General features: G+C 44.9%; 2 protein-coding genes across 7 annotated transcripts in view; one reads left to right on the forward strand and one right to left on the reverse strand.

The window, feature by feature from the left end:
• The window catches only part of LOC124017589 (histamine H3 receptor-like), a 19,083-nt gene extending 12,366 nt beyond the window's left edge, over window positions 1-6,717 (forward strand). The window contains exon 3 of the mRNA XM_046332793.1: window positions 4,463-6,717. Within this exon, the coding sequence (XP_046188749.1) occupies window positions 4,463-5,251 (789 nt within the window). The 3' untranslated portion in view covers window positions 5,252-6,717. The remainder of the gene's footprint in view (window positions 1-4,462) is intronic.
• Window positions 6,718-23,212: 16,495 nt separating this feature from the next.
• Window positions 23,213-114,222, reverse strand: LOC124017588 (zinc finger protein 521-like). Of its 6 annotated transcripts, none has more exons than XM_046332791.1 (5): window positions 110,534-114,222; window positions 110,081-110,165; window positions 68,452-68,580; window positions 49,097-49,212; window positions 23,213-24,742 (listed from the first exon to the last, which is right to left on the reverse strand). In XM_046332791.1, exons 1-5 carry the CDS (start codon window positions 114,110-114,112, stop codon window positions 24,713-24,715), a joined length of 3,939 nt encoding a protein of 1,312 aa, XP_046188747.1. In that variant the 5' UTR covers window positions 114,113-114,222; the 3' UTR covers window positions 23,213-24,712. The 6 variants fall into 6 exon arrangements, with proteins under 6 accessions (XP_046188747.1, XP_046188743.1, XP_046188748.1 ...); XM_046332787.1 differs by having other exon boundaries at window positions 68,452-68,583; window positions 110,072-110,165; XM_046332792.1 differs by having other exon boundaries at window positions 110,081-110,162; window positions 110,534-114,221.
• Window positions 114,223-123,879: the final 9,657 nt, after the last annotated feature.

Genomic DNA, 123,879 nt, shown 5'->3' on the forward strand with positions numbered 1-123,879 from the left:
GCTTGCACACTATTACAGACTACAAAGGGAAGCACATCCACGAGCTGCCCAGTGACACGAGCCTACCAGATGAGCTAAATCACTTCTATGCTTGCTTTGAGGCTAGCAACACTGAGGCATGCATGAGAGCATCAGCTGTTCCAGACGACTGTGTGATCACGCTCTCCGTAGCCGACGCGAGTAAGACCTTTAAACAGGTCAACATACACAGGCCACAGGACCAGACGGTTTACCAGGCCGTGTGCTCCGGGCATGTGCTGACCAACTGGCAGGTGTCTTCACTGCTATGTTCAACATGTCCCTGATTGTGTCTGTAATTCCAGCATATTTCAAGCAGACCACCATAGTCCCTGTGCCCAAGAACACAAAGGCAACCTGCCTAAATGACTACAGACCCATAGCACTCACGTCCGTAGCCATGAAGTGCTTGGAAAGGCTGGTAATGGCTCACATCAACACCATTATCCCAGAAACCCTAGACCCACTCCAATTTGCATAACGCCCAAACAGATCCACAGATGATGCAATCTCTATTGCACTCCACACTGCCCTTTCCCACCTGGACAAAAGGAACACTTATGAGGGCCTCCCGGGTGGCGCAGTGGTCAAGGGCGCTGTACTGCAGCGCCAGCGGGCCGGGCGCAGTGCGCGCTAACCAAGGCTGCCAGGTGCACGGCGTTTCCTCCAACACATAGGTGCGGCTGGCTTCCGGGTTGGATGTGCGCTGTGTTAAGAAGCAGTGCGGCTTGGTTGGGTTGTGTATCGGAGAACGCATAAATTTCAACCTTCGTCTCTCCCGAGCCCGTACGGGAGTTGTAGCGATGAGAGAAGATAGTAGCTACTAAACAATTGGATACCACGAAATTGGGGAGAAAAAGGGTTAAAAAAATACATAAATTAAATGTGAGAATGCTATTCATTGACTACAGCTCAGCGTTCAACACCATAGTACCCTCAAAGCTCATCACTAAGCTAAGTCTCCTGGGACTGAACACCTCCCTCTGCAACTGGATCCTGGACTTTCTGATGGGCAGCCCCCAGGGTAGGTAAGCAACACATCTGCAATGTTGATGACTTGCAAAATCCAATTAGTTTTTCCACATTGTCAACACAGACTTTTTGGGTTGAAATGATGTGGAAACAATGTTGACTCAACCAGTTTTCCCCCAGTTGTCAGATCCTTTGAATGAGTTAAGGCAGATAAAGGAGAGAGGGATGTTGTGTATAATGTTCTGTTTTGTTTCACCAAAAGACAGGGTGAAGTAAACTCTTCACAGCACCCAATCTGAATTCAAATGACCAGATACCTATTCTGACCCACCTGGGAGAATAAACCCGAATAGTCGAAGTCATTCCCTCCTTTTTACTGGCTGACGCGAAACCTATGGTCATGTTTGTGCAGAGCCATATGACTGTGCAGAGCCATATGACTGTGCAGAGCCGTCATGTTTGTGCAGAGCCATATGACTGTGCAGAACCGTCATGTTTGTGCAGAGCCATATGACTGTGCAGAACCGTCATGTTTGTGCAGAGCCATATGACTGTGCAGAGCCATATGACTGTGCAGAGCCATATGACTGTGCAGAGCCATATGACTGTGCAGAGCCATATGACTGTGCAGAACCATACTTTTATAGAGTCCTTGGTATACAAGAGCGCAAAGAGGTCTATGGCTGTAGGCTAATTGAGGTGTACTAGGGGAAACATTTAGCGCTGATCAACCGTTCTGATTCTGCCAAGACCAGCGCTTACTTCATAGGCTATAGATGAGTGTTGGTGATCAAGAAGATTGAGTATATTGACATCTTCTTTAGTTCTGTGTGAGTGTGTCATATCGACCATTTTTGAGTAGGTTGCTTCTGTCGGCGACGTGTCCAGCAAAGGACATACTAAAGATACATACTGAATTAAAATAAACTATAGGGAACGAATGTATCAGATACCTTATTAGACCACTGACTGAACTGTCACAATCAGTTTAACCATAACAATTACTGCACAAAATGTATTGGTAGTAAGTGATCTGTGGTGTAAAAAAAACTCCTATTTTAGCAACACAATGTGGCAGAGAGCGTAGAAATATTTGTATATATTTATTTAAACCGACTCTCGTACCAAACAACATCATCACTGAATTCAGAAATGGGCACAGACAGTGTCACCCACTTTCCTTATGCCAAATGAAATCATTTGTGCCATCAGTGACTGGATGTGCATATGCCAGGTGACTGATCATTCCTTCTCTAGTGTCTTTGTATGAGGTAAAGCATACAAAGCACAGTAGACAAAGGAGAGTAATACTGTGTATAATGTTCTGTTTTGTTTCACCAGCACAACACTTAACATCAGAGGCATGAATACAAATGAAACTAGAGAGGCCGAGGCTCTCCTTTAAGCCACGCGACATTACGCTTTGATCATAGACATCCTCCAGTTTCTATGATCCTCCAGTTTCCCTCCAATCAATCAGTAGAGAGAAAGAGATGGTCGGCGGCCAAGGAGCGGCATTTTGCCTTAAAGCACTTTCCTCCCAACTTGAAATAGAAGTGGCAGGCCGTCACATATTGTAGAGCATCTGAAGTGAAAAGGAAAGATTGGGATCAAGATGGAGATGTAGGGTCAGTACAGGTGGTGCAAGTTGAGCTTTTTCCGATAGAAATTGGATCAAATCTAAGAGAGGATGTTGAAGAACTTCATTGAAGCTCATGAAGCAGACTAGGCTGGGGGGAATGTACCAAGACATCTCCTTAGAGAGCCCTACAAGACTAGGGCTTGTTACTGACCTGACCAGGAAAGACACCTAGAACTCCAAGCCCTATACACTACCTGGTAGGTGGTCACATGGTCCTGGTCACTCCCTAGTGCAAGTTCAAGGGTGGACCGCGTACTTATATTACACACTGTAAGTTTACATATATTGTGTACATATATTACACACTAACTTTCATCCTCACAACCAGGTTTCCATCCAACCTTTTTATGCAGGTAATATACATGTCGGATGAAAAATCTCATCTCTGATGGAAACGGCACATTTGTCTGTAAACTTTGCAAATGTCACCAAAACCAAAAATATGCTAGACAAGGTGGGGTCTTTTTTTTCAACCAGTGAGCACCGAGACGTTCATGGACGTTGAAAAGTAGTTGAAATTTGGTCCAACCTGGCTATGATTTCAACGTTCACAGATGTCCACAGTTGTTTTTTGGTCATGTCCAGACCAGCCTTGATTTTAACGTCCTGACATAGACATCCATGATTGGTTAAGATTTGGTCCAAATGTGAACCAATCATAGTTGCCACAAGTTTTGACAGCTCAGTACGTAACAGTACAGTAGAGCACAGTATAGTACACTAAAGAAAATGTAGAGTGTAGATCAATACATTACAGTAGAGTACAGTAAAGAAGTAGAGTAGAGTACAGTAAAGTAGAGTATAGTACATTACGGTACAGTAGCGCTACTGTGCTGAACTTTGATGTCCAAACCTGTGAAACATAGACGTCTAGGATTGGTTCAGATTCGGTCCTGTTCAGACCAACTAAATGCGGTCCTGTTTGGTGGTGGAGCTCATTAAAGTAATAGCCAGTGTGTAGAATAACACCCAAATATGTAAAGGAAGATGTTGCATATTTATACCTTTGTGTACACATTTAGGATACATAACCATGAAGAGAATGATATTCATATCAATAATTATACATTTCTGTGTAGTATAGATCAGGGACCCATGATGAAATTCTGTTATCGGATGTATATTATTAATATTATTATGCATTTCAATAACCAAAGTAGGTGTCATAGCTGACACCCCATGTTTTCTGCAGATATCTTGAATGTTAATTTGGAGCAGATATTTAAGGGTTTTTGAAAACGTGGACATTTTTAAACGTTACTAAACTTTGCATCTGCGCAATTCTACCAGTAGATGTGTTTTTGTCAAATGTACTGTGTAAATTGTTAAAAGTAGTCATTGTGCATAAAGTTGTTGTCACTTGTGCTCCCTCTTTGGCCTCTAGGTCACCAGGCTGCTCGTTATGGCGCACACCTGTCACCATCGTTACGCGCATTATGACACTCACCTGGACTCCATCACCTTCTTGATTACCTCCCCTATATATGTCACTCCCTTTGGTTCCTTCCCCAGGCATCATTGTTTCAGTTTCCTGTCTGCGTTGTTTGTGTCTCTTGTTTTGTATTGTGTTTCATTTATTTATTAAAACACACACTCCCTGAACTTGCTTCCCGACTCTCAGCGCACATCGTTACAGTTGTATGGTTTATTGAACATTGAAATCAATGGTTTTTGTTTGGCATACATTATAAGAAAACAACCTGAGTCTGTGCAATTCAGTTATCGTGGAATTGCCCTTTACAAACCAACATCCAGACAGAATGAGTCATAACACAACAAAGCCCAAAATCATTAATCATGTCCATCATCTTTGTCTCTTGTTTCCGCCAGGTGAGCTACCGTGCCAGACAGGGTATGACCCACCAAGCCATCATGAAGATGATAGCAGTCTGGGTCCTGGCCTTTGTCCTCTATGGCCCTGCCATCATCTTCTGGGAGCTGGTGGTGGGGAAGAGCCGTGTCCCGGAGGATGAGTGCTACGCTGAGTTCTACTACACCTGGTACTTCCTCCTCAGTGCCTCGATGTTGGAGTTCTTCTCCCCCTTAATCTCCGTAACCTTCTTCAACCTCAGCATCTACCTCAACATACGTGGGAGGAGGCTCCGGAACAGAGATGAGACGAGTGGAAAGGCCCACGCGCCTGATGGACAGCCCCCTCCCCTGGGGAGAGGGGAATGCCTCCGCCTCACTTCCCTCTTCTCCCGGAACTCGGTAGTGGTTAAGAAGCTGTCTAGCACTGTGTCGGTCCAGGAGAGGGGATCAGGTTCGGGGTCCTTCCACTCCCAGATCTTACATCCCCCCTTGGAGCGGCAGGACACCTCCACTAGGGGCACACAGCGCAGCTGCCTGTCAAGGGACAAGAAGATTGCCAAGTCGCTGGCTGTCATCGTGTGTGTGTTTGCTGTGTGCTGGGCGCCCTACACCCTCCTGATGATCATCAGAGCCGCCTGTAAGGGACGCTGCGTCCAGCACCACTGGTATGAGGTCACCTTCTGGCTGCTGTGGCTCAACTCGGCCATTAACCCTTTCCTCTACCCGCTCTGTCACAGCAGCTTCCGCAAGGCCTTCGGCAGGATCCTGTGTCCCAGACGAAGGGCAACTCAGCTGGCCACCAACTGACCTGCAGTATGGCCAATCACTTAAGGGCCTCTACTGTATCATGTGATGGATAGGCCAGTAGCCAGAGAGGTGGTGACACACACATGAAACACTTTACTGTACATAGACCCAAAGGAGATAATCAAGACTAAAACTGATACTTTAGCAATGAACATTTTTTAATGGAACAAAACAGATTGTCTTACATGTGATAGGCCAGTGGCCAGAGAAGTGGGGTGACTCTCGAAAGCCGAAATGACTCAAAGGTGATACTACCCACTGGCACAAACTGGTTGAATCAACGTTGTTTCAACGTAATTTGTCAACGTCTTGTGACGTGAAATTTAGGTGGGAAATACAAAAAGTCATCAACTGTTGTTTTGAGGGTGAAATTTCTACCACAGGATTATGTCGTCATGGTAACCAAATTTCAACAGACAAACCTTGTATAAAATATATACCTTTAAAACATCTTTAAAAGATCTTCAATGTCATATCCACTACCAAAATAAGAAAAAAAACAATAGGCTGGGCAGCACCTCCTACTGGAGAATGTATTTCTGTACAGATTCCCTTTAGTCTCCTACCCAAGGTTTTAACCAAGCCTAGCCCTGCTTAGCTAAGATATTTGTTACTGACTTACCAGTGCGATATCATGAGAATGACTTTTGCGAGTTCTCCACTTAATAACGATATAGATTCGCTGTTGCTTTCAAAGTCATCCCAAAAGGGTAGGTTTAACGTAGCAAATGAAAAGAGACCATACTTTATCATTCATGTACTGTATCATCAATGACGCTATTTAGGCCTATATACAGTAGAATCTGTAAAGTCATCAACCGGTATTGTTTCAGTTCAGCAGGCCTAGGCTTTCAAACTCTGGTTGATTTGAAATGTAATGATATGCAGTGATATTGAATCGTTTGGTTGTCAATGCAACCAGAGATCAACATTTGAAGGAGTTGTAAATCTTCTTTTTGACTATGTTCCGTCTGTGTCACTGACTTAATGAATCATTTCTATGTTTGATTCACGTCTCAAACTCAACCAAAAATCGAAGTTAAGGATTAGGATGGAGATGGAGACGTGAATCTGACATCATTTGTAGAATGACTGGAATTGAAGCCAGACTTAAATCAGTCGTACAGTTGGAACTTTGTATTTTGTATTTATTAAGGATCACCATTAGCTGCCTCCATCCAGGGCAGCAGCTACTCTTCCTGGGGTCCAGCAACATTAAGGCAATTATATACAATTAAAACTATTACATGACATTTCATTTCATACCACTTTTCACAACACATTAAGTGTGTTCCCTCAGGCCACTACTCTACTATAACATATTTACAACACAACATCCATGTGTGCGTGTGTGTCATCTCTTCACAGTCCCCTGTTCCATGAGGTATATTTTTAAAATCTGTTTTTTAAAATCTGATTGTCCTGCTTGCATCAGTTACCTGATGTGGAATAGAGTTCCATGTAGCCATGGCTCTATGTAGTACTGTGCGCCTCCCATAGTCTGTTCTTGACTTGGGATTGTGAAAAGATCTTTTGGTGGCATGTCTTGTGGGGTATGCATGTCTGAGCTGTGTGATAGTAGTTTAAACAGACAGCTCGATATATTCAGCATGTCAACACTTCTTACACAAACAAGTAGTGATGAAGTCAATCTCTACTCCACTTTAAGCCTTTACATGCATATTATTAATGTTATCTCTCCGAAAGCAGAAGATAAATCAGAAGATTTGTTGATATTTGGTTGTGTTGACTGCATTGATCACTTGCACCATGTACTTTTAATGTAATCTCAACTGCAATCCAGGTCATGTGTTTCTGTCATTAGATGCAGCACAGTGATAACACGTTAATCTGTTGAATACCTAAGCAAAATCTCAGACATTGTTTTCTCATTTGAACTTTGCTGTGTTTTTTTTTTAAAGCATTGATCGGTTATTAAACAAAACATCTGACATTGCTTTCCCATTGGAATTTGGTTGTTCTTTTAGATGACAACATGATGAAAATTCAACTAACTTTGGGCTGCCTTTTGGAGTGGGTGGATAGGACTATAGGTTGTAATCGCATTGATCAACGTCTTAACCAGATGTTACAGTACACAGGTATGCACGTTGAAATTACGTGGTGTTCCCAGGGTTAATGACCAAATCTGATATTTCACCAATGAAAATATTGGATGTAACAAAACCGATTGTCATATTGACTGCTGTTTACAAAAGTAGATTTGAAGAGTAGATTTGAATGTATTATGAGCTTGTGTATGGCAATGTTCGTTCTCTGTGAAGTCTGAATTTTGTGCAAATGTACAGTATTCATCTAATTATATGGCACCAAGGTACTATGTGGCCCATGTGAATTCATGCTTGTCATCAGTATCGTAAGACCAATATTTGGTGTATGAATACAAAACATTCATGTTTAACTTTGAGATCAAACCTCCAAAGTTTTTCATGTAGTACCTTTTGTATTATACTGTAACAAAGCAGGTTCATTCTGGCCCACCTCTCTCTACCTTTCACAGAAATAAAATAATAGAAAAAGCAACAGAAGTGTCATGTTTCTTTTTATTTTCAGAAACAGGCCACTACCTTCCTCTGCTGTCAGAAACAGGCCACTACCTTCCTCTGCTGTCAGAAACAGGCCACTACCTTCCTCTGCTGTCAGAAACAGGCCACTACCTTCCTCTGCTGTCAGAAACAGGCCACTACCTTCCTCTGCTGTCAGAAACAGGCCACTACCTTCCTCTGCTGTCAGAAACAGGCCACTACCTTCCTCTGCTGTCAGAAACAGGCCACTACCTTCCTCTGCTGTCAGAAACAGGCCACTACCTTCCTCTGCTGTCAGAAACAGGCCACTACCTTCCTCTGCTGTCAGAAACAGGCCACTACCTTCCTCTGCTGTCAGAAACAGGCCACTACCTTCCTCTGCTGTCAGAAACAGGCCACTTCCTTCCTCTGCTGTCAGAAACAGGCCACTACCTTCCTCTGCTGTCAGAAACAGGCCACTACCTTCCTCTGCTGTCAGAAACAGGCCACTACTGACCTCTATAGAAAATATTTCTTTGTCATCAAACATTGGCCAACATGAACTGATATGTTAACATTTATTAGGCTGAATTACCATATTGGCCAGATTAAATTGCTTTATACAAGAAGGCATTTTATTGTATGACAAACAGGTGGGAAATGAAAGTATTTGTTTCTTTTGTACCGTATTGGATAATGAACTTGGTGTACATGAGTAAATCAGCCACTAGATGTCATTGTGCATCTTCTAGCTTTTGTTTGTATCAACACCCTCTGTGTACCCATAGTTTATTTTATTTTTTACTTCATTTCACCTTCATTTAACCAGGTAGGCCAGTTGAGAACAAGTTCTCATTTACAACGGCGACCTGGCCAAGATAAAGCAAAGCAGGACGGCAAAACAACAACACAGAGTTACACATAAACAAACGTACAATCAATAACGCAATAGAAACATCTATGTACAGTGTGTGTAAATGTAGAAGAGTTGGGAGGTACGGCAATAAACAGGCCATGGAGGTGAAATAATTACAATTTAGCATTAACACTGGAATGACAGATGTGCAGATGATGTGCAAGTAGAGAATAGAGATACTGGGGTGAAAAAGAGCAAGAGGGTAAGTAACAATATGGGGGGGGGGTGACGTAGTTGGGTGTGCTATTTCCAGATGGGCTGTGTATACGTACAGTGATCGGTAAGCTGCTCTGACAGCTGATGCTTAATACTTAGTTACTGACTGCATCAATAGCCTCGATTGATTGAGACTAAAAATAAGCACAGATAAAATGATTAATTTGAGGCCTTTGTTTTCTTAGGCTACGCTCAGGCTAGGTTACGCTTTCTGCACTCAAGCAATCCATGTGTGAAATGTTTAACCCTGTCATTGTGATCATTTTATGCAGTGCTCTGTCATTGATTCAAAAAAAGCTGGCATCAACATTGGTCTGTTAGAAAGGATAAGGCACAGCCCTGTTTTGAGTACGTTGCTTTGGCTTCAATGAGACACAGTGCTTGACAAAGATTGACAAGTTATCTGTTGTTTTTAGTGAACTTTCCAGACCAAAACTTGCAGGTAAGTTCCACAAATTGGGCCACTGCTATGGAAAACGCTTCTGGGTCATCGACAGTAACTAAGTACTAAATCTTCCACAGACCACACTTGTTTAGAATGATGCTCCAAAATAAATTGTGGAGAGTCACTCCTGTGTTATGTTATAGATTAGTGTGGTTCTCTCAGGGTGATGGTGAGTTATTAGATGTATAATTGCAACGTGATGCTAGATAGTGAGAAGGGCCTTTGGTTTGCAGGTGCCTCGGGTCCCAGAGGGGACTGCATTGCTCAAAGTGTTGCCATTGTCTGTGTGCACATCTGGGCCAGCTGGCCTTGCATGGTCAGGTGTTGGCTGCCTGCCTGGGAATAAGGCCACAGCTGCAGGGTGCAAAGCTCCTCTCCCACCCCCCTGTATGGTGGTGAGGGATAACAGACAGACCTGGGTTAAAATAGTACTCAAAATCTTTCAAATGCTATAGCTGCACTTTACTGAGCTTGCCTGGCACCGAATAATGAATCAAATGCAAAACCCTACAAAACGTCACTCCAGGTAGGTTAAAACAAATGTTCAAAGTATTTGAAAGATTGCAGATACTATTTGAACCCAGGTCTGGGAGACAGAGACACACTTGTGCCTAGAGGCATGGGATGCAGCAGTAGCAGTAGGAAGAGCATTTCCCTATGGTAGGGATGGATTACTGCACTCATCATCAAGACACGAAACCTCACTTCTTCCTGCATGTTTCTAAATGCTAAAACAAACTCCACTAACGGGCATCTATTTTGCACTCGGTCAGTGAGGTTAGGAAAGATCGTGTGATTGATAGATTAAAATGTCATGGGGTTTGTGGAAATATGTTTTTAAATGTGGCCAATCAGTGTAGATGAAGCGGAGCATACAGGTTAAAGAAGGATTTTTAAGCCTTGAGACAATTGAGACATGGATTGTGTATGTGTGCCATTCAGAGGGGGGACAAAATATTGAAGTGCCTTTGAACAGCGTATCGTAGTAGGTGCCTGGTTTTTCACGCTTAACAGTTTCCCGCGTGTATCAAGAATGGTCCACCACACAAAGGACATCCAGCCAACTTGACACAACTGTGAGAAGCTTTTGAGTCAATGTGTGTGCGTGTGTGTGTGTGTGTGTGTGTGTGTGTGTGTGTGTGTGTGTGTGTGTGTGTGTGTGTGTGTGTGTGTGTGTGTGTGTGTGTGTGTGTGTGTGTGTGTGTGTGTGTGTGTGTGTGTGTGTGTGTGTGTGTGGGGGGGAAGACAAAACATCTGTGACTAAATTCTGCGACCTTAAATGGAGTGCACCTGTGCCCTTTAAGTTTATAGAGCCCATTGTCGGACAAACAAAGTGGTTTTCAGATGGAGAAGGGGGGCCTATATAACCCCATTCATGAGAGCCTTTCAGGAGTCCTTCATGTATAGGGCCGGATACAATGACTTCATGCTGAAAACCTCTGTTTAGGTTCTCTACGTCTAATGACTAACTCATCTTCAGTCTTGACCCTGCAAAAGACTTGGACCTGAAAATGGTGTATAGGTGCTGTGCTTTACCTTAACATGATGAAGGACAGTGAAACCCCTCACAGACATTTCAGTACACAGACCTTGTCACAAAGTCATTGTCACAGGGTATTTCAGTAAAAATAAAGGCTAAAGCACCTTGAGAATAGATCCATAGGTCCACAGGGGAAAGGGGAAATCAAACACAGGAGGGAGGTGAGGCCATCCTCCTTCACCCCACACAGGGCTTGAGTGTAACCTGACCTCCTTTGAGATGGTGATTGACCAGGGTCATTGCTGTTCAATGTGGCCCCAGGCTGTTCACTTATCACCCAACTGAAAGGTAAACCACACTCAATATTTCATAGAAAGAATATTTTAAAAAGCTATTTTTTTGTGTACAATTTTTCCCTCTTTCCGTTTTCCCTCCTTCCTTCCGCTTTTCCGGGACACAGCGTTTCCTGACTGGAGCTTAAATAATTCCATTGGAATCCTCTTAGGATGGGTTCCCAGCACTTGGCAATTAAACAATTACATTTAATCAGCATGGGGCGACGCTTCCAGTCACCCTCATTTCAGACGTTGATTAAAAGCAATTCTGCAGTGGTTATTGCAGACAACTTTAGAATTCTGCAGTTCACATAGGTTTACTGCATGGTGATGTGGCAGGGTGATGTGAGGGGTCCGATTGGATGGCATTATGGCAGGTTCACTGGTGTGGCGAGAGGGACGAGAAGAGGGTTTTCTGATCCTGATAACCAGAGGAGAAATTACAGCTTCACAGTCAGTAGACCTGCATGACCTGTCCTGTCCCTAATCAGACATTGTTAAATTACACAGAGACACTTTGACTCCATGGCACAGTAGATTCAAATGAACAATAGTTAGTGGCAATAATTGCGTGTGTGTTTCCATTATAATATAGGCATGTTTGTGTGTCTGTGTTTGGATTGATGCACCTTGACAAGCTGTTCCATCATACCATGCAATCACGTCTCTCTATATCTATGGAAAACAAGGAAAGAGCTTTGATTTGTGAATCATATTTGACATGACATCATGCCTGAGTGAATGTGTGTGGCATAGAGCAGTCTGCTCTGTATATCCTGTCTCTACTGTCTCCTTGGCTACATCTCAACAGTCTATTCCTTGATAGGGAAGTAGCAGATGGAAGCATTGGAGGAGAAGGAAACTCAGCTCTTCAAAAAAGAGGTGAAGACAGGAACAGGAACAGGGAGGAGATGAGAGGACAACATTCATTTAGGAAAGTCTCCCCTCTACTGTTTCCTATCTCCCCTCTTCTCTGTCTCCCCTCTCTCCTGTATCCCCTCTCTACTGTTTCCTATCTCCCCTCTCCTCCGACTCCGACTCCGCTCTCCCCTGTCTCCCCTCTCTACCGTCTCCCCTCTCTACTGTTTCCTATCTCCCCTCTCCTCCGACTCCGCTCTCCCCTGTCTCCCCTCTCTACCGTCTCCCCTCTCTACTGTTTCCTATCTCCCTTCTCCCCTGTCTCTCCTCTCTACCGTCTCCCCTCTCTACTGTGTCCTACCTCCCCTCTTCCCTGTCTTCCTTCACTACTGTCTCCTATCTCCCCTCTCCTCCGACTCCGACTCCGCTCTCCCCTGTCTCCCCTCTCTGCCGTCTCCCCTCTCTACTGTGTCCTACCTCCCCTCTTCCCTGTCTTCCTTCTCTACTGTCTCCTATCTCCCCTTCTGTCTCCCCTCTCCCCAGTCTCCCCTATCCCCTCTCTCCCCTGCCTCTCCTCTTTACTGTCTCCTATCTCCCCTCTCCTCCGACTCCTCTCTCCCGTCTCCCCTCACTTCCGTCTCCCCTCTCTACTGTGTCCACTCTCTACTGGCTCCCATCTCCGCTCCCTCTCCCCTGTCTCCCCTCTCTACTGTCTCCTCTCTCCCCTCTCCTCTCCCCTGCCTCCCCTCTCTATTGTCTCCTATCTCCCCTCTCCACTGTCTCCCCTCTTGCCCCTCTCCCCTGTTTCCCCTCCTCACTGTCTCCCCTCTTGCCTCTCTCCCCTCTAACCTGTCTCCCCTCTCCCCTCTCCCCTGTCTCCCCTCCTGCCACTCTCCCCCTCGCCTGTTTCCCCTCCCCCTGTCTCCCCAGTCTCCCCTCTCCCTTGCCACCTGTCCACAGCACCATTGTTGTGGGTTGTGATAGAGGTCCAGGCCCAGCCTCCTCTACTCTAGTTCAACCCCGGTGCCTGTAGTGTTTCATAAGACGCCCCTGCTGGCTCTCCAGCCCTCTTAATTAGCAGCTTCCGTCAGCTGGCAGTGGCTTCTCCAAGTTTTGTTGGAGAAGCGAGTTCACACTGCACTAGATCCCTATTTTTTTATAGATGGGAATATATGATGGGTGAGGTGAAGGGTCCACTGTTTTTATTTGATCAGTTGATCAGTCCTTTGTAGGACATTTATCCATTGCTTTCAGATGGAGAAATAATTGAGTGAATTGAATACAAGGTCTGTTGTTGTAAATGTACAGATGATTGAATTAAGCTGTAGTCCCGTACCAGACAGAGAGACAGAGATATGAGTCAGATTCAAAAGCATACAGTGCCTTGCGAAAGTATTCGGCCCCCTTGAACTTTGCGACCTTTTGCCACATTTCAGGCTTCAAACATAAAGATATAAAACTGTATTTTTTTGTGAAGAATCAACAACAAGTGGGACACAATCATGAAGTGGAACGACATTTATTGGATATTTCAAACTTTTTTAACAAATCAAAAACTGAAAAATTGGGCGTGCAAAATTATTCAGCCCCTTTACTTTCAGTGCAGCAAACTCTCTCCAGAAGTTCAGTGAGGATCTCTGAATGATCCAATGTTGACCTAAATGACTAATGATGATAAATACAATCCACCTGTGTGTAATCAAGTCTCCGTATAAATGCACCTGCACTGTGATAGTCTCAGAGGTCCGTTAAAAGCGCAGAGAGCATCATGAAGAACAAGGAACACACCAGGCAGGTCCGAGATACTGTTGTGAAGAAGTTTAAAGCCGGATTTGGATACAAAAAGATTTCCCAAGCTTTAAACATCCCAAGGAGCACTGTGCAAGCGATAATATTGAAATGGAAGGAGTATCAGACCACTGCAAATCTACCAAGACCTGGCCGTCCCTCTAAACTTTCAGCTCATACAAGGAGAAGACTGATCAGAGATGCAGCCAAGAGGCCCATGATCACTCTGGATGAACTGCAGAGATCTACAGCTGAGGTGGGAGACTCTGTCCATAGGACAACAATCAGTCGTATATTGCACAAATCTGGCCTTTATGGAAGAGTGGCAAGAAGAAAGCCATTTCTTAAAGATATCCATAAAAAGTGTTGTTTAAAGTTTGCCACAAGCCACCGGGGAGACACACCAAACATGTGGAGGAAGGTGCTCTGGTCAGATGAAACCAAAATGGAACTTTTTGGCAACAATGCAAAACGTTATGTGTGGCGTAAAAGCAACACAGCTCATCACCCTGAACACACCATCCCCACTGTCAAACATGGTGGTGGCAGCATAATGGTTTGGGCCTGCTTTTCTTCAGCAGGGACAGGGAAGATGGTTAAAATTGAAGGGAAGATGGATGGAGCCAAATACAGGACCATTCTGGAAAAAACCTGATGGAGTCTGCAAAAGACCTGAGACTGGGACGGAGATTTGTCTTCCAACAAGACAATGATCCAAAACATAAAGCAAAATCTACAATGGAATGGTTCAAAAATAAACATATCCAGGTGTTAGAATGGCCAAGTCAAAGTCCAGACCTGAATCCAATCGAGAATCTGTGGAAAGAACTGAAAACTGCTGTTCACAAATGCTCTCCATCCAACCTCACTGAGCTCGAGCTGTTTTGCGAGGAATGGGAAAGAATTTCAGTCTCTCGATGTGCAAAACTGATAGAGACATACCCCAAGCGACTTACAGCTGTAATCGCAGCAAAAGGTGGCGCTACAAAGTATTAACTTAAGGGGGCTGAATAATTTTGCACGCCCAATTTTTCAGTTTTTGATTTGTTCAAAAAGTTTGAAATATCCAATAAATGTTGTTCCACTTCATGATTGTGTCCCACTTGTTGATTCTTCACAAAAAAATACAGTTTTATATCTTTATGTTTGAAGCCTGAAATGTGGCAAAAGGTCGCAAAGTTCAAGGGGGCCGAATACTTTCGCAAGGCACTGTATATGAATACATACAATTATGATTTATGGATGATACATCTCAAATATAGATTTAAAAAAAAAACTTCCTCAGTGAGTCTGGGAATGTAGCATACAGCATACTCCACAGCAGTATCATACTGTCTCTGTAACAATAGTCTCTTCTAATGACATTCCCCCAGTAACTCCTTGCCTCTACACGTCTCGGGGGACAGGCGCTACAAAAAGTGATAATTACATGAAATATACATAGCGAATAAAGAGAGCATGTTTACATAACCAGGCCCATAAATATCTGACTGAGAAGACATTGTGCTCCGACTCCTTTTAAGCTGATCTCCCAGGGATGCCATTTTAATGACATGATGGTTTAAAGAGATGCTGCTCCGTCTCGTTCCATATTTAATTAACTTTTTCTTTTCTGACGCGGCGGAGAGAAAAGAGAGAGAGAGAGAGAGAGGAATAAAGAAAAGTGTGATAGAGACAAACACACGATAGCGGAGGAGACAATAACAAACAGCTGGGAGAAGGGAGAGTAAAGAGGGGAACACGAGGAGACCTTGTCACACTTTTGTGAGCTGTTTACAATACAAGATATGCTAGAGAGGAGGGGGATGGTGGGAGAGAGAGGGGAGGGAAAGGGGGAGAGAGAGGGGAGGGAAAAGGGGAGAGAGACAGAAGAGTTGAGGAGAGCAGGTAAAGAGGTAGCAGTAAATTAAACAAGGGTGAGAGAAAGTAGGTAATACAGGGATAGCGAGAGAAAAAGAAAGACAGTAGCAGGGGGAATGAGGCCTTTATCTCCCGTGAGGCACCATTATAGAGCATTTCCTAGTTCACCAATAAGCACATGTAGGAAAACAAAATGACAAACTAACTGGCATTATGAGGCAATACAATTAGTTCCCCTTCCTCCCAGCCTCCATAAGGCAAAACAAACAGACAAAAATAAGACTTCACAAAAACACACCTCCATTGCAATGTGTTAGGCCTCCTCTGCCAGTAAAGCATTCAATCAAATATATCATATAAAACCATGGAATGACTGACAAGTCTAATTAGCCCAAATACAACTACATCAACTAAATTCAGTATGGCTGTGTTTCTCTGTCTTTCATTCTCTATCTATCCCTGCCCATCTTCGAGAAGTAGCTATTTTCTTACTCTGCCCTCCTCTACACCCCCACACACTCAGACTTAGAGCAGAGGCCATGTGAGCTCGGCTCTTCCTCTGTCCTTCCCCCACTCCCTCCTCCCTCCTGCGGCCCTGATGGCTAATGATCCCCCCTGCGTCCTGAACTAGGAGAGGCTGAAGGTGAGTCTCTCCCTCTAGCCATCATCTTCCATCCCACCCCACTGCCCTAGCAGACCCAACAAGACAGCATAACACTTAAAACAGGGGGATTATTTTTGTATTCTCTAAAATGAATTAAACACCAAGTAATGAAATATAGACTATGTGTGGTCAAACCCACAGGAAGACTCTTGGCTCCTGCATGCCAGTGTGATGGGAAGGGAAGGTTGAAAATCTGAGAGAGAAAGAGAGAGAGAGAGAGAGAGATAGTACTGTGTATATAAATAATGCAGTGTACACACAGCTACTGCAGCTAACTGTGAAGTACACAGCTCAAGAGTAAGTTAAGATCTAGATCACATAGGCAAAGCTCCAATGGTATCTTCAATACATTCAGTTAATTTGACATTATGACACATCGTTGTATTACAGACAGTTGAGGTCATGTTTGTTCTACTGTAGTAGTAGTGTTGTAGTGACATATTGTAGTACCTGTGTTGTCAGGTGTATTAGAGGAAGAGAGGATTTGTGGTGTTGCATGGGGGCGGGTGATTCACTGTTGCCAAGCTTCTGTGACTCCTCCAAGATCCGAAGGTGATATTCACAGCGACACGCTTTTTTCTCCCATTATCACCTGAGGTGGTTTTTCTTGCCATCCACACCTCTATAAGCCCTTAATTCTCTGTATGTTAGTTTTGAAGTCACTGTGATAAGTATTTCTTTCTCTTCATTAAGAAGGTCTTCTATAAAGATGGATTTTTACAAAGAGCCTATGAGTTACAGTAGAGCTGATTACTACACATCACAAGGATCAAGTTTGACACTGAACATTCATCAGCGAAAGAAGAGGAGATGAGGGCTACAGGTAACCTAGTGGTTAAGAGTGTAACCGAAAGCTCGCTGGTTCACGTCACCGAGCCGACTAGTGAAAAAATCTGCCGATGTCTCCATGAGCAAGGCATTTAACCCTAAGTCACTCTGGATAAGAGCGTCTGTTAAAATGGAAAATACAGTGAATTGAAAAAAATACTAAAGGCGGCCCTTTTTCACACAGATTCGATTAGACATGGAGAGGCGACAATGTCCATTTTGCCGACACAGTTTTGAAAAGATGTCTCTCTGGACAAGAGAGAGGAGAGGGGGACGGTGTGGTCATAGAGATCCTATTCAATTATTAGAAGGGATATGTCATAAACCATCAAAATTCCAGAATGGGTTGAAAATGGCAGCCATATTGGTCAGGGAGAAATCCAAACCAGTCTAATTGGAATGAATGGCAGTAGAGGCATAACACTGATTTTTCTTATGCGGGGAAATAAAAGTAAGGCATGTGATATGTCAGAAATGATATTTTGGTCATGTACTGTAGTGTATGACAACATTTTAGGTTGACAATAATTCTATTAGTATGTGGACACCTGCTCGTCGAACATCTCATTCCAAAATCATGGGCATTATTATGTAGTTGGCCCCCTTTTGCTGCTATAACAGCCTCCACTCTTCTGGGATGGCTTTCCACCAGATGTTGGAACATTGCTGCGGGGACTTGCTTCCATTCAGCCACAAAAGCATTAGTGAGGTCGGGCACTGATGTTGGATGAATTAGGCCTGGCTCACAGTCGGCGTTCCAATTCATCCCAAAGGTGCAGGCCAGTCAAGTTCTTCCACACTGATTTCAAAAAAACGTTTCTGTATGGACCTCGCTTTGTGCACAGGGGCATTGTCATGCTGAAACAGGAAAGGGCCTTCCCCAAACTGTTGCCACAAGTTGGAAACACAGAATCATCTAGATTGTCATTGTATGCTGTAGCGTTAACATTTCCCTTCACTGGAACTAAGGGGCCGAGCCTGAACCATGAAAAACATCCCCAGACCATTATTTCTCCTCCACCAAACTTTACAGTTGGCACTACGCATTGGAGCAGGTAGTGTTCTCCTGGAATCAGTCAAACCCAGATTTGTCAGTTGGACTGCCAAATGGTGAAGCGTGATTCATCACACTGTCCAATGGAGGCGAGATTTACACCACTCCAGCCGACACTTGGCATTGCACATGGTGACCTTAGGCTTGTATGCGGCTGCTCGGCCATGGAAACCCATTTCATGAAGCTCCCGACGAACAATTATTGTGCTGACGTTGCTTCCAGAGGCAGTTTGGAATATGGTAGTGAGTGCAAACTACGCGCTTAAGCGCTCAGAGGTCCCATTCTGTGAGCTTGTTTGGGCTACCACTTCGCGGCTGAGACGATGTTGCTCCTAGACATTTCCACTTCACAATAACAGCATCTACAGTTGACCGGGCCGAACCAGGGTATAATTTTGACGTAGTGACTTGTTGGATAGGTGGCATCCAATCACGGTGCCACGTTGAAAGTCACTGAACTATTTTCTTGCCAATGTTTTTCAATGGGGATTTATACACCTGTCAGCAACGGGTGTGGCTGAAATGTCTGAATCCACTCATTTGAAGGCGTGTCCACATACGTTAGTATATTAGTATATATTGTATAATCATAAATACAGTTCACACCGGTTTTATACTAATTTTCTATATAAATAGCCTCTAAAATGTATGCAAACAGACCTTAAATGTCTAAATGTTTGTTTTCTTGAAAAGACGTGAGTGTTATTATATGATACATTAGCAGTACTTGTTGCATTTACAACTTGTCTAAGTTCTATCATCAGCTGATTTCAGTCAGTGTATGGCAGTGGATTGACTGCATCTTCTGAATTGCAATGTTGGCATATTCATTATTTTACACAATATCTTATCACAGCACTGGCAAACCAAGGTTGACCAACTCCCTGACCAAAATGGCTGACCTTTATACCACCATAAGAAGGTTCATATCCATTCTAGTATTCTAATTCCTAATTCTATGGGCGCGGTGGTGTGAGAGATTGGGTTACCCCAGACAGTCCCCATGGATCCCCCGGCTAAATGGATCTGGAGCTCATGCTTGGGCGCACATATTGAATGCCATAAGAGGTCTCCCAGGTCCCGTTCAGTGGGAGGAATGCTCAGTCTAAACCGTGGTCAGTAAGAAAAAGAAAAAGAAGCAGTAAGGAGAAGCTAAGGGAGCAAGAAGAAGCGAAGGAGCTGTTTGGCGTTTGTGTTTTTTTGCAGTGCAAAAACAATGTTTTTTAAGGAAGGTGAATACCCCAGTAGGTTTTCATTATTCTTTCATGAATCGTACCGTACAGTATGCCTCTGGTAGTAGAGGTCAACAGACTAGAGAGCTTCTCCTGCTGATTGCTTCTCCTGCTGATTGCTTCTCCTCCTGATTGCCGCCTCACTCTACGTGGTCCTTCACTATAACCCTAGCTTCATGTCCACCTCCTGGTTCAACTCTAATCCTATCGATTACCCCAACCCTAACTATAACCCTAGCTTCATGTTGTCGTGAATGAGCCTAGTCAGTATGAACTGATGAATCCTCCAGTCCCCAGACAGAAATCTGGTAACTGAAAATAGGAAAAGACAAAAAGAATGGAAGAAGGACCACAAGTAGCTAAAGAGCAGCAAGACCCAGCCAAAGGCAGAGAGGAAATTCTGGGTGCGGGTGGACTGTATGCAGATGATCCTCTGCCGGGCGTGGAGGTTCATCTTGTTTGACGACACCCCCGTCAAACCTCTGCCCTCGGATGGAGTTGTTAGAGTTGCCTGATGGGACGTGGCCATGAAGCAGATGACACCACGGGTTGTCGTCACCTACAAAGGAATAAATTTGTTACCTGACTCTGTGTAGACATCATGTGTAAAGTGTAAAGGAGACAATGTGGTATGTAATTGTCCTTAAATATCACGTGTAGGTGGGAGGGGGTGTGTTGTGTGGCTGTACTCAAAGGAGGCATGGGCTTCAGGAGCTGTTTGATGTATTTGAACAGGGCTGCTCAACCCTCATCCTGGAGATCTACCGTCTTGTGTGTTGTCAGTCCAAACCTAATTTAACACACCTGATTCTACATACTAGCTGCTCAACAAGACCTTAACTAGCTGAATCAGACATGCTAAATTAGGGTTGGACTGAAAACCTACAGGACAGTAGATCTCCAGGAAGAGGGTTGGACAGCCGTGTATTAGAAGTCAGAATCATTTGTGGGGTAAGGTAAGAACATTACTTAATTACTATTGTTAGAAGCTACTGCATTGTCATTTTGCTTTAGGAAAAAAGTGTGAAATCCCATCAGTTGTGAAGCTGTGCAACCAAAAGAGAAGTGATACTGGTTTTCATTAACTAGTTAAATGACACTATTTGTTAAATAAGTGCTGAAGAAAAAAAGTTTAATTATAACAAATTTAGGCTCAGGGGGTTCACCTTAGGTGTCCCGCGACCATCCCATATTGTGGGCTTGAGCAGGAAACCACAGGGGAGCTTGTGGGTAACTGTGTAACAATCACACAAAAGGACTACTGAGTGTCTCTAGTTTGTCCTTACTCAGACGAAGTGCCGAACCCCTGCTATAGGCTGAGAATTCATTTCAATACCTTTGTTTTAGCTGAAACCCTATAGCCGGGACTTGGCAAGTGTGACTCGCCCCTGAAGTTGGCTTATCAGATCAATAATAAAGGGAAGACCAGCCGCTAGCAGGAGTGTCTGAGATTATGCCATGCTTATTAAAAATACTTTAACCCCGTGGCTGAATGTATCCTGCGTGAACAGTGAGTTAACACGCAGTAAGAGGCGGGTCACACGAAAATAGAGCAGAGGACAATGTATTTTTATTGGATAGCCCCCTCTGTCACGTAGCGTGTCACAAACTACCCATGAAGTGTTAACAGTATGAAGGAGTGAGCTAACCTCTGTGGCAAGCAGGGATAGACCAAGAGAAGTGACCATGATAAAGTGTCAGGGCTCCATTGCTAACTCAGTTTAGGGTAGGATGATAGGGAGGCCCCCTCATCAGGAAAGAGGCTCATACCGCAGGATAATCCAGGCCTACAATGTGCGGTGGGAGTTGACCCACCCTGTGTGGTTAAAAGAAGATCAACAGGCAAAGAATACCAGCATGTGAAATATCCAAACCGCGGTTCAAACAACCTAGGAACATAATTCGCCTTGCACTGAAAGTACAGTATGTTTGTGCAGCCATATTATGGTGGATCAGCCCAGAGTAATGATATCTCTATAAATGCCGTGCAGGCCATGTGGTCCATTGCTCGCTGTCGGAGATGACTGGGGTCTGTGTATTTATATTCCTTTAATTGAGCCTCTGAGAGTCCCCTTGCCAAAGCGCCCACAGTCTCACTCTTGGGCAGGAGGAATTTGGAGGCATATGCATCTGTGTGTTTGTGTGTGAGAGTGTATACATTTGAGTGTGTGTGCCTGTGTGCGCATGTGTGTTTTTGTGTGTGTGCTTTTCATTGCTGAGGCTGGCGGGCGAAATGGAGGCCTCGGTGGTTCTCACAAGTTAATTTAATTAAATCATAAATATGAGCTGGAGGCCGACACCCAATTTAACGTAATGGATGATGTGGGCCAGTCCATCTCTGGCAACACAAAGTTCTGGACCCGTTCAGAATGCCCTTGAAGCTTATTAAAAGTGTCTGGCACGGAGAGATGCTAGCAGAGTTGTTTAATGGCTGCCCAGCTTGCATTCTGCTTGACAGTTAATGCTGGAACACTGGTGAGATGAGCCATCTATTCCATTTCAATTGAAAAAGATTGTCAGTCAGAAAAACATCATGAAGAGGAGTCAAAATAGCAGATAAAAACTCTACATCAGATACACACACATATATATATATATCTGATCGGCACATTATATGTGTTCATTAGGATACAGTGAAGGAGAATCCAGTGAAGTAATTGTTGTTGACACATAAAGTGACTTTATTTCCCCATGGTCGTGGTGCTGGCTCGTCATGGTCAATAATCTGTCTGGACACATAATTGGGTCTGTTACCAGCCAAATATCCTACAGGCAGACCAATGGGAGGTGCTGTGAGTTTATATATTTTCTTGTATTGATGTATTAAGACGGTAGGTTGGTGAATCATAATACTAATAAACAAATACATTCTAAAAGCTTTAACAAGAGCAAGGTATTGTGTTTCATTTGAAAACAGCATCACATTTTGTAAAAGCAGAATATTTCAGGTCCTCCTGATAGGGTTTGGGGATTGCAATTATTTCCCAGGAACCAGGAATTCCCATGAATATGGGAATGAATATTCCCTGCTGACTTAATTTATTTCTAATCTTAATTTTGTTTTAGAAAAAAAGTGGCATAATTTTATTAAAACATTAATAATTATTCTATAATCTTATTCAATTTGTTGTCTTTGTTAAATATATGCTTTTGCATGACATACTCATGTCCCTTGTCATAACAGTTATTTTGGACTTTGTGTTTTTCATCTCGTTGCTGTGAGGAATCATCTGTAAAGACAGACAGATGTTACTAGTTGGCCCTTTGTCCCATTCGGCACAGACATCCTTCCTTTCCATTGGTCCCCTGGAGTGCTGCAGGCTCCCTAATAGGCCTGGTGCGAGGGTGTGTGGAATGGGACCGCACAGGGTGATGGGTAATGGAGTCATTAATAACGCAGACCTCCCTTAAGATGCTCAGATGTTCGTTAGGCAGAGCCACAAGGGAACCAGCGAAAAGGATGGAATTTGATTTAAATCCAAAAATGCAAAGTAAGCTTTTGAAGATGATAATGTTTATGCTGCCAAGGGCCCATTTTGCCACTTAATCAAATTAATTGATCCACACACATACTGTATGCACACGCACACATGCATGCATAAACACACAAACACACACACACACACACACACACACACACACACACACACACACACACACACACACACACACACACACACACACACACACACACACACACACACACACACACACACACACACACACACACACACACACACACACACACACACACACACAGCATTTTTCATACAGTTTTAATATTTCCATCACATGTGCAACACCAAAAAAAAACGAGGTCTGCCAAATACAGAACTCCATATTTGTACAATAACATTTGAATAACAGACAAGATAACTGTCCTTTTGCTGAAGCAGGAGATGGTGGTTAATTTCCTGTAAACTGAGTACGAACAATTCTCAATCAAAAGATCAAAACATTAAAGTTTCATACAAAAGTGCATCTCAGGTTCAATGAATGCAAAAACATTTACATAACAGAATGATTTATATTGGTGTATTATAATGCCACAATGGCTTCCAGCTTGAGCAGAGAGCAGAGCAATGGGATACCGCAGGAAACAGGGAAGGAAGAGGAGGAGTTGGGAGCTCTCAAGGAGAGCCCAGGACATAAGTTTAAGCACATCCCCCAGAGAGACCTAATACATGTAGTCTCCCCCACGACCCCAAATCAAAATGGATTTATTCCCCATTGCAAAAAAAATGTAATACAAAGAGCTAAGAAAAATGACATAATTTTTCCAGTAATCTCCAGGCTTGAACGAGCAGTAAACATTAATAACAGAAACGTACAGGTTTGAGTCAGTGGGCTGGAGATTTCCCATGATGCTCTAGGAGACACAGGGGGGTTGACAATGTCTCTGTTACCGTGCCAACCAGAGTAGCTAGCTGGCCTTTTCAAATCTGTGTCACTGCTTTTGCATATATCAGAACCCTGTCCTGTTTTTCTCCATTGTTTTCTTTTTTTCCCTTTGTCTCATTTGAACTTGTCCATGTGCAGTTAGGCAGGCGGACCAGATTAAATGCACAACTTAGTCTTCAGCTGGTCAACTGGAATGGCAGCCATGTTGGAATGAGACCTGTGATGTCATGTCAGGCTCTGCTGGTGATCAAGCATCCTGCTATACCCTTCTGTCATAAGTGACCAGGTCAGGATAGTGTCACATACAGGAAATGTGTGCTGATGAAAAGGGACCTTACTGACCATACCACAACTTCATGTTCCCTATATAATAATACCCCACATTGGCACCCTGTTTCGCCAACATATTGTGGATGACTTCCACATCTTCTTGTTGACAGTAGCATTTTCTGTTTGAGCTTTTTTTCTCTCTTTAATTTTTTGGGGACAACCGGTTCTGAACTGTACATTAGCAAATACTGTACTGTATAAGACTACAATTTAGCTGGAGTTATTAAGCAACACATGAAGAAGTACTTCTATTTACAAAGATAGTTGTCCAGTTTTGGTGACATGACGACCAGGCAAAGACCAGAGATACGTTTTTCTGTCTTTTTTTCACACCTCTGTCTTTCATCTGTACTTTTCTTTTTGTGTGACATGGTCCTTCCTTATGTGAAGTGAATCCAAAGTTCAGTGCAAACGAGCCAGTGGGCTATTGCACTGACGGTGGTTGGAGGACTGACTGGGTCAGACATGATTCTCCTCCTTCGCCGTATGGTTCTCCTCTCCTCCTCAGGCCAAGTGATGATCTGCCTGGTTAGCTGCTGTGCTGAGTCAGCGTGTGGTTCTGGATAGGAGGAAGAACAGAGAGGGAGAGAGAGAGAAAGGAATGAAACGACTGAATCAAGATCAAATTGAACACAAGGACATTCCATTTCATTCAACATTTGCTCCGTTTAGAAAGTTTGAATTTGAACACTGAATATCTTCCCATTAATATTAAGGCATATTCCTAATACCAAATAATGAATTCACCATTGGTTTTTCAGAGGGTTAGTGATTGACATAATGTAGTGTTGTAAGTGGTGAATGTCAGGATGTGGGTGTATGTGGAGCCATATGTTCTGGTCCTCCAAGGGATTAAAGATGGTTACGTCCTCTCCTGACACACTGACACGCCACCACGGAGCTGACAACATCTCCCTCCATCCAACATCTCCCTCCCTACAACATCTCAATCCCCAACCATCAATACCAACATCAGATCAATGGCTGTGGCCATGGAAACAACAGTTACCATGTAATATCTGTTATGGAATATATTAACACACACACAGGGTTGGGGAGTATAAGGGATTACATGTAAGGGATTACATGTAAGGGATTACAAAATAATGTTAACTGTAATCCGTTAAATTACCAGCAAAAATATTGTAATCAGATTACAGATTGTTTTGAAAAACTAGATGATTACTTTGAGGATTACTTTTGTAAATAGCATTTTTCAGTAGTGCTCAATGCATGCCATTCCATGGGCGCTGCATTTATTTTTCAGCTCGAATCAATGAGCCCAATCAGTCCTCATGACAACAAAATCATAAACAACAGAGTAGGGCTGTACTTGGCTATACTTTCATATTTCTTTTACTTCCATAAGTCCTATTCCTGAAGATCAATGGGTATAACATTTATTGGAATGACTGTAATTCTGATAGACTTTGGTTTTTAATGTAAAGATATAAACTCAGCAAAAAAAAGAAAAGACCTCTCACTGTCAACTGTGTTTATTTTCAGCAAACTTAACATGTGCAAATATTTGTATGAACATAACAAGATTCAACAACTGAGACAAACTGAACAAGTTCCGCAGACATGTGACTAACATAAATGGAATAATGTGTCCCTGAACAAAGGGGGGGGTCATAATCAAAAATCAAAAGTAACAGTCAGTATCTGGTGTGGCCCCAGCTGCATTAAGCACTGCAGTGCATCTCCTCCTCGTGGACTGCACCAGATTTTCCAGTTATTGCTGTGAGATGTTACCCCACTCTTCCACCAAGGAACCTGCAAGTTCCCAGACATTTCTGGGGGGATTTCGCCCTAGCCCTCACCCTCCCATCCAACAGGTCCCAGACGTGCTCAATGGGATTGAGATCTGGGCTCTTCCCTGGTCATGACAGGACACTGACATTCCTGTCTTGCAGGAATACACACACAGAACGAGCAGTATGGCTGGTGGCATTGTCATGCTGGAGGGTCATGTCAGGATGAGCCTGCAGGAAGGGTACCACATGAGGGAGGAGGATGTCTTCCCTGAAACGCACAGCGCAAAGCTCAGTCCGATGATGCTGTGACACACCGCCCCAGACCATGATGGACCCTCCACCTCCAAATAGATCCCGCTCCAGAGCACAGGCCTCGGTGTAACGCTTATTCCTTCGACAATAAATGTGAATCCAGTCAGTAGAAAGGCCTCTTTAGTGTCCTAAGGTTTCATAACTGTGACCTTAATTGCCTCCCGTCTGTAAGCTGTTAGTGTCTTAACGACCGATCCACAGGGGCATGTTCATTAATTGTTTATAGTTCATTAAACATGGGAAACAGTGTTTAAACCTTTACAATGAAGATCTGTGAAGTTATTTGGATTTTTAACGAATTGTCTTTGAAAGACAGGGTCCTGAAAAAGGGACGTTTCTTTTTTTGCTGAGTTTAATTTAATCGTATTATTATATGTAGTAGAAAGCGACGGGTTAGAAGAAGTCTTCATAACCGACCCATAATGTAACATTTAACATCAATATATTGCCAGCTATTTAAACTTTAACATTGGTTTATCCTGCAATAGATGTCGATCAATTGGTAACATACATTTCTGTCTTCTTCTAATGTAGCCAGATTACGTTACTGAGTTTGGGGTCATCCCAAAATTACGTTACTGATTACAATTTTGGACAGGTAACTAGTAACTGTAACAGATTACATTTAGAAAGTAACCTACGCAACCCTGCACACACACAAACACTCACACACACACCAGTGGGGTGTGGTGCATTGAGGGAGAGTGGTTGTAGTGGGGGCAGCTGCGCCAGCTAGGTTCTTTAAAGGAGTGTGTGTGTGTGTGTGTGTGTGTGTGTGTGTGTGTGTGTGTGTGTGTGTGTGTGTGTGTGTGTGTGTGTGTGTGTGTGTGTGTGTGTGTGTGTGTGTGTGTGTGTGTGTGTGTGTGTGTGTGTGTACCAGGGGGTGTGTTACTGGTGTCCCTGGTGGGCCAAATCCAGGTCATCTTTTGAAGTGACTGCTAATCCCTTTAATGCAAACCACATGCCCCACTTGCTGCGCTCTGTTAAAAACATGGCCTTGGACTCACTGCACTTCCACGGACTAGGCACACCTGTCAAACACTCATCAGTACGCTGATTACACACACAAAGAAGAACAGTGACATATAGTTCAAACACACCCTCACACGTAAGCAAACTCCTACTCCGGATAGGTTTGAATTGTCTTTGAATAAAGGTTTGAATTCTCTTTGAATAAACAACATGGAAAGACCCTGAACCACAAAAGGTTGTGACTCCTTCAGCGAGCCTGAGCCATAAAGGTGAGTTTACTAATGCACTGACTGCAGTCACCTTCAGTCTTATCAACATAGCAGAATCCCTAAGGCAGGCTAGGCCACGTCCATTAGTCCCCTCCCCTCCATCCCCTCCCTCTTTACCGTTTCAAGTGCCTCCATATAAAGCATTTAAACACCTCGACAGCTTTCCTTTCAGCCGGGGCGATTACTTTCCGACAGGTGGGGTAATAAGCTGTTTGACGGGGGCAGGAGGGAGTTTGACCCCTAGAAGGGTTAGCCTCGGCTTGCCTGGGGCCCCATCTGGGCCCCCGCACTTCATTTTAAAGAGCCGGTCCCGGCTTCTCCTCTCTCCTCTGCTTCCCTCTCCTCTCTCTCTCTTTCCTCTCTTCTTTCGATGAAATAAAGCTCCTTTAAGTGAGTCTGGGAGGAGACTCCCCACGGGACGCCCCCCCCACCTCCCATCCCCCCGGTGAAGACATCCGTGGCATTGCCGGGGAGGGACAGGAGCACGGCAACCTTATTAATGAATGCGGCCCATTACCCGTCAGCCTGGCTCCTCGGTGACTCCCAGAAGCCCCTGCAGTACGTGACTTCAAATGGCAGGATATTGACACGGAGCGAGCAAAGCGGCCGGGAGAGAGTGTGTGTGCTTTTTCTATGTCTATGTGTGTTAGAGAGAGAGAGAGAGGGAGAGCGAGTGTGCCTGTGTGTGTGTTTGTGTACTGTATGTGTACTGTGTGTGTGTGTAGGTGCGTGTGTGTGTGTGTTTGTGTGTATGTGTGTGTGTCTGGACCCCAAAGGAATGTAGCTCCTTGGATATAATGTAGGGCTCGTAACAGCTATTAGAGGTGAAAATAACCCCCCTGGGGAGTACCCCCCCCTCCATCTCCGCCACCCTACCCCTTGCACATCCCAGCTTTGTCTGACACACACTGCATTCTACCTTTTCCTTAAACATGCCAGTAGTTTTCTCACTGAGGGCTTTTTCAAGGACGGTGCTAAACGACTTCAGTGGCCGTGGCAGCCATGCAGGCTGGAGGGAAATAGAAAGAAAAGAAAGAAAGAATGAAAGAGATAAAAAAAGAAAAAAAAGGGGGAAAAAAGGAAAATGATACCTTTACCTCTGTGGATATTGAACTCCACAGAGTGGAAGATAGATACTGTTCTGTATATCAGTGGAGAAAGGGGGGAGGGAGAGAGTGATAGAGGGAGAGAAAATAAGAACTCCATCATTCAATTTCGACTCTATCATTTTATGAAATTCTTGAAGGCCAATGTGTGCAACCATTCACACAGTGAAATACAGCAAATACACCTCAGCTCCTAGCCTCAGCCCACCAATGTCACCTAAATCAATCATGTCAATTCATAACAGATTGACTGACCCCAACCACTAAACCCCTTACCACCAATCTCCTTGCTACCCCATCTTCCTTCTTCCTAACCCCCAATCTCACACTCACTTACCCCGCATCTCCCCCTATCTTATCCTCAATCTCCCACTCTCTTACCCACAGTCTCCCTTACCCCCCATGGTTCTTCTTCCCGACCACCCGCTGGGCTACATACACCACGCTGCTATACTGCAGGTCCCAGTTACCAGCAGAGCCCAGGTAAAACCCTTAGCAGTCAATTCTCCACTAAATAAAGTTTTGCTCTGATCAATAATGAGCATCCGTCTCTCTCCCGAATAAAGCCTGTGACTGAGAAGGCTCTTCTTCCTCCTCTCTCTGCTCCATCGATTGGCTCTCTGCCACCGTTAACCCTCCAACCGCCTTCTTTCATCAGATTACATCATATTGCTGGAACACCCTCGGGGGGTGAGAGGGAACGGAGGGAGGGAGGGAGAATGCCCGGCAGGGGTCCTGTGTACCTATGAAAACCCATGCAAATGTCTTAAAGAATTTAACAGAGAAGGAGGAGAGGAAGAGAGATAGAGAGAGGGAGGAGAGAGACAGGGAAAGTGCATGCAGGCTGGGGAGTTGATTTATTAACTAATCATTCTTTATGTAGTTTCCAATTCCTATGGTTTCCATCAATAGCACCGGTCTGGGCTCCAGTGTAGCAAGGCAACAGAGGTGTACCTGTTACATCAGCCCTGCAGAGGAAAAAGCCAAACAGATCAGCTGCCATTTTAAACCTCTCGTTTACTCTAGGTCGTGTTCCCCTGCTCAGACATTGCATGCATCAACCAATGGTTGCATGCCACATTATCGACTGTGTCATCGACTGACAGATTGCTATAACTTATGATGAGGTTAGCTGATACTTAAAATACATATCTAGGAGTTGTAAGATCTGGCATGCGTCAGTCCCTGATCTACAAACTAGGCAAAACTATAGCAGGACTAAAAACTCATTCTTTCTGGTTCTGGAATGTCTACTACAAACCAGAGCTGTGACTTTATAGAGTGTTCAGAAAGCTGATGGAATGAACAATAATTACTCTCTAAGCTTGGGTCTCGGGGGACCCCTCAAACTGGGGGAGAGTCGAGGAGACATTATATTATACAAGCGTGATGCCAGGCAACAGAGAGCACAGTCCAGGCCAGGTGAAAAACATCAGATTCTCATTAGGCCTCAAAGAGACATAATTGAAATGGTAAACATTTGTTGACACGTTTTATGCGCACCAATTCACAACAATGATTGAATAATTTGCTATAGAACCATTTAGGGAGTTGTCAGGTAATTTTGATTTGTGACATTTCAACTGACATTGAAAGACAGAAAAATGCCAAAACAATCTATTTTATTTTGAATCCTAACTTGAGATGCATGTATGAAATGGAAACTTTCTTCAAACTCATATATTCATATCAACAAGAACTGAAAGCGATTCCAGCACTAACTCCCCTTACTTCTGCTACCTGATTCCATCCAAGACCCTGCACAATTGTTTTTATTGTCATACAGCCCACAGTCCTAGCAGCGGTTATCCTCCCATGACTAAGCAGTACTGGCTATCCCCCCATGTCTAAACAGTAGTGGCTTCCCCCCATGTCTAAACAGTAGTGGCTATCCCCCCAGGTCTAAACAGTAGTGGCTATGCCCACCATGTCTAAACAGTAGTGGCTATGACCACCATGTCTAAACAGTAGTGGCTATGCCCCCAGGTCTAAACAGTAGTGGCTATCCCCCCATGTCTAAACAGTAGTGGCTATCCCCCCCATGTCTAAACAGTAGTGGCTATGCCCCCCATATCTACTGAGTGTGTGCTGAAACTACCTCTCTGCTCGTAGCGGACATAAGTCTGCTGACATACAGTAGCTGGATCTGGAGCACAGGGAGCAAGCGGAGCGCCAAACCACAGAGATCCAGCCACAGCACACTGCTCGTCATCAGTCAGAAGTTTAATTAATGCATAAGAGCAGAGCACGCTGCTGCTCAGATACGCTGAGAAAAGAACTCACAGGCTCAGAACAGATCACAGGTTAAATTGGAACATTGGGCTGCTTTAAGAGACACATATGGGTCATGCTGTATCCGAACTACTAACACAAAGCACTGGACAAATGCTATTTCATTCCACAAAGCTCTAAATAGCCATTTTCTATGGTGTTTTCACCAGATACTCTAAAAAGACTGATCATACCTAACCTGTATATGTGAAGTTCACCCCTATGACCAGACAGAGAAGGCCCATGCAGTCCTAGTGCTACATTCCCTGAATAGTGATCGCGGGTTTAATTGAACCCAGGCCAGTATTGACTCAGTCCCCCTTTGCTTGCATTGATCTCCATTCCATACTGTTGGCACGACCACTAGGGGTGCAATCTCTTCCTGTTTGGCTTATGAAGAATACAATCAAATGAATAAATACAACTAATAAAACTAGCAGTTGTCACTTTCCATAGTCAACACTTATTGACTGTATTAGTATATACTGTATTCTATTCTACTGTATTTTAGTCAATGCCACTCTGACATTGCTCAATCTAACATTTATATTTTTCTTAATTCCATTTTTAGATTTGTGTGTATTATTGTGAATTTTTTTAGATGCTACTGCACTGTTGGAGCTCGGAGTGCAAGCATTTTGCTACACCCGCAACAACATCTGATAAATATGTGTATGCGACCAATAAAATTTGATTTGATTTATTTGGGCATAGGGAGGGCTGACCTTGTCGTTGTTTGGCCACCACCGCTATGGTCTCCTTGGTAACCAATCGCCTTGTTTGAAGTGTGGTGTCTGGGGACACGTAGACATTCAGTACAGCTCTGGGGCTAGGGTGGAGTGGGGAGACTTTGGTGTGTGTCTTATTGTGTCTAGCCTCTGGCATGTGGTTGTGTGGATAATAGCCATGTAATAAATGAGTAATAGCTGGGATAGTCTGGGTGGATAGAAAAAGAGCCATCTATTTATCACACCATGATCTGTTTCACCTGTCTTGTGCTTGTCTCCACCCCCCACCAGGTGTCTCACATTTTTGTCCATTATCCCCTGTGTATTTATACCTGCGTTTTCTTTTTGTCTGTTAGGCTGTTCGTCTTGTCTCGTCAAGTCATCCCAGCGTCTTTTACGTATGTTACCTTCTCTCTAGTTCTGTTTTCTAGTCTTCCAGGTTCTGACCTTTATGCCTACCCTGACCCTGAGCCTGCCTGCCGTTCTGTCCCTTGATGACTCTGCCTTGGATTACAAACCTCTGCATGCCCTCAATCCAGTAGACTCAGACCAGCTCTTCCTGCAAGGAGCCACCATTGGAAGACACTAGGAGCTACTTCAGAACCTTATGGAGGGACTCCATACCTTGGAAGAACTCCGTGACCATACAGTTGAAGTGACCCCAAGCATACTTCCAAAGTTGTGGCAAAATGGCTTAAGGACAACAAAGTCAAGGTATTGGAGTGGCCATCACAAAGACCTGACCTCAATCCCATAGAACATTTTTGGTCAGAACTGAAAAAACGTATGCGAGCAAGGAGCAAGGAGGCCAAGGAGGAATGGGCCAAAAATCACCCAAATTATTGTGGAAAGCTTGTGGAAGGCTACTTGAAACGTTTGACCCAAGTTAAACAATTTCAAGGCAATGCTACCAAATACTAATTGAGTGTATGTAAACTTCTGACCCACTGGGAATGTGATGAAAGAAAGAAAAGCTGAAATAAATCACTCTACTATTCTGACATTTCACATTCTTAAAATAAAGTGGTGATCCTAACTGACCTTAGACAAGGAAGTGTTACTAGGATTAAATGTCAGGAATTGTGAAAAACTGAGTTTAAATGTACTTGGCTAAGGTGTATGTAAACTTCCGACTTCAACTGTATGTTCAACTCATTACTAGAGCAAGCCACAATGGAAACCCCTGGATCCTGGAACCAGCCGTGAGTTTCTCTTCCAGTTCTCGCTCATCTTTGATCCACAGCCCTCTTCATTTCCTTTGGATTGGTCAGAAATATAATATTTTAGAACACTGATATCTGGAAGGGTGCTCGATTGGGCTACAGGGATGTGGGATCAACAATCCGCTGTTTGCCTTAGTCTGGAGATTTCATGGAGGTGGTAAGGAAGGTGTTTTATTCCCATGTGTCTGGGAGAGAGGCGGCTGAGAAGCTACTTCATCAAGACTCGCGGTTGACTTTCGTACGCTGGCCGCCGAGAGAGCCTTGAACCCGGAGTCCTTGTTCAATACCTAACCTTCATGGATTATTGGAGGAAATAAAAAAGGAATTCACAGCCCGGGAGTTACCCAGGGACCACAACTCCCTCATAGCCTTGACTATAAGGATCGATGGGCGCCTCCGGGAACGCAGGAGGGAGAGAAGGTCTGTTCTCAGCCACACTCGCTTGTCCACGGTTTCACCCTCGCCTCCAAAGAACCCCGGAAGTCCCCGACGCTTGCATTCCCAAGAAAGACCGAGACCCCTCGGGGATCATCTCGGACTAGCGGCTCATCTCCTCCTGAACCCATGCAACAGGGCAGGGCTCGATTGTCTCCCAATGAACATTTACGCAGGCTGAGCGCCAACAGTTGCCTGTAGTGTGGTACAACAGAACATTACTTATCCACCTGTCCAGTAAAAGATCAGGCTCATCAGTAGGTACGGGAACGCTGGTGGGCCATACAGGGAGTCTCCAAACTCCCATTACTCACACTCCACTCCACGCTATCCTGCTGTGGGCTGACTGGTCAGAATCTCTCCGGGTGCTCATTGACTCTGGGGCTGACGAGAGCTTCATGGACGCTAAACTGGTATCTGAGCTGGGTATCTCTACTCAACTCCTCTCTATTCCCGTGGACGCCAGTGCTTTGGACTGATGCTCCGTTGACAGGGTCACTCACAGTACGGTTCCCGTTAACCAGCGAGTGTCAGGTAATCACAATGATTCCATACAGTTTCTACTAATTCGATCTCCTCATACACCTGTGGCTTTGGGATTTTCATGGCTCCAGAGGAAAAAAACCCTGATTGACTGGGCTACTCCTTCTATCCTGGATTGGATCCCTTTCTGCAATGCACATTAGCTTAACTTCTTCGAGATAGGGGGCGCTCTTTTAATTTTGGGATAAAAAACGTTCCCGTTTTAAACAAGGTATTTTGTCACGAAAAGATGCTCGACTATGCATGTAATTGGCAAAGATATTATCTGTGAGTGCCCCAGAACTAATGCTACAGGCGAAACCAAGATGAAATTTCATACAGGAAATGGTCCAGATTTTGAATGCCCTGTGTTCCAATGTCTCCTTATATGGCTGTGAATGCGCCAGGAATGAGCCTGCACTTTCTGTCGTTTCCCCAAAGTGTCTGCAGCATTGTGATGTATTTGTAGGCATATCATTGGAAGATTGACCATAAGAGACTACATTTACCAGGTGTCCGCCCGGTGTCCTCCGTCGAAATTATTGCGTAATCTCCAGGTCCATGCGCGTTCCATTTTCTTCAGAGGTGAAACCAAACTGCCATGAATGATTTATCATCGATAGATATGTGAAAAACACCTTGAGGATTGATTCTAAACAACGTTTGCCATGTTTCTGTCGATATTATGGAGTTAATTTGGAAAAAAGTTTGCGTTGTAATGACTTAATTTTCGAGGTTTTTCTTAACCAAACGTGGTGAGCTATCTAACTGAGAGTCTCCTCATTGAAAACATCTGAAGTTCTTCAAAGGTAAATGATTTTATTTGAATGCTTTTCTTGTTTTTGTGAAAATGTTGTTTGCTGAATGCTAAGGTTAAATGCTATGCTAGGCTATCAATACTCTTACACAAATGCTTGTTTAGCTATGGTTCAAAAGCATATTTTGAAAATCTGAGATGACAGTGTTGTTAACAAAAGGCTAAGCTTGAGAGCTAATATATTTATTTAATTTCATTTGCGATTCTCATGAATAGGTAATGTTGCGTTATGCTAATGAGCTTGCGGCGATAATTACACTCCTGGATACAGGTTTTTTTTCGTAGCCAAACGTGATGAACAAAACGGAGCGATTTGTCCTACACAAATAATATTTTTGGAAAAACTGAACATTTGCTATCTAACTGAGATTCTCCTCATTGAAAACATCTGAAGTTCTTCAAAGGTAAATTATTTTATTTGAATGCTTTTCTTGTTTTTGTGAAAATGTTGCATGCTGAATGCTAGGCTTAATGCTATGCTAGGCTATCAAAACTCTTACACAAATGCTTGTTTAGCTATGGTTCAAAAGCATATTTTGAAAATCTGAGATGACATTGTTGTTAACAAAAGGCTAAGCTTGAGAGCAAATATATTTATTTAATTTCATTTGCGATTTTCATGAATAGTTAACGTTGCGTTATGGTAATGAGCTTGAGGCTATAAATAGGATCCCGGATACGGGATTGCTCATCGCAACAGGTTAAGGCAGCGCAGCTTGCCCTGGGACGTCGTTCTGCGGGCTTGGGAAAAGCCTTGGATCTCTCCGCGGTTCGCGCAGAGTACCAGGACCCAGGGAGGTTTTCAACAAGGCTCGTGCCACATCCCTTCCTCCGCATCAACCCTACGATTGTGCTACTGACCACCTGCCGGACACCACACCACCTCAGGGGGCGGCTTTATTCCCTGTCTGGCCCAGACACCAAGATCATGGTGGTATACATTGAGGACTCTCTAACTGCTGGGATCATGCATCCTTCATCTTCCCCTGCACCTCTGTATCGACTACTGGGGCCTCAATGACATCACTGTAAAAAATTGTTGCCCGATTCCACTCCTCTCCTCGGCTTTTGAGTGCCCCAGTAGTCGGCTTTTGAGCGACCATTTTTTGGAAGTTGGACTTTCGGAACGCCTACCACCTGGTTCGGATACGGGAAGGAGATGAGTGGAAGACAGCCTTCGACATGGCTAGAGGAGACTACGAGTACCTAGTTATGCCGTTTGGTCTGAACAACACTCCTGCAGTGTTCCAGGCTCTGGTCAACAATGTGCTCCGTGACATGATGAACCGGTTTGTGTTCGTCTACCTCGACAACATCCTTGTCTTTTCCCGGTCAGCTCAAGAGCATGTTCTCCAAGTCCGACAAGTCCTTCAGCGCCTCCTGGAGAACCAGTTGTTTGTAAAGCAGATAAATGGAAATTCCATTGTTCCACTGTCTCCTTCTGGGATACGTCATCGCTGCAGGGAACATTCAGATGGTTCCTGACAGATGAGAGCGGTGGTAAATTGGCCCCAACCCACATCCAGAGTGCAGCTGCAACATTTCCTGGGATTTGCTCATTTCCACTGCAGCTTTATTCAACTCCACAACACCCTGGCCTCCCCCCTCTTCACTCACCTCTCCCAAGGGTCCATTCATGTGGTCCCCTGCTGCTGACTGGGTGTTTCTGGATCTGAAGCACCGTTTCAGCACTTCCACCATCCTGATCCATCTGGACCCATCCCGTCAGTTCGTGATGGAGGTTGACGCCTCAGACATTGGAGTGGGGGCCGTCTTGTCCCAGCGTGCTGCCAAGACCAAAAGCTGCATCCCTACGCTTTCTTCTACCATCATCTCGATTCTGCTGAGAGGACCTATGATGTGGGAAATCGGGAACTTCTGGCGGTCAAGATTGTGCTGGATGAGTGTAGGCACTAGCTTGAAGGGGCGGAACATCCATTCTTAGTGTGGACCGACCATAAGAATTTGGAATATCTCTTCACTGCCAAGTGCCTCAACTCAACGCACGCTCATTGGGCTCTTTAAAAAAATTAAATGTATTTCAGCTTTATTGAACCAGGTAGGCCAGTTGAGAACAAGTTCTCATTTACAACTGCGACCTGGCAAGATAAAGCAAAGCAGTGCAACAGCAACACATGGAATAAACAAACGTATAGTCAATAACACAATAGAAAAAAATATATACAGTGTGTGCAAATGGCGTGAGGAGGGTAAGGCAATAAATAGGCCATAATAATTACAATTTAGCAAATTAACATTGGAGTGATAGATGTGCAGATGATGATGTGCAAGTAGAAATACTGGTGTTCGAATGAGCAAAAAACTAAATAAAAACAATTTGGGGATGAGGTAGGTAGATAGGATGGGCTATTTACAGACTGGCTGTGTAAAGCTGCAGCTATTAGCAGCTTAGCTTAGCTGCTCAGATAGCTGATGTTTAAAGTTAGTGATTTACACTAACAATTCGTTCCAGTCATTAGCAGCAGAGAACTGGAAGGAAAGGCAGCCAAACTTGGTGTTGGCTTTGGTTGATGACCAGTGAGATTTACCTGCTGGAGCGCGTGCTACGGGTGGGTGTTGTTATCATGACCAGTGAGCTGAGATAAGGCAGAGCTTTACCTAGAAAAGACTTATAGATGACCTGGAGCCAGTGGGTCTGGCGACAAATACTGTATGTAGCAAGGGCCAGCCGACGAGAGCATACAGGTCGCAGTGGTGGGTGGTATATGGGGCTTTGGTGACAAAACGGATGGCACTGTGATAGACTGCATCCAGTTTGCTGATTAGAGTGTTGGAGGCTATTTTGTAAACGACATCACCGAAGTCGAGGATCAGTAGGATAGTCAGTTTTACGAGGGTATGTTTGGCAGCGTGATTGAAGGAGGCTTTGTTGCGAAATACGAAGCTGATTCTAGATTTTATTTTCTAAGTCAGAACCGTCCAGAGTAATGATGCTAGTCGGGCGGGCGGGTGCGGGCAGCGATCCTCAGTCATAGTTGCTCTTATTTGCATATTATTATTAGTATTGGATAGAAAACACTCTGAAGTTTCTAAAACTGTTGATGTCCGTGAGTATAACATAACTCATATAGCAGGCAAAAACTTGGGAAATTCCACTTCCTGTTTTTTTTCTGGAGGTGGCAGATTTTCAACCATGGTCTCATTGAAATTACAGCGAAATATGGATGAGTTTTCACTTCCTACGCCTTCCACTAGATGTCAGCAGTCAATAGAACTTTGTCTGATGACTCTAATGTGAAGGGGGGGGTCGATTGACACAGGAAATAGTCACCACAGCCATGAGTGGACCATGCTTTCACCAGGCGCGTTCAAAGGGGAAGGACTTGCGCTCATCTGAAGTAATTCTAATTCTCCGGTTGGAACGTTATTCAAGATATATGTAAACAACATTCTAAAGATTGATTCAGTACATCGTTTGACATGTTTCTACTGACTGGAACTTTTGGACATGACTTTGGAATTGTTTACCAAACACGCTAACCAAAGTAGCTAATTGGACATAAATAACGGACATTTTCGAAAAAAATAAAGCATTTATTGTGCACCTGGGATTTCTAGGACTGCATTCTGATGAAGTTCATCAAAGGTAAGGAAACATGTATTTTCTGGTTTCTGTTGACTACAACATGGAGGCTAATTTGGCTACTGTTCTGAGTGCCGTCTCAGATTATTGCATGGGTTGCTTTTTCCGCAGACTTTTTTTGAAATCTGACACAGCGGTTGCATTAAGGAGAGATATATCTATAATTCCATGTGTATAACTTGTATTATCGTCTACATTTATGATGAGTATTTCTGTTGAAACGATGTGGCTATGCAAAATCACTTGATGTTTTTGGATCTAGTGACTGACTGCGTGTATTGGTTCCTGACTTCCCTTGCATATCGCGGGGACTATTCGATGCTAGTGCAGTCCGCCACAGGAAGTTTTTGTGCTGGTCGAGGGCAATCAGGTCCTGGAGTGAACCAAGTGCTAAATACGTTCTTAGTTCTACATTTTTTGAAAGCTGCATGCTTATTTAAGATTGTGAGGAAATTACTTTTAAAGAACGACCAGGCAACCTCTACGGACGGGATGAGGTCAATATCCTTCCAGGATACCCGGGCCAGGGCCATTGCCCCCTGTTATTCACTCGATTCAATTTAACCATCACCTACCACCTTGGGTCCAAGAATGTGAAGACTGACACCCTCTCCGCCTGTATAGTTCCGATGCTACACCATCTGACCCTGAGACCATCCTCCCTACCTCCGGTCTAGCAGCTACACTAGTCTGAGGTATTGAGAGCCGGAGCTGCAAGGCGCAGCATTCCCAGCCGGACACCGGATGTTCATACCAGATTCGGCCAGGTCCCCAGTCCTGGAATGGGCCCATTGCTCCAAACTCACCTGTCATCCCGGCTCCCATCGGACATTGGCTTTCATCAGCCAACGTTTTTGGTGGCCCATCATGGTTCCAGACATCTCCTCATTCGCCGCTGCCTGCACTGTGTGCGCACAGAACAAAACTCTGCGGCAAGCTCCAGCTGTCCTCCTTCAACCACTCGCTGTTCATCATTGCCCTTGGTCCCATATATCCCTGGATTTTGTCAACGGTCTCCCTCCGTCAGATGGCAACACCACCATCCTTACTGTGGTGGATAGGTTTTCCAAAACTGCACATTTCATTCCCCTTCCCAAGTTACCCTCAGCCAAGAAGACGGCCCAACTTGTGGTGCAGCAAGTCTTCCGGATCCATGGACTTCCGGTCAACATGGTCTCTGATCGGGGTCCTGAGTTCTCGTCCAGGTTCTGGAAAGCATTCTGCACCATCAATGGTTCATCGGCCAGCCTGTACTCCACAGCCAATCGGAGCGAGCCAATCAGGACCTGGAAACTACTTTTCGCTGCCTCGTCTCTGCCAACCCCACCACTTGGAGCCAGCAACTTGTGTGGGTGGAGTAGGCCCGCAACTCCCTTCCCTGCTCGGCCACTGGACTCTCAATCTTCGAGTGTTCCTTGGGTTACCAGCCCCCCTTTTTCCTGAGCAAGAGGAAGAGGTCAGCATACCCTCGGCCCAGATGTGCATTCGCCGCTGTCGGCTTACCTGGAAGAGAGCTTGGTCCGCTCTTCTCTAGACCTCCTCCATGTATCGGCGTGAAATATTCTGAGTACCGAACCATCCACCTCCTGTGTCTGCATCAGGGTCATATACTTTAAAAAAAAAATACTTTTTGAGGTGCAACGGGAGAAGACAGATCCCTTATTGGAGGGCTAGTGTGCTCTGTTCCACCAAATGATAATCATTACCCTGTCTATGTAGACAAGTGAATGGTGCTAGAAACCCACTATGCAGTGAGTGACTGAGGTAGCAAAACAACTGCACAACCACTGGGTTATTATAGAGCCTCATTAAGTGAAGCGACTACAGAGCAGCAAAGAGGGAAGGAGAGAGAGAACAGAGCGAGAGGGAGGGATGGAAAGAGGGAGGGGAGATAGAAATAGGAAGGGAAGGGAGATGGGGAGAAAGAGAAAGGGATATGGAGAGAAAGCAAGAGAGAGAAATGGTGAGAGAGATATATACACGAATTGAGAGAAGGCAGAGGGAGATGGGGAGAAAGTAAGAGAGAGAGAGAGAGATGGTGAGAGAGATACATACAGGAATTGAGAGAGAGCAGATGGAGAGGGAGGGAGATGGGGAGAATGAGACAGTGAAAAGAGAGAGAAAGAAAGCAGTTAGCGAGAGAAAGAGAAAAATCTGAGCTGATTTCTGAGGTGATAGCTTCAAACACAGATGCCTTTCCACACTTAAAACATAGACTATGACTAAATAACCCAATTAAGGATCTTTCATAGGGGAGCCATCTTGGGAGGGAGATGGTGGGGATGAGTCTTGGTGGGACGTGAGCCCTAGGCTACACACACTAATTAGACTGAGGCAGGGGGTGGAAGGGGGGTAGAGGATGTGAGATCCAAGCCTGTCACTGGGAGGGAGATGGGGTCCATGGAGCTCCACAGTCCCAGAAACAAAACAAAATTACTCATTTAACACATTTAACTGCTTCCCTGACGCACAAGAGTTTGCATGGTGTAGCGATGATGCTACAACACAGCACAGCAAACTCACTCATACAATACCCCTCTCTCTGTTCTCTGTCTCTCTCTCCTTTCCTCTCGCTGCTCTAGCTACTTCAGTGACAGAGTGGATTTTAGGAGTAAATTTGAGGCTACTGTTAGATTTGAGTTGAAACTGTGACGCCGACAAAGAACAAATACACTCTCACATTTACCCACTTGTTTGGAGAGAGTCAGTCAGAATATTCACTTTTAATAGCCACACAATTGGTGTCATGTAACATTTGTACAAAATTGAAATGTCTAATAATTATTGTACATGTTTGAAAGCGTATCTATGAAGAACTGTTTCATCTGACGCTGTGAGGACCAGCTAGCCTCAACAGGGTTTTGTAAAACACGTTTAGAATCAAACATTTGCAGAGTGAATCTCTTTAAACCTGGAATATATTTCTCATGCGGCGTTAATGACAAGCTTCATCAAAGTGTCAGAAAGTGAAATAGAAATACAAATGTGTGTGTGTTAGGGAACAGATCCGATGATGAATTCCAGCACTGAGCATCCCTCCCTCTGTTTGGTTTTAACTTTTCCCTGTAGTACAGCGAGCGGAGGAAGAAGAGAAAGAGAATGCCTCAAAGGCTTCTGGGAGTTTTTGTCATGTTTCCCTCCAGACACTGTGTTCGCATGTACACATCAGATCCATCCTTGGAGGAACAAACAGAGACACATACTCTACATACACACACACACACGCACAAACATACACACGTACACATACACAAACACACACACATACACACTGCAGCGAGAAAATCCTCCTAGGATCATTAGGTTTGTCATGCTGTCTAATTCTGATCCACCTATAGTAGGAAAGTAGAATGCCGAGACTGTGTTACGTCGTCGCCATTCATCTCACAATGTTCACATCCCCTTTTATAGGGCTGACGACTGTTTGTACAGCGTGTTTGTACATCATTATGGATACATTTAAATATTAATTATAGCGCATCACAAACAAACAGTTGTGCCCTTTTATTCACTTTTATTTTGATGCTCAACTTTTTGAAATAGTGACAGCATTGTGAGCACCTGGGAGTGATGAATAGAAGACCGGCTTGTCATTTAAAAAGGTAAAAACAGAAGTTCAAACGCATGTGAAGCTGTCACACTTGGCAAATGAAGATAGTGTATTCTCAAAAAGTGAAATGTAGATCAGCCTCAGAGTGGAAAGTGTTAGGGACATGATGCACTCAAGGTGGGGGCATATTCCAAATGGGCACATTCTAAAATCAATCTTCATGGGAATTATAGTCCCGATGTATCGTGTCAGAATAAGGCTTTGCCTCGTTTCAGTTTCTCAACGGCGGCGAGAACACAGATAAACATCACTCTCCAAAAAACACTGACAAACTTAACACTAAATAATATAATGTAATATTGTTTAAATAATATTTTGTGTGATGACCGCGTATATTTGGCTCTCGCAGACTTAAAATTGTTATCCGATCAACAGTAGAATGGGCTATGCTATTACATATGCTAATGCAATAAAATCATTAGTAATACAGCAAACCATGGTGATTATTTCTGCTCTATTTCCAAGATATAATATTTTCTCCCAATTTTTAAGTATTTTCCCCAGACATTATGGATGTCACGACATGCTTCGCTGTTTACACTAACACGGCGACACGCCAGCTAATACATTTCCTTCATTTAAAAGCTTGGCAATAATGGCTATCACACACAGAGGAAAAAGGAGGATTTAATTTGTGAGAAGAAGTACAACATGATACAGACGTGTTCTTGTGACTACTAGCACTCATTACAGAGCTGGCTCTTTGGACCGAGCATCGGCGTCTTTGAAGGAATCATTTTAAAAGACACTCCAATTAAGGTGTGTCCTGCGGGTATCTACGAAAAGAGGGAGAAGGAGAAGTCCTAGTGTACAAATTGACTACCCACTCATTCCCCTCCTCTCCTCTCCTCTCATCTGTCAATTGGAGCAGGACATACATGACTTCCAAGGAATGATAATGAAAGTGTAGTATAAAAAGAGCCCCAGCCAAGAGGAACGAGGGGGAATTTCATCCCAGAAGAAATGTACAAATGTAAGTGGAACTGCAAAATGAACTTCCACTTATAGAAAGATTTAAGCTGTGGCTAATTCACTGCCACCTCCATCAGTTAATGTATCTGCCTCATTAAACCAGTGGAATAGTAGAACATTGTCAGTGACTCAGTGCCTTATGTAATAAGGAAGAGACACATCCACTGAATCTAATACTGAGGAAAGGGGAGAACAAAAAAAATGTCAGTATGGCCAATCCTGAGTATCCACAAACCCCTGGCTTGTCCAAACCAGGGTAAGGGCATTGGGAGGAAGGAAGAGTACAGTAGATTGGAGGAGAGACTAGAAGAGGATGTGTCTCCTACCCATATGGGCGCATGGGTGGTGGACGGTAGGGGGTAGTGGAAGAGAGAGAGAGAGAAAATGAGAGAGAGAGAGAATGAAAGAGGGAAAGAATGAGAGAGAGAGAATGAGAAAGAAAGAAAGAGAGTGAGAGAGAGAGCGAGTGAGAGAGAGCAGGGAGACCATACCGGAGACCACACCACAGCTGGCCCTGATAGCACCAACACTGAACCATTGGCCCTCCCCATCAGTACCTCTTGCAATATCTCCACTCCATATTTTAATGGGATGGGGGAAGGGGAAAGGTGGTGTGTGGAGGTTGGGGACGGGTCACAAGAGGATTCAGGAAACAATGATGGTCTAGGGGAGAGCAGAGTCTCTTCTGGACTGTGGATTCTGGGTCACCGAGGCCCAGGAGTCAGTCAATCTGTCCGGTCCGAGGGGGTGGCCGGGCGGGGGGTCCTGGAAGGGCTGATTAGACGGATGCTCTCCCATCATCCATCTCGACAGGCCGGCAAAAATTGTCTACTCCTCGCAGGGTAGAGTTCACAGGGGGAGGCAGTGTAGGAGAAGGGGGGAGGCGGGCGGGGAGAGGGGAGTGGCCCTGCATACCTGTTACAGCCTTTGGTCTGTTTCAGGGAATCTCAGCAGCAAATTAATAAAATATTGTTGCTGCTTCCCTTTACCTGCCTACCATGGCAGACAGCTCTCCCTCTCCTCTCCTCTCTCCCTCCTGCCTGCTTGCTTCCGCTATTCTCTCTCCCCCCAGCCTGCAGTAACCCCCTGACCTCTCTGACTACAGTGAGAGATGAGGAGTCGAGGTAGCCAGAGTGTCTGGGTGTAGGAGGAGAGAGAAACTCAAAACTCCAGGTAGACCAGGCAGAGAGAGAAGCAACATCTATCTCCTCATTGCTGGATGACAGCTTCACTACAAAGAGATTGACAAATATTTTCACCATGTTAAGGGAGACATTTGTGAGTAGTGATATAAAAACCAACATCCCAAAACAAACAGCTCGTATACGGTACATAAACTTTGACTAGCATTATGCCGCATTATGGATCCAGTAGAAAAGAGACATCTACAGTTGAAGTCAGAAGTCTACATACACTTAGGTTGGAGTCATTAAAACTCGTTTTCAACCACTCCACACATTTATTGTTAACAAACTAGAGTTTTGGCAAGTCGGTTAGGACATCTACTTTGTGCATGACACAAGTCATTTCTCCAACAATTGTTTACAGAGATTATTTCACTTATAATTCACTGTATCACAATTCCAGTGGGTCAGAAGTTTACACACACTAAGTTGACTGTGCCTATAAGCAGCTTTCAAAATTCCAGAAAATGATGTCATGGCTTTAGAAGCTTCTGATAGGCTAATTGACATTATTTGAGTCAATTGGAGGTGTACCTGTATTTCAAGGCCTACCTTCAAACTCAGTACCTCTTTGCTTGACATCATGGGAAAATCAAAAGAAATCAGCCAAGACCTCAGAAAAACAATTGTAGACCTCCACAAGTCTGGTTCACCCTTGGAAGCAATTTCCAAATGCCTGAAGATACCACATTCATCTATACAAACAATAGTACGTATAAACACAATGGGACAACGCAGCCGTCATACCGCTCAGGAAGGAGACGTGGTCTGTCTCCTAGAGATGAACGAACTTTGGTGCGAAAGTACAAATCAATCCCAGAACAACAGCAAAGGACCTTGTGAAGATGCTGGAGGAAGCTGGTACAAAATGACCCCAAACATACTTCCAAAGTTGTGGCAAAATGGCTTAACTTCTTATGGCTGGGGGCAGTATTGAGTAGCTTGGATGAAAGGTGCCCAGAGGTGCCTAGAATAAACTGCCTGCTCCTCAGTCCCAGTTGCTAATATATGCATATTATTAGTACATTTGGATAGAAAACACTCTGAAGTTTCTAAAACTGTTTGAATGATGTCTGTGAGTATAACATAACTCATATGTCAGGCAAAAACCTGAGAAAGAATCCAAACAGGAAGTGGGAAATCTGAGGTTGGTCGATTTTCAACTCAGCCCCTATCGAATACACAGTGGGATATTGGTCAAGTTGCACTTCCTAAGGCTTCCACTAGATGTCAACCGTCTTTAGAAACTTGTTTGAGGCTTCTACTGTGAAGTGGAGCCGGATGAGAGTTGAATGAGTCAGGTGTCTGGCAGAGTGCCACAGGCTGGTCACGCATTTCACATGAGAGGTAGCTGCGTTCCTTTGCTTTTCTGAAGACAAAGGAATTCTCCGGTTGGAACCTTATTGATGATTTATGTTAAAAACATCCTAAAGATGGATTCCATAAATTGTTTGACATGTTTCTAAAGGACTGTAACATAACTTTTTGACATTTTGTCTGCAACTAGTGAACGCGCTTCGTTTTGATTTGATTTTTGGAAAAAATTATGGACATTATCGAACAAATGGCACGTTCTGACCTTTATTTCCTTTGTTTTGTATGTATTTAGTATGGTCAGGGCGTGAGTTGGGGTGGGAAGTCTATGTTTGTTTTTCTATGATTTGGGGATTTGTATGTTTCGGCCTAGTATGGTTCTCAATCAGAGACAAGTGTCATTAGTTGTCTCTGATTGAGAATCATACTTAGGTAGCCTGGGTTGCACTGTTTGTTTGTGGGTGATTGTCTATGCTAGTTGCTTGTGTCAGCACAGGTCTCATTTATAGCTTCACGGTCGTTATTGGGTTATTGTTTTTGTATTCAGTGTTCAGTACTTTCTTTAATTAAATATTCACCATGAACACATACCACGCCGCATTTTGGTCCTCCGATACTTCTCGCCTCTCCTCTTCAGATGAAGAGGAGGAAGACCGTGACAACAAATCAAACATTTATTGTGGAACTAGGATTCCTGGGAGTGCATTCTAGGATTCCTGGGAGTGCATTCTGATGAAGATCATCAAAGGTAAGTGAATATTTATAATGTTATTTCTGATTTCTGTTGACTCCAACATGGAGGATATATGTAAATGTTTTCTGAGCGCCGTTCTCAGATTATTGCATGGTTTGCTTTTTCTGTAAAGCTTTTTTGAAATCTGACACAGCGGTTGCTTTAAGGAGAGGTATATCTATAATTCCATGTATAACACTTGTATTTTCATCAACATTTATGATGACAATAAAATAATAAACATATTATTTTAAAAAAACATTTATGATGAGTATTTCTATAAATTGATGTGGCTATGCAAAATCACTGGATGTTTTTGGAACTACTGAACATAACGAGTCAATGTATACTCAGATTTTTTATATAAATATGAACTTTCTCAAACAAAACATACATGTATTGTGTAACATGAAGTCCTATGAGTGTCATCTGATGAAGATCATCAAAGGATAGTGATTCATTTTTATCTCTATTTGTGCTTTTTGTGACTCCTCTCTTTGGCTGGAAAATGGCTGTGTTTTTCTGTGGCTTGGTGGTGACCTAACATAATCGTTTGTGGTGCTTTCGCTGTAAAGCCTTTTTAAAATCAGATACTGTGGCTGGATTAATGAGAATGTTATCTTTAAAATGGTGTAAAATACTTGTATGCTTGAGGAATTTAAATTATGAGATTTTTGTTGTTTTTCAATTCGGCGCTCTGCACTTTCACTGGCTGTGGTCATATCGATCCCGTTAACGGGATTTCAGCCCTAAGAGTTAAATGTATTTAGCTAAGATGTATGTAAACTTCCGATTTCAAGAAACATTGTATTCTAGAAACATTGTCCACGCTGTACAACACATTGTAGGTCTATAAAGAAAAATGTAATTTTCTTTGAAAACACGTGTCTTCATTATTAAAAATAAGGAACTCCAGGCGGAGTCAGTGGATGGTCTTGGTGTTAATAAACTGCTTGTATATCTTATATAATGTGAATGTATGTAATGTTGTGTTCTGAATGCATGTTTAAGTGTGTGTGTGTGTGTGTGTGTGTGTGTGTGTGTGTGTGTGTGTGTGTGTGTGTGTGTGTGTGTGTGTGTGTGTGTGTGTGTGTGTGTGTGTGTGTGTGTGTGTGTGTGTGTGTGTGTGTGTGTGTGTGTGTGTGTGTGTGTGTGTGTGTGTGTGTGTGTGTGTGTGTGTGTGTGTGCATGTGTGTGCATGTGTGTGTTTGAGCATGTGCACACACGTGTGTGTGTCTATGTGCGTATGCACTCACTTGGGGTTGCTTCAAGAGCAATGCCATGGCACAGGTTGAATTTGATGATGATCTTATCCCCTATGCTCAATACATGCTCTCCTTTTCACAACCCTCTGCTCCACAACAAAGTGCCATAGATCTTTCATGTTTGCTCTCCATCTCTTCACAAAGGGTGTAAAACAATATAAGCATGAAACAACACCTCCGGGAGCTGGATCCCAAAACATGTCAGAGTAAAAAGTAGGAAAAACATCCCCAGGTTATTTGAGATTGTTTACAGGTACTTGTAACAACCCTGGCTATAGCGAAAACACTCGAAACACTCGTTCCAATGAGAGATGAAGTGGGATAAATCAGATGCTGTTTGCCATGTTGTGTAGAGACATAGAGAACACACACAAGACGTGTTAGTTAAACACAATACTTTTTAGTTACTATTAACCTTGTCCTCCATGAGGACCCTGTATGTTGGTGGGTGGTGCATCAACACTTATTTTATTCATGCTGGTCTGTTCTGTAGACTCAACTGACGGGTAGATAATAACCACATTCACCTTCCTCCTGGCACACCATGGATATGTGTTTACTGGCTGAATCTCAATATGAACTGTCTGATCAATGCTAACCCTTCCATCTGCTGGCCCGATGCTAATACTGAGCTAACGCCACCAATCTGTGTAAGTGGTGTTTGGGGTTAGAGGTCAGTAGTATGATGTTCGGTACACTCTTAGAAAAGAAGGTGCGATCTACAACGAAAAGGATTCTTTGGCTGTCCCCATAGGATAACCCTTTGAGTAACCCCTTTTGGTTTCAGGTAGAATTCTGTTGGGTTCCATTTAGAACCCTATCTACATGGAACCTAAAAGAGTTCTCCCTGGAATCAAACCGTCTTTTATCAGGAACCAAAAAGGGTTATCCTATTAGGACAGCCGCAGAACCCTTTTGGAACCCTTTTTCCAAGAGTGTACTAGCGGGTTTCACAAGGTGCTTGGACAAACACTTGAATTGTCTCTACTCAGATGGCTATATTCATATACGTCAGGGTTCTTAGTTCTCAACTATGAGAGATACAAAAAGTACTGATAGAAAATAAAAGATTTGTACAAGGAACTAGGAAAGATGTGGCATGCCCTGCCAGGGTACAATTCCCCCAAATATGATCGAGCTGCTTAAAAACAACAAGTTGACAACTGATATTATTTAATTTTGTTTAAGTACTCTGAGGATAGTGGGAAGAGATGGCTTGCAAATGGATTATCTCTACAACGTTGAAAGTTTCAAAGAGTCCAAATTCTAACTTTGTTGAAGGGCAGATTTGGCATCCCTACAGTTCCAGATCATATTTAGCTATGAGTGCCTCCTCTGTGATTACGAGGCTGGGAGTTGCTGGCATATTATTGATTGAACTGTGTTTTGTCTCTGCACAGTATAGTTAATACTCCCCCAAAAGCACATTCTCCTAATCCTTCTAATTCTAGATATGTAAGGTCTAATAAGCAAATCAAATCATTCTATATCTGTTGATCACAAATTAGTTTGGAAACCAACTGGGGTAATTCTGTCTGAGTCTCCCAGTCTCAACCGGAACAGAGAGGAGGCAAAGTGTAATGTGTGTATGTGTGTGTGCTCCTGCTTGCATGAGTGTGTGAGTGTGTGAGTGTGTGAGTGTGTGAGTGAGTGTGTGAGTGAGTGTGTGAGTGAGTGAGTGTGTGTGTGAGTGTGTGAGTGAGTGAGTGAGTGAGTGTGTGAGTGAGTGAGTGAGTGAGTGAGTGAGTGAGTGAGTGAGTGAGTGAGTGTGCGTGTGCTTGGTGTTGGTGACCACTACCAGGGCTAAGTTTGGGTTTACCTGTAGCTCGGTCTGGAAGAAGAACTTCTGTGGGCACGGGGAGCAGTCGTATATCTTATCCTCCTGGCCATGGGCTGAGAAGATGTGTTGCTGGAGCTTGCTGGCCTGGACAAATACTATAGACAGAGTGAGGGAGAGGGAGAGAGGGGGAGAGAGAGGGACAGAGAGGGGAAGAGAGAGGGGGAGAGAGAGGGACAGAGAGAGGGACAGAGAGAGAGGGACAGAGAGAGAGGGAGAGAGAGAGGGAGAGAGAGAGAGGGATAGAGGGAGGGACAGAGAGAGGGACAGAGAGAGCGGGACAGAGAGAGGGACAGAGAGAGAGGGACAGAGAGAGAGGGAGAGAGAGAGGGAGAGAGAGAGAGAGAGGGAGAGGGATAGAGGGAGGGACAGAGAGAGAGGGACAGAGAGAGAGAGAGGGAGAGAGAGAGGGAGAGAGAGAGGGAGAGAGAGAGGGACAGAGAGAGAGGGAGAGAAAGAGGAAAAACAAAAATGAGTTTCTTTTTTGAAATCATAGTAAAATATTTAAAATGTTGCTAACAAAACAAATACAGCTATCAGGAAATAACGGCAAATGCAAAATAAACCACAATTAAATAGTCTAACTGAAACAGAAACAAAAAAGAGAAACAAATGATTGTAAAGCCAATATATATATGCGTCGACAATGGCTAGGAAAACGCACTAAATCCGGGCGCCTGAATATGTTGTATGGACAATAAAGGACATTATGATGTCTGTAATTAAGAACAAAACAAGTGAACTTTGATAGGCTTTGATTGACCCGGCTGTACTGCTACAGTACAGTGAGCTAGGACATAATGTTATGAGAATAATGATGATCTTTATTTAGAAATACTGTGGGGACAACAAACTAGAAAATAAACAACCACAGAAGAAATTGGCATTGCTTCGTGCAAAACATGGCCTCCATTACTCTACATCGCTAATGATATTGACAATATAAATATTCATGCAGATGCACTATTTATTTATGCAGACTAAGACTACAGTCACTATGATATGAACACATACACGCATACAACCTGCCTAGCACTTAAAATATATAAATATATACTATGCATTTGTGCTTTAATTAAGCCATAGATAGTCCACGTTGCTACAGTAGACTAGGGAGACGGGTGTATGCGTGTGTTCTTGTCTGTGTAATTTGTGTGTGTGTGTGTGTGTGTGTTTGTGAATGTGTGAGTGTGTGTGCGTGTGTCTCTTCTGTGTTCTCAGAGGGGCACTTCAAACATGGCGTTTGTTATCCCAGACCCCTGTGCTTTAAGGAAGTACGTACAGACTGCTTCCGAAAAGTTACCATGTGGGGCCAGGCTTCATTTGAATTTCTTAACGGCTCAAAATAACTTTTCTCTTAATGCACCGCCTGGGCTGAGGGGCTGAGGCCCGCAGGGAGGTGAATGAAAAGCGGCCGCTAAAGGTGAGGTGTCTATTTGAGAGCACTTTGGGGTCGCGTCAGCCCATTTGCCCCTGATGGGAGCCACACTGCAGCGCACGGGCGCATGGCGGAGCTCGCAACATCAACATGTCCCAATTTGAGTGCACCAGGGAGAGCTGATATTAATTATTGAGCTGTATATGCCTGAGGCTCACTTAGCTCCGGCAAACAGACACCAGGATGGCCGCCACCTACGGTCCTTAAATATATATATTTTAAATAAACGTTTATATATCTCCAGCTCGCGCTTTACATCCAGAGTGACAGACACTGCCTGGCTACTAATATCTCAGTGACAGCTGTCTGTGATACACGACTAAACTAAACACCGTGTTGAACACTGATATGAACAAAGTCACACTAATGAACCAACAAACAATGCTACAGCTATGGTTATGGGTTATGGCACACTTTTAAAAAGACAAGGACAAACAGACAGAGATAGACACAGCTTGCTGGATGTTCTATTCACAACAGCCTTGTTTTATCCCAAGGTTAACGACAACATGAGAATATCCAACGCTTCAACGATACAACTACTTTGTTCTAAGAGGCTCCAATGATTGTGGCTTTGATTGTGTTTTTGACATATTTTTTAGAACTGAAAATAGGCTTGCAGACAATAGCTGTTTTTTAAAGTCATGGTGGTGTCTGTCTGTCTGCATAGAAACAGGTCAAACCAACAACAGTGAGTTATCATGTTTGGACTGGGAGGCAGAGAAATCCCTACGACAAAAAAAAGCTTCATGACTGGGAGGCATCACTACAGACCCATGTTTGATCCCGGGCTATATCACAACCGGCAGTGATCGGGAGTCCCATAGGCCGGCCCAGCGTCATCCGGGTTAGGGGACTTTACAAGTAGGCCGCCATTATAAATAAGAATTTGTTCTTAAGTGACTTCCCTAGTTATAAATAAACACTTTCATCTGGGGGTTGGGTTGCAAATCCCACACCGGCCTACCTACAATACAGTATACAAGAGAGGTGTCAGGTGAGCTCCTCATATCATCATGTTAACATGTCTTCTGACCTTGTTCATACATCAATATTCAGTGGGTTGAAGTCATTGGTACGTTTGTACCAATCCTTGAAACATATCTCTGGCAAATATGCATTCACAGCTTGATCATCAGAAATTGTAACACTATGAGTAAAAACACCCAGTGGGCTATTAGGGGAGTGTTGTCTAACTTTTTATTTAGCTTTTATAATGCATTTTCCCCCAGGTTCACATTCACTAAATGTGCAGGTTTTACTATATAATTTCTTCCTTTGTAGACAAATGTCCTCATCTGCTTGCATGCACCTCCCCTATATGAAGGTGTTTTGGAGGTTCCATTATGCACTGCACTTCTCCACATACTAACTATACCACAGGACAATATAGTCTACCAGTCTAACTGTCTATCCTGCCCTCTATCCACCTTTCATAGTGACAATAGTGGTAGGTAGATAGTTTGTCCAGATCTGCAATATGCTAACTAACAATGATACCACACGTAAAATCATGTGATTAGAATATTTCAGTCCATGAATTCAATTCAAATCAAATCAAATCAAATTTTATTGTCACATACACATGGTTAGCAGATGTTAATGCGAGTGTAGCGAAATGCTTGTGCTTCTAGTTCCGACAATGCAGTGATAACCAACAAGTAATCTAACTAACAATTCCAAAACTACTGTCTTATACACAGTGTAAGGGGATAAGGAACATGTACATAAGGATATATGAATGAGTGATGGTACAGAGCAGCATACAGTAGATGGTATCGAGTACAGTATATACATATGAGATGAGTGTGTAGACAAAGTAAACAAAGTGCCATAGTTAAAGTGGCTAGTGATACATGTGTTACATAAGGATGCAGTCGATGATGTAGAGTACAGTATATACATATGCATATGAGATGAATAATGTAGGGTAAGTAACATTATATAAGGTAGCATTGTTTAAAGTGGCTAGTGATATATTTACATCATTTCCCATCAATTCCCATTATTAAAATGGCTGGAGTTGGGTCAGTGTCAATGACAGTGTGTTGGCAGCAGCAATTTGGATCAGTTGTGGGTCTACTCTGGACAGTTTATAAGGCATATAAAGACACAATACCAGGCCAGTCTGGCCGTATTTTAAGACCTGAGATATGCTGTCTGTTGCGGATCATCATTCTCCTAAGTCGTGCTATAAAAATGCGGCCACATATGTTCCCAACAGGCCCAGTTGTTCAGGAAAGCGCCATGCGTGCTCAGCCTCCGAGCAGCTATTCCTTGCGCACCTAGAACCTAACAGTTCAATATAGCCTAAATATTTGTCATTTATCTTTTAAAATGTATTACCTTTTAGGGGAGACAGGTAGCATAAAGTTAAGAGCATTGAGCCAATAACCAAAAGGTCGCTGGTTTGAATCCCTGAGCCGGAAAGGTGGAAAAATCTGCATTTCTGCCCTTGATCAAGGCAGTTAACCCCGAACGACACCTGCTCCCCAGACGCTAATGACATGGGTGTCGATTAAGGCAGCCCCCTTCACTTTTCTGATTCAGAGGGGTTGGGTTAAATTCAGTTGAATGCATTCAGTTGTGCAACGGACTAGGTGACCCCTTTTCATAAACACAACGTTTAATCTGATTAAGCTACTTCAAAAGTCTCCTGTAGGCTACATGTGCACGTTCGTTCAAAATATAATTCAGGCATCCAACCTGTCCAGATTGTGGTGTTAAAAACGCAAATGATGACGTTGAAGCACCCAAAGTCAGTATGCTTTGCTTATTGGTTGTGGTGTGTTGGCACAGAAACTGTTGGTGGAAAATTTGTTGCATATATAATTATAAATATTAGAAAATCTGATTTCCACCTAGCTGATCATTGTCTATAGCTCGTAGTGTGGGTCTAATGAAACAGGCCGGAAGCGGTGTGGTGGTCGGCGCACCCTCAATCTTCTGGCCCATAGCCTTGTGTGTAATCGACTGTGCCACAAAAGCATGCCGAAGTGGCAAAGTCAATATCCACATTTATAAACACAGCGTCACTAAAGTTATTGTTATTTGTGGTCGGAAACATTAATTTGAGTTAATCTTATGAGGGGGAGGGTGTTCAAAAATGTTTTACAGGACAAGGCGAGGGCTGTGCGAAAATATTTTTTAACATTGGGGATGTGGGCGCATCTTTCTATGACACTTAGTTTTGGCACCTCGCGTTTAGAACTGTCCCTATTAATGGCTACACAGGGCTATAGTAATAGCAGAGAGAGGAAGCAAGATACAAAGCAAGAAACTTAGAGGCAGGGAAAGAGAGGGGGAGAGAGAGACAATGAAAGAGAGGGAGAGAGAGAAACAGGGAAGGAGAGGGGGAGAGAGAAACAGGGAAATAGAGGGGGAGAGAGAGACAGTGAAAGAGAGGGAGAGAGAGAGACGGGGAAAGAGAGGGAGAGAGAGACAGGGAAAGAGAGGGAGAGAGAGGGACAGGGAAAGAGAGGGAGAGAGGGAGAGGTACAGGGAAAGAGATGGGGAGAGAGAGACAATGAAAGAGAGGGAGAGAGAGAGACAGGGAAAGAGAGGGGGAGAGAGACAGGGAAAGAGAGGGGGAGAGAGAGACAATGAAAGAGAGGGGGAGAGAGAGACAGTGAAAGAGAGGGAGAGAGAGACAGGGAAGGAGAGGAGGAGAGAGAGACAATGAAAGAGAGGGAGAGAGAGAGACAGGGAAAGAGAGGGAGAGGGACAGGGAAAGAGATGGGGAGAGAGAGACAATGAAAGACAGGGAGAGAGAGACACAGGGAAAAGAGAGACAGGGAAAGAGAGGGAGAGAGAGATGGAAAGAGAGGGAGAGAGAGACAGGGAAAGAGAGGGAGAGAGAGATTGAAAGAGAGGGAGAGAGAGATGGAAAAAGAGGGAGAGAGAGAGAGAGGGAAAGAGAGGAGGAGAGAGAGACAATGAAAGAAAGGGAGAGAGAGACAGGGAAAGAGAGGGAGAGAGACAGGGAAAGAGATGGGGAGAGAGAGACAATGAAATACAGGGAGAGAGAGAGACAGGGAAAAGAGAGACAGGGAAAGAGAGGGAGAGAGAGATGGAAAGAGAGGGAGAGAGAGAGACAGGGAAAGAGAGGGAGGGAGAGATGGAAAGAGAGGGAGAGAGAGATGGAAAGAGAGGGAGAGAGAGAGGGAAAGGGAGGGAAAGAGAGAGACAGGGAAAGAGAGGGAGAGAGAGACAAGGAAAGAGAGGGAGAGAGAGACAAGGAAAGAGAGGGAGAGCGAGAGAGAGAGAAAGACAAGGAAAGAGAGGGAGAGAGAGACAGAAAGAGAGGGAGAGAGAGACAGAAAGAAAGAGAGAGAGAGAGAGACAGGGAAAGAGAGGGAGATAGAGACAGGGAAAGAGAGGGAAAGAGAGAGACAGGGAAAGAGAGGGAGAGAGAGAGAGAGACAGGGAAAGAGGGGGAGAGAGAGACAGAAAAAGAAAGGGAAAGAGAGAGACAGGGAAAGAGAGGGGGAGAGAGACAGGGAAAGAGAGGGAGAGAGAAAGAGGGAAAAGGGAGACAGGGAAAGAGAGGGAGAGAGAGATGGAAAGAGAGGGAGAGAGAGACAGGGAAAGAGAGGGAGAGAGAGACAGGGAAAGAGAGGGGGAGAGAGATGGAAAGAGAGGGAGAGAGAGAGAGGGGGAAAGAGAGGGAGAGAGAGAGACAGGGAAAGAGAGGGAGAGAGAGAGACAGGGAAAGAGAGGGAGAGAGAAAGACAAGGAATGAGAGGGAGAGAGAGAGACAGGGAAAAGAGAGACAGGGAAAGAGAGGGAGAGAGAGAGACAGGGAAAGAGAGGGAGGGAGAGATGGAAAGAGAGGGAGAGAGAGATGGAAAGAGAGGGAGAGAGAGAGGGAAAGAGAGGGAAAGAGAGAGACAGGGAAGGAGAGGAGGAGAGAGAGACAATGAAAGAAAGGGAAGAGAGGGAGAGAGACAGGGAAAGAGATGGGGAGAGAGAGAGACAATGAAAGACAGGGAGAGAGAGACAGGGAAAAGAGAGACAGGGAAAGAGAGGGAGAGAGAGAGACAGGGAAAGAGAGGGAGAGAGAGATGGAAAGAGAGGGAGAGAGAGATGGAAAGAGAGGGAGAGAGAGATGGAAAGAGAGGGAGAGAGAGAGAGGGAAAGAGAGGGAAAGAGAGGGAGAGAGAGAGAGACAAGGAAAGAGAGGGAGAGAGAAAGACAAGGAATGAGAGTGAGAGAGAGAGAGACAGGGAAAGAGGGGAGAGAGAGACAGAAAAAGAAAGGGAAAGAGAGAGACAGGGAAAGAGATGGGGAGAGAGACAGGGAAAGAGAGGGAGAGAGAGAGAGGGAAAGAGAGACAGGGAAAGAGAGGGAGAGAGAGATGGAAAGAGAGGGAGAGAGAGAGACAGGGAAAGAGAGGGAGGGAGAGATGGAAAGAGAGGGGAGAGAGATGGAAAGAGAGGGAGGAAGAGGGAAAGGGAGGGAAAGAGAGAGACAGGGAAAGAGAGGGAGAGAGAGACAAGGAAAGAGAGGGAGAGAGAGACAAGGAAAGAGAGGGAGAGCGAGAGAGAGAGAAAGACAAGGAAAGAGAGGGAGAGAGAGACAGAAAGAGAGGGAGAGAGAGACAGAAAGAGAGGGAGAGAGAGAGAGAGAGAGAGACAGGGAAAGAGAGGGAGATAGAGACAGGGAAAGAGAGGGAAAGAGAGAGACAGGGAAAGAGAGGGAGAGAGAGAGAGAGACAGGGAAAGAGGGGGAGAGAGAGACAGAAAAAGAAAGGGAAAGAGAGAGACAGGGAAAGAGAGGGGGAGAGAGACAGGGAAAGAGAGGGAGAGAGAAAGAGGGAAAAGGGAGACAGGGAAAGAGAGGGAGAGAGAGATGGAAAGAGAGGGAGAGAGAGACAGGGAAAGAGAGGGAGAGAGAGACAGGGAAAGAGAGGGGAGAGAGATGGAAAGAGAGGGAGAGAGAGAGAGGGGGAAAGAGAGGAGAGAGAGAGACAGGGAAAGAGAGGGAGAGAGAGAGACAGGGAAAGAGAGGGAGAGAGAAAGACAAGGAATGAGAGGGAGAGAGAGAGACAGGGAAAAGAGAGACAGGGAAAGAGGGGAGAGAGAGAGACAGGGAAAGAGAGGGAGGGAGAGATGGAAAGAGAGGGAGAGAGAGATGGAAAGAGAGGGAGAGAGAGAGGGAAAGAGAGGGAAAGAGAGAGACAGGGAAGGAGAGGAGGAGAGAGAGACAATGAAAGAAAGGGAAGAGAGGGAGAGAGACAGGGAAAGAGATGGGGAGAGAGAGAGACAATGAAAGACAGGGAGAGAGAGACAGGGAAAAGAGAGACAGGGAAAGAGAGGGAGAGAGAGAGACAGGGAAAGAGAGGGAGAGAGAGATGGAAAGAGAGGGAGAGAGAGATGGAAAGAGAGGGAGAGAGAGATGGAAAGAGAGGGAGAGAGAGAGAGGGAAAGAGAGGGAAAGAGAGGGAGAGAGAGAGAGACAAGGAAAGAGAGGGAGAGAGAAAGACAAGGAATGAGAGTGAGAGAGAGAGAGACAGGGAAAGAGGGGGAGAGAGAGACAGAAAAAGAAAGGGAAAGAGAGAGACAGGGAAAGAGATGGGGGAGAGAGACAGGGAAAGAGAGGGAGAGAGAGAGAGGGAAAAGAGAGACAGGGAAAGAGAGGGAGAGAGAGATGGAAAGAGAGGGAGAGAGAGACAGGGAAAGAGAGGGAGAGAGACAGGGAAAGAGAGGGAGAGAGAGATAGGGAGAGAGAGATGGAAAGAAAGGGAGAGAGAGAGACAGGGAAAGAGAGGGAGAGAGAGAGACAGGGAAAGAGAGGGAAAGCGAGAGACAGGGAAAGAGAGGGAGAGAGAAAGACAGGGAATAGACGGAGAGAGAGAGAGTGGAAAAAACGAGTGTGTTCGAAAGAGAGCGACGAGTGCGAGAGAGAGCGAGGAATACGACTTTGTGGACTTTTCTAGCTGTGTGAGTGGAGGCCGAATGAGTGAGCAGGTCTGGGGCTGGTCTGAGCTGAGGCGGCGGGGCAGAGGGGCCAAGGTCTCCTGGCTGTCGGGGATATTAAGCCCTCTGATTAGATCTCAGGGGCCTCCGCCATGGCAGACATCTCCTTTACTACGGGCCTCAGCACGGGCCCCAACTCATCTTTATTTTGGCAGGGTGGACGGTGCTCTCTGCAGGCTGTCTCTCTTTCTCACTCTCTCTGAACATCACCAATGCTAAGCTGTTTGTGGGAGAAAAGTTGATCCTGCTTTTATTCTCCCTTTCATCTTTTTTATGTATTTATTTATCTGTTTTATTTACTTGTGTTTCACACCCAGGAGTTCATGATAGGACAGCTATAGATTTTCCAGCAACGTGAGTCAGTACTCTCAGATTGATGTAATTTCATTGTTAGTAATAAGCTTAATTTGTGATGCTATTTTTAAACTTTTGTTTGATACAACAACAGAAGAGACTGGCAGTTCATGGAAGGAATGAAAGGAATGGACTACAGAAATCACTTTCTATTTCCAATAAAAGAAAGAACATCCTGGAGTTTTGTGACTTTCATTCGCCTACTGTGACAAAAGGGGGGAACACCCACAACACTTTCTCCTGTTTTGTTTTGTCTTAATACTCCTAATCACATTTTCCCTGGCAGCCCCTCGCAGCCGCTCCTAATGGTGCGGGAAGAGCAGACACTTCTAGCTGCAGGCTCCCCCACTTCTGAAACCTGTCAAAGCTGTCCTGGGAGAGTCAGCCTCATGCTATCTCCTCATCCAGGGGCTTATGGACCTCTTTGCTCTCCTCTCCTTTCATCTCCTCTCCTCGCTTCCACTCCCATTTACCCTCCTTCCGTTCCCCAGCTTTCTTCCCCTTCTCCTCCCTCTCTCCATCCTTTCATCTTACATTTAAAACTTGCCATTTGCAGAGCTGTACTGTATTTTCCACAAAGTTGTCTTCTTCTTCTATCTTTACTGTATTACCTATGTTTTTCATTACCAGGTCCTATATCGTCTGTCCATTCTCCTGGCTTTGTAAATTGGATCTACCTCCACCAGACTACAGTGTAATTGTGACCCGATTCAGGAAACTAGGCGTATGTCGCAAGTCACGACTTCACAGGAGAGAGGTTTTTTGGCAGAAATGCCTTCTCGAACATGTGAACATTCATATGCCTTAATAACAAACTTTTATGCCATCTTTAAATACGAATCAAGTTGTTAAATTACGAGCCTAGTTGGTTTAGCCAAAGAAAAAGTAAGGAACCTTCCCACTATCCATGATAATGTGTGGGCTGGACATGCCGAGAAACGAGTTTCAGATTGATCTGCAGTGTAGCATCTTGTGCCATTAAAATGAGCTTTTCGTTATGCGTAGATTAACCTTTCTACTGCAGTTTTTTCTAAAGATATAATGTTAGACATGGAGAACTGCAGATACAGTGCCTTGCGAAAGTATTCGCCCCCCTTGAACTTTGCAACCTTTTGCCACATTTCAGGCTTCAAACATAAATATATAAAACTGTATTTTTTGTGAAGAATCAACAACAAGTGGGACACAATCATGAAGTGGAATGACATTTATTGGATATTTCAAACTTTTTTAACAAATCAAAAACTGAAAAATTGGGTGTGCAAAATTATTCAGCCCCTTTACTTTCAGTGCAGCAAACTCTCTCCAGAAGTTCAGTTAGGATCTCTGAATGATCCAATGTTGACCTAAATGACTAATGATGATAAATACAATCCACCTGTGTGTAATCAAGTCTCCGTATAAATCCACCTGCACTGTGATAGTCTCAGAGGTCCGTTAAAAGCGCAGAGAGCATCATGAAGAACAAGGAACACACCAGGCAGGTCCGAGATACTGTTGTGAAGAAGTTTAAAGCTGGATTTGGATACAAAAAGATTTCCCAAGATTTAAACATCTCAAGGAGCACTGTGCAAGCGATAATATTGAAATGGAAGGAGTATCAGACCACTGCAAATCTACCAAGACCTGGCCGTCCCTCTAAACTTTCAACTCATACAAGGAGAAGACTGATCAGAGATGCAGCCAAGATGCCCATGATCACTCTGGTTGAACTGCAGAGATCTACAGCTGAGGTGGGACACTCTGTCCATAGGACAACAATCAGTCGTATATTGCACAAATCTGGCCTTTATGGCAGAGTGGCAAGAAGAAAGCCATTTCTTAAAGATATCCATAAAAAGTGTTGTTTAAAGTTTGCCACAAGCCACCTGGGAGACACACCAAACATGTGGAAGAAGGTGCTCTGGTCATATGAAACCAAAATTGAACTTTTTGGCAACAATGCAAAACGTTATGTTTGGCGTAAAAGCAACACAGCTCATCACCCTGAACACACCATCCCCACTGTCAAACATGGTGGTGGCAGCATCATGGTTTGGGCCTGCTTTTCTTCAGCAGGGTCAGTGAAGATGGTTAAAATTGATGGGAAGATGGATGGAGCCAAATACAGGACCATTCTGGAAGAAAACCTGATGGAGTCTGCAAAAGACCTGAGACTGGGACGGAGATTTCTCTTCCAACAAGACAATGATCCAAAACATAAAGCAAAATCTACAATGGAATGGTTCAAAAATAAACATATCCAGGTGTTAGAATGGCCAAGTCAAAGTCCAGACCTGAATCCAATCGAGAATCTGTGGAAAGAACTGAAAACTGCTGTTCACAAATGCTCTCCATCCAACCTCACTGAGCTCGAGCTGTTTTGCAAGGAGGAAAGTGGAAAAATGTTGAGTCTCTCGATGTGCAAAACTGATAGAAACATACCCCAAGCGACTTACAGCTGTAATCGCAGCAAAAGGTGGCGCTACAAAGTATTAACTTAAGGAGGCTGAATAATTTTGCAGGCCCAATTTTCCAGTTTTTGATTTGTTAAAAAAGTTTAAAATATCAAATAAATGTTGTTCCACTTCATGATTGTGTCCCACTTGTTGTTGATTCTTCACAAAAAATACAGTTTTATATCTTTATGTTTTGAAGCCTGAAATGTGGCAAAAGGTCGCAAAGTTCAAGGGGGCCGAATACTTTCGCAAGGCACTGTATGTTGCTACTGCTCTCAATAACATTGCTGCCCTGAATTTATCGAGCGCTATCGACAAAGGTCAGTGGGAAAAAGTTGTAAAGGATTAAGTCATGACTGTCCTGATCAGGTCAGGTTACAGGAGACCACAACCCTACAGATTATCTCTCAACCCAAACAGAGGAGGAGAGATCTAGTGGTCTGAAGATGTGGGTTTTTTATGACCCCTCACGTCCCTGGTAAATCTTAGGCCACAGACACATTCCTTTTGTCCTGTTAATATGGAGAACCAGCCTCAGAACATTAAACATTAACCTGTTAACCTGTTAGTCCTACCCACACCGTATTCGGTAGCGTAATCATAGCCTCAAGCTCATTACCATAACGCAACGTTAGCGATTTCTAAAAATCGCAAATGAAATGAAATAAATATGCCTATCCTCAAGCTTATCCTTTTCTTAACAATCCTGTCGTCTCATATTTTCAAAATATGCTTTAGAACCAGAGAAAATCAATAATTTGTGTAAGAGTGGTGATAGCTAGCTTAGCATTTAGCATTAGCATTTAGCACGCAACATATTCACAAAAACCAGCAAAGGGATCAAATAAAATAATTTACCTTTGAAGAACTTCAGATGTTTCAATGAGGAGACTCTCAGTTACATAGCAGATGTCCAGTTTTTCCTGAAAGATGCTTGGGTAGGACACAACGTTCCGTTTTGTTACTATGCATTTGGCTACCGAAACTAACCGAAAATTCAGTCACCTACACGTCAAACTTTTTTCCGAATTAACTCCATAATATCGACTGAAACATGGAAAACGTTGTTTGAATCCATCCTCAAGGTGTTTTGTCATATATCTCTTCATTGAAATGCCATTCCTGGAAGCCTGCATTGTTCTCAGATTCGGATGGAAAAATACTGGTACCTGACTTTTGCGCACCAATTTCCACACAGACACCGTGCGGGACCCCTGGTAAATGTAGTCTCTTATGGTCAATCTTCCAATGATATGCCTACAAATACGTCACAATGCTGCAGACACCTTGGGGAAACGATAGGAAGTGTCCGTTCATTCCTGTCGCATTCACAGCCATATAAGGCGATCATGGAAAACGTGCCATCAGAAATCCTGTTGATTTCCTGGTCGCTCAAACACCTTGGTTTTGCCTGTAGGTTTTGTTCTAAGGCACTCACAGTGAAAATCTTTGCAGTTCTGGAAACGTCAGAGTGTCTTCTTTCCAAAACTATCAATTCCAAGCATAGTCGAGCATCTTTTCGTGACAAAATATTGCGCTAAAAACGGGCACGTCTTTTTATCCAAAAATGAAATACTGCCCCTATAGGACTAACAGGTTAAGACTCTAGGGGCAGTATTTCATTTTTGGATAAAAAGACATGCCCGTTTTAAGCGCAATATTTTGTCACAAAAAGATGCTCGACTATGCTTGGAATTGATAGTTTTGGAAAGAAGACACTGACGTTTCCAGAACTGTAAAGATTTTCACTGTGAGTGCCATAGAACAGAATCTACAGGCAAAACCAAGATGTTTGAGTGACCAGGAAATCAACAGGATTTCTGGAGGCACGTTTTCCATGATCTCCTTATATGGCTGTGAATGCGACAGGAATGAACGGACACTTCCTATCGTTTCCCCCAGGTGTCTGCAGCATTGTGACGTATTTGTAGGCATATCATTGGAAGATTGACCATAAGAGCCTACAATTACCAAGTGTCCCGCACGGTGTCTGCGTGGAAATTGGTGCGCAAAAGTCATGTACCAGTATTTTTCCATCCGAATCAGAGAAGAATGCACGCTTCCAGGGACGGGATTTCAATGAAGAGATATATGACAAAACACCTTGAGGATTGATTCAAACAACGTTTTCCATGTTTCAGTCGATATTATGGAGTTAATTCGGAAAAAAGTTTGACGTTTAGGTGGCTGAATTTTCGGTTAGTTTCGGTAGCCAAATGCATAGTAACAAAACGGAACGTTGTGTCCTACACAAGCATCTTTCAGGAAAAACTGGACATCTGCTATGTAACTGAGAGTCTCCTCATTGAAACATCTGAAGTTCTTCAAAGGTAAATTATTTTATTTGATCCCTTTGCTGGTTTTTGTGAATGTTGCGTGCTAAATGCTAACGCTAAATGCTAAGCTAGCTATCACCACTCTTACACAAATTATTGATTTTCTCTGGTTCTAAAGCATATTTTGAAAATCTGAGACGACAGGATTGTTAAGAAAAGGATAAGCTTGAGGATAGGCATATTTATTTCATTTCATTTGCAATTTTCAGAAATCGCTAATTTTGCGTTATGGTAATGAGCTTGAGGTTGTAGTCACGATCCCGGATCCGGGATGGGGCGGACTAAGAGGTTAAATAAAGGGACTTTGGAACAATGGTTTCCGTCAGCCACAATGGTGGTCATGACGATAGATGAAATATGAAAATGTATGTAATTTTTGTTTTGTTTTTAAAGGTTAATAGATGACGTTATTACGAAAACATTGTAAGGTCAACAGTTTACCTAGAATATGTTTGATGATTATACATTGTACGTTTTATGGAAAATGTCCAAATCAAAGAGAATGTTTTGGTAAAGATGAAATGTGAAGTTAGTTGTCTAAAATTGGATTTGAATAAAATCTAGACTTTGCCCATAACTTGGTACGCCCAGAGAAGGGCCCTAAAGGCGGTTACGCCCACTTCTGACACGAGGGTATAAAACCTGTGAGTAAAGAATTTACAGACAAGACGACGTGACCCAAGCTGCAGCCGAGGTCTAAAAAGTCAACTAACCCAAAACGCAACACATTTGAAGACAAATAAATACTTTTCTACCCAAGCTACGGATGAGTAGCTGTGTCTAAGTGGGTGAATTCAAGTCGAACCACCTAGCCTCCATCTCCCATCGAATCGTGGTATCTACACTGTTTCATTCCTACGCTGTGAGCTCTGAGCTACAGAGCTGTCTGTCCTCAGAAGAGCCCTTCCAGAACAAGGGTGAGGGAACAGACTCCTAAGCCAAAAGGACACTGACATCGTGAGGATGACCAGAGAGGTGCGCCTGAGAAGTGCGTCATTGAGCAGCCTGGACGGTCTATATGGGGAATCCACAGAGACCTTCCCCACGTAATTACATCCTTATAATCTGACCCATAAGAGCGGCAGTTTGGGGCAAGGCTAGGGTTAGAATAAGCATAGCTGACAAATTCACCCAAATGTATATTTCTCTCGTGTACTTTCTCTTTTCTCTCTCTTTTAATTTCCCTTTTTGGGTAACACGCGCCATAGTGTTTTGGCCCGTTATAATAAGTTCTAATCAATAGCCTAGAATGTGTTTTTGTGTATGTGTATCTTTTATCATCATTTTAGCTTTCTAGTAAATAAATGCTCAACTAAGATTGGTGTGGTACGAACTCATTGGTGAGACCCGGGTCCGTGCAGATTCCCGGATTATACGACGTTCAGAACGAGATTTTAGAGGTAACTGATTAATTAGCGTCTGTTGTAAAATTGATATTCAGATAGTCTGAGTTAATTTGGGAAATAGAAACTCAATAAAAACTAGTTTTCCCATGGTGCCCCAGGTTAATGAGTTAATAATTGCTTGATTCAGTTAATCACACAATTATAAACTTTTAATCATTCGATGAGCAACAGTCGTCAGATGAACTAATACAACGTCACGACAACTACCTTCTGGAGGACGATCGTGCCATGCTGACTCTCTCTGACTCTGAAAATTAATCAGACAATGAGGAAATCCCTGATTTAGGTAAAAACATTTCAATTGAAGAAGATATTGTAGAGTCTTCTGATGCCAGTAATGTGGAAGAAACGGTGATCAACAGTATTGTTGTCATGGAAGAAGTTGACCTAGTTTTGAAATCAGTGGAACACAACGGGCTAAACAAGCTGTGCAAACTAAACGGAAATGACACAGGATGTGTTATTTAATGAAAGGGTTTGCAGTCTGCCGTGAAGCTTTCATCCATGTATAGCTACAGTTTCAGATATTATACGTTTCTAATTTTGTCAGAAAGTTGTTTTCTTTGCAAGTTAAGGCTTGCTGTTAGCTAGCCAACTGGAGTTCGAAGGCTGCTTACTAGCTAACGTTAACAAGGAACCTAACTTTTTTGTTTAACTTTAGCTATGACAATCGGTTTGTATTGCTAGTATCGTGTATGATTGAATTGTGTGTAATGTTAGTGATGTTTTCTCAGAATGCCATTTCGCATCTATTGTATATAAATGCTAAAATATTTGTATCTGGAATTTGTATTTAAGCATCAGTAGAACACGCCTGACTCACCACCACCAGTCATACAAGGAGAATGGTCCAATGCCTCCCATCAAAATGAGAGCTGGTCCAAGCAAGCAAAAGGCAGCAGCACAGTCATCAACTACATGCTCCATTTCTTCACCAACTACGGAGTTGGGAAAACATGTGTGGACCTGAATTGTGATAACTGCAGTGGCCAAGGCTTTCGACTCTGTCAATCACCACATCCTTATCGACAGACTCAATAGCCTTGGTTTTTCAAATGATTGCCTCGCCTGGTTCACCAACTACATCTCTGATAGAGTTCAGTGTGTCAAATCGGAGGGCCTGTTGTCCGGGCCTTTGGCAGTCTCTATGGGGGTGCCACAGGGTTCAACTCTTGGGCCAACTCTCTTCTCTGTATACATCAATGATGTCGCTCTTGATGCTGGTCTCTGATCCACCTCTGCGCAGACAACACCATTCTATATACTTCTGGCCTTTCTTTGGACACTGTGTTATCAACCCTCCAGATGAGCTTCAATGCCATACAACTCTCCTTCCGTGGCCTCCAACTGCTCTTAAATACAAGTAAAACTAAATGCATGCTTTTCAACCGATCACTGCCTGCACCTGCCCGCCAATCCAGCATCACTACTCTCGACGGTTTTGACTTGGAATATGTGGACAACTACAAATACTTAGGTGTCTGGTTAGACCGTAAACTCTCCTTCCAGACTCACATCAAACATCTCCAATCCAAAGTTAAATCTAGAATTGGCTTCCTATTTCGCAACAAAGCATCCTTCACTCATGTTGCCAAACATACCCTCGTAAAACTGACCATCCTACGACTCGACTGTGGCGATGTCATCTACAAAATAGCCTCCAATACCCTACTCAATAAATTGGATGCAGTCTATCACAGTGCCATCGGTTTTGTCACCAAAGCTCCATATACTATACCCACCCCTGCGACCTGTACGCTCTCGTTGGCTGGCCCTCACTTCATACTCGTCGCCAAACCCACTGGCTCCAGGTCATCTACAAGACCCTGCTAGGTAAAGTCCCCCCTTATCTCAGCTCGCTGGTCACCATAGCAGCACCCACCCGTAGCACGCGCTCCAGCAGGTATATCTCTCTGGTCACCCCCAAAACCAATTCCTCCTCTCCTTCCAGTTCTCTGCTGCCAATGACTGGAACGAACTACACACATCTCTGAAACTGGAAACACGTATCTCCCTCACTAGCTTTAAGCACCAGCTGTCAGAGCAGCTCACAGATTACTGCACCTGTACATAGCCCATCTATAATTTAGCCCAAACAACTACCTCTTCCCCTACTGTATTTATTAATTTATTTTGCTCCTTTGCACCCCATTATTTCTATTTCTACTTTGCACATTCTTCCACTGCAAATCTACCATTCCAGTGTTTTACTTGCTATACTTGCTATATTGTATTTACTTTGCCACCATGGCCTTTTTTTGCCTTTACTTCCCTCATTTGCTCACATTGTATATAGACTTATTTTTCTATTGTATTATTGACTGTATGTTTGTCTTACTCCATGTGTAACTCTGTGTTGTTGTATGTGTAGATCTGCTTTGCTTTATCTTAGCCAGGTCGCAATTGTAAATGAGAACTTGTTCTCAACTTGCCTACCTGGTTAAATAAAGGTGAAAATAATAAATAAATAAATAAGTGCAATTTAATATTTAGCAATATCTGGACACTTTCTGTTTACCTGGAATTTCCCTTATTGTAGGCTACTACCAGTATTAGTCTTAACTTTACTACTCCACTCACTGTTTAGCACATGACTTCATGTGAATCCTTAAAGAGATGTGTGGGGCTGGCTTAAGAGGGTGTGAACAATGCTGAATGTGTGTAGACAAAGGAGAGCTCTCCAGTAGGTACCACAACATTCAAAGGCCCTTTTCTCAAAACTGAGTTTACAAGTGTATCAACTTTCAAAGCAGAATTACTTTCCCATTCTTCCTCAACAATTGTGTATGAAACGTGTATGATATACCATTTTGTAGCTCTGAGTCTCTACTTTTATCCAATGGAGAAAAAAAATTCAAATGTTACTACATAAGACCGAATCCAGGTGGTGAATAACTCAAAGAATAACTGCAAGTAATTTTGCCCCTCCGACAGACATGCCTCTCCGGGTAAACTGGATAATTTGGATACAGACTTGTATCACTGAGTCCATCTTAATGGGTATAAATGTTTTCAAGGACAGACTGGGTCTCACAGACAACTGCCCCCAACCCATTTCTCCCTATCCAGAAAATGCCTGAGGAGGCTAATGTGATCTGAGTCTCAGCCTGTCCCCTCCCTCCTTTCTCAACAGTAGCAGGCCTTTCAGTCTCTCCATCCATACTCCCCATGGTCCACCACTTCCATCCATCCCCTCGTCCCCCGCCTCTGTGTGTCTGCTCTACCACCACTGTCCTGTGGGCTCTCTCTCTCTCTCCCGCTCACATTCTCATCCTCTCTCTCTCTCCTCTCTGTCTCTGTCTCTCTCTCTCTCCCTCTCCGCATCCCTCTCTCTCCTGCGCCTGCCGCCGTGATCGATATGGATGCAGAGGGAGAAGGGGGACCTGTCTGTCAAAGCAGCCTGTAGAAAATGAAGGCTCAGATGAAGAAAGCATGCTCTGTATATTAAACGGCCTGACCCTGGCAGGGGGAGGAGGGGGGGAGAAGGGGAGGAGGGGAAATATCAATAAGCTGCTGCTAAAAGAGAGATAAGGCCAAACAGCAATGAGAGGAGATGGGTATGAGAGGAGGGGTGAATACTGAGAAAAAGCGAGAGAAACAAGCCAAATGAGTGAGCATCTGCTGGACAATGGGACAAGCTTATGAAGAGGAGAAGAGCGGAGGAGTGAAAATATGAGACAAGTAAAATGATGAGACCTGATCAATTCTAAATATTAACTGATGAAAAGAAACTGAGATAAAAACGAGTGAAGTGAGTAAACAGCTGAGGATTGGAAAAAAGTGAAAAATAACGAGTATAGCTAAAGAGCTGAGAGAGGGGTAAAAGAAAGAATGAGGAGAAGTTAACGACTTTGCAGATTTCATTATAGAGATAGTTAACCCTGTTGACACTGAAGGAGGGCGTTATCCTCTCCGGAGGAGTCCTGTATGGTCCTTCCACCTCCACGCACACAGACAGATGAGATCATTACAGCTATCAGCACCACCGACATCCACAATTAGCACTTCACTCTCCCTCCTTCACTCCCTTCATCCCCCTTCCTCTTTATTCCACTCTAGCACACTCCTTTCCTCCTTATTATTTCTTCTTTTCCTCTCTTTCGCCCTCTCTCCCATTCTCTCTCTACCCTCCTCTACCCTCTATCCCTCTGCTCATGACAGGTCTTGATTTAGAGGCAATTTGAGTAAATATTAAGATGCATGCAACAAACTGCTTTCAGCTTTGGCTGACCTGCCTTTCTGACCTTTTCATACTCATTTAGAAAACCATTTGCCATTTTAGACAAACAATGAGGTTTCTGAAAATTGCTTTGCATTGTAATGCAATTGTGTGGGTGGGGCTCTCTGAGGACACACGTGCAAGCATACACATGCACGCAGGCACTCACCTGTGAAGCAGACAGGACACTTGAAGGTGCCGCCCATGCCCTCGAAGCTGTGCTCGATCAGGTGGCATTGGAGTTTGGCTGGCGAGTCGAACGACTGACTGCAGAGCTTACACTCATGGTTCAGGCCCTCTTCTAAGGAAAAAGAGACCACACAACACACAAAACAGCATAGTTAGACGGGTGAATAATCTGAGTAGAAATAGCAGAGAGGGATCCAGAATATACACTATCGTTCTAAATAGTCACTTAGAAATGCCCTTGTTTTTGAAAGAAAAAGACATTTGTTGTCCACTAAAATAACATCAAATTGATCAGAAATACAGTGTAGACATTGTTAATGTTGTAAATGACTATTGTAGCTGGAAACAGCTGTCACGCCCTGACCTTAGTTATCTTTGTTTTCTTTATTATTTTGGTTAGGTCAGGGTGTGACGAGGGTGGTTTGTGTAGTTTTTGTATTCTAAGGGTTTTGTATGTCTAGGGGTTGTTATAGTTTGGGTGTTTATATGTTTATGGTTGCCTTGATTGGTTCCCAATCAGAGGCCAAGCTGTTTATCGTTGACTCTGATTGGGGACCATATTTAGGTAGCCATATTCCTTGGGTATTTTGTGGGTTATTGTCTATGTGCAGTTGCCTGTCAGCACTTGTTATTGTAGCTTCACGGTCGTTTTGTTATTTTGTTAGTTTGTTAAGTGTTCTTAATTTATTTAAAAGAAGAATGTATTCTTATCACGCTGCGCCTTGGTCTCCTCCATTACGGCGAACGTGACGGAATAACACACCAAAGAAGGACCAAGCAGCGTGAAAAGGAGGAACAGAGCTTAATGGGGAAATGGACCTGGGAGGAGATATTAGATGGAGCAGGACCCTGGACTCAGCCGGGGGAATATCACCGTCCTAAGAAGGAGTTAGAGGCAGCGAAAGCGGAACGGCGAAACTACGAGGAAAAATACCGGAGAATAGAGGAACAGCGACGATATGAACGTACACGGCTAGCACGGAAGCCCGAGAGGCAGCCCCAAGATGTTTTGGGGGAGGCTCACGAGGATATTGGCTGAGTCAGGTCGGAGACCTGAGCCAACTCCTCATGCTTACTGTGGGGAGCATGTTACTGGTCAGGCACCGTGTTATGCGATAGAGCGCACGGTGTCTCCAGTTAGCTATTCTAGCCCGGTGCGCTCTATTCCAGCTCCTCGCATTTGCAGGTCTAGAATGGGCATCCAGCCAGGACGTATTGAGCCAGCTCTATGTTCTGGATCTCCAATGCGTCTCCACGGTCCAGTGTATCCTGTGCCTCCACCCCGCACTCGCCCTGAGGTGCGTGTCACCAGCCCAGTACCACCAGTGCCAACACCACGCACCAGGCTTCCTGTGCGCCTCCAGGGTCCAGTACACCCTGTTCCTCCTCCCCGCACTCGCCCTGAGGTGCGTGTCCCCAGGCCGGCACCACGCACCAGACCTATAGTGCACCTCGGCAGTCCAGTATGCCCTGTTCCTGCTCCTCGCACTCGCCCTGAGGTGCGTGTCCCAAGTCCGGTACCACCAGTGCCGGCACCACGCACCAGGCCTATAGTGCGCCTAGGCAGTCCAGAGCGTCCGTGTACCTTCTTTATCTCTCTCTCTTTTAAATCCCCATTTTGGGTAACACGCGCCATAGTGTGTTGGCCCATTATACTAAGTTCTAATCAATAGCCTATAATGTGTTTTGTCTATGTGTCTTTTATCATCATTTTAGCTTTTTAGTAAATAAATATTCAACAAAGATTGGTGTGGTACGAACTCATTGGTGAGACCCGGGTCCGCGCAGATTCACGGGCTATACGACGTTCAGAATGAGATTGGTAGACGTAACTGGTTAATTCGTGGCTGTTGTAAAATCAATATTCTGATATTCTTTGAGTTAATTTGGGAAATAGAAACTCAATAAAAACTAGTTTTCCCATGGTGCCCCAGGTTAATGAGTTAATAATTGCTTGATTCAGATAATCACGCAATTAGAAACTTTTAATCATTCGATGAACAACAGTCGTCATATTAACTAATACAACGTCACGACAGGGTTGTTATATTCTAGGTGTTTATGTCTATGGTTGCCTGGATTGGTTCCTTATTAGAGGCAGCTGTTTATCGTTTACATGCCAGATTCCTTGGGTATTCTGTGGGTATTCTGTGGGTCATTGTCTGTGTAGTTGACTGTCAGCACTTGTTATTGTAGCTTCACGTTCGTTTTGTTATTTTGTTAGTTTGTTAAGTGTTCGTTTAATTAAAAGAAGAATGTATTCTTATCACGCTGCGCCTTGGTCTCCTCGTTATGACGACCACGACAACGGCTGATTCTTTAATGGAATATCTACACAGACGTAAAGAGGCCCAATATCAGCAACCATCACTCCTGTGTTCCAATGGCACGTTGTGTTAGCTAATCCAAGTTATGGAATAGACTTCATTTATCAGAACAAGAATAGATTGACGAGTTTGTTTCTGGCCATTCTGAGCCTGTAATCAAACCTACAAATTCTGATGCTCCAGATACTCAACTAGTCTAAAGAAGGTCAGTTTCATTTCTTCTTTAATCAGAACAACATTTTTCAGCTGTGCTAACATAATTGCAAAAGGGTTTTCTAATGTTCAATTAGCTTTTTTTTAAATGATAAACTTGGATTAGCTAACACAACGTGCCATTGGAACACAGGAGTGATGGTTGCTGATAATGGGTCTCTGTACACCTATGGAGATGTTCCATAAATAATCTGCCATTTCCAGCTACAATAGTAATTTATAACATTAACAATGTCTACACTGTTTTTCTGATCAATTTGATGTTATTTTAATGGACAAAAAATGTGCTTTTCTTTCAAAAACAAGGACATTTCTAAGTGACCCCAAACTTTTGAATGGTAGTATATATTATTTATTTTCTCCTCCTTCCCCATTTAATTGAGCTCCAACACATTTGTGTCAAAGGCTCCTGCCTATAACTTTCGTGGCTCATACAACAGTAATATAATGTGTGATCTAGACCCATTAGGCATAAATTGGATGGCCAGTGTTGGGTCTAATTGCACAGGCGAGGTCTTGCACTTTGAACATGGCAAGCATCGCTCTTTTTGATTGGCTAACACGCAAATTAATTTCTGTGGGCGACATGGTGTGGGCAAATGGGCTGTAGGGTGCAGTGCTACTGTAGCTTGATAAAGGGAAAGATGTAATGCATAAAAAAACATCTAGGCTAATTTACAGATTGAAGTGGAAAATGTAAGAATAGCCAAGCATGGGAACATATTCATTTTATAATCAACATTTAATAATAAACAATATGAGCAAGTGAGAATATTATAGATGTTTCAACATCTCAATGTTTACACACTTCTCTTTATTATCACCATGGCATTTTAACCGCTCTTTTTAACGCCACTGTTGAATTCAATCTCATGGTTTTCAACCAAGATGAATACCCATGTTTTCATGTTATTACTAATACATGAGTTATAATTAATACATAAAATGAGATATTGCTCAAGGCAATGGCCAAAACAACTCTGAGTCTGCATCCATTCCCCTGTCACATTAGAATGTATGACACGTCTCTCCCTGACATTAGATTACCTCGGACCGATATTTCAGACCTTGATAGCTGAAATAGATGGCATTGGTTCAGACACTGATCCTTCCCTACTGCTCATTTGCTGCACAACGATCCGCTGACTCAGCATTCCGCAGAACCGAACTGCCCATCTCCTGAACTACACGCCAATAAAAACCCAGTGCACTCTGCTATCCATGCAGTTTGGCCTGTACTCTGTCAAAATCCCCTTGTCCCGTGAAGCATGGGTCCAGGCATGGGGCCAGCGAGAGGGGGGTGAAGGGGGATGGAAGGAGGGTCCCTGGGTGCCTATCTAGGGCCAGGGCCCATCCTTCAGTCTCTACAGCCCAATGCCCACAACATGGGCCCAGGGTACCAGACGCGGAAACACACAATCCACCTAACCAGCTGTGGCCATCTAAAGCCCTGGAGGATCAGAGTGGGGGTTTACCGGATGGGCCTTGGGCAAATCTGGCAACGCAACTCACAGATCTGGCAAAGCAACTCACCTTAACAACAATGGTCCTTCTGTAGCTCAGTTGGTAGAGCATGGCGCTTGTAACGCCAGGGTAGTGGGTTCGATCCCCGGGACCACCCATACGTAGAATGTATGCACACATGACTGTAAGTCGCTTTGGATAAAAGCGTCTGCTAAATGGCATATATTATTATTATTATTACTTTTATGGTCAATTGTTGTTCCGCTGCTCAAAGCACACATTAAACAACATGGGCTGGATCGCTCCACTAACAACATGGGCTGGATCGCTCCACTAACAACATGGGCTGGATCGCTCCACTAACAACATGGGCTGGATCGCTCCACTAACAACATGGGCTGGCTCGCTCCACTAACATTTACATTTAAGTCATTTAGCAGACGCTCTTATCCAGAGCGACTTACAACATGGGCTGGATCGCTCCACTAACAACATGGGCTGGATCGCTCCACTAACAACATGGGCTGGATTGCTCCACTAACAACATGGGCTGGATCGCTCCACTAACATCATGGGCTGGATCGCTCCACTAACAACATGGGCTGGATCGCTCCACTAACAACATGGGCTGGATCGCTCCACTAACAACATGGGCTGGATCGCTCCACTAACATCATGGGCTGGATCGCTCCACTAACAACATGGGCTGGATCGCTCCACTAACAACATGGGCTGGATCGCTCCACTAACAACATGGGCTGGATCGCTCTACTAACAACATGGGCTGGATCGCTCCACTAACAACATTTGGCAATGTTATAAAAAACGGGTCATTTCTGAAACCTGCAGCCGATTACAACAAGATGTGCAAAATAATGTTAATAAAGCATTTTAATACCAAGTTAAATGTTATTGGTTTAATTCTTTACAAGGGAAGTGTAGTCTATGCTAAGATGTGCTACAGTATAGTACAGTAACTGTACAGTATAGTAATAAAACAATTAGAGGTATCTGTACCTGTTTTGGTGACTAGCTGGCTACAGTATAAGGGAGACTATCCACTGTATATCATGTAATACGATATAAAGTGACAATACAACCCAGCGACCTGGGCTGTTCTAGGAGGGCAATGGGAAACGTGTTACACAGCATAGTGAGTCTATTAATTTATTATATACAGAGCATGTTTATGCTCTATTTCACCATATGGCCAGCCCTCTTCTCCTTATAACCCTGTCAAGGAGAATCCTCTACTACGACCTCAAAACAAACATTTAAAGCTGGTTGTGTCTGAATGAGCTCACATGACAAGCTTTTGTCTTACTGTGTGTGTCTGGCTTAGTGGCTTAGGTATGGATGTAAAGATTTAAAAAACTATTTTATCACAGAAACCAGAGGAGTTGATTGTGTCGTCTGTAATTGTGCATTCCCCTTTGAAAGATGAGACATGGTGTGTGTGCACGTGTGTGCGTGCATATGTGTGTGCATAATTTGTGCATGTGTGTAAGAGAGCGACAGAGTTCTTTGATCCCCATTCAACCTGGCCGTCTGTATGTGTGTGTGTGTGTGTGTGTGTGTGTGTGTGTGTGTGTGTGTGTGTGTGTGTGTGTGTGTGTGTGTGTGTGTGTGTGTGTGTGTGTGTGTGTGTGTGTGTGTGTGTGTGTGTGTGTGTGTGTGTGTGTGTGTGTGTGTGTGTGTGTGTGTGTGTTCAGAGCACTCCATGCCTTTGCCCATATGTGCAGCCCTTGTTTGACCCTGGAGCACACTCCTGTTCCTTCAGAGACCTGACCTGCTTCATTATGCAGATAACTCTGCACCTGCCCAACCGTCTGACCTTGGGTGCATGCGTGTGTGTATTTGTGTGTGAGAGGGAGAGAGGTTTGCATATGTCTGTGAATCTAAGATACGTGATTGTTTGATACTGCATGTGTGTGCATGAAGAGTGTGTGTAAGACAATACAGTGCAAGTGGGATGACTCAGTGTGTGAGTGCACGAGTCTGTTCGGCACTGCTCGCCCCTGTAATGTAACAGTGTAAAGGGGGACAGGTTTGTATGCGGCAGGGGAGCAGAGGTTGGATCACACTGGCAGCCTGTTCCTTAGTGAGAGTCAAGGGAGGAAGTCAGCCAGCGCGCCCCTATAGCTCCCTCATTGGGGTGAGGTCACTTCCTGTCGTTCCCCCAGCCTCCCCCAGGGCTGTCCAATCAGGACAGAGCATTCAGGAGCCCCCACCCTGGCCTGCTCTGCACCGACTGGAGCAGACTCTGGATATAGTTACAGAGCCACTGGGGACTGGAAGCTCTCTCTCTATATATATATATTTCTCTCTCACCCTCCCTTCTCCCTCCACTCTCGTGAGTGTTCTGCCTCCACTGCCACCACCCTGTCCCCCTGCACTCATAAGCGAAATCTTTTAGATGAGAGCTTTTCTGTTCCTGCTCCCTCTAAGCGTCCCTGACACCAGCAAAGTAAGTCCATCTGCATATCCACAGGGCATGGTGGCACATCCAAGGTTCATGGTTTATGTATTTCACAGCTCCTGAAAAACACAAACATCTAATATCTTTCCCATGTGTAAGGAGAGAGGGAGACGGGGTAGGAAAACTATTTAAAAAAAGGACAGCCTTTATTATTTATTCTTGTGTTTCCTCTTCAGCAACCAGGCTGAAGTTAATGTTCTGTTGAAGGTTGTTTGGGACACTGGGGTTTGTTTTCCTTTCGGTTTCGTCTGGATGTTCAAGTGCAGCTTTGTATACTCTGAGAGTACAAAACATTAATAACATCTTCCTAATATTGAATTGCTCTCAGAAGAGAGTCAATTAATCGGGGCATGGGCTCTACAAGGTGTCAAAAGCGTTCCACAGGGATGCTGGCCCAATGTTGACTCCAATGCTTCCCATTGTTGTGTGAAGTTGGCTGGATGTCCTTTGGGTGGTGGACCATTCTTGATACACACAGGAAACTGTTAAGCATGAAAACCCCAGAAGCGTTGCAGTTCTTCACACAAACCGGTGAACCTGGCACCTACTACCACACTCCGTTCAAAGGCACTTAAATATTTCGTCTTGCACATTCATCCTCTGAATGACACACATACACAATCCATGTCTCAATTGTCTCAAGGCTTAAAATTCCTTATTTTTCCTGTCTCCTCCCATTCACTGACTGAAGTGGATATAACAAGTGATATCATGAAGGGATCATATCTTTCACTGGTCAGTCTATGTCATGGAAACAGCAGGTGTTCCTAATGTTTTGTAAACTCAGTATATAGTAGAGTATGTGTGTAGAGTAGGTTTGAGTAAGAGTGTGAATCTGTGTGTGCGCGCAGTACAGTATGTGTGAGGATTTAGAGTGGATATAGTGCACACTAGTGAATACAGTTGCTGAAAGACTCTACTGATATTTCTCAAATACTCTCAGGTATTGGGTATTCTCACAAATTTGACCAAAATTAAGTATGTTGCACTACAGGGCTTAATTAAAATATGTATCCTAGCCAAGTCCCCTCCTCATCCCCTACCCCTTACATACTACCCTATATAAACAATTCTGCTTCAGAGCAGGTCCAGTTGAAAGGGGACTTCAGGATCACTTCGTAGTAATCTGATAGTTAGATTTACACTTCTCTCTGTCGCACTGTGAATCTTACTCACAAGCTCCCTCTTAAAGGAACCAAGTCTGGCCACTTCTCAAAATCAGGCAACAACCTCTAACAAAGTTGTGGAGACAAAACAAAAGATGGCAACCAAAGACATTAAAGAAGGCCATTTTCCTCAGGTGAGAATAATTAGAAAACAGTAGTCATAGAAAAGGAATTGGAAACACAGTAGACTAAACAAACTACAATCGGGGTCAAGTCAAGGTTGAGGTCACACTCAAACTGCAGTCTCTCAACAAGGTATTATTTGTGCTCAATCAGGTCTAAAGATGATAGGCTTCAGACTGCAATATGGTGTACTATAGGTCACAGAAAACACACCAAGAAACATCTGAAGAAATTGCCTGGCATTAAAACCCAGAGTAGTCCACAGCTGTTTCTGAAAGACTCAGTTACATATCCTGCATTCAAACATCTTTCAACTTACACACTCTCTGAAATGCTACTTGTGACTGCAATACTTTTTGAAATTGTGAGAAGGCGAGAGAAGGATATCATTTGTTTTTTTAGAGGACATACTGGTATATAGAGTAAAGCTATGGTGTTGTGTGTATGGTGGCAGAGTTCAGTAGACAGCTCTGAGGCTGTAAACAGTAGGTGGGTTTACTTGGCTCTACATCTCCATGGGAACTATCCATTAACAGATAATGGGGGGAAATCTGAGTGATTAAGGCCCAGGGAATTATGGGTGAATACAAATACATCTCCGTGTGGTGGAGTGAGTGTGTATGTGTGTTCTCTGGAGATATAGAACCACTTCTCATGTGGAACTCGGTTCATTTTAGAGATACTAGAAGGCCCATTAGTGTGTTGAGAAGAGAAAGGGGGCGGGATATGGATGTAGCTGGTAGATGGGAGCTACTGTAGCTAGCGCACGGGGACCAGGCTCCCCCTGGACCACGGCTGATTGGCTCCCCGTGAACCTAGGCTGATTGGAGAACTGGCACCTGGAGGGGAATATGCCTAATATTTATATCCTGCCTTCTCAGTTTAAAGAGGAGGACATGCCATTATGAACAACATTGTAGAATATAACCCTATTTAAACGTCCTGAACATCACCCTCATTACTATACAGGTATGATGATAATGATGCCCTAGTATGGTCAAATGCTAGCTAATAACCTCATTAAGACTGATAAAACTACCTTTATAGCAGCTATAAACAATAAGAATAGAGGAGAGATGTGTAGCAGAGAAGTGTACTCATGTCAAAACAGAGAGAAGACATGAATTGAAGTGAGAGTATAAGGGAATCGGGACAATCACAAGGAGAGAACAGGAAGTGGAAACCAATGTGCCACAGACAGACAGAAAGAAAAACCCCAATGTCAGGGTCCCATGCTTGTGCCATGTCTGTGTGACTTTTACTTCAAACCTCCAGAGTGAACTGAACTAAGGGGTGAGGTTGTCGGGTGACAGTGGTGGCGACGACCTTACAAGCAAGTTTTTCCGCTGGCATCTGGGGGTGGGCGGGATATAGTTCTACGTCCCAAATGGGAATAGGGTGTGATTTGGGACGCAACCTAAGTCTCTGGGGGATTGTCAGGCCAGATGCATGGCTGAACTTGAACCTGGACGCACAGTGGTGCACAGTGCACAGTGCAGGGTGTATGTAAGTGCTAATCAGAGCACAGCTAGTCTTATGCTAGCCACTTTCTCGCTCTCTTTCTCTCTCTACACCGCCGGCATTATCCGTCTCACACCATCCCCTAGCGGCCAGGTTGGCTAGGTCACAGGCACCTTCTCACTGCCAAACTGGTATTGAGATAAACAAGTGTAAGGCCTGAAGACAGAATAAAAGGCGTAGCCAACTAGAACACCTTGAAGAGGACAGCACACTGTAATATCTGGGTTATCTGTGAGCTATAAGGTGTCTGTTCTATATCATAGCCTCTTTATGGGTTATGCATAGTAGACAGTAGACCTATACAATGCATAAAAAGCATTGCTAAATAGTCACTAAAAGACAAACTTAACAATCAACATGGTAAAATACATACAGTATGAGCTAATAGTCACCGTCTGCCATCAAGATGACTAATATCAGGTAAGTAATAAGAACATCAAAACATTGGGCATGTGGCATTTTTCTCTCTAGCTAATCAGTACTCAGCTGAAGTTAAGGATGCTGCTGTAAGGAAGTGTGTGCTACACTCAAACAGTGAAACCAGAGAAGAGCTGGTGTTTACACACTACTTAGGTAGTATATGATCCTCTGACTGCCATTTTTTTTTTGCTTAATAGCTACAGTTAAAGCAAGAAGACACACTGGTTATAACTCAAATGAATAGTTGGTAGGTCTTTGGGGCTGCAGTTCACCAAAATGCACACACAAAACCCCCCACCATAGCAAAGGGGAGAGCAGAGCAGAAGACTTGTTAACGAATTATGTGTAGGCACTGCAGCTTGAGGCCAGGTATGGAGGTCCATGGGGGCCAAACAGTGCAGGTTAGCTGCTGAGATGGATGGTATTGGAGCATTAGACCCCCTGCAGCCATACAAACACAATTCTGCAGTCAACTGCTCTCATTTACTTCACCCATGCCCCATTCTAAACTAATGGGGCCTTTTCTTGTTGGGAGAAAATAAAGGTCAAATGACTATAGCCCTGCTATTTCACAGCACAAGGAGGCTCTGACTGGCTCTCAATGCAACCCGCTGCTGAAAGAAAGAGAGAAAAAGACAGAAGTGCATCAGACAAAAAAGCTAACAGGCAAAGAAGCGCAAGTAAGGGAGGTAGAGCAGGGACAACTCTAACAAGAATCTGTCTTTCTGCCCATGAAAAGAGTAAGTGGCCTAAATGTAAAAAGTTAATTATGACACACTTGCAAGGGCCTTTCTTCGCTATTCACATGGTGGCAGCTGCGTTGTGCAGGCGCTATGGTATCCGTGCGCAGCCCATCCACACAAAGAAGCAGGAGGGAGGATAGATGGCTGGAGAGCGGGTAGAGATGGAGAAAGGTCCCTTGGCTGGTCTCGCGGCATGGAGCACTGTACAATTAGCCAGCCCCTGCGTTCTGCTAGCTTATAATTATCAGCGCTCTCTTTAATTGACTCCCTTAGCCTGGTGCAGAGGGACCCCACCACCACCTCCTCCCTTCAATACAACCCCCCCACCCCACACCCCTCCGCTCAGCGCAGACCACGGAGCATCGAGCACCACGCCGGGCTCTCCAAAGTCATTTATAAAAGCGCTCATATTTTCAACACAAAAAAGAGAGGGGAACATTTGGTGAGAGAGAATTCATCATCAGGTATCTAGAGGTTTTCCTTAATAGAAAAGCCGAGTCCCACTGAGCGCGCTCCTTGTAGCGGCCAGCCACGCATGCTCAGGACCAGCAAGCCACCGTTCGCAGCGGGTCAGCTAGACATTAGCATAATTTTATATAACACAGCCACGCTGGAAATTTAATACATCTCAGCAAATATGAGACAGGCATTTTGCATAATGTTCTTAATTATTTTCTGTGAGCGACATACCTACCTGTCTATACACTCTTAGAAAAAAAGGTGTTATCTAGAACCTTAAAGGGTTCTTTGGCTGTCCTCATATGAGAACCCTTTCAAGAACCCTTTATGATTGTCGGTAGAACCCTTTTGGGTTCAATGTAGAACCCTCTCCAGAAAAGGTTCCAATTGGAACCCAAAAGGGTTCTTTTATGAGGACAGCCCCCCTTTGGAAACCTTTTTTTCTAAGAGTGTATGTAGTCTAGTTTATTCTCTAGTCTCTCCTTGTCCCTCCTCTCCTGTCCTGTTTCTCTCTCTCTCTCTCTCTCTCTCTCTCTCTCTCTCTCTCTCTCTCTCTCTCTCTCTCTCTCTCTCCCTTGCTCCCTCTCTCCCCCGTTTTCGCCCCATGGTGCTGATCTCACTAGGAGAAGAGAAGTTCATTACCGCAGCTAAATCAGAATTAGTCCCTTCATTTTGACAGGGCGAACTTCATTAGAAAGGCCCTTCCTTAATCCAGCCGGGAAGACTGATGAATCTACATGGGGCCCATAATTTGCTTCAGACAGCATATTCAGCTACTTCCTACTCAGAGGAGGCTGGTGGAAGGAGCTATAGGAGGACAGGCTTGTTGTAATAGCTCTAATGGAATCAATTGAATGGTACCAAACACATCAAACAAATGGAAACAAGGTGTTTGACTCCGTTCCATTGATTCCATTTCAGCCATTACAATGAGCCTGTACACATATAGCTTCTCTCACCAGCCTCCTGTTTCCTCCTCCTTTCCTTTTCCCTCTCCCCAATTCTATCTTGCCTTATGCATTTACACTTAAATGTTTATTAGATAAAGAACAAGAAACTGAGAGAGGAACTTGAGTTAGGAAAACACCTGCATATAATGAAGTAATGGGAGCAGAGAGGGTGTAAAGAGAGAGGGAGTTATGCTGTTTGGAACCGTCTCCCCAACAGACCTTGGAGCCTCTGGGGCTGAACGACTACAGTATGGCTGGTTTGGTTGGTGGACACTCAAATACAGAACAGACAGTGGATTCAGTCGGTTAGTTCAAATATGAACTAATAGTCTACAAGGCCACATACACATGAGAGAGAGATATAGAGTAGCAAAATTGATATCCACTATGTCTGTGTTTTTGGGTGAAAGTGGAATCCTGTCAAATTTTGTCCCAAACCCCCAACAATATCACACAGTTTTATAAGCCTGTGTTGCGTTCGACACACCCCATCCACCACTGCAGTTCACCAGAATCAACACAACACCCCAAAATCCAGAGACGTGGATGAGGACAGTCAGTCCCCGACTGGCATCCACTGTGTCATCACTGTGCCTGTTGACTGGTGTCAAGCAGATGTGGCACTTGGAATTGCAGTTACTCTCGCTACGCCCCCCCCCTCCACCCCCCACCTGCCAGGCCTCCCTCCACAAGCTGGCCCCTGGAGAGCTCGAGAGCTCTGAGCTGGGGCACCCCCCTTTGCCACCCCTTGTCTAATATAGTGTGCATGCACACACAGTCTCCTGGAGTGGCAATAACACATGCACGCACACACACACACACACACACACACATACTCATGCACCCACACACATTTACCCATAAAATCACAGACACACATACACAAGTGCGACAAGCCATTGAATGAAAGCACTTCACACATAATTTATATTCTCACTCATCTACATAAAGATTGAATATATGATAAACAAACAGATACCAGGAATTGAGTCAATATATGTTAAAATTCAAATGTGCATCATCTGGGACACGGCTCAGCTTGTGTGCCTCTGGTCTCCTCTAGCCACTGACTGCACCTGACTTCTGTTGCCATAGTTTCCATTATCTGAACCCATCGAAATGAAAGGACAGCAAAGGACACGCAAGAAGATGACTCACTAATCCAATGAATAAAAGGGTGCCTACTAGATGTCATAACCCCAAGAATAGCACCGTTGCACCATAGCATTGTTCCATATGAAGAGACTCCATATATTAATAAACATGATTAAACCAGATCCGGCCTGTTTTTTTCCATCCAGTCCGGCATCAGAGTAGGATTTCCCAGAGGCCTACTAGTCTATCTGTCCAAGTCTTCCATCCCTCCATCCCATCTTTCTGTCTATTTTTCCTCCTCCTCAGTCGATCCTCTGAAGCATACGTGGAGCTGTAAACGATTGAGTCCGCTCTCAAATCACACAGACGTCCTGAAATAGTTGACAGGACCCGGAGGGGCTAAAGATCACTGCAGAGGAAGCCACAGAGGCCTTCCTGTCAGAACAGACTCAGGGCTTTTTCAGGGCCAGGGGTGAGGGGGGTGATGGGGTGAGGGGAGTGAGCGAAGCCAGGGAGGGAGAGCCAGAGAGCCTCAGAGCCACAGACATGACATACATTTTATTACACTTAAACCAACTGTGGGTTCAACTCAGAAACCTTGGACTTGCATTGGAGTCTCAGAGGAAAAAGTATGGAGAAAGTGGAGGTGGGAAGAGTGACTTTTAAAAAGAGCACAATGGTGATGTGGACAAAGAGAAAGGAGGCAGTGGACTAATTGCTTAGGGGGATTGTCTGAATATTTGTTGTGCTAAGTTATTTTGTTTAAAGCTCATGGCTTGTGCCTATTGAGATGAAGATACACTAAATATACAAAAGTACGCCCCTTCAAATTCGTGGATTTGGCTATTTCAGCCACACCCGTTTCTGTGTGCTAAAATCAAGCACACATCCATGCCATCTCCATAGACAAACAGTGGCAGTAGAATGGCCTTATTAAAGAGGTCAGTGGCTTTCAACGTGGCACCGTCATAAGTCAGTTTGTCAACTATAAGTGATGTTATTGTGAAGTGGAAATGTCTAGGAGCAACCACGGCTCAACCTCGACCCTCTGATAGGCCACACAAGCTCACAGAAAGGGACCGCCGAGTGCAGAAGCCCGTAGCATGTAAAAATCATCTGCCCTCTGTTGTAATAATCCCAAACGAGTTCCAAACTGCCTCTGGAAGCAACGTCAGCACAAGAACTGTTCATCAGTAGCTTCATGAAATGGGTTTCCATGGCCGAGCAGCCACACACAAGCCTCAGATCACCATGCGCAAATGCCAAGCGTCGGCTGGAGTGGTCTAAAGCTCGCCGCCATTGGACTCTGGAGCAGTGGAAAAGCGTTCTCTGGAGTGATGAATCAAGCTTCACCATCTGGAAGTCCGCCGGACAAATCTGGGTTTGACGGATGCCAGGAGAATGCTATCTGCCCCAATACATATTGCCAACTGTAAACTTTGGTGGAGGAGGAATTATGATCTGGGGCTGTTTTTCATGGTTCGGGCTAGGCCCCTTAGTTCAAGTGAAGGGAAATCTTAACGCTACAGCATACAATGTCATTCTAGGCTATTCTGTGCTTCCAACTTTGTGGCAACAGTTTGGGGAAAGCTCGTTCCTGTTTCAGTATGACAATGCCCCTGTGCAAAAAGCGAGGTCCATACAGAAATGGTTTGTCGAGATTAGTGTGGAAGAACTTGACTAGCCTGCACAGAGCCCTGACCTCAATCCCATCGAACACCTTTGGGTTGAATTGGAACAGCGACTGTGAGCCACGCCTAATCACCCAACATCAATGCTCAACCTCACTAATGCCCTTGCGGTTGAATGGAAACAAGCACCCACAGCATTATTCCAACATCTAGTGGAAGGCCTTCCCAGAAGAGTGAAGTTTGTTATACTAAAGCAGCAAAGGGGGGACCAACTCCATATTAATGTCCATGATTTTGGAATGAGATGTTTGACAAACAGGTGTCCACATACTGTTGGTCATGTTGTTTATATCCATGTTGAAGATGCCAATGAAAAGCACGCCTATGATCAGCATATATGATGTGGCGCAGTGTACTACATTTCAATATCGCCATTTTTTATTTCCACTCTAATACAACCATGTTCAGTATATTACTTTAAGAAAGCTCTACACTTGACCATTTACACCCATTCTGAAAGAGACCTCCCATCAGGAGCCCAAAGGAGCCTAGAGACCCTCCTCATCTATACTCCCTAGCCAACCTCCCCATCCACACTCCTCATTCCTCAGCCCTGATCCTCGTCCAAACTTCTCAGCCCTGCTCCTCGTCCAACCTCCTCAGCCCTGCTCCTCGTCCAACCTCCTCAGCCCTGCTCCTCGTCCAAACTCCTCAGCCCTGCTCCTCGTCCAACCTTCTCAGCCCTGCTCCTCGTCCAACCTCCTCAGCCCTGCTCCTCGTCCAACCTCCTCAGCCCTGCTCCTCGTCCAACCTCCTCAGCCCTGCTCCTCGTCCCCAGCCTATTCTACTCCTCATCCAACCTCCTCAGCCCTGTTCAGCACCTCTGCCAAGCATCTTATCCCCACACCTCTTCTTGTTCACTCCCCAGCCTTGTCTACTCTTCATTCAACCTCCTCCCCACACCTCCTCTTGTTCACTCCCCAGCCTCTTCTCCTCAGCTTTACTCTCTATGTTCACTGTTCTCTGATCGCTCTGTTTAGTTCCTCCCAGTAAACACAACAGCCTTGGTAGGGCCTGAGAGGAGGATAAGAGGATAGGAGAGAAAACAGCTCTTATCCCAGACATGCCCAGAGTTGTCTTTTCAGCGAGAGCGAGAGAGCAAAGAGAGACAGAGAGACAGTCCATAGCCTTGGAGAGAGACCACTTGTCCATTAAGACTGTCAGAGGATGCTCCTTGAATACAATAGGCCATATCTCCGAAGAGGTCTTTAGAGAGCACACTCAGTCTGGGGCTAGAGGAGAGGGGAGCACTATTAGAAGCTACTAGCCAACTATATTGTACACAGGGTCAAGCTGAATCTGCTCTCTGGCTTATCTCAGTCAGATAGATAGTCTGGCTACTATAACTTTGCTTGGAGGAAAATCTCCTATCGTTCTCTAGTCATAGAGTTCCTATAAACAGACTCTATTGGGTAACACTGCATTCTGTGAAATAGCATTTACTATCTAGCGTGCTTTAGTTTACAAAGGAACTCTTGCAAGTGTTCAATTCCTTAGAGTATTATTAGAAAGGGTATAGAATTACAAAACACTATTGTTATCACGCACAGGGGTACCCTTGTTCATTACACTGCTATGAAGTCGAGGATTTACAATTATTCCATCAGTTCGGTTGAGCTTTTTTACTATTTCCTTCCAGCTGTCAGAAGATGTACAGTACAAGATCACAAAACACCTTCAAACAGACTTCTGATATAATATCTGATATGTCTTCAAAACCCATTGGCAGCCATTGCTTGATTCCCCCATTGCTTTGCAGCGGGGTTAAGGAAGTCGACAGAGAAACTTTTCATTTTCCTTAACCGGTTGCTACATGTGACATCAGAGTGCATGAGAATGTAACAGAATGGTACGATCCAGGGGAGGGAACCTTTGGTCTATCCATCAGAACATCCTTGGCGGGACAGAGGAGATTAAAGCACCCTGTGTCTGACTGACAGGCTCAGCACAGCTTCTAGGAAGATGACAGCTCTCCAAGTCACACAAAAAGGCAACTAGTCCAATTTTACCTCTGACTACAACACCAACTGAGAACCATTCCTTCTGTCAAAACCCACAACAGAGTTTAGATGAATAGCAATAGGGAGGAGAGAGACAAAAGGGCTGAGAAGGCACCATCTCCCTCTGGTGCACGCCAACAGCAGGAGCCTGAGGGATTGTAACACTTTCAAACATTTCTGTTACTTTCTCAGAACATGTCTGATGCCGCGGCTCCGATGTGATGGGGTGTGTGGTGCTTCCTCATGCAGCAGCCTCGGAGTCCCACTGTACCACCGTACAACCGACTTGGCAACTCTGGCAAGTTCTGGTTACCCAGAAAAAACGAGAGAGCGAGAGAGCGAGAGAGCGAGAGAGAGACAGAGACAGAGACAGAGAGCATGTGAGAACTAGTATCTGAGAAAATATAGTTCTGAGTTTGTTGTGTTTTAAGGACGAAAGGATGGGGGGGTACTTCCTGTCGTTGTCACATTGTGTAGAGAACGCAGGCAGGATCGTGCCCTAAATGATGAACTGAAAACTGGATCTTTTACATTGGCGTCAGCAATTCAGCCAGGCGCCCTTATGGGGGAATTACTTTCTGTGTGTTTTTATTGAAGCCTGTGCCGAGTGGGCCCAAAAGCTCTGACAGGGGGCCCCCGCGGGCACTTGTCTTCACCTGCAAATCATAAGATGGAGAGATGAAGCTCCCTCTGTGTTCTCAATTATACCCCTCAACACCCCCTCACGTGCATGCATACACACACACACACACACACACACACACACACACACACACACACACACACACACACACACACACACACACACACACACACACACACACACACACACACACACACACACACACACACACACACACACACACACACACACACACCCCAACCATCCCCGCCCAAAAACCAAGAGAGGGGTAGAGAAGAAAAGCCTTCAGTAATACAGTCCCAGCGGAGGGCTCCTCGATCGGGGCTCAGCACGAAGCAGAGCAGCGGGCGCTAGCTGCTGGAACAGCTGACAGGCTCTATCCGACCGGTGGCCCCGGCAGCCCCGTCCCCCACGGCCTGTCAGAGCTTGCTCTACAGCGTGACGGTTAGTTGCTTCATCTCCAGGGACATGCCTCATAGGCCTACAACCTCTGCCCCTCGCTACTCCCTGCCCCTGTCCACACCCTTCACATGACAGGCCCGTCATCTGACCCATAGAGGCTCCACAGCCTCACCCCGATTACGACTGCCAGTAGGGGGAGCCACAGGTTACATCCCCCCCTCCCTTCTTCTCACCTCTCCCTCTGTCCCCAGCGACTGGGATCCCACACATTCCAGCTCCTAGCACGCTCAGAGGAGGTATGGGGGGACGAGTGAGGGGGTGCAGATGGGAGCCGGGGGGTGCAGAGAAAGGGTCGGGTGTAATTGAATCGTGGAGCACAGCTGCGCAAACAGGGGTATCAAGGAATGTCTGTCTGCTGAAGGAATGGACTTTGCATGAATGTCCCCACTTTCCCACCAAAACGGGCCGTTGTTCACGTCTTAATGAGTGGGAGTGTAACGATCCAGACAGCTTCTCTTTTTTTCTTTGCAGTAATCAGACTGTTAACACTGGAGCTGAAACACAGGGTAGCTAGTGCCTTGTTTCTGCCACTGCTGAAACCGACTCACTGACGGTTCATCTCCCTCCCTCTGTTTCTCTCTTCCTCCCTAGCTGTCTCTCTCTCCTTCTTCCTCTCCCACACTGGCTGTCTCTTTCTTTTTCACTGTCTGGTTGTCTCTCTCTCTCCGCTAAAGACCTCATCCAAGTTCCTGCTGTCTGACCTGTCAAAATACAGCCCTCTCACCCCACCTCACTAAAACCATCAAACAAAACAACCCAACAACTGCTAGTGGGGTCAGAGGGCAGCTGTTCTGGGTGCCTGGACTCTGGTGGTGGCCCTGATTGGTTAAACGGGCAGCACGGAGAGAGAGAAAATGAAACAGGTTGTTTTTCAAAGTGAAATCTCCAGCTGACGGCTTATAGCCCCCACACACACACCCCACAGTTAGCAAGCTACAGTTTCTCTCACTGCTGTGTGTCTGTTTGTCTGTCAGAGTCTTAGTCCGTCCAAGCCATTTGGAAGGATTAGAAAAAGAAGGAGATGAAAACAAAGAAAGAAAAAAGCACAGCACACTGGGGCTTCATAGTGATAGTGTATAGTAGTGCCTGAGGGATGGTTCAGAGACCATCAAAGAGTGTTAAACCTCTTGACCTTAACAGTCCCCAGTGGTGACCGTTGACCTCCCTGACCTTTGGCCCTCTGCCAGCCCCTCCTCACTGTGAGACAGGTGCAGGCATAAGAGTGGCCGACTGGCCGTACTATATCCCGCTGTCTTGCTTAAAACCTAAAACTATCCTCACCTGACCTATCTGCACAGAGACCCTCCCCAATCTCAGACAGGAGTCAATATATCCCCTGGTGCAGGCTAGAGCTAGTGTGCTCCTGATATTGGTACTGTACACCCCCAAACTATTACCATACAGAACATTCCAATGTTCCAACAAGGTGTGATGCAAGTAATACGGGTGATGGTATTTGTTTCAATTTGCTACATATAACACTGAACTAACAGTAGTTATGCTAAAATGCTAACCAGGATATACGTGGAGTGGAAGACAGACATCGACTATCAGCAGAGCAGAGGAGGAGGAACTAGCTAAATGGAACAGGAGGAAGACAGACATCGACCATCAGCAGAGCAGAGGAAGGGGAACTAGCTAAATGGAACAGGAGGAAGACAGACATCGACCATCAGCAGAGCAGAGGAGGGGGAACTAGCTAAATGGAACAGGAGGAAGACAGACATCGACCATCAGTAGAGCAGAGGAGGGGGAACTAGCTAAATGGAACAGGAGGAAGACAGACATCGACCATCAGTAGAGCAGAGGAGGGGGAACAAGCTAAATGGAACAGGAGGAAGACGGACATCGACCATCAGCAGAGCAGAGGAGGGGGAACTAGCTAAATGGAACAGGAGGAAGACAGACATCGACCATCAGCAGAGCAGAGGGGGAACTAGCTAAATGGAACAGGAGGAAGACGGACATCGACAATCAGCAGAGCAGAGGAGGGGGAACTAGCTAAATGGAACAGGAGGAAGACAGACATAGCCAGTTTACAAATGGATTAAGTTCCATTTTAAAAAGCTTTTTGAAAAATTATACACACTGTTACATAAAACAAAACTGATGACTGTGGATATTTTTTAAGTGATAGCGGCGTGCAGATCTAGAGTGGAATGGCACATCACGCCGCCCCGTTTCAGTTCAGCAGGCGGGTGAGCGGGATGGCGGGTGCCCGGTTCCAAGGTCGTGCCAGTCTTTCTTTCTCCAAATCCATTTCCTCTTCCTAGGCGCCACCCTCCCTCTCCCTCGTGTTGTTGGCCCAGTGATTCAGTGCCTTGCATTAAGAGCAATTCACCTGCCTCCGGCGTCCCAGCGGCACGGGTCCCCAGGGAAAACCAGGTGGAGCATAAAAAAAGTTCCACATATGGTAAAGTCAAGCTGCTCGGAGGCTGCTGAGTGTCTGCTGTGGGGATAGAGGCTCCTAAAAGGCCCAGCTGGTACTTGGAAAAGGGCTTCTGCATTACTACACCTCAGTGCCTGTTTCGGCTCCCCTTTGGAAAGTGTTGGCCGGCGCTCACCACCACCAGCCATTTTAGATTTCTCCGTCTCTATACCCACCTCCCTCCCTCTCTCTCTCCCTCCCTCCAAATGGTTCTGTATCCAAATGAACATTTGGTCCTCCACTGCTGGTTAATCAAATTCCTCCATCTGGCCCCCCTATCCCTGTGGAACACAAAAGGTGCAGCCGGAGCCCTGGTCCAAGTGGATATTGGGAGGGAGGGAGGATGGGATTGAGGGGTGGAGGGGAGGGACTGCCTACCTAACTTACCCAGCCCAGTCAACTAGATCAGGAAGGGGAACAAGGGCCAGATCGGATGGGATAGTTTTGGGCAAACAGAACAGGAGGGAGCTACGAGGAACCAAGCATCACCTGCTGTTCATATAGAGCTCAGGGACATGGGAGGAGGGGAGTGAGGCTCAGTAAGGCCATATGAGGGTATGGAATTATAGTTATCTTTGCATACACTGTAGAATAGGTACTGTACAGTACAGAATAGAGCATATTCATGCTATTAAGTCTCCCTGGCAGAAGGGGGTGCTATCCTCATAACACACAGCATTAGGAGGAAATAAATACTAAAAGGAGAGAGGAAAATAAGAAACGTTGATGCCTGGGGTTTTAGAAAAGTGACAGTTCACAGAAAAGTGAGGATTTGCTGGTTGGCTCCGTACATAATCTCCTGCTCAGTCAAAGAGAGCAGCTGAATGCCTAAGCCTGCTCTCTGATCAAAAAAAGCTACCTTAAGATATCACACAAAGCTTCAAATGATCTTTTAAACCCCCCAGGAGCGTGTAAAGCCTTCAGAAAAATATCTTAACTACATATTTATCAGACTACAACTGTCAAAAAAGCAGCCCTGTTGTATGTCGTCAAATTGGGTTAAAAATACAATACACTCTTCAAAATACATCACTCACAGGAGTGACATATCCATTGTTTAATTCACACTCTTATATTCAGCACGAGAATCCAAAGAATGGCACAGACAGTGAAGGAAAATGTGCCACAGATAATGAAAAGAGAGAGAGAGAGAGAGAGAGGGAGAGAGGGAGAGAGGGAGAGAGAGAGAGAGAGAGAGAGAGAGAGAGAGAGAGAGAGAGAGAGACAGAGAGAGAGAGAGACAGAGAGACAGAGAGACAGAGAGAGAGAGAGGGGGAGGGAGAGAGAGGGAGAGGGAGAGAGAGGGAGAGGGAGAGAGGGACCATTATTATTTTAGATTTTTTTTACTCAAACCACCCATGGGTCAGATTGGACCCCTGATCTGGCCAGCGGGCCTTATGTTTGACACCCCATGCTCTAGACTTTCCAGAGTTATAGCTCTCCCTACAGGTGTCGGATCTTAATTTGATCACTCTGTTGTCGCTGAGAATTTACATGAATTCACCTGCATTATCACATGTTTAATTAACCAGTATTGCACTTTTCATATAGCCTAATTTTGGCCAGCTAATAGCCTAACCACCAATCAATAAACATTACATTGGCACAGATCCTGTTGCTGTAGGATTATTTTGCTGCGACAATACTGGCCATAAGATCCTACATCTGTATACCAGTATCATAATATATATTGTTCATGTCCAACCATTCCCTCTCCCTCTGCCAGGTGGCAAAACATGTGTCAATAATTAAACTGCTTTTACATAACAGGATACAGGAACACAATGCAATTTGTTCACCATATTTCATTGTGCCTTTACGGAAGCACATGAGAGTGAAAGTAATTAATCAAACCACTGGAATATGTGAACAGCAATTTCCACCTAATGGCACTTACAGGGATTGGATCCCTTAAGCGCCACGTTGTGTCTACCAAACGAGCCCGATTCATTTTCTATCTACACAATATCAGACAATAAAATGCAGACGTGGCCGTGGACATTATACCGTTCCATTTATTCCAGACATTACAGTGAGCCCATCCTCCTATAGCTCCTCCCACCAGCCTCCTCTGGTGGACATATTGGCCTGAATCCTGACATTTCACTCTTCGCAATACTACACCATGTGTAAAAACACAATACTTTGAGTGTTGGAATGGATGCTCATGTTAATGATCTTGGCTTCACCTCAAACCTGAATGTTTGTTCTGTATTCACTTAACCACACCAGCAGGCTATACTAAACCACTGTGGCCCTCTGAGGGACGGCCCTCCAGAAGACGACCATACACTGCTTTTAGTGAGGAGGTGGACCTAGCCTAAATGGCACCCATGTCCCTAAAAGTGTTTCTCTTTCCCTCTTCTCCCTCACTTCTCTCTCCATCTTCACTCTCTCCAAAGACTTCTCTGAGTGCAGCATCTTGTTTCAGTAATTCAGCCAGGGCAGAGACAGTGGAGGGAGGAAACTAATCCCCCTCTCTCTCTGTAAGGTTTCTTGGGCAGTTCTGGACTTTTGGATAGGACAGTGTTATGGGAAAGAGTGCCATTGCGTTTAAGGTCATCGTTACATCGAGGTTTCATCTTGAGTTTTTTAAAAATCGGCCTTTAAAACAAAGTCGTTAAACAAACAAAGCTACTATTGCTACTGATACATAATCTATATAACAAATACCAAGTTGTTAACACTATATCATTTGAAGGGATAAATAACAATTCCCTGTACAGTAGCAAACATATTTTAGTCCCAAATTTTAGGCCATATTTGTAGACCTGCATGCTAAAAACAAGCATTAAAGGCCAAGCTTTTAGTAAGGTGCATAGGTAAACCCCAGAACTATAAAAATACAAGATCACTAAATAATTCATATAAATGCCTTTATCATTACTTTTACTGAACCATTTCAAATAGAGAGATAGAGAAAGTGGGTAAAGACAACTAGAAAGTGAAAAGTGGAGCAGCTCAAAATGTAATTCATACTCTGGTGGAATGCCTGTAGACCGTCGCTGTAACTGGTGGTGTCTGCGACTGTCGCAACATCCGTTGTCGTGGTTACTGGGCTGCTACAGCAACAAGTCCAAATCCACCAGTGACCAGATGTGCAGGAGTTTTTAAAATTCACAATCACAACCGTAACCCATTTTCTCTAAGCTAGCCATCCTTACCTTGTAAATAACTATGTTGTTGTGGGTTATTTTTCATGTAATAATGAATAAAATGTTACTAAAGTTAAGACGTTGTCAGCTATATATACTCTGGTCATTATTTGAACTATCTAGCCAGCTAGTTAGCTAGCTATCAAGCTAGCAACGAACCAAAACATTGTTTAGAAAGTTGCTTTTAGTTGCCTGGATAAATTCATTTTAAAAATAGGGCAAATACGCTACTCGGAGCACTGAGCTGCTGATATCATGCAGAGACTGTCGTTTTGTGTGTATACCTTTTCATAACTACAACAAGAAGTTTGATGTCACTGCGACAACTGTCTACAGACATGTATATGGACCAACTATAAACCAGCCTTAATTCTGCATTTGTGAGAGAGAAAGAGATAAGATTGAGAGATTGAAAAACACACACAACCCACTGTGCACACACTGGTTGAATCAACATTGTTTCCACGTCATTTCAAATAAATTATGTTGAACCAACGTGGAATAGATGTTGAATTGACGTCTGTGCCCAGTGGGGAACCAGCACACTCCATATAACTTCAAAGGCCACATACAGTACTGTAACAAATACAAATACAGGAACTACTAGAGCTAGTCTAACAAGACAAACAGGGTGACAAAATAGCCACAAATGAGAAAAATAAAAGGACCACTGCCCCTTTAAGTCTAATCAGGACAGTGCATTGCCAGGGAAGGCTTCATTCCAACTCCCCCACCCTGGCCCCCATCTATGTGTGTGGGTTCATCCAGTCTCTGGGGGCCCCAGTCACATCCCTGTATTTGGCCCCCTTATGGATTCTAATCTTTCACTCTGGGTTTCCACTGCCTGCCGCCAAGCCACACCAGGCCTTTAATTCTTAATGGCGGTCAGTAAGTCTCAAGTTGAGCCTCTTTTCTAATTTACAATAAATATTCCTTAAAATTCTTGAATGAACCAATTAAAACCAGTAACATTAATTACAGAAGCAGTAACACTACAAGCCACACAATCCATACACATATTCCAATGTATACCAATATTCTGTTACAATTAAGACAGGACAGCACAACATACATTCAAAACAGATATAGTATCTATTGTTTATCTTCTTTTTAAAGTGCTATACCCATTGGGGCGGACTAAGAGACAGGGCAGAAGTCAGCATCATCACCATTCACTCATCCCTCTGAGTCAGACACGGCAAAGACATGCATAGGCAAATTCCATGGCAGCATCATATATATCTCACATTAAAATAATCCCCATAAGGGCTAACCTTTCGTTCAAATTCATTTGATTCTAAGAGAGTTATAAAAACAATCACAATGCTGAGCTGACAGCCTCGTCCAATCTGTGTCTGTGTTTCATGAGTAGAGTTGTTGTTTGTCTTTCAGTCTTGTGACTGCTCTTGCTAAAGACGTGCTATTCCAAGAATAAAGCATCAGGGGAGATGGGGGATCATTGAATCATACTGGCTAGAATATCACATCATCTGGAAAGCGTCTGTCTTCAATATCAAACTGGGTCTCGAAAATAAGATCTTCAAGAAGAGGGTTGATTTTTCTACGGTATAAATATTGTTATTCTATATTTATGGACTGTTCCAAATAAAAAATGTATCATAAAAAAAGAGTCCTAACCTGGATTATAATTGTTGTACAAATAAGAAGAAAACAGATACATGATAAAGTAGAGCACATTCTCCATTTGGGCTCTACTTATAAACATTATGTCTATAGCGTAACCAGTACACATTCTCCATTTGGGCTCTACTTATAAACATTATGGCTATAGCCTAACCAGTACACATTCTCCATTTGGGCTCTACTTATAAACATTATGGCTATAGCCTAACCAGTACACATTCTCCATTTGGGCTCTACTTATAAACATTATGGCTATGGCCTAACCAGTACACATTCTCCATTTGGGCTCTACTTATAAACATTATGGCTATAGCCTAACCAGTACACATTCTCCATTTGGGCTCTACTTATAAACATTATGGCTATGGCCTTACCAGTACACATTCTCCATTTTGGCTCCTGGTGTCACCTGTTACAAACTGCCAGCATTTGCAGCTTCACTTAACACTAACATTCAAGGTGACAAATGCTACGAGGGTACAATGTCATGTCACAATGCCAAGAGACCAGGAAACAAAAACTCTCCATAACATGTATTTTTCATCAGTGCAGGCAGAGGCAACCTAATGAAGAGGGCAGTGAGCCGTGTGCTTCTCAACCCTACATTCTGACTTGTACACATGTAGCAATCTTTAGCATAGCCTTGTCATGACAAAACAGTGATCCAGAAGATAAAAGGATAGGGAAAGAATGAGAAAGGAATACAATAAGAGAGGGAACAAACACAGAAACCTATAGAGAAAGAGATGAAAAGAGAGAGAGAGGAAGAGAGTGGAGAGTAAAGTAGTCAGGACCAACACAGACAGAGAGAGAGAGATAGGAATGGAAATGCAGGAAAAAGAGTGATTGGGAGAAACTATCAAAAAAGGGAACAAGACAGAGAGAGAAGGGAGAAAGAAAGAAAGAAAGAAAGAAAGAAAGAAAGAAAGAGAGAGAGAGGAAGAAAGATCTGTGAATTTCCCCCTTCTATCCCCTGAGACCTCCCTTGATGCCAAGCATTCATCATCCAGCCTCTAATATCAGTTATTCTGTGGCTCCTCTGCTTACAGCAGAATTAATTTTGGCTTTAATTACTCTCATCGGCGGAATGCTGATGAAGGAGAGGGACCAGGCATTCTGGGACCCGGGCCTCATTCCGACGCTTTAATTTGAATGAATTCCACCCGGAGACGCTGGCAAACAACCGGCAGCCGAGCCCAGGGAGCCACTCTGGGACCGCACCGCTCTACACTGCACCGTGAGAGGAAGGAAGAACAGCGGCCGTGGCCCTACCCAACCTAGTGTGTGTGTGCGTGTGCGTGTGCGTGTGCGTGTGCGTGTGCGTGTGCGTGTGTGTGTGTGTGTGTGTGTGTGTGTGTGTGTGTGTGTGTGTGTGTGTGTGTGTGTGCTAAAGGGCTGCTATAGGGTGACTAGAACATCCAGGGAGACAAACTACAAAAGCAAATAATATCTAAAAAAAACGAAGGATCCTAGAATTCACCACTACTCTGAGACAGAGACGCACTACTGACTGTATTGAGTGGCACAAACGTCAATTAGAAAATGTTCATTAATAGTTCATTTTATTCTTATAAGTAGGGCATATCATATCAAACCCTCCAAGTCAGTGTATTATACAATAACCATTGTACCAATACAGATGTCGGATCTTAACTTCTTCTGCTGCATCAGGAAATTCCCATGAGCCTTGTGAGTCCCTAAAACGAGCAGTTCTCTTTCTCTCCATGCGGGGGGCAGTTGAGTCATTGGAATGAGAGCTTGCTATCAAACTAATCTCTCGCTCGCTCAAACACGAGGCCTAGCACCTATTGCTGCAACATTCAAGTGTACAAAAATATATCTGAAATGCAGCCATACACATCAACATCCATCTTAATAACATAATATAGATATTGATCTCCACTAGGCTATGACATACAGTTGAAGTCAGAAGTTTGGGTTTGATTTCTTTCTGGTACAAATAACTCAATCCCCTTGATTACAGTGGAGACTCCTCAGAGGAGGAAGGGGAGGACCATGCTCCTCAGTGAAATTCATAAAAATAGTGAAACATTCTAAAAGTTTTTAGATAAAACCATACTAAATAATTGATATAAATAATTGATTAAAACACGCTGTTTCGCAATGAAGGTCTACAGTAGCCTCAACAGCACTCTCTAGGGTAGCACCATGTTGTAGCCAGAGGTCAGCTAGTTTCCATCCTCCTCTGGGTAAATTGACTTCAAAACCTAGTAGGCTCATGGTTCTCACTCCCTTCCAGAGAATTACACAGTAATTTCGACAACTTCCGCAGTCCTCCAACCTAGCACAGTTCTTGCAGCATGAATTGACATGTTGTTCACTCAATCAAAGGATCAGAGAATTAATCTAGTACTGAAAGCACAATCTACAGCTATCTAGCACTGCAGTGCATAAAATGTGGTGAGTAGTTGACTCAAAGAGAGAGAAAGACAACAGTTAACCTTTTTGGGATAGGGGGTAGCATTTTCACTTTTGGATGAATAGCGTGCCCAAAGTGAACTGCCTCCTACTCTGTCCCAGATGCGAATATATGCATATTATTATTAGTATTGGATAAAGAACACTCTGAAGTTTCTAAAACAGTTTTAATTATGTCTGTGAGTATAACAGAACTCATATGGCAGGCAAAAACCTGAGAAAAGTCCAACCAGGAAGAGGGAAATCGGAGGTTTGTCATTTTTCAAAGCTTGGCCTACCGAATACACAGTGTCTATGGAGTCAAGTTGCACTTCCTACGGCTTCCACTAGATGTCAACTGTCTTTAGAAAATTGTTTCAGGCTTCTGCTATAAAGGAGGGGGGAATGGGAGCTGAATGAGTCATGGGTCTGGCAGAGGGTCTCAGGCTCATGATGCGCGCTCCCGACAGGGAGTACACTCTCTCGTTCCAGTGCTTTTCTTCAGACAATGAAATTCTCCGGTTGGAACCTTATTGATGATTTACGTTAAAAACATCCTTAAGATTGATTCCATACATCGTTTGACTTGTTTCTACGACCTGTAATGGAACATTTTGAGTTTTTATTGTGCTTTCGCTGTAAAGCCTCTTTGAAATTGGACACGGTGGATAGATTAACAAGAAGTTTATCTTTCATTTGCTGTATTGGACTTGTTAATGTGTGAAAGTTACATATTTCAAAAAAATATTTTTGAATTTCGCACACTGCCTTTTCGGCAGAATGTTGTCGAGGGGTTCCGCTAGCAGAACGCCTGCCCTAGAAAGGTTAAACAGTTTCGAACTGTTAATGAAGGAGAAAAGAGAGAGAGAGAGAGAGAGATTTCGTATATATTTTTTAACTTTCACTTAGATAGCGAATGCAGCTAGCTAGTTTAGCCTACTCAAACACCCACCTCAAACAGAGAGGGATGCTATGTTAGCTAGCTGACGTTCCAACACTGGAACTCTTCCAAGTCAAGGTAAGCTTTTTGTTTTATACATTTGTTGCCACCGGGCCGGCCGGTATAACTGCTAAACTGCTTGCTGAATGTACACTGTACTTCATGATTTTACTATAGTTTACTAACGTGTTAATTCTAGTAGCTATGTTGACTTGCTATGGCGTTAGCTAATATGGCGACCACGATGTATGCTTTCTGTAGCAGTTAGCAGTTATGATATGAAGATATGGCATGGAAATGTTTTATCGCCTGGTCACAGACAGCTGATGTGTTGTGCACTGAAGTCCACAAGCGAAGGGAAAAGGTGAGAGAGTGCATAGACGCGAGAAGGAATTCTACAACAAGCAAAATAATCATGCTGTTTGTATGTGGCTGTATGAAAGTGAACAGTGTTTGCCTGTGATCATTGGTGTATTCATTCCGCCGTTTCTTAAATAGAAGCAAACCAAACAAAACGGGGATAATCATACCTGAATTTGTCCAAAAGAAACTCTTGTTTGCAACTGCTGGACTAATGATTAACACTCTAGATCAGCTATATGCAGGCAAGAGTGTGCAAGGCGGTATTGAATGTGTAATGTCACCCATCACCATCTTTTAGGCCACGGTAATGAGATGACCAGAAATTAAGATCAGCTGTGCGGGTGAATTTAGTACATATTGATGCTTTAACGAGACATCAACTGGTGATAATCTAGTACCAACAATGTAGGTCCCTTGTTATTTGATTATATTCCAATAAGCTACATTCTGTAGGCTACCCGTTAGCCTATCCATAGTCACATAATAAAAGGTGTGAAAACCATTAACAGTTTCGTGTTTTCCTACTGTATAACGATAAACTTTCCTCCTGTGTGGATGCTAGCCCACGTTTTACTGTTCAGCTATGTATAATATGTCAATTTAGTTATGGTCTTTGGTGTAGAGTGAAAGCCTGTTTTGTGTGGCTTTAATATTTAATTTCATAAAGCTGTCAAGATGTTTATGCGTTTGAGCCAATCCAAAGACGATTTCATTGCGCTCAGACACTTTTCTCTGATGTGTTAATGATCAGACCATTCGTTTTACTTGTTAAAAACATTTTTAAAAGTGCAATTAACATGTGGGCCTAATGCAGGCTCAGGCTGGTCACTAGATCGCTCAGCACTGGGCACAAACTCATGACTCCACTGCACTACGGCAGGTTACAATGCAAGCTCTAATATACACAGGCGCGTTGTTTTAAACTATTTCGTTTTAAGCCTTCCCAAAACCATAGCCATAACCTTAACCACTTGGAATGAATGCCTAACCCGTTGAGTTGTTTCTGTTTTAGCCCAGTAACCATGCAGAATGCACCCAGTAACCACGAGGAATTAATGCGGCAAAAATATACATTAATTCATGAGTCAAAGGGCTGTAGCATATGTGTGTAATTCTGCCTGTAATAAAAATAAAAAATTTTTTAAATGATTTCAACGAATGAAAAATACATATACCCCCTACAAATACAATCCACATTAGAATTCACATGATGCTGTAGCCTGCAAGTAGCCTACATAAGGTACAGTACAGGTGTGTACCCGGGTCTTCCACGGTAGAGACCAACATTTTACACCGTTAGACCAGGAGGAAATTCTCCTACTGCAGGATTATTTTCCTCCTATGACGAAATGGGTCAAATTAAGATTCGACATCTAGGTTATGAAACTACATAAGCTAGATGCTAACGTATGCATACTGTAACAACAGCAAAAAAATGCATAATATCACAGAAACGCCGCAGAAAGAGAAAGGGGGAGAGTGTTGTAATCGACTTTTCTCCAAGCCAGCATGGTAGTTACAGAATGTAACATATTGGATAAGGATTGTGATTGATTGTGTGAGTCTTCCATACCGATTCGTTTGATTAAATGTAACCACAGGATCCTCTTCCAACTCCTAATGAAGCAGCAATTTGAAAACTGGGAAAGGAGGAGAGTGAGCCAGACAGCCTATAGCTAGCTCCACACACACTGTCTCCGTGACAACCACATCACACTGTATTGAGCTACTCTAACAGAGTAGTCCTCCAACCGCCCCAACTACAGCAATATGTAAATCATGACTGCCTCACAGTTGTCGTAGAACATGTTCTTCTAATCCTAGGTTACTGTAACTATGATGTTCACACCCTTAGTTAATTCACCGTCATTGTGGAAATGAGTAAAAGAGAAAGCTATTATATGGTACTGTCACATTGTCTGTTTTTTTTCTGTTTTAAATATATTACCAGAAATTAAACAAATTATTTGCGCAAAAAGTCTAATTTCACCCAAAATGTAGTATTACTGCTCAACCGTTGGAACAGCGTGAGTTAACAGTAACATGGAAATGTACTGTATAATTATGTGGGATAAATCTCTGAAGGGAAAACATACATTTCCCCTTGCATCGGGAATAACATAGTTAGAATTAATATGTACGCCAATATTGTATAAGAGGGAGATGTTTAAGAATTGGGTTGGTTATTATAATAATCACTTAGTTTCATTATAGACGTTGGTAATCTTTCAACCAATTATTTTGTTACTTTTTTATTTATTACACCCACATACAGTATAAACACACTACTTAAAAAAAAAATGTAAACACAAATCCATAACTTTCACCAACACCTCTGCACTGGAAATGTAGCTAGATAGAGTAGGTTTCGACTAATAACCAAACTTGTCCAATCAGAAGCCTGGGTTGTAGGCGTCACCTTTGGTGACCCTGAGAGCCCCTGGACAGGTGGGCGGTCAGCCCCTGTGGTCCCTGAGCAGGGTCCGTTTTGGCAGCGACCGGGCATGATGAGCAGCTGGGTCACAAACACTAAGCACATTAATATCTTCTTAATGATAATAATCATTATGGTATAAGCACCTTCCCAAAAGTGGGCCGGATTGTGGGAATTGCCAGGTTAGCATCATTGTCGTCTTTAAGGTCAAAAAAAATTGATGAAATAATGAGCAGTATATCTCACAGCACAGACACCATGATAATGACAGCCAACACTAAAGCACCTAAGTGATAATGCAATTTTTTTTAAAGAACATAGTCTCTGAAAAACGCTTGACACCTATGATCAACATTTATCACGGTATATGAACAACAGACACATGGAATATATTACACCATGATGGAGTGCCAACCAACCACAGCCTACATTTTGTCTACCAACTAGAATAACACATTTTCTCTCCAAACCCCTCCATTTCAGTGTTGTTTATTCACCACACTAGACTTTGTGGGACCACTCAACCACAGTACTGTCTTCCAGGCTTCCCAATCCATGAAGCTACCACATCCTCACAGTCTTTCCCATATACCCTCCATCCACCTCATTTAATATAACTGTCACTGTTCACCTATCATAGGCTATTATCTGTCTCATTCACGTTCATTATTGAAGCTAATGATCTGTTGTCCTCTCTGTTCCCCATTGAAAGAGGACTACATTAAAAGTCTCTTACTAACTTAATTAGTAATTATAAACGTTAAAGATTAATCAGAGGGAGAGTGGCTTAAGGTTTGCGTCTCCAGTGGGACAAATGGAAAGAAAAAGGGCTGCGTCGCCACAATGTTCACTCTGAACCTTTACGGAACGAACAGAGAACTCTGAACATTCTACCACTAATGCCCAACTAGAGCCTGTCTATGTCTGAGTTGAATGTATTGTCTTTCAAAAAATCTGCAGAGAAAATGTGTCAATTAAAAATGTTAATGCAACAAAACTATTCCCGATAAATTATATTACATTTTTAGAACAAACCCATACATCTAAGCTCATAAACCAAAAAACACTGAATTTTGTCCAGTATTTTGCTTTCTTTTACTGTTGATTAGGCAAAACCACTTTACAGTACGCTCCAGCATTCTTTTCATGCTCATCATCTACTGTAGCGGGGATAATGTTGTAACAAAATGCAACGTACAATAATGGTAACAGATGATGCATGCAGGACACATTATCCTCCACATAACACACATTAACCTCCACATAACACACATTATCCAACAACATAACTCACATTATCCTCCACATAACAAGACTGAAATGGATCCTCTCAATTAAAACCCGTGATACAGACTAGATCTGCGCCACACCGACAATTCCACCTCAGCAGAGTCGAGGAACTGTATTAACACTGATACATCAACATTAATGCTTAATATGTACTGTAGCTTTCATCCTGGGAGTTCCTGTGGGAGTAATACTGTATGTACTGCAGCTTTCATCCTGGGAGTTCCTGTGGGAGTTCCATTAATGAGGAAGAATCGCCCAGGACCATCTCCTCTCCCAGTGTTCCGGAGTGTGTTGACGATGGAGCCAGAGGGGGCTGCAGTCACGGAATGGAACAGGGAAAACAAGCAGTAACTTTCTAAGATGAGGACGGGAAGAGTTGTGGAGAGGTGGAGGGATAAACTGCAGATCTGTTTTCTCCTCATCTTGTTGAGGTTAAGAGGTCAAGTGAGAGAGGTCAAGTTTCATACAGTAGACTCCTACTGTAAGAAATTGTACGCTTATCTTTTTATTGATCTAAAGGGGACATTGTAATTGTTTTTAGCCTATAGTACAATTCTGTAAGTACAGTACAGTAAACTAAAAGCTAAAGAAATGTTACATTGAGACAAACAACAGGAATACCACACTGTGGGAACGGGAGGGGTCTACTTTTTACTGAGCATTTTCCTCTAGAAATGACTGGTGTCCATTGTCATGTGTCTGCCCCGTCTCCTTGAGAGGAGAAATGGCAGTGCTGCTAACACACGGGACGGGACGGGGGGCTGGCCGGTGTCTCACAGCACCTGAAACCTATTAGAGAGTGCTTTAGAACATTCCACAGGGTTCCTCCACTCCGCTTCACATTGGCCAGAGGGCATCATAAAGGTCTTCACTGAGAGGGTTGCTCACTAAATCAGATGCCCGGTAGTTTTTTCGTCCGCAGATCCAGTGCATTGTACAGCCGGGACAGGCAAGTTGAAACAACAATACAACCACCACTGCGTGAGAGAGAAGGGATAGAGGCTTCTAAAATGTCCAAAAAGACGATCTGGCTCTTGTTGTTGGTGTTCAAGTCGGGTAATACAGCATGGCAAAGGGAAATATGACTACTAGAGCAGTGTAAGGGCCCCAGAAGGATGTGTCCTCAGTCCTCTGCTGTACTCTCTGTTCACCCACAACTGTGAGGCTTTACACAACACCAACTCCATCATCAAGTTTGCTCGTGACACCACGGTTGTAGGCCTGATAACCAACAATGACAAGTCAGCTATGGAGGAGGTAAGTGAACTGGCATTGTGGTGTCATGACAACAACCTCTCCCTCAACGTCAACAAGACAAATGAGTTGATTGTTGACTTCAGGATGTAGAGGAGGGAGCGTGCCCTGATCCACATAAACAGGACTGCAGTAGAGAGAGTCACGAGTTTTTAAGTTCCTCGTCCACATCACCAAGGACTTTTCATGGACCAACAACACCACCACTCTTGTCAAGAGGGCGCAACAGCATCTCTACTTCCTAATGCAGCTGAAGAAATGTAGCATGCCACGCCAGATCCTCTCCAGATACTACTGCTGCACCATCGAGAGCGTCCGGACTAGTTGTATTATGGTCTGGAACGGAAATTGTGCACTACCGCAACGGCCCTCCAGCGGGTGGTGAAGACGGTCCAGTACATCACTTGGATCGTGCTACCACCCATCCAGGACATCTACTCAAAACGGTGCCTGAGCACGCAGCATCATCAAGGACCCCACACACCCCAGCCACGAGCTGTTCTCTCCCTTACTGTTGGGCAGACGCTATTGGAGCATGAGGTCTGATACTAACAGGCTCAGAGACAGTTTCTATCTACAGGCCATCAGACTGATTAACACTTGAACTGGACTGACCACCTGCTCTGATTCTCCGCACCTTTGCAAACATGCACTCACTCATGCACACACCCACACAGACATACACACACAAATATACGTTCATGCGACACACACATCACAACTGCTGCTTCCGGACTCTTATTATACTGCTCAGTTCATACACTGCCACCCAGCCCCTCCTTCCCCAATACATGTATAAATATTGGATTATATATTGAGCCTTCCTGTATTATATTTATGCTAAAATGTTTATTCTATTCTACTGTCATTTACTTATTGTTCGAATTCTTATTTTTTACTATTTCTTATTGTTGTTGTCCAGAAAGAACCTGCAAGTAAGCATTTTGTTGGACGATGTATACCATGTGCGTATCCCTTACATATGACTAATGAAACTTGAAACTAAGGACAGCGTGAAGAGCTCTTCTGAAAATATAAAAATGAAATACGAAAAAGGAGGTCTTTATCAAAATATAGCTAAAATGTCAAGAATGACTTTAATCTGACAACATACTCCAACAGATCATGTTTGTGTTCAATACTTAGCCATCTGGACTCATAACAGCCAGACCCCAATAGTGCACTCACACTAAGAAACAAGCACACAGAACCCAATGCCAACTTTACCACACTAGCTAGCTCTATCTATGTACACACCACTGTCCCTGCACTGTCCCGGCGTTTAGCTGCAGCATCAAGGTCCATCTCAGTGCTCTGCTCTGCATTGGCTGGCTCTCTGTCTGTCCAAGCCTCAGTGTTATGCTCGGTGGGTTTAGCTCGGTGGGTGTCTGTGGCCTCTCCTCTGGCCGCCCGTGTCCATTTGCTCTGCGGGTATGGCAGGCCCGAGCTGACAGATGGCAGCTCCTCTCCTCCACTCTCGTTCTCTACTCCCACTCCGGAGTAACACAGTAACTGTTTTTTCCTCCAACATTGACCTTGCCGCAGCCAGCCAGCGATCCAGGCTGGCACTCCGCCTGTCGAACAGGAGGGTAATGAAGTCCAGTGCAGCTCACATGATTATTAAGGCTTTGGCGCTGGGGGGCCTTTTGAGGGGCTCACGCTCTACCCCCCTCACCTCTCTTCTCCCCTCCCTTCTCCTCCCATGTCTGTCGTTCACACACCAAGCGTTGATGAGAACAGTCAATCGTTACACAGCACTTTGGAAACACCAATTGTGCGCCATTAAGAGTGTTCCAATCCTTGGGTACATATCTTTAGCAGTTTGTTGTTGGTTCGTAGCCACAGAATCTGCTTATGATAAGTTATGCCACTGGAATGCCTTTTCTTTATTGCTTTTAAGTAGAAGAGTTATCTTATATCGCACCTGGATGTACTGCTGTAATTCCTCCCAGCTGACACCAACACGGAAGGACTATGTTAGGACTAAAGTTTCATCAGATGAAGCTACTGTATATAGGTGACAACTTCTAAAGCCAGACCACACCGCCACGTCAGTCTATCACACCACCACGCCACATCAGTCTATCACACAACCACACCGCGTCAGTCTGTCACGCCACATCAGTCTACCACACCACACCACCACGCCACATCAGTCTATCACACAACCACACCGCGTCAGTCTGCCACGCCACGTCAGTCTACCACACCACTCCGTCATGCCACGTCAGTCTACCACACCACACCACCACACCACGTCAGTCTACTACACCACACCACACTGCCATGCCACGTCAGTCTATCACACCACCACACCGCGTCAGTCTGCCACGCGACGTCAGTCTACCACACCACACCGCCACACCACGTCATGTCTACCACAACACCACACTAGCCCTGTAATTCTCCCCAGGGCAGAGGGAGGCATCTCTCTCCAGTCACACTCAGAGTCTGGGTCACACAATGAGAGGTCGTTCTGCGATTTGAGAGGTGTGGGTTGCAGCATTGACCTTTACTAAGGCAGAGCTGTCTGTTTGCACTGCTCCCATAAGCCACCTCCCCGTCTGACTGCTTAGCAACCCCTTCGGACCGGGGCGTGCCGCGGTGCGCATGCTCCGTTGGCCTCCGTGGCATCTAGGAACCTCCGGGGAGGGACAGGAATGGAGTGGTTCATTCTGATCATCCAGTATTTATAGGCCAATTCAGAACAAGGTTTGGTATTAACACTCTAAAGGAGACATCCCTCCTGTATATCAATAAAACATAGAGGAGCCAGGACTGGAGCACAGGAAGGATGAGCCTTCTACCTCAAGCTCATTCCAGGACTGTAGAGAAACCAAGCAGTCTGACATGGTAGCTGGGCTAGAGCTACAACAGACACATTTGTCATTAGGTAGAGTACTACAACAGTATCTCCTCAAAAGGATTTGGCAAAATAAATGACATCATGACATCAGCCCACCAATCACAACAGAGTCCAGACATTGTTCACTCAAACCTTGTACCAACACACCGTATGAACTGTGGGAGCATCACATATTTTCTCACATGTTGGCCTAGTCTGTGAGGTTTGGGGAAATATCAAGAAAATATCTATATAAGGACCATATCAGACTGAGCTTGTCTGGCCTAGCAACAGACCATCATAACAGAAATACCTTTCCAAGAAGAGTACATTCACCGCAATGCTGTAAAAGCTTTTAAAAAAGAGACAGTCTCTGAGTTAAAGGAGAACTTGAACTTTTTTTTAAAAGGAAGAAGCTATAATCCAGTCAGGTAAAAACTGTGCAATTGAATGTGTCGAAACTGCAGATAGAATTTTTCTTTGCAGCCCATCTCTGTTTCTCTATTCTCCTCATGGACTCCACATTAGTCAGGCAGAGAGGTATAATGTAACAGGAAGGAAGGTGAGCGTAATTGCATATTAGCAGCAGCACACTCGACTGCGCGGGAGGTGACTGCGCTAACGAATCGAGAGGAGTTATTATTAATCACCAATTAATACAAATCAGGCTAGAAATCGCACTCAGTCTACAGTACGCATGGCTTCCTTTTGTTTCCACTGGCTGATCTGGGCTGGTCAGAGTGAGGCTGGTCTGTTCTCTTATTTATTTCATAACATTGATCGAGTTCCTGTTGCTGTGGTATGTTGTGTTGACTATTGGGTTTTAGAGTCTGATCCAACCCCCTAGGATTGAAATGAGAAGCCTGTTCCACTATGTTAGTTCACAGATTACATGTGTATGTGCTTTATGAATGAGATTAATTCATTGCAGAGCACAGGTTATTGTTATACTGTCTGGTGGTAATAACAAGAAAACACTAAAAACCATCCTATTTCTTTACGCAACACGAAAAGAAATGTCCTTTAATGGAGTAGTGAGTGAGTGTGTTGCCACTAGTAAAGAGAATGACAGAGACAGCCTAATCAACACACCATTGCCCAAACTGCTCCAGGGACCCACAACCAGGAGGAAAGGGATCATTTGAAGCCCTTTAGAAGGCAATGAAACAAGCCTTTTAGCCTCAACTACAGCTATACTTCTCTATTTACTCTATCATCACTAAAACCCAAACACAGTAAGGGTTGCCAGATTGGTGGATCATATAAAAAACTAAACAACAAGCCTTTTAGCCTCTGAAAACAGCTATTCGTCCTGCTTTACTACATCACTAAAAGCCAAACACAGTTAGGGTTGCCAGATTGGTGGTTAGTATGAAAAACGGTGTCAGAGAGTCAGGGAGGGAGAGATAACAGAGACAGAGGTTGAATCTGGAGGAGGGCTAGAGGCCTCATGCTCCTCACCCTCCTCTCTCCAGCTCTGTAACGGCCCACAGTGACCTGCTTCACACAGAGCGGCCAGCTGTACACCAAATGTGCCTTTCCCTCTCCGCCCCGAACCTCGTACCCTACCCCTCCTGTGCCCCCCCGCCCAAGCTGACCAGGCCACTGGCTCCGCTCTGTGAGAGGGAGAAGGCTCCTCCCTGAATTGGCTGCAGGCTCAGCGTTGTCCTGTCACCAGCCCAAAAAACGGTAGAGGTGACCCCAAAACCACTTTCTGGAATGTCCTACCCTGCTGCCTAGGGTTTGTTTGTTTATGATTGTCCTTCTGAGCCTTGCCACCTTGGCTGGAGTAGCTTGGACTGGAATAGTATAAAAATATAGGATCAGAGTGGACACCAAAATTGTGAAAATGTGAGACCCTTCTTCACCTTTTAAGCACCACGCTCACTGCCCATGCTTTTAAAAGGTGTCATTGGTCACTGAAATCCACAGAGGGATATTTGAGACAGTAGGATAAATGGGTCAAAAGTCCCCCCCCCTCCCCCATGAGTTCCCGGTGAGGTCAAAGTGAAGGGCTGTGGAGAGGTTATGTCCCGTTGGTTCAAACCCAACAGGCTTAACTGACATATGGAGGAGCTTCAAAGGCAAACAGTTCAAAACAAACAATAACTTGAGCAAACAAACAACCCATCTAGAGCAGGGATGGGCAATTTTGATGGTGGTGAGGCCCAAGGAAAATCTTAACTCATCATGAAGGGCCGCAGTGTCTCGCAGGTCTGCATACCCACACCCATACACACACGTACTCAGAGCTGGCTCTAGCCTTTTGGGGGGCCTGAGCAACACATTTTATCGTCCCCTTGACAGCAGAGAGAAAACATTGTTTTAACTGCGGGCCTACAAAAGGGGGGTCACACGCTGGCCGCCAGTTACCCATCCCTGATCTAGAGTGCTTGTCTCATTCAACCCAAACAGATGATGATTGACACAAATGTGTTGTATCTGTGTGGAGGATGAAGAATTCAGAATGCCTTAATCAACATCCTGCACAAGGAAAGATACAAATGAGGGAATTGATAGTCGACAACCACAACAACTGAAAGCAGTATAAATCTGTTTGTCGGGCACCCTCAATTCTGTAAGTGCACCATGCCAAAAAAAACTGTAAACCAAAGAGTGGCCAGCTGTCTTCTGGCCTGCTATTAAATTGCTCCTTGGATGGTGGCAATATCATTTTTTTCTCTATAGGAGTATCACACCAGGTCCCCAAACAGAGCGACCAGCTGTACAGCAAATGTGTACTGATCCATCTGGGCCCTAGCAGGTTGCAGCCTCCATCTTAAGACACTTGGGTCTGTTTCCAGCGCTTGGCCAGAGCTGGTCTAGCCTGGTTAAACCAGACTGAACACAGAGGCAACATTGTGAACACAGTGTTGAGTCTGGTTCAACCAGGCTAGGGCTGGTATGCAGTGTACTGTCCTCCTTCATTCACACCCATAGCCACCTCCCTCCTTCCCTCCCTCCCTTCCACTTCCAAATGATCATGCTAAATGTTGAGAAGCAATGCACGAGAGCTGTGCTTTCTGTCGTCATGCGAGCATAATATCCATGCATCAAAATGTGCTGGCAGACGTACAAACAAGGCCACAAGCTAGCTAGCACTTTGGTTAGGAAAGCGGGGAGGAAGGGGAGACAGAGTGCACTTGGTTTACGGTCAGAGATGATTGTATTACAAAGACAGACAGCTGAGATGGACTTCTCGGGTTCTGTTGTTCCATACACTTAGCGACAGCGTTATGTCACGCCACATCACTATATATAGTTATCAGTGTGAAGCAAAACCAGTGGGGAGTGGGGTAGGAGTGGAGCAGGGCATGGGTTGAAAATAACACCCTTGTGAATCCAGCTCCTGCTCCATTACCTAGGCTAATAACGCTGAGAGCTGAGCAGAGATGACCCCAGCCTCGTTTCCCCTCTCTAGTGCAGATGGCCATTAAAGTGAGAAAGTGTCCCTTTTTCAGGGAGAAATTGGGTTTGTGGTAATTAGCCTGCTCCAGGTTTAACCCTCCCATTGTCGGAGAGGTAAAGCAGAAAGAGAAATGCCTCAGCATTTAAAACCAACCATTGTCAACTCTGAACAATGTTTGTGTAATAACATAACTATAGGCAAATAACAAATAATTACAAAAAAAGTACAATGACTTTTTAGCGATTATATCTATTTCTCTTTAATCTATTTGAAGTATATACTTTCTTTAACAAAATGCATTCGATCAATCAATAATCGATTTTGATCCATTGCACATTTGTATTTATTCCAAATGAAGTCATTTCAGATTTGGTTTTCTGAAACTGTTTGGATTCTAACATTATGGGGGAATAGCATGCCTGTCTGTGTGGCTGAAAGACTTAAAGTAACCAGTAGGGGGAGGTGTTTTGAGAGGACTAGAGCCAGCATGGTGATGTATTAGGCACCCCCAGGAAAGTGTACAGAGAGCAGATCAGATGAATACAAACCAACCACACACATAGCTACACACTTTCTCACACACACACACACACACACACACACACACACACACACACACACACACACACACACACACACACACACACACACACACACACACACACACACACACACACACACACACACACACACACACACACACACACACACACACACACACACACACACAGCTCACACACATCTCAAAATCAGAACTCACATGCCTGTGATTGTTTATGCACAAACAGTGTGTTCCTTATAGAATTGCCCACCGTGTTTAAATTCACCTGCGCCTAGGAGCGCGTCCCAAACAGAGAGGTTCCAGATCAATGAGTCTCTCTCCCACTGAAGACAACAGATAATGCAGTGTAATGAAAGAGACGCCAAACGAGTTGAATAAATGAATGAATAAAGGAAGGTGAGACTGGAATTCAGACGCCTACTTACTGCAGGCAAGAAAGAAAGAAGCCTGGGTAGTGAATTGTGTTTTCTCTGCAAATGATTCTACCTGCATACAAATGAAAGCCAAAAGTAAAGACATTTGAGAATTATAGAACAGGAGAGGGTATGCTCTTTGTGTTTTAATTAAGCATTCAGAATATTAATGTGTTGAATAACATTTGAATAAAGGGTTTTATCTAGATTCTGGTTCGATGAACTTAGTCGACATGCATCAAATTGAACTACATTGTTGTTTTCATACATTTCATACAGGATCAGGCATTTCAGCATTGACAGACAAGAATGTCTGAAAATCAAAAGCAGGCTCACACAATGTTCATGCTTGTGCATCCCAGAGGCTTTCATCACAAATTCACAAGGTATAAAAATAGAAGGTTTTATATTCTATAGTTATGCTTACAGTAATTATTTTTGTTACAACAAAGGGTGTATTTAGTACTGCAATCTGGGGAGAGTGTGAAAGATTTAAAACCAAATATGAAACAATATGCTCTGGATAAGAGCATCTGCAAAATGAACAAAATGGAGTGTAAATGGAATATCTTCGGGAAATATGTTGAATAATTAACAATATATCAACAGATATTCCTTTGTATGACTACATTAGACAGTACCTCAAAACAAGTGACCATAAACATGGAGAGAAATAAGAAATGAGTCACCTCTCCTACCTAGCATGTGATTGGCCACGTGGACCTGGATGTCCCATTCGCTGTAGAAGACCATCTGACACTTGATGCACTGGTAGGTCTTCTTCTGAGCAAGAGACCAGGAGGAAAAGACAACACAAGGACACAGGGTTTTATACTATGTCAATGTCACATTCTTACTGAGCACTCTGAGTAGTTCTGAGCACTTCTTTGGCTACAAATCTGAAACTAATTTGTATACTCTGTGATTAATTAACAAGCTCACTGGACAACCAAAAAACTCTGGTAGTTTTTTAATTTGGTAATTTTATAAGATATGTTTTATCATACAGGGGTGGTTTCCCTGACACAGAGGAAGCCTAGTCCAGGAATAAAATGCATGGTCAATAAAGAATCTCCATTAAAATAGCTTTTTAGTGTAGGACTAGGTTGAATCTCTCTCATGTTTATTTACATTGTATTAAAGTCCCTTACCTCCTCAGTCTGTGAGGGGCTGGCCCTGGGCATGGGGGAGATCTGTGGGGTCCTGAGCTGCCCGCTGTTGCAGTCCCCTCCCTGCTCCCTGTGCACCGTCTGGGCGTGGTTCTGCAGCTCCGCCTCTGACTCAAACTTCACATTGCAGCTGGTACATCGAGTCTTGGCGGCGCTTGAGGAGATAGAGGAGGAGGACGATGACGATGAATGGGCCAGCTTGCCTTTCCCCTCCCCGGGGCTGAGACTCTCCATATGAGCGGTCCATGCTGCTGCAGGCATGGCTGGGGTTGTGGCTCCTCCCCCTCCCTGCTGCTGCCTGCCTCCGTTCATTACCTTGGGGCTGGAGCTCTTTGAGCCAGCGGCACTGACACACGCAGCACACAGCCCGTACGGCAGCCCGTTGATGTCTAGCTTCACCAGGTCAGATTTGGACCGGAACTCCTTCAGGCACGAGGCACACTTGAAGAGCTTCTGGTTTACTTGGTGGTGTTGTTGGTGATGATGGTGGTTGTGGGAAGCCAAATTGGTGGTGCGGCCGATGGGGTGGTTGGTGGACATTGTGCCAGTCTTCTGCATGTGGAAGGTGCCGTGAATCTTGAGCTCCAGGGTGGAGGTGACTGTCTGCATGCACACCACACAGCGGAAGCCCGTCAGGGAGTTCCTCAGGTCTGGGTGCATCTGGCAGTGCTCCATGAAGTCCTCCTCGCTCTGCAGGGGCATCTTGCAGATTCGGCAGCTGCCTGTGTCTAGGCTCTTGCTGTGGGTGACCTTGTGCTCGGTCAGTGTGAGCAGCGAGGGGAAACGCTCTCCGCAGATGGGACACATGTAGTGCTTGACGGGTCCCAGGTGGGTTTGCATGTGTTCCCTCAGACCTGCCTCTGAGAAGAAGGTGCGTTGGCAAACGTTACACTTGTGGGTGCCCTTGATCATGTCTGACTTCCTCTTCGCCATGGCGCTCTCACCCGGGCGGATGTTGTGGTCTCGGAGTTGGTGGTTGGTGAGGAGGGAGTCCATTGTGTACGATGCCCCGCAGATGTCGCACCCGAACAAGGGGTCAGCGGTGTCCACCTCCTCCTCACTCCCATCATGGTTGTTTGGGGACTCCAACACGCCCCCTGATCCTGCCACCGCTACACCATGGCTGTTGGTCAACAGACCCTGTAGCTCTGCGTCGTCCTTGGTCACCAGGTGGTGGTCCACTCCTCCGGTGGTCGATCCATTGGCGCCACAGTTCTGGGCCTTTCCCTCAAACACACAGTGCTTCTCCCTCAGGTGCTTCTCCAGAAGTACGATGGCTTGGAAGGCTTTGCTGCAGAAGCGGCAGTTATACTTCTTGCTGTGGGTGGTGATGTGGCACTGCAGCTCCACCTCCGTGCCGAAGGACTCCCCGCAGAAGATGCAGCGGTGGGCCCGGCCCTGGTTCTCCAGGTGGCTGTGCTTGACATGCAGCTGCAGGTCGGCCTCGTGCCTGAAGTCCCAGTTACATGAGGTACAGCGGTACACCTTTTTCTCGTTGCTGTGCTTGACGGCAAGGTGGAGCTGAGTGGACACCTTGGAGTCAAACACTTCCTGGCACAGGGTGCAGCGGAAGAACACGAACGTGTGCATTTCCAGCAGGTGTTTCTGCAGGTCGTCCACTGAGGTGAACTGCTTGTCGCAGCTCTCGCAGATGTAGTAGGTAGAGGTGATGGTAAAGTGGACTGTCACATGCTTCAGCAGGGACTCCTGGTTGGGGAAGTCCTTGCTGCACTGGGGGCAGGTGAGCTGGGGCTGTATCCCGTCCAGGTGAGTTTTCAGGTGGGTCTGGAACAGGTCCAGGCTGATGTACTTGGCCCCACACTGGTTGCAGATGAACTCGCTAATGCCACGATTGCCACGAGAGGAGGAACCATGAAGGAAAGATTGATCAATCGATATGGGTGAGGAAGGGCTGAGGGTCCGCAGAGACTTCTTTCCATTGTTGATGTAGTTCAGTGCCAGCGGAATGTTCTTGTGGTTTTCTTTGATGTGCTTGTTCAGCTTCAGAACACTGTTGAAGATTGGCGAGTTGGTGCAGTAGGAGCAGGAGTACACCTCCATGACGGGCTCCTTGGGGGTCACTGCCAAGGGGGAGTCGAAACGCAGGCTGCCCGCCTCGCAGTGGGTCTGACGGACGTGCTCTTCCAGCGTGGCTTCGGTCAGGAACCCCATAAAGCACTGGGGACAGAAGAAGGCATTGCTCTCCTTGGCCACAGGGCTGGGGAAGCTGTGGGAGCAGCGGATGTGTTCTTGAAGAGCGTTGAGGTTGCTCAGCACCTCAGTGCAGAAGTTACACTGGAGCAAGGCGTCGGGCAAGCTGGCCACCAGGGCGGCATGGTCCTCGGCGTTGTGCACCTGCTTTAGGTGCTCACTCAGGTTGAACAGGGAGGGCAGCAACTCCAGGCAGAACTGGCAGGTGTGTGCCTGCTCAGGTTTGTCAAGGTGCATGGTCCGCAGGTGTATCTGAAGTACGGCCAGGCTATTGAACACCTGCTTGTTGCAGTAGATGCAGCTGTAGGAGATCTTGGGCTGCTTGGAGGAGCGTCCCCCGACGTCATGTGGGGTGTGCTGGGCAGCCCTCTTCCTCCTCCCCCGGGTCTTGGGCACAGGTGGGGCGGCCTCCACCATGGTGGAGCTGTCGACGGAGAGGTTGGAGTCCGGGGTGGTGCTGGAGACGGAGGTGTAGCCCACAGTGAGCAGGGAAGGGCTGTTGCTGTGGTTACTGGACTCAGGGAGTTGGTGGATGTCCATGTGGGCATAGAGGTCCTCCACGGAGAGGAAGTGCTCGGAGCAGACGGCGCAGCAGTGACCTTTGCGGTCATGGCTGTGGGCCTGGTCAATGTGGGTCAGCAGGATGCCCTCATCGCTGAAGGGCTCGTGGCAGTAGATGCACTGCAGGGCACCACACAGGCCCCCGTCCTCTGATGGAGAGCACTCAGGGTGGCACTCAGCGATGTGCCTCTGCAACTCCTCAGGGACGTCAAAGCCCTCCTCACAGCGGCTGCACTTCCTTGTCTCCTTCAGCTTCCATTCCTCCTTGGAGAATCCACTGCCTGACCCCCTGCTGCTGCTGTCTTTGCCCCGCTCGTGTACCTGCATGTGTCCGTGGAGGGAGCTGGAGGAGAGGAAGCCCCGGCGGCACACAGGGCACTTGTGGGGCTTGTTGGAGGCGTGGGTCTTCATATGGATCTTGAGGTGGTCGCTGCGTGAGAAGGCCGAGTCGCATTCGCCACAATGATATTTCTTGTCGCCGGTGTGCAGCTTGACATGCCGGTCGCGGCTGCGCTTGTGCTTGAACAGGCGGCTGCAGAAGGTGCAACTGAAGGGGAGCTTGTCACCGTGGCTCTGCTCGTGGCGCTTGAGGAAGCTCAGACGGCTAAAGGACTTGTCACAGAACTGGCACGGGTACGGTAGGCCGGGGCCCCCTTCATCCTCGCCAAAATCATAGTCTTCGCAGTGGCCAGGGGAAGTCTGGTCTTTACTGGATGGAGATGATGCAGGCCAAGAACAGGATGGGTCATCATCGAGATCAACACCGTCTATACATAGATACAGGTACATAGAGAGAAGAGAGAGAGAGAGAGCGGGAGGGGGGAGAGAGAGGGAGAGAGAGGTAAGAGAAAGTGGGGAACAAGAGGGAGAGGGAGAGAGAGGTGTTTTGTCTGATTGCATTAGGAACTCATTTGTCTCAGCTCTGTTAAATAGTAAAGGTTGGCTGCTGTGGCATTAGTCATTGTGGTAATTGCAAGGTAGCTAAGTATGAGTTTACATTCCTTTGTTACTTTGACATTTTTTCTCATGTTACTGCATTATGCTTGACTCTCACAGGAAACAATGCCTCATCTTAGGAGTTATCTAAAATTGTACATTTCAACCTGCTTTTAAAGTATAATTACAGGTAAGGAAAGAAAAATGAAAGTGCTTTTACCACAATTAACCTTGTATGGGGCCATGTAATGGCTTAGCCCACCGTGACTCACAATGCAAACTCTCTGACATTTAAACCCCAACACAAGGCAATGGGGAGCTTCAAGATGTAAGCCCCACATGAGGTAAATTAGGACATGTTTATTATTCTTTAGCAATTACCTGAATAGCTTCTATGAAATAATAGGCTTTAAAATGACCTTACATCAACAGAGACAAGAAAACAAAAGTCAAAAGGGAGATTTGAAACAAAGACAGAAATGGACACACATTGTACATAAATATGCAAAAACGACACTCTCGTCTCAACCGCAAAATGAGCAACTCTTTAAGAGAAACGCGGTTTGTTCTGACCATTAATCTGTTCTAGATATTAGATTATAGAATATTGGCTGAGCAGAGTGAGTGCTGGCTAAACTGAGCCATAAGGCAGCCGGTGCTGGATAGATAAGGTGTGCCAGGGGGCACTGTGAAGGGTTAAGGTGAGGTCAGAGAGAGAGTGATGGGGGAAGCGTGGGGGAGGATAAATACCTCACCCAAGGACAAGCAGGTGCAGTGAATGACCTGGGGACATCAGAACAACTGCCAATGTGCCCTCGCTTTTATCGTTATCACAAATGGCTATTCGTTGACGTTCCAATGTTGCGTAACACTGCACACAGTGTGATGTAAACACCAGTTTCCAGGATGTTCAAACGTTGACGGACCACTTCTTCCCTCCGCCCAATTCTAAGTGCTGTGAACTTCTTTACTTGAATAAAACCAGGTAATCCCACCCCTTCAGAAACAACATCCCAAGTCAAAAGGCCAAAACCTGCATTGGAACGGGAAAAACAAGAGGAAACTGCACATGTCTTTGACTTATTTATTTATGGGACGGCTGGGGGAAAAGCATAAAGCCTCCATCATTCCAGAACCCAACCTTCCCCTTCACCATGTTATCTTTCAGCTGACACATACTGTAAGTCTCTCTCTCCCTCTCTCTCTCTCGTTCTGTTGTTTTTGATGGGGAAAGAGGTCTGCCTTTCGTCAGGATAACATACCATCACTGAGCACTTACAGGCGTCATCAGGGCCTATCTTCAGGAAACAGATGGGGTCAGAGGTTATTCCCCTGCCCCCCACAGCCCACTTTCCACAAGCTCTCACTCAAGGAGCAGGCAGAAAACCAAAGCATCTACTGACTTTCTTTATCCAGTTCATCCATGTTGTTTTATTCTGCTTTGAGGGAGGATGGGTGAGTCAGTGGAATGCCCTCCCCCACAGTGTGGGAGGATCTGCGCACGCACACACACACACACACACACACACACACACACACACACACACACACACACACACACACACACACACACACACACACACACACACACACACACACACACACACACACACACACACACACACACACACACACACACACACACTTCCAGGGTTGGAATAGACAGCGGAGCAGAGAGGAATGACCAATGCCTTATAGTCAAGCATGTTAGCTAGGAGACGAGACCAAAACAAACACATATAACAAGATATATACAAGGCAAAATGTAATTCCGCCTGTCTTATATGATGATGGCATTGCCGGCAGACATTGAGATGCTGTCAAGGCTGCCTCCTCCCTTCTTTGTTGACTGATTTATATTACTTATATCATGTCTTTATTACATTGAGCTGCATACATTAGTTAACATACAAACCCAAGAGTGGGGAGTGGGAGTCATGAGCAAGGTACACATGTGGGCCCTCATTTGAGTTGAACTGTCAGATGCTTAATTGACTTAACATGCTCCATGGTGCCACATTGTTGATTAACACAAGTGAATTGATGATATATGTATGTAGACCGTGTAGCTGTGTTGACATTGGACCTGTGAGTACAGTATTCCAGGGACTTTACGGTTTGTTAATCGTACCTGTGTGACCTAATGTCTTCTGAATGATATCTACGCTGCTTTCTCTGAACTGTTGCTATTCCCACTAACACTTGACATTGTTTTGAAAGGATGTCGGTGTGCAATTCAAAAGACGCACTGATATGGCTTTTTGGCAAACAGGTGGTTACTGACCCCTCGTAGCTAGATAACTTGTGTTCACTATACAACATATTTTATATGTTTTGCTACCCCTATCATCACCAAGGCATATTTTATATGTTTTGCTACCCCTATCATCACCAAGGCATATTTTATATGTTTTGCTGCCCCTATCATCACCAAGGCATATTTTATATGTTTTTCATATCACCATGGTGGTAGCACTTGAGGACAAGAGCTCAGGTAACCCACACACACACAACCCCCTCCCCAACACACACCCACACACACAGCCAAGACAAGTGTGTGAACAACGGCAGATGGAAAGTACTGTTCAACCCCAGGAGACGTAAGAGGAAAGAGAGAGAGAGAGGCTCTGTTTTTTCCCTACTTCACCCAGACAAGAAATGCCCAGGTCTCATCAGCCTGAGTAAATAAAAGCGAGGCGAGCAGGCCTATACTTCCCCGTCCGTCCGTCTCTGGGGCCTGTGCACGCCAGAGCTCTCTGCGCCGCTGCCAAAGGGTATTCTGAGGCCTGAAAAAGTACACCCTGGAGCTGAAGGGCTGTCTTTGTTGGCCTGCCAAGGCCTTCCTGAGCATCCTCCAGCCAACAGCCTGTCACATCCTGGGAGGAAGACCTCCATCTTAGGTCCCTCTCCCTTGCTCCTCCTCTCTCTCTCTCTCTCTCTCTCTGGGCCCTGGAGTCTTTAATCTCTCTCTCTTTATGGTCTCTCTCTGGGTTCTTTCCCCTCTCTCTCTCAAAATGCACTCCTGCCAGACCAGAAAGAAATGTGCTCTCCCTCTCGCTCTCTCTGGGCACTTTCTTCTCTCGCTTTCTCTCTGGGCTCTCTCTCTCTCTTACTCTGGACTCTCTTTCTCTCTCCACCTCTCTCTCTCTCTCTTTCCTTTAAATGTCTGCTACATAGAACAAAACAACTTGGTTGCGGGGCTGATACAGGGGACAGCTGGAAACTCATTTGACATCTGTTAAGTAAGAGTGTGCTCGTTCTCTAGCTAAGACTGGTGCATTACAAATATAGTTTTTTTAAGCTACATTTAAATATGTTATCTTTCTTGGTTTGTTCTGAGTTGGAGGTCCACAGGGAATGGTGGCACTTAAAAACAAAATATTTTTGGGCTCTGTTCACTACTTATTACAAAATAATCTTGGCATATCAGCTTTCACTTAAATGTATAACAACTATAACTTCTAACCTTTATCGAGGCTTCAGTGAAACACACAACCCTGATGAAATTGTAGTACAACGTTGCCATCTAATGCACAATCAAATGTCATAAATCAACACTGCAGAGCTCTCCCTGTCCTCTGCCGTGCCCTGATTGTATTAATGTGCATGTACACCCTGGCCCATCTACTGTTGCTAGCCCCAATTCTGCTCTGATATCTGCGTCACTGATTTCTGCTCTTGTAAAAGCCTTCTTTTTTTGGGCACTTTAACACTAAAATGGATCAATTGAAAGTGTGGGTTCACAGTTCCAATCCAGATGTGTTGGTCATTACTGAGACGTGGTTAAGAAAGAGCGTTTTGAACACTGATGTTAACCTTTCTGGTTATAACATTTTTCGGCAAGACAGATCTTCCTAAGGTGGTGGAGTGGCAATCTTTACCAAGGAACGCCTTCAGTGCTCAGTTGTCTCCACCAAGTCTGTTCCCAAACAATTTGATTTGCTGGTTTTAAGCATTAAACTTCAAATAGCTTTTTGCCGCTTTGTCATTACTCAGCCATAAATGTATATTCTTAAATTACCTGTTAGATACTGCTGCCCTGTCGGAACTAGAAGCGCATGCATTTCGCTACACTTGTAATAACACATGATAACCATGTGTATGTGATTTGATTTGTTGACTGTTGCTGGATGATATCATCCATCATCAGCACCGGCCTGTACCCTACCTGCCCTAAGCTCTCTCCTGGCCTCTTACACTAAGTCTGAATTTGTCCTGTTAGGTGACCTAAACTGGGACGAGCTTAAACCACCTGATCAAGTCCTAAAGCAATGGGACTCCCTAAATCTTTCTCAGATTATTATCCAACAAGGTATGACTCCAAACACCCAGAAAAGGCTTGTCATGTTTTGTCATTGATTATCATGTCTTGTCTCTGTGCTTCCCTTCTATTCGTTTCCCTCTGCTGGTCTTATTAGGTTCTTTCCCTCTTTCTATCCCTCTCTCTCCCCCTCCCTCTCTCCCTCTCTCGCTCTCTCTCTCTGTCGTTCCGTTCCTGCTCCCAGCTGTTCCTCATTCTCCTAACTACCTCATTTACTCTTTTCACACCTGTCCCCTATTTTGCCCTCTGATTAGAGTCCCTATTTCTCCCTCTGTTTTCCGCTTCTGTCCTTGTCGGATCCTTGTTTGATGTTCGCAGTTCTGTGTCCTTGTTCCGCCCTGTCGTGTTTTTACCTTCTTCAGATGCTGCGTGTGAGCAGGTGTCAATGTCAGCTACGGCCGGTGCCTTCCTGAAGCGACCTGCAGTCTGTGGTCGCGTCTCCAGTCGTTCCTCTCTACTGACGAGTGGATTTCAGTTTTCCTGTTTTTGCATTTTCCTAGATAATATCCAGGATTATCGCTTTTGTTTAAAACTGGAATAAAGACTCTGTTTCCGTTAAGTCGCTTTTGGGTCCTCATTCACCTGCATAACAGAAGGATCCGACCAAGAATGGACCCAGCGACTACGGATTCTCGCAACACTGCCGTCGAGATCCAGGGAGCAATGCTCGGCAGACACAAGCAGGAATTGTCTGCTGCTCGTCATGCCGTTGAGACCCTGGCCGCTCAGGTTTCCGACCTCTCAGGACAGATTCAGAGTCTTCGTCTCGTGCCACCAGCTACTTCCTGGTCTTCCGAGTCTCCGGAACCTAGGGTTAATAACCCACCATGTTACTCTGGGCAGCCCACTGAGTGCCGCTCCTTTCTCACCCAGTGTGATATTGTGTTCTCTCTCCAACCCAACACATACTCAAGAGAGAGAGCTCGGATCGCTTACGTCATATCACTCCTTACTGGTCGGGCTCGGGAGTGGGGCACAGCTATCTGGGAGGCAAGGGCTGAGTGTTCTAACGATTATCTGAACTTTAAAGAGGAGATGATACTGGTTTTTGATCGTTCAGTTTTTGGTAAGGAGGCTTCCAGGGCCCTGGCTTCCCTATGTCAAGGTGATCGATCCATAACGGATTACTCTATAGAGTTTCGCACTCTTGCTGCCTCCAGTGACTGGAACGAGCCGGCGTTGCTCGCTCGTTTTCTGGAGGGACTCCACGCTGAGGTTAAAGATGAGATTCTCTCCCGGGAGGTTCCTTCCAGCGTGGACTCTTTGATTGCACTCGCCATCCGCATAGAACGACGGGTAGATCTTCGTCACCGAGCTCATGGAAGAGAGCTCGCGTTAACGGTGTTCCCCCTCTCCGCATCTCAACCATCTCCTCCCTCCGGCTCAGAGACTGAGCCCATGCAGCTGGGAGGTATTCGCATCTCGACTAAGGAGTGGGAACGGAGGATCACCAACCGCCTTTGCCTCTATTGCGGTTCTGCTGGACATTTTGTCATTTCATGTCCAGTAAAAGCCAGAGCTCATCAGTAAGCGGAGGGCTACTGGTGAGCGCTACTACTCAGGTCTCTCCATCAAGATCCTGTACTACCTTGTCGGTCCATCTACGCTGGACCGGTTCGGCTGCTTCCTGCAGTGCCTTGATAGACTCTGGGGCTGAGGGTTGTTTTATGGACGAAGCATGGGCTCGGAAACATGACATTCCTCTCAGACAGTTAGGGAAGCCCACGCCCATGTTCGCCTTAGATGGTAGTCTTCTCCCCAGTATCAGATGTGAGACACTACCTTTAACCCTCACAGTATCTGGTAACCACAGTGAGACCATTTCCTTTTTGATTTTTCGTTCACCTTTTACACCTGTTGTTTTGGGTCATCCCTGGCTAGTATGTCATAATCCTTCTATTAATTGGTCTAGTAATTCTATCCTATCCTGGAAAGTTTCTTGTCATGTGAAGTGTTTAATGTCTGCTATCCCTCCTGTTTCTTCTGTCCCCTCTTCTCAGGAGGAACCTGGTGATTTGACAGGAGTGCCGGAGGAATATCATGATCTGCGCACGGTCTTCAGTCGGTCCAGAGCCAACTCCCTTCCTCCTCACCGGTCGTATGATTGTTGTATTGATCTCCTTCCGGGGACCACTCCCCCTCGGGGTAGACTATACTCTCTGTCGGCTCCCGAACGTAAGGCTCTCGAGGATTATCTGTCTGTTTCTCTCGACGCCGGTACCGTGGTGCCTTCTTCCTCTCCCGCCGGAGCGGGGTTTTTTTTGTTAAGAAGAAGGACGGTACTCTGCGCCCCTGCGTGGATTATCGAGGGCTGAATGACATAACGGTTAAGAATCGTTATCCGCTTCCCCTTATGTCGTCAGCCTTCGAGATTCTGCAGGGAGCCAGGTTCTTTACTAAGTTGGACCTTCGTAACGCTTACCATCTCGTGCGCATCAGAGAGGGGGACGAGTGGAAAACGGCGTTTAACACTCCGTTAGGGCATTTTGAATACCGGGTTCTGCCGTTCGGTCTCGCTAATGCTCCAGCTGTCTTTCAGGCATTAGTTAATGATGTACTGAGAGACATGCTGAACATCTTTGTTTTCGTTTACCTTGACGATATCCTGATTTTTTCTCCGTCACTCGAGATTCATGTTCAGCACGTTCAACGTGTACTCCAGCGCCTTTTAGAGAATTGTCTCTACGTGAAGGCTGAGAAGTGCGCCTTTCATGTCTCCTCTGTCACATTTCTCGGTTCTGTTATTTCCGCTGAAGGCATTCAGATGGATCCCGCTAAGGTCCAGGCTGTCAGCGATTGGCCCGTTCCTAAGTCACGTGTCGAGTTGCAGCGCTTTCTCGGTTTCGCTAATTTCTATCGGCGTTTCATTCGTAATTTCGGTCAAGTGGCTACCCCTCTCACAGCTCTTACTTCTGTCAAGACGTGCTTTAAGTGGTCCGGTTCCGCCCAGGGAGCTTTTGATCTCCTCAAGAAGCGTTTTACATCCGCTCCTATCCTTGTTACTCCTGACGTCACTAAACAATTCATTGTCGAGGTTGACGCTTCAGAGGTGGGCGTGGGAGCCATTCTGTCCCAGCGCTTCCATTCGGACGATAAGGTCCATCCTTGCGCTTATTTTTCTCATCGCCTGTCGCCATTGGAACGCAACTATGATGTGGGTAACCGCGAACTGCTCGCCATCCGCTTAGCCCTAGGCGAATGGCGACAGTGGTTGGAGGGGGCGACCGTCCCTTTTGTCGTTTGGACTGACCATAAGAACCTTGAGTACATCCGTTCTGCCAAACGACTCAATGCACGTCAAGCTCGTTGGGCGTTGTTTTTCGCTCGTTTCGAGTTCGTGATTTCTTATCGCCCGGGTAATAAGAACACCAAGCCTGATGCCTTATCCCGTCTCTTTAGTTCTTCTGTGGCTTCTACCGACCCCGAGGGGATTCTCCCTGAAGGGCGTGTTGTCGGGTTGACTGTCTGGGGAATTGAGAGACAGGTAAAGCAAGCACTCACTCACACTGCGTCGCCGCGCGCTTGTCCTAGTAACCTTCTTTTCGTTCCTGTCTCTACTCGTCTGGCTGTTCTTCAGTGGGCTCACTCTGCCAAGTTAGCTGGCCACCCCGGCGTTCGGGGTACGCTTGCTTCTATTCGCCAGCGGTTTTGGTGGCCTACTCAGGAGCGTGACACGCGCCGTTTCGTGGCTGCTTGTTCGGACTGCGCGCAGACTAAGTCAGGTAACTCTCCTCCTGCCGGTCGTCTCAGACCGCTTCCCATTCCTTCTCGACCATGGTCTCACATCGCCTTAGACTTTATTACCGGTCTGCCTTCGTCTGCGGGGAAGACTGTGATTCTTACGGTTGTCGATAGGTTCTCTAAGGCGGCACATTTCATTCCCCTCGCTAAGCTTCCTTCCGCTAAGGAGACGGCACAAATCATCATTGAGAATGTGTTCAGAATTCATGGCCTCCCGTTAGACGCCGTTTCAGACAGAGGCCCGCAATTCACGTCACAGTTTTGGAGGGAGTTCTGTCGTTTGATTGGTGCTTCCGTCAGTCTCTCTTCCGGTTTTCATCCCCAGTCTAACGGTCAAGCAGAAAGGGCCAATCAGACGATTGGTCGCATATTACGCAGCCTTTCTTTTCGTAACCCTGCGTCTTGGGCAGAACAGCTCCCCTGGGCAGAATACGCTCACAACTCGCCTCCTTCGTCTGCTACCGGGCTATCTCCGTTTCAGAGTAGTCTTGGGTACCAGCCTCCTCTGTTCTCATCCCAGCTCGCCGAGTCCAGCGTTCCCTCCGCTCAGGCTTTTGTCCAACGTTGTGAGCGCACCTGGAGGAGGGTCAGGTCTGCACTTTGCCGTTACAGGGCGCAGACTGTGAGAGCCGCCAATAAACGTAGGATTAAGAGTCCTAAGTATTGTCGCGGTCAGAGAGTGTGGCTTTCCACTCGTAACCTTCCCCTTACGACAGCTTCTCGCAAGTTGACTCCGCGGTTCATTGGTCCGTTCCGTGTCTCTCAGGTCGTCAATCCTGTCGCTGTGCGACTGCTTCTTCCGCGACATCTTCGTCGCGTCCACCCTGTCTTCCATGTCTCCTGTGTCAAGCCCTTTCTTCGCGCCCCCGTTCGTCTCCCCCCCCCCCCGTCCTTGTCGAGGGCGCTCCTATTTACAAGGTACGGAAGATCATGGACATGCGTTCTCGGGGACGTGGTCACCAGTACTTAGTGGATTGGGAGGGTTACGGTCCTGAGGAGAGGAGTTGGGTTCCATCTCGGGACGTGCTGGACCGTTCGTTGATTGATGATTTCCTCCGTTGCCGCCAGGGTTCCTCCTCGAGTGCGCCAGGAGGCGCTCGTGAGTGGGGGGGTACTGTCATGTTTTGTCATTGATTATCATGTCTTGTCTCTGTGCTTCCCTTCTATTCGTTTCCCTCTGCTGGTCTAATTAGGTTCTTTCCCTCTTTCTATCCCTCTCTCTCCCCCTCCCTCTCTCCCTCTCTCGCTCTCTCTCTCTATCGTTCCGTTCCTGCTCCCAGCTGTTCCTCATTCTCCTAACTACCTCATTTACTCTTTTCACACCTGTCCCCTATTTTGCCCTCTGATTAGAGTCCCTATTTCTCCCTCTGTTTTCCGCTTCTGTCCTTGTCGGATCCTTGTTTGATGTTCGCAGTTCTGTGTCCTTGTTCCGCCCTGTCGTGTTTTTACCTTCTTCAGATGCTGCGTGTGAGCAGGTGTCAATGTCAGCTACGGCCGGTGCCTTCCTGAAGCGACCTGCAGTCTGTGGTCGCGTCTCCAGTCGTTCCTCTCTACTGAC

This window comes from Oncorhynchus gorbuscha, unplaced genomic scaffold, assembly GCF_021184085.1.
Source record: "Oncorhynchus gorbuscha isolate QuinsamMale2020 ecotype Even-year unplaced genomic scaffold, OgorEven_v1.0 Un_scaffold_28:::fragment_4:::debris, whole genome shotgun sequence".
Classification (NCBI taxonomy): domain Eukaryota; kingdom Metazoa; phylum Chordata; class Actinopteri; order Salmoniformes; family Salmonidae; genus Oncorhynchus; species Oncorhynchus gorbuscha.

Excerpts from the sequence above, each read along its gene's own strand:
- LOC124017588 (XM_046332787.1), bottom strand. The coding sequence starts at position 114,112 with ATGTACCTGTATCTATGTATAGACGGTGTTGATCTCGATGATGACCCA. Across the intron at positions 49,213-68,451 it reads GTGTCCTGTCTGCTTCACAG|TATTTGTCCAGGCCAGCAAG; the intron begins GTGAGTGCCTGC and ends CTCTGTCTATAG. Across the intron at positions 24,743-49,096 it reads TCTTCCAGACCGAGCTACAG|AACCACACGCTGACTCAGCA; the intron begins GTAAACCCAAAC and ends CCTCCTATCCAG.